We start from the raw sequence: 121,896 nt of genomic DNA, 5'->3' as shown, positions 1-121,896 counted from the left end.
TAAATATATTTAAAACATGCAATATTAAAATATTGCAAACAATACAATGACTGTGTTTCTTTATTTACTTAAGCATGAGAAATTGGGTCGGTTAACAAGGATCGCTGTTTTGTAGCCATTTTCTGACAAAACAATGACTCCGTGTAACGTCTTCCTAGTGGTTGTCAGAAAAGTGTTTTAATGAATACGTAGAATTTGAAATATGTGTTATTTAAATTATTAAATCACAATGAATGATGAGAAGATGAATTATATCATAGCGTAATATAACGAGAATTCTTAATTATTAAATGTATGCTATTTGATTTGAGTACCAAAATCAGTCGACCACTTACTATTAATGGTTAGCGAATATTTGCAGCCTTATTTAAATATACTTGTCGGTGCTTAGTTAAACAGTAATCATCTTTCTTTCATAATTGATTTCAATTTCAGGATCAAAGGAAGTCAAGTTTGTCAAGCTGCTTTAAATTGACAAATCTTTCAGACGAAATTCCAATACTTGTACGTTAACCTACGATTTTGATAACAGCTTTTTCTACACAACAACAGCTTGTAAATTTCCCACTGCTAGACTAAGGCCTCCTCTTCCTTTGAGGAGCAAGTTTCAAACATTTGCTGTTCCAATGCAAGTTGGTGGAATACACATGTGGTTGATATTTTTGAAATTAGATGTATGCAGGTTTCCTCACAATGTTTTCCTTCACCACCGAGCTCGAGATGATTTATAAACACAAATTAAGTAATTAAGCAAAATTATTTTTTATTCTGATATTTTCATTAATTGGAAACTAGATTATTTTATTCTAGGGCACATTCTACGTATAAGAATTGTCCACTAAACTCATAGTCTATTTTAACCGACACATACAAATTTGTAAGTAAACTGTTTTAAATAATATGTAAACAAAAAAAAAATCATTCAGTCGTATTGTATTACCATTTTCATATATTATGACAACAATGATCAAACGTGCTAAGAGTTTTATTACAACAACATTACGAATAAGTTAGATCTTAAATATAGTCAAATAATAACATTGAAATACATGCACTACATGGTATGTTCAGGAATTTATGCCCGCAGGAAGGTGATACGAATGCTGGCAGCATTATCTATTTGATTTGCAGCGCTTATTCATACCAAATATTTTCATTCAAGTACTAGCCGTGCCCACGACTTCATGCGCTATTGAATTGAAAATAAAAGTTATTGTTGTAGTCTAAGTTATTCTTCAATACATCGGCTGTCTAGCAGTGAAACTTTCGTCAAAATCGGTCCAGTCGTTCCAGAGATTAGCCGGAACAAAGAGATAAACAGACAAAAACTGTAAAAAGATGTTTTTTGTATATGTACTGTGGACACATACAAAAATATGGCTGTATATTACGGCTTAGTGCAATGAATAATTAACTATGTTAATATAATTGAGCTATTATATTTAAATTTATTAATTTGAAACGTAAATTTAATTTAAAGTGATTTATTTATAATTAATAAATATTTGGCAATGTTTGATTGCGAAACACCTCGGATAGGAAATCACAGATGTTTGCGAAAACAGATCAAATCAATTTTATTCAAAAAAACTTCACAATGAAGCGTTTTTGAAGTATCGATAACTAAATACTGCCACCGTCTCGGAAAACAGCCTCTAGCGAGAAGAAACGACAAGAAACTTTTAAAGAATAATAAAAGCATTTTTGTACAGCGTCATATGGACAGTAATCTTAAATGTTTCGGTAAATAGATTTCGATTTTTATGGTAGTTGATAGAATCTTTCCAGGAATATTCCTGTTATCTAATGGAAGACGAATTGCCTGATATGATTCAGGTCACTGGTTAAGGGCGACGTTTAGGAAAGTGGCTGGATGTTACATTGAATTACAATCAAAATATACTTAAGTGAAGTAGACTTTAAAAGCACTTGATTTGATCGTCATTTTAACAAACACGTATAAAGCTACCTCTGTTTCGGAATATAGATTCAATCGAGAAAAACCTGCAAAAATTCAATACATAATGTTAATCAAATACAATTATATAAAACATATCTTGCCTCAAAGTCGACCAGTATTAAATCAAGTCCAAGATTTTATCATTTCTCTCATTGTATAACCTTGTTTTGTTATTTTTTCTTTATTAATGTTTTTAACAAATGATTTGAATTTATGAATCGACATAATATATGGAATTTTATTATAGAAACGAATAGACCAAGAAGTATTTATTGACTTTGATGATTAGGAAACTTTGCTGTATAAGCTTATTCTTAAGTCTTGTATTCATGTGGCAAATTTAACCAGATGGCTATGGTATTACATAAGTACACCATCATCGTTATTAATGAGGCTAAGTTATTAATAATACTTATTATCACTAACACCCATACTTTTAAATGGGATTTTTTTTATTAATATTTGTTTGGAATTAAAAAGTTACCAGTAAAAAATATTGTCAAAGGAGGTTAGTTCATAATCAATAAAGGATTGTATATGACAACTCAATATAGATTTTACTCCAAAAGCAAATGAAGTCGGGATTTGATCTCTTACGTAAATCAATCAGAGGGAATCATAACCTTGTTTCTTGCAAATGCGTACCAAATTGGACGATTAAGCGTCTAAGAGATTGTTGTGACGTTTATTTAGGACGCAACGCATGTGATCTCGAGTTAAGTGACAATTTTGCAAATTATACTTCGAATAATATGATATTTCTTTTATGGATGGTAAATAAAAGTCTTTGAAAGTCGCAATTTACTTTCATAACAGTTTCGCATTAACCTGACATTATTATAATGAAAAATTATTCAATATTTTATTATGACTAGCAATTTTTACTTAAAGAGTCCATTCTATACCTTCGCTGTTTTTTTTATTTTTTATTGCCTTAGTTATAATCGAAATTAACGGTTGTTTAATTTAACACTGATTGTCTTTTTTATCATTAATGTTTTGCCATTTGAAAAAATAAATCAATCTCTAAAGAATTTCATTATATAATACAAGATTAAGAAAACTTATATGTTACAAATGATGTTCTTTTCAATATATTGCATATAATCTATCCGTCCATGAACAACTAGCTCACTCGATCCTAAGGATGCACATCACTAATTTTTACTAATTCAGCAATTAAACGCCATTAAAGCCATGTTTATTTTCTTTTTTTGTGTCTGTGTGTTGTGCTGTTAACCACACTGGCCTTTAACGCGTTACCGGGTCTTGGGGTGAGTATTAAACTCAGCCTTAAAGTTTAAGCTCCTCCGAACTCAAGAGTGATGATCGTCCTGAAATTGTTTCCTCGTAAGATCTCACCTTGGCTCAGAACGTAGTGGTGGGTTATATTTCCATAATTCTATATGAAACTGTTAGCGAATCTTACTATCGCGATGTAGAAATGTCTTCGATTTGACATAACACCATCAGTGTTCATTAGTAAAAATATATACATAAATTACGTATACAATCAATATTTACTAAAATGATCATTATTTTTAAACAAGCATAATGCAATGTGACTGAATAATTTGGTTTATATTTGTATAATTAGTGTTTCTGAGATGGGTTTTAGGTAAATATTTTGCATATAGTATAATTCAACACATAGCGGGTCTGTTAGCTATGTAATGGAATTTAATACATTAATTCAATGGATATAATATATGTTTAGTTTTACTCACCGTGTTGTCATAACATTTATCACCTTTCAATCTAAGTAATCAATTGTATTGTGTTTGTAAATCACAACTTGAACGATCGAGTTTCGTTCTTTTCATATATTTTTTTCTTTTGTGAACAATTTCGTGAAAGAACACTCAGATTTATTTAGTCCGTACATTCATCGTGGAATAAAAACCAGTCTTATTGGAGTGTTATGAAATGGTATATTTAAAACATAATGCTATTAAGTAAATATATTAAAATACATCAGTGATGCTTGATTTTAACTCGCATCGGTTTTAATCGCAAACCACTGGGTCATCTCGAATCTTATTATCGGTGTTTATAACTCATTTCGTTCCTGTGGTACAGAAAATCGTGAGAATACCTGAATAAACAACAATACGCAGTATTGTTGTATTCCGGTTTGAAGGGTGAGTGAGCCAGTGTAACTACATGCATAAGGGACATAGCATCTTAGTTCCCAAGGTTGGTGGCGCATTGACGATGTAAGAATAGTTAATATTTCTTACAGCGTCCTTGTCTATGGGTGATGATTACCACTTACCATCAGGTGGCTCATATGCTCGTCCGCCAACCTATTCAATAAAAAAAAATTGCCAGTTTCTCAATAAAGGGGCTATCCGTTGTAAATGACTTTTTTTCTTCAAATTTTGTTCAGTAGTCATTAAGAAAATTGCATCATTTGAATAGAATGTTCTAAATTTGAAAATGGATGATATTAATTCAAATAGTTTTTACACGTTATCTTCCATTGAATTGTTTACAAAATCTCGTGCCAAGAAATCGCTAATAACGCGTAAATTATTTACATAATCGTTTTTATAAAATTTTAAATTAATCTATCTTGTATTCAATCGACTACGACGGTCTCCGTAATCCTCTTTATGTACCAAATTTTTTTAATTATTAAAAAAACATTCGTATGAAAAAGGTACAAAGAAATTTCAACTCTATAACATCTAATCATATAGTAGAAAATTCTATATAATCATTAAATATATTTTAAGCTTAAATTAGTATGATAATTCGGATTCCGTAATCCAACAAGAAGGTATGTAATTTGAATTAAAGGAATGGGACGGAATCTTTTACTTACTTTAGGGGTCGTTATATCATTAAATGTACGTGAAACTTGTTTGCTTCTGTATAAAGATAAAAAATATATTCTAAGCCCCCAATTAAGCGTAAAACTTGTTTTAAAGGGACGAATGTACTCTGGGGAAAAAGGATCAAATCGATGAATTTCTGATTACTTCAGTCTAATCAGAAATTCGCAGATTGACTATTTATTCGACCTATATAATACTGTTTGTCAAAACTAATTAATTAACTTTGCATTGTGAATGTTTTAATGTGAATATACGCTGCATTGAAATATCCGGAATTCTCTAATAATTAAGTATAGATTTTATTAAAATAAAGCATGTGGTGATGACATTAGTTAATAAAATGTTATGCAGTATATTCGTTTGTTAATAAAACAGCTATCTAATGCAAGCCATACCTAATAACTATAACTAAAAATATAATTTTATATGAATATAGAATATTTTGACCGATAAATGTCACATACATTTGGCATATTTTATTGGCTTTATTTTATTATAACTTTCTATAATATTCTATGCAGACTAATATGATTATATAATCATACTGAATTACAGTCAAGAAGTCTCATGTTTATCCTTTCACTCCAAAAGCACATTTTTATCAAATATTTTGAAGTAAATACTAAAAAGTATAATTATGAGAGGCCATGACTGCGAGTTCAAACTCAAGCAAGCACCATTGATTTTTCGTGGGCTCAGTTTATAATTCGTCTCGGGTTCGTAGATAGAAAACATCGTTAGGAAATTTGCATGCGTCGGATGTGAATCTGCCACGTGTGTTCAAAGGGAATTGGGGCAAAGCGTGGACGGATAAGTTCTAGCCTTTCTCATCAAGTGGAGCAGTACTTAACCCAGCTGTATTTTCAAAATGTGTTTTTATTATGAGACAAATTAATTGAAATTAATAGCTTGAAAATTAAATAATATAAATTTATTATCTGTGAAAACGTTTAAGGGGCTCTTGTAATCACTTCCGGAGGTCAAGGTCGAAGAGAATCGTATCAAGGTTTCAAAAGAATGGTTCGTTGCGTTTCGGTAATATTTAAGGGCCATTGAACACTTACTTCATTTGAATTCAGTTTTAAGTATTCATCATGTCGAGAACAAATATATTTCTGCATCTCAAGCAATAATAGTGACCAAGTTCAATCGCATTCGAGGACGGCTATGCTTAGCATAATTACTAAGTAATTAATTTTTAATAATATAAGATAGATAAGTTATCACTTCATTACAAAAAAACACGTTATGTTAAAGAAAGGTTGACTGTGCATAATGACGGCTCATTGGCGATGTAAGGAATTGTTAATTAATATTTCTTATAACACTAGGAGGCAATTGAAAATTCAAAATACAAGGTAATATGGAAGGTGTGAGGTTATCTTTATCTGTTATCAGTAGTTCTCTTTCTAGAGACGCTAAAATAAGAAGTTTTTTATAGAATGTTTAGTCGAACATACCAATCATTGCGATTTTGTGGCTGTTAGATTTTCGATAGACAAATTTGATTTCATATTTTCTAAACCAACTTTGAACTTGATGATTTATAAGTGCGTTCTATAAAAAATTAATATTTATTGTTGTAGATTATACAAGCATAATAAAACAGATATTTATTTTCTCATTATATAGCCTGACTTTCTTAGTTAAAAAAACAATGGTTGTTGAACATACTGAGTACCTCAGTAAGTCACTCATTTTGATTTTTCGTGACTTAGAATTATTAGATTAGGTGGATATTTACAGAATTCGCTATATTTTATATTACTAAATACGCAAATTACTTAAATTTTTTTGTGTATATTGATTTCATTTAAAACCTACAAATGCTATGAATATGTAACTTTCATTTATATTTATAGTTTAAATAGGGTGTAAAGTACCTTAATATGTTGTATATTTTATAGATATAGTTAGAACAGCTGGTGCATGTTTATATCTCACTGGTAAAAAAACTACGGAATAAAATCCTTATATCATAACGGAAAATATGATGTCTGCGCTGTTAGCTAGGTAATTATAAACTGAGATTCAGACAGAACAAAGGCTCATAACGTACTTGTTTTTATAATTTACTTGCTTTGTAAGCGGATTAGTTAGTGTCGCAATGTTTTTTTCGCTGCCGAGCACGAGATGAATTATAAACAAAAATTAGGTGCGTGAAAATCCGTGGTGCTTGTCTGAGTTTGTTCCCGAAATTGTCGGTTATATGTACGTGTTCACTGGGTCAACTCAGCTCGGCATTGAATGGTGATAATGCGCTCTTCTTTAGAAGTATTAATACTAGGAATAACTTCCATAGTGTTATGCGGTTATAAAGATGTTTAAGGTTAAACGATTACAGTCAAAACACCTTTTGAACACGAGCTGGATTCAAAAGGTGTTTTTAAATTATTATATTCTGAAAATTCTGTCATAGTTGTAACCTTATCAAGACGCCATAATACATTTAAAACAAATCTCTATTTTAATGATTGTAAATTATATTTATTTGCTGATAAATTATTTGCATTAAAATAAATTTCGCTGTTGCAAAACTACAGCCGCTACGGAACCCCTTGTAGTCAGTTGTTTACTTGATCGAATCATAATGTTGTATTCAAAATCAAAATAAAAATAAACTTTATTCAAGTAGGCTTTTACAAGCAGTTTTGAATCGCTATTTTACAATTAAGTGAAGCTACCGCCGGTTCGGAAAGTAGCTTCTACCGACAAGAACCGCCAAGAAACTCAGTAGTTACTCTTTTTCAACATTCCAAAAATACAAAGTCATGTTAGTTAATACAATTATTTCAATTAATATATCCTGCTTGGAAGTCAATAGCTATTAACTCCACGCTTTTTTATCATCTATAAAATCTAGTATCGAATAATATACATTTTTTAAAATGTATTTTTTTTTACAAACGATTTGAATTTACGAAACGGCAAAGTTATTGTTAATTGCATCCCGGGCAGTGTCAGAAAAGTCTTTCTCCTTGGCCAATACCCACGCGAGATAACTCTATTATTATATTCTTTATACCTAGCACATAAATATTACTCAAACTGTGTTGTAATGACAAGTGTCTTGGCTGAGTTACAACGTTTTCCTGAAATCGTAGTTCCGTAAATGAGATATGTAAACGGCTTGTTGATAAATCACCAAGTTGCTCAATATCATAGATTGATTGAATGATTTTCACTTTTGATTGATCTTTATATAATAAGATTCTGTTCTTGTGTGTCAGTGAACTTATTCTTAAACGGCTGTGTCGATTTTGATGTAGTTTTTGCATATGTTTTCTTGTGTTCGTAGAATTATATTCTCGTTTGCTTATTATAATAAAAAAAATCAATTTGTATCAAACCGGTACAATGTTGATAAACTGTCATAAATAATAGTATTTTTTATAGATATGTAGTATGTATGATATGATACGATTTCAACACCGTTTGAGCGGCTATCATAAAACATTGCGCATACATATTATTTCTTTAAGAAGATGTTGCATATACCTAGTTACTGTTTTGAAATCCCTACTAGATGACATCAGTATTAAAAAGAATTTTGAAGGCATTTGAATGATGATAATGCGCTCTTCTTTAGAAGTATCAATACTAGGAATAACTTATATGGTGTTATGAGGCTATCAAAATGTGTAAGTTTAAACAATTACAGACAGAATCAACAACGAAACAGCTGGTTGGCGGCGATTTCGCTCCGCGTGGAATGATTGATCATCACCGGCGTGTCAACGATCGTGGGATATTCCTCAGGTTGACGATTTGCATGTTTGACGTTTTAATATTAATAAAAGTCAAATGATGATCAATTATATTTTCCCAACTTATACGTATGACATAATCACTTGTAAATAAAATGATGAATCAAAGTGTATATTTATTTGAAACAGAACAGTAGGTACTTTTATAATTTCCGATTGGTTTTATATAGTATTTTTTATGGTATAGGTTAGCGGATGTGCATATGGGCCACCTGATGGTAAGTGGTCAACATCACCCATAGACAATGACGCTGTAATAAATATTAACTATTCCTTAGATCGTCAATGTGCCACCAACCTTGGGAACTAAGATATTCGTCGCTTGTGCCTGTAGTTACACTGGCTCACTTATCCTTCAAACCGGTACACAACAATACTGAGTACTGTTATTTGGCGGTAGAATAACTGATGAGTGGGTGGTACCTACCCAGACGGGCTTGCACAAAGCCCTACCAGCAAGAAATGTCTAGTTTCATTACAAATTTCATATCACAATGAAAGCAATATTCGATTAATTAATAATGAACGTTTGTCACTTGGAGTTCGTCTTTGTTAGTAATGTTCCTTACATTCAACAAAGACAAACTCCAAGTCAATGAAGTCGCCATTACGTCAACTTTTGATATTAGATTACATATTATAGTAACATTATTATATCATATATACTAGCAACCCTAAATACACTAAATATACTACAGAATGTCTTTATATCCCTATATTTTAAATCTGTAATATCTTCAAAAATATTCATTTGAATTACACGCTCTAAAGAGCTATATCGACGACCTCCGTAGTCGGTGTATACACCGGATTTCATTGGTACGCCACTCCGAGGTACCGGATTCGATTCCCGGCCGAGTCGATATAGATTTTATCATTAGTTTTCTATGTTGTCTTGGGTCTGGGTGTTTCTGGTGACTTCGTTATTTCTGATTTTCCATACATACATTACAAGTGCTTTAGCTACTTACATTGGGATCAGAGTAATATATGTGATGTTGTTTCATACTTATTATTTATTTATTTATTTGATCTTTATTAAATGCACAATGTTTTTAAGGATACTTAAAAGGATAATTATTATTGCTTTACTGCTTATAAAAGCTTCGTAAATAAGGCATTATGTGTATGTCTCGTCAAAAGTAAAAGAAATAAAATGTTTATTGTGGGTTAACTGTCAAACATGGCCGCCCGTCGATTTGTCATGTCATTGAATTTTATGGATTTAAAACCGAAATTGCGGTTCAAATAGAGATATCGGACTTTAAAGGTATATTGAATAAATATAATTTTAATATTATATGCCTGGTCACAAATCAGACTAATTGAATGAGAATTATTAATTACAATTACGAAATACGGAACACAGGAACGAATATATAATTACGCTTTTAAAAATCACTGAACTACAGCCAACACTGTGTTAGTCAATGCATATATTTTTAAAGATTAATTATTATCACCAAAACATAAATACGTCTTCAAAAAATTTCATGAATAATATGATTTATTTAAAGATATCTTAAATGATCTTTCAAAACAAAAAAAAAATAACGTAGTGTTCGTTTCTCTCAGCTTCTTATTTCTATCAAGATGTTAGTTAAGGAATCGTTATATTAATTTTGTGATGTTCTTAAATTAAAATAGTAATGGCAGAAATGTGAGCCGAGATGGCAGAGTGGTTAGAACGCATGCCACTTAACCGATGATTGAACCGGGTCGATTCCAGGCAAGCACCTCTGAATATTCATGTGCTTAATTAGATTTATAATTCATCTCGTGTTCGTCGGTGAAGGAAAACATCGTAAGGAAGCCTGCATGTATCTAATTTCATAAAAATTCTGTCATATTTGTTGTTATTGTTGTTGTTGTATAGCAGAAATCCTACAACCAATATTGTTTTACGACGAAATATCGGGGGTCATCTAGAGGTAAAAGAACAGACATAAAATAAGTAAATTATAATATCTCTCAAATGTCACATGAAGTGTTTGATTGTGATCATTTTCAATCTTGTCGACTCGTTTTGATATAATAAGAAGTGAGGGTATACGTTTGCTCACGTATAACATCTTCAGTAAGAAATATATGTAATAAATAAATACTTCAAATATACGTCTTTTCCGACGTTATATTATATATTAAAGAAAGCTTATTTTGTTAAGAGATTTCCTTCAGACTAACAGAGTAAGTAAACCATAAAAATGACTTTGCAACAATATGATTGATACTAAGCACAGCTGATGCTATAAATTGATACATTTATAATGATAACTATACAACTAGCTTATAACGTTAAAATAAGATGGAATATTTCATGGTGGGGTTTTGTGCTATCCCGTCTGGGTAGGGACCACCCGTCATATATTGTATACAGCAATACTTAGTATGTATTGTTGTGTTCCGGTTTAAAAGGTGACTGAGCCAGTGTGACTACAGGCACAAGTGACATAATATCTTAGTTCCCAAGGTTGGTGATGAATTGGCGATGTAAGGAATGGTTAATATTTCTTTCAGCATCTTTATATATAAGCTATAGCACTTACTATGAGGTGACCCATTTGCTCGTCCATCTAAAAAATAATGTAACGTATCTTGTTTCTTGATTTGCCTTTAATTAGTAGTAATAAAACTGTTTTTTCCTTAATTAAAGGTATTGGTGCTGACACCATAAACCTAGTTTGGTAATGTTTTATTGGTCACGGTTAATTTCTTATTTACGATTCAATTTCCTGTGACTCGCACGTCCTACACGCACATTTAAGCTTCACAAGCGACGCACTCGACTTTGCCTTCCAAAAAATTATAAATTGCAAAGGTCATACAAAGTACTTTTTTATGTAAAAAATTTAATTTACACAATTGAAGAATCATATCCCGAACGCACTTAGTATGCTATAGCATAAGCCACCGCAAATAAAACCTGTCAGAGATACTTATTACTATGATAAATTACATGTTAACATTATTTATAATGAACTAGTCACATTAGAAACTTCAATATTATCGGTGTTTATTTACAATGTTGTCAAAAACTTTCCTCTCGAATCATTCCATTTATTAAAAAAATCGCAGCAAAATCCGTTGTGTAATTTTGACGATCTAACCATACATAGGGACAAATAGCGGTAAGCGACTTTGTTTACTAATATGTAATGATAATGACAATGAAATAGAAACTACTTAATGAAATGAGAAATGATGAATGATAAAGTTCTTTACTCTACAGCATTACCTATGTTATAAGTACACAAATAGGCTTCATCGTAATTAATAAATATAAGCTAAAAATCGTTTATGAAAATCTTACTTCATTTTTATGTTAGAACTGACGCTTGATATAGAAGTAATAGGAATTGCAGAAGTAGTTTTAAATATCGTAGCGGAGAACTCGACTTTTCTCTTAATAAAACGAAGCTACATTTGTAATGCTGTCTCTTTCTCGCTCAATGTGTCTCACTCTTTCTTATAGGAAAAGCGTTCATTCAGTAGTATGCCGAAACTCTCAAACCGAGGACGTTTTGGCGATTCGGGAATGATAAAGCAAAAAACGCGCGAAGATTTAATTCGACATTCAAACTTTTTTACTCTAATATATGTTTTGGTTTTAATCTCTATAAATGTTGCCAGTTCATATAAATATATTTTAAAAAGTGGTTTAGAAGTATTAAAAAAATAACAATATTAAGTGGTATTTAAATTAACAATATTTAAAATGTCAGTGATAAATGCAATCATAAACTAAAGATGACTTCAGAAGTGAATTTAAATATACTGGATAATTTGAATGATTTCAATTTAAGTGGTAATTTAAGTGAAACATTGCAGTTCGTACCTGAACTAGATATATTTTTTCAACCAGAAAATGTGTTAATTGCTCTGTATGTTCCCGTCATTTTGCTGTCCCTTGTGACAAATATATTGCTAATAGTTGTGGCCGTGAAATGTCACTATACCAAGAAGTAAGTATGTAGTTAACGAAAAAGATTTATTATTATCTATGACTATCTAAAATATATGTCTAATATATTTTGAAGAATAAATCTCTGATCACATTTTGTTAGAATTTGGTATGAACCAAGCTTGAAACCCAAGCTTTAGAAGTGCCGACATCCGTTACAAAAGTACAAGGTACATCTAATAGAAAAACAAGGCTTTACCATAATTTAATCATTTTGTACGATTTTTATGTTGATAGATTTACAACAATGTCGTATTATGCTCCTGTAATTAAGCCCTTTGAGTGAGAAGCGAAGGTTTTCCTTTGACAACTTATATTATTTACGATGTTAAAAAACAATAGGAAAGATTAAGTGGACTTCAAACTGTTGATTTTTTTTTTAAATATGAGTGTCTGTCCAAATTATCCTCTAAGAAGTATTTAATGTTAGTATTATATCATTTATCATCTTTAAACCTGTATTATACAAATCTAATGATAACAGTAAATTCAGTTGTGCTGTATAAATAAATTTAAGACATAAACGTTAGTTCGCTCTATTCTATATCGTATCTATTGTACATCGTCGTATTTACAGAGAAAAAAAATACGTTACTAAAAGTAGCTTGTTTGTGTGTAGATACCTACTCACCAAACTAACAAGCACCAATACAAAAACGGAAAACTTGAAGTTCTAGTTTGAAAAGTGAATGAGTTAGGTTTGTTTGTAGTTACAAGCACAAGGCACATTGTACTTTCGAGTTTGGTTGCGCATTGCCGATGAAACGATTTTTTATATATTTATTGTTATATACCATTTGCTCGTCACCCTTAAGATATTTTGGTTTATCAGAAATTATTCAAATTGATCCTATTTAATGAAACCAAACATAATGAGGCCTAGAATGAAATCAACTAAAAACAATTGATCAACTTTGAGCTTGTCTTAATATTATGATGTATTAATTTAAGATACTTGCTTTTAAAGTAAAGTTAAGTGGATTTAGGTTATTACAAATTAACATATATATTAATAACGATATTTGTACAAAATATTACAGAGTTATTAATCACATTGTATATGTAAATCTTAGCTTCACATCATCAGTCGTCTCGCCATTAGAATGGGTTATATACATATATGTACATATGTTTTATATCAGAACACAATATAACCCGTTATTATTATTATATAAATATAGAAATATAAATCATACGTCTTATATACTCAATCAAAAGGTCAGAAATCAAACTTATTTTAAATGAAATGAAAGACGTAAATAAATTACAACAATTACTGTAATATACTTAACTAGTGACCCACCCCGGCTTCGCACGGTTGCAATGCTACTAAATATACTACAGAATGTCTTACAATGTGTTATATAATATATAAACCTTTTGAATAAATCTATTTAAAAAAGACTACAGATACAAACGGACAGACAGCGGTAAGCGACTTTATTTTAAGCTATGTAATAAAGAAATAGTATACATGTCGTATGCAAATAGTTCTACTGCTGTGTTTGTTGATAGCGCTTGGTTACCCGTTTTGATAGATAAAATTAATTTATAAGCTTATGGAAATACAGAGACGCTTGCTTGGGTACGAATCGACAATCCTCGCTTAAAATTCAGATGCTGTAGTTACTGTGTCATTTCGGTCTTTTATGTTCATGTAGGGTGTTAAATAATTATATTTTATTTTATTAACATTGAATCTGCAATATTAATTTAAAACCGCAAGTTCATTAAGATCAAAAAACAACAGTCTATAAATGAGGTAGTATTTATTTGAGAAAATAATAAAGAATTTATTCATTTTCCAATACCCGTCGTTGGATCCTCCGTGGACGAATGGTGTGTACACCGGTTGTCATGGGTACGCTATTCCGAGATCCCGGGATCGATTCCCGGCCGAGTCGTCGTAGATTATCATTAGTTATCTATGTTGTCTTGGGTCTGGGTGTTTGTGGTACCGTCGTTACTTCTGATTTTCCATAACACAAGTGCTTTAGCTACTTACATTGGGATCAGAGCAATGTGATGTTGTCTCATATTTATTAAGTAAAAAAAAAAAAATTGCAGCAGATTTTCAGACATCGTATGCTACAATTCAAATACTCTAATATTAGATCATATCCAAATGCAATTAGTAAGTCTAAGAAAGTTGTATAATTATAATGCCGGTCTAATTGCTGAAAAGCAATCTCTAACAGACAACCTTTGGGGAATAAGTAATGGCGGCCGTTTGGCAGTTAAAACTACGAAAACACTAAGAAATGTTTTACAAATAAATTAACTTAAATATGTATACGTTAATAAATATATATTATGTACATTAATAGTTGTATTATATAAGAAATCTGTACTAATATTATAAATGTCTGTTTATTTATTTATTGTAAAAAGTTACACCATCGACTTATCACTAAACACTTAAACAAAATAAAATATTTAATATGGGTAACATTCGAGGTGATACATCTTTATAGGTGTAAACAACATTGTTATAGTTGTAAACAACACTGTTATCTTTTCATACTTATATCGCTGAACCGATTTTGATTAAATTTGATAAGGTTATAATTTAAAATTCAGTGAAGGACATAGACTTGTATTTTCGATTCACTTTCGAGTGGGTAAAAAGTAATCGTTTCTGGTTTTCGATTCACGAATTTATACACTTTGACGTATTCATCCAGTTACTCCGAGTTTGAATGCGAATACTTTTATCAGTCTTTTACAGTTATACCACAAAACATCAATTTCTTCAACAATAGACTGACTAGATAAAAAGGCTTACGTGTCATTTGCACTCTAACAAAATTATAATATCGTGTTAAAAAGTCCATGGGCGGTAGTAACTAATCAGAATAAAATTTAATGTCTAAAACAAAAAATGGAATACATAGCGAATTTTAATTAATTAGATAGTCTGTATCTAAATCCATTTGCATGATGACGAGGGTATTTTTACATTGAGTTTATTGAATTCAAAATACCTCAGTTATAATTATGAACTTTATTTTTTTTTTATTTATTTATTTTTACTCATATTATATTACATTTTTAAATATAAAATACAAACATATGTATAAAATATATTTAAAAATATAAAATACAGAGGCCAACCAGTGACGGGAACAGGGTCTAAGCCACCGGTGGTCAGGGCTCCAAAGAGAGGAACTTCCTCACAATACGCGCCGTGCCGAGGAGTACTGCCTTCTGCATCAGGCCCTTGACCCAGCTGTCTAACGAGAGTCTCTTAAGATGTTGGTCGAGGCTCTTGGCCATTAGGCCATTCGCTGAAACAACTATCGGCACAATAACTGCTGTATCCACATCCCACATGTCGACAACCTCGTGAGCTAAGTCAAGATATTTTATTTGTTTATCCTTCTCAGCTTTCACGAGATTCTCATCATGAGGGATGGTGATGTCAACAATTATCGTGCGGCGCTCTGACCGATCTATCACCACTATATCAGGCTTGTTGGCGACAACAGTCCTGTCAGTGATTATAGATCGGTCCCAGTACAGTGTGATATGACCATTCTCGAGAACTGGGTCGGGCACATACTTGTAGTATGGTACCTCTGATACCACAAGACCGTATCGAAGTGCAAGTTGTTGATGGATAATCTTGGCCACTTGATTATGTCTGTGCAAATACTCTCCGTTAGCAAGACGAGAACAACCGGAAATAATATGTCTAAGGGATTCGCCCGGAGTGTGACACGCCCGACATATGTCCACCGTGCCATCCCTCACAATATACCTCCGGTAATTGTTCGTCATGATAACTTCATCCATAACTCCATCTTGCTCTTCCATACCTCCTTGCGGTTCTCAGTACTTAATACTACAGGTTTGTGCCAGTTCTCTTTGCCTAAAGAGAGCGGAGTTAGTCCCTTGTCCATTGTAACTACATCTCGGTGCATATCCAAGTCAGTGTGGAGAAAATACTCCCTGAGTTTGTATACCTCACGGTTATGTAGGGTCTTGGCATTTAAAAAGCCACGGCCACCACATCTCCGTGGGATGTACAATCTCATCACCGAAGACCGAGGATGATGCATTCGATATGCAGTCAGCAGGACACGAACTTTCCTATCCAAGGCGTCTAGTTCTTTTTGAGTCCACTTGAGTATGCCGAAAGAGTATATCAAGACCGGCATGACCCAACCATTGAAGGCGCGAACCTTATTGCCACCTGATAAAAGACTTTTGAGTACCTTTTTCAGGCGACCAAAGAAACGCTCCTGCAATGATTGTTTCATGTCGGTCACATTGATGCCTAACGCTTCCGACATACCCAAGTATTTGTATGATTCGTTTGCGGACAGTGACTTAAAGTTTATGGAATCTGAAAGTTGTAATCCGTCAGATTCCATAATCTCTCCTCGCTTTACATGCATAACCGCGCATTTGTCAACTCCAAATTCCATTCTAATAGAATTACTAAAAGTTTCTGTTACCTTTAGTAACTCCATTAGTTGTGAATCTGAAGGTGCAAAGAGCTTTAAGTCATCCATGTAAAGTAGGTGGGATATTACTTTACCTCCTCTCCGCAAACTATAGCCTAGCCTTGAACTCTCCAAGAGAGTACTTAGGGGGTTCAAGGCTAAACAAAACCACAATGGACTCAAACTATCGCCCTGGAATATTCCCCGCTCAATCCTTATCGGTTCGTCATTACCATGAATCGTTCGGCATCCTGGATAGCGAAGGACTGTCCGCCATTGCCCCATACATGATCTCAAGAAACTGCATAGAGTTGTATCTAATTTATACAACTCCAGCACCCTCAAGAGCCATGTATGCGGCACGGAATCATAGGCCTTCTTGTAATCTATCCAGCATGTCGACAGACTCTTTCGAGAACGACGAACCTGTTGGCTAATGGTCATATCAATGAGGAGTAGCTCCTTAGTGCCTCGTGATCCACCCCTACATCCATTCTGAGAGAGAGACAAAATAATATTATTCTGTATGTGACTATTAATCTTATCTCTCAGAATGGCGGTAAGGAGCTTATAGACCGTCGGTAAACAAGTAATCGGTCTATAATTTTTAGGATCTAATTATGAACTATTATTATATGGTCGATTTATGAACATCTGTGTAATACGGTGATATTTTATTTTATTAAAAGGTAGAATGATAATGCATCTTTACGGTAAATAAATGTTTCGTCCAGGATTGGTACTTCGAATTGACAAAAGACTAAGACAACTTTGTGTTTATGGATCACGATTTTTTTTAATGTAAAGATGATTATGATAACCTATGTAGCGTCTTAAGTTACATCAACCGTTATTGAGACTAATCAACCAAGTGCATTGTTCTGACCAAATGTATGCCCAATTATGAGTGTACTCTTTATATTCTTACATTTCCACAATCTATTAGGAAGACCAACTCAAATGGAAGCAGATTTACATTTGGCAAGTTGGCATTTAGGACATGAAGATCTGATAGCTGATCAGATCTTGATGTCCTAAATGCCAACACCAGCTGGTAGGAAGGTAGATCATCGATATAATAAATTTATCAAAATAACAGATAAACCGTTAGACTATTCCTTGGAATAATACAATTTTTTAATATAAGGCAATCCCCACGAGCTTAAGAAAATAACAAAATCTTATATATAAGGCATTGTTCATAAATTATAACAAAAATATACTAATCGAACAATAAATATATGAAATAAACAACAGCAATCAAAATAACATTCGGATGTAGCCTCCCGCAATCATTTTCTCATCCTATAAATATTTCATACACTCATAACTAGATTTGGAGAATGAACCAGAATAAGGTAATAATACTCGGCAGTAGGTACTAAAACTCGGCAGATTTTTGGCACGTTATAATCTTACAATGCCAATATTTATTGGTAGGAAAGAGATCAGATCAATTACCTTTAGTTATTAATATTATTTGTGATATAAATAGTTCAATTTTATTTATGGTTTCCTTTTGTAATTCGATGATATGGAATAAATACGTATTTAAAATGATTCGGAGAAGATGATAAAATTTATAATCATGTTATATGTATTTTGTTGGAAATGCTTATGCTATTTAACTAAGAATTATATAAAGGGTTTTTATCATAATAATTTATAGAAATTATGATTATAATGTTGTCTGATTAGCCTCCCATTGTTGAACAACGACCTCATTTTCTTTCTGGCAAAAATTGGCGCTTTTTCGACTACGCTATTTTAGTACGAGTTGGGGTAGAGTCATGTGGGAATATGTTATTCATTATATCATGCAGTCTCTATTCTGTGATGTTTTCTTTCTCCACCGAGCCCAATAAGAATAAATGATAAATACAAATAAGCTGTATAAGAATAGTACTCCTATGGTTGCCGAAACTCAAATTTTGGATAATTTCGGCTTAATGTTTTTAATGCAGAGATCTGCAATTTTGTTTCCATGATAATCAATATTTTTATTTACATTAACAAAATATCTATTGATTTTAATCAATGAAAAGACATTTATAAATAAATTCGAATACAGTTGAAAAGAAAGTGTAGATGTCATAACTGGGCTAAACTAAAAACTGCGAATTGTGAAATCCTGCATGATTATGCGTCATGTTTCCTCGTCACGAATGTAAATGAAAAGAACTGCAAATACAAAATACTTTTTTGTAGTACTATAATATGAGAAGTTATGTGGAAGTCGGTTATCATGGTATGGGCATATTATGAGGAGGAATGAGGAACACATTGTAAAGAAGGTCTTGAGTATTGGGGTTGGATATAGAGGAATGGAACCAATTAAATGATGGATGGATTGCGTGAATGATGATATGGCTGGAATGAATGTCACTTGTGAGCTGATGTCAGATAGGGAAGTATTGAAAAAGAAAACATACTGTGATGACCCCAAGTAAATTGGAATAAGGGCAGAAGGATGATAATATTTGTAACAATCTAACTCATTCGTAACCGAAGGTTTTAATTACTTTATAAAAATGAATCAGATTCAAACGTATCAAAAAATAAAACAACAATAAACAGAATTACAGACACTACAGTCTCAGTTTAATTAGATTAAACTGAGACTGTAGTGTCCAAGATAAGAGAGTCTTAAGAAAGGAAGGGAAGTATAATTAAAAGTACAGTGTGCCCTTAATAGATATATCCTTGATTAAATTATCTTTGGTCTAAGAAGCCTTTTTTTAATAGCCATGCGTTAGAATAGCCAACTACGAAGAATACATTAATCTCTTTATTAGCTTCTTTGGTTTTACACAGTTCTATAAAAATATTCTTCAGCTTTATTGTACTGGAGCGAAAAGTATAGTAAAGGAATCACACTTTCTTTCTGAAAAAAAATCAAATCGACGCTTTGTACTCGAGGCGATGTTAAATTGTAGAAAACAGATTTTCGGTGAATTGCTATTTTAACGCTTGTGTCCATAAATTAATTTATATCCCGTTAAGAACGACATCAGCACCTCACATAGGGTGTTTAATCTCACATAATATAAAACACAATTATTTATTTCATTGTTAGATAATAACAAACAGCTATATATGAATATCTATAAATAATTTGCTTTGTACAGTACAGAGAATTTTATTTAGAAGCGTTATTCAACTTTTTAAATTTATTAGTCTATTACATCATGAATTATTAAAAAATACTATTTTTTTCTTTTGCCACCAAGAACATATTTGTTTATTTGCTTCTACATTTGTGAATGCGTTTAAATTTATTACAATTGATAAATATTTAGTTTATGTTATTCGACTGTTACGAAGAAGATATATCGATAACAAAAAAATTATTAAACTATTTCATATTAAAGATTGTTGAAATTTTTCTTTCTATATAAAATATGGTAGGCGGACATGAAAATGAGTCTGGTGAACTTGGTGGCAAATTTATATCGTCGTACATCACATTGGCACTGTTGGCACTGTAAGAATTCTTAATTCTAAATTGGAACTAATGTTATTGTATCTTATAGTTACACTGACTCACTCACCCTTCAAACCGGTCACAATAATACTAAGTATTGCAGTATGGCAGAAGAATATAATTATCATGAGTGGGTGTTACGTATCTAGACGGCCTTGCACATAATACTACCAAGTATTATTTTATTTAGTTTAGTGGAAATACATAACAAATGTGAAATTAGACGTAACCTTCAAGATCTTTAATTTTATGACACTTTTCTTATATTATCGGAACTTATAAAGAAATCGAATTTTATAAGTTGTGCAATAACACAAAAGTAGTCTCATAATCTGTCGAAGAGCAACTTTCCGTGACCAAAAGTATAGGAAAACAAAGCTTCTTAGTGGCGTGAGAGTGCAAGTAATTCAGCTTCTAAACTTAGCGTTCTTGCATTTATAGTAACGATTTATATTAATTACAAAAAATAATGGCTATAAAATTATTGTATGATAAATATATGAACGTATATAATATCACGTAAAGACAGTAAATACGGTTAGATTATAATCTATTTCGCGAGATTGTAAACTGTTGAAGGATTGTCTCGACTTATGATATACAAAAGTTCGATAGTTTTTAATCTAACGGTATTGACAATTAATTTAAATAGACTTGTTGAGTATATGATGTTTTCTGAACGAATGGCCCAAAATATTTCCATGGGACTTTTTAAAGGAACAAGAAATACTTACATTTTCATTCGCATTCACATAACGAGTCTTGTTTTGTTAATATAAGTAACCATAAGCGTCATATAAGTAAACAAAAATGTAGCAAAATGGTCAACACCTTTCTTCTTATTTCTCATTTGTGACAATATTAAGAAAATAGCTGTTTGGTTACACAATATACGCATTGTGCTAACTGCTCCACAAAAAACAGTAGCGGTTATTCTGGTTTTCTTACGAACATAAAGGTATCTTTATATTATTGTATAATTATTAGGAACCTTTGTTTTCTAAAGAATATCGACATCGGCATATTTTTATGAATTAATTTGGTGCCATTTCAAGCACGTAACAGGATTAAGATTGGCTTGGAAAAGAGTGCAACTTTATTTGTGTACAATAACCCTGGCTGAGGTCAAAAGAACATTGTCATAAAAACAGTAGGTTTTTATTGAAAATCATCTTAAGTCTATATGAATTTGAAATGATTATATTCGTATCAAATTCAAAAGTTGTCACCAAAAGTCTGAATTATTCATCATGTACGTCCTATAGTCCTACGACTACCATTTTTGGGAATTAAAATTAGCATGAATTTTCCTCGCATCCATCCAAGAATAATAATGTGGGTAGCTAATCATCTAAAAATAGACATAGAGAGGGTTAAAGTGTTTTACATTAAATCGGTCCCATATAAATAGGTTAAAGACATGATGGTGATATTAAATCTATAAAACTCTAAGTCTGACCCTATTTCGATATGTAAAAGGGGTCAGCACCTGATTACACTTACGGCTTATTGAGCTGGCGTAACGAGTATTGCGACCTATCGAGACGAGAAAATTACATCCATACATTTTTGAGTTAATGCGTTACATTTGTATTTATACGATAGACTTATACTTCCTTGGTATATATCTATAATACCGTTAACCGACATCTGATCGATTATCATTTTTGACACACTATGGGCATATATAGTACGACACAATTTAGATGTAGCATCGGCAAAATTCGTTAAACCGATCACATCCGAATTAACTACGCTATTCCAAATTATCAATATTTAGTTCTTATGTGAATGTAATCTTTACACAATCATAATAACTTGTAATATCATATGATCTAATATATTCGTCAATTTGACACGATTTACATGCACTTGCTGTCTCGGGTTGAACTGACACGAAAATCTATAGCGACGAATAGCGTCGAATGGCGCGATAGGGAGTTATTTCTATTGGTTGTATACAACGACAAACAACAACAACACGCACGTGCGGTGCACGCGTTCTAACCACTGGGCCATCTCGACTCATATTGGTTGTATATATCGGCAGTAATCGGTTTTATTGAATTTGCTGATGCTACATCTAAGTTGTGTCGTTCTGTACTTAGGTATACGCGGTTTCTTGATATCTTATAGTCTCGGTAGCGCAGTAGGCATCGCGTAAGTCTCATAATCTTTAGGTTTCATGATATCTTGCTTGGTTTAAATTTAAAACGCATTTTTTGTTGATAGCTCATAATTGAATTTAGGTAGATAACGTCATTGTAGATATACCATGGCAGAATATATGTTATATAAATATCATAACTGCCTCTTTTCACACGGGTAATATAAGGTTGTTATCTCAAGACATTCTCTATTCCCCAATCGGCATATTTGCTCGTAATGTGTTAACGTCTCGTGTATGTCAGCCTTTGGTGCTATTTCACGCTTTATTTTTTATATTCATTGTTATATCTAAATCTGATTTGAATTTCAAATTGTATAAGCTCGTGTGATCTACATTGTATAATAAAAATTCGCTTTCAACCGACCTTTCAAACTAGACGACGAATTTTAATGCGGTTGTCATCAATAACCAGAGTGTTTCAAGAGGAAGGCTTATGTGGACATTACATCTATGTATATTATTATAACAGTGAAGAATTTTGTTGTTGTTGTTAATGTATATATTTAAAATTTTTCTTTACCTTCTGTGCACATCCTACTGACTACTCTTCTACACTATTCTGGGTTGGCTGGCAGAAAATGCTGTTCTAGCGTTAAGTCCGCCCTTTGTACATGTTTTATTTGTGCAATAAAGAATAATTAAAAAAAAAAAATGTTGTTCTAGTATATGTTTGTTGTATCCTGTTGAAGACAAATAGGTTGTTATTTATGTAAAGAGTAAAGTAACAGCCTGTACATTTCCTACTGCTGATATAAGGCCTCATCTCCCATTAAGGAGAGATTTTGGAACATATTACACAACGCTGTTCCTATGCGGGTTGGTGGAATGCACATGTGACAGAATTTCGATGAAATTAGACACATGCAGGTTACCTCACGATGTTTCCTTCAGCGCCGAGCACGAGATGAATTATAAACACAAATTAAGCACGTATATAATTATAGTGCCACTTGCTTGGGTTTGAATCCCCAATCATCGGTTAAGATGCCCGCGTTCTAACCACTGGGCCATCTCAGCCATTTGATATTTATGTAAAACATTTGAATTAATAGACTTTGAAAGCATATTATTATTAATACACTTAGTTAATTAAAATATAATCTACTTGCCAATAGTCTTGCCTTTTTATTAAACAATAAAATTGTTACTCTGAGTGCATATTTATCGAATAGACAAATGCAGTCGTTGTACGCAGTCATTTTGGAGAATTTCTTAGCAGCAAATTAATTATGAAGCTCATATATATGTGATACGACATAACTGATAAAATAAACTAAACTAATGTAAAAGATTAATAAGAAACCAGAAAAAGTACAAACAAACTTCATTATTTATAATGTTCATCAGATAATATGAATGAAGTGAAGAAAACAATTGAAGATTACTTACTTTCTCAGTAAGGGTCCTTGTCGTGTTAATCGTCAAATATCAGAGTTCAGATATAGACGTCTTTTATTTATTAATCTCGAATCAAATTTATTGTGTTTCTCTCCGTTGATATAAAAAAGCGTTAAATGAGAAATAGATCTAAATTAAAATCAGTCGCAATATCTTAACAGAGTACTAGATAATTTAATTAAACGTTTTATAAATTTTCGTTTTATGCTTTTTTGTGCCAAAAAAATATTTTTCGTTTCATTACAATAGTCTTGGAACTAAACATAAAACAATTAGCAGTCAAAGGAACGCTACACTTAATAACGCTTCTAATGTTTGTGTAGGGTATGTTATTTTACTGATTGGGTTCAGTGCAATTCGTCTGAGCAAATAATTTGAATTCACAAGTTGTTCTATTGTTAAATAACGTTTGAAGTTCAAATATTTACTTAAAATGTTATGGACGACAGTTAAATATATATATATATATATATATTAATATTACAAAAGTGAGAATAGCTCTGTCTGTCTGTTTGTCTGTCGCCCTTTCACGACCAAACCGCTGAATCTAATTTGATGAATTTTGGTATGAAGCGGACTTGAACTTCAAGAAAGAACATAGGTGGCTTTTTTGCCTAACACGTGACAACCAACACCCAAAAACGCGACATCCGCGAATGTTTTATAATTAACTTCATGAATTTTGTTTGTTAATTGTATGTATTCTGTTCATCATTATTAATGTTTTGTTTCGTTTGCATAAATGTTATCGTACTTCATAGTTTGAGAAGGTAAAGGGTAAAGGGTATAATAATAAGCGTGGTTGCTAGTTGCTAAACTGATGTAAAAGGCTGGATAGAAAGCCATTAGATATTTCTATAATGATCGTGGTCAGCAAACACCGAAGAAACGAAAGTGGTTCTTTTATTATTGATTTTAATTAGAGTTCATAACATTACTTATTAAAATTTAGTAAAAAAAGTGGTACGAGGAACAAACACAAACTTGTGTCTCAATGCAGTCGAGTAACAGGAGTACTGTTACTCGAATGCATTGAGTCAGTAACTCTTTTGTTGTGTTGTGGGGCAATGTATATGGTTTTACAACAGTATCCCAGAAAGCGTTCAAAATGCCTCTGTTGCCAAATTTAAAAAAAATACTAAGGAACGCTTGTGTGCAAAAGGTTAGTATAAAATTAATGAGTTTATGATAGATAGCACACCTTGGGAATTAAACGATCGCCTCCTGGCTATTTCATTTCATTTAAATTGTTTATATAATACATGAGACAAAAATAACCCGCTGAGTTTCTTTCGCCGGTTCTTTTCAAGTCAGGGTATTTTCTTTTTCGAACTGGTGGTATTGTTTCAATTGACTATCAATAATAAAGTGTAATACTTCTATATTGAATAAAGCAATTCGAGTTTGATTTTGAGTTTGTAAAAGGGTTTCATAAAATGTAAATATAAAAAAAACAAACAATCACATTAATGACACTATTCGTTATTTCGAATGACTTTTCAGAAGTTACACTAATTGTTAGAAAGTGAACCAGATCACGTAAGCAAGTTAGGTTGTGACGTTGGTATGAAACCGAATTTAGAACGTTATATGTCAAAACATATATTATAAGCCGAGATGGCCTAGTAGTTAGAACGCGTGCATCTTAGTCAATGATTGCGGGTTCAAATACAGGCAAGCACCACTGAATTTTCATGTACTTAGTTTAAATAAATAATAAATAAATAAATAAATATGAGACAATATCACATCCATTACTCTGATCCCAATGTAAGTAGCTGAAGCACTTGTGTTATGGAAATCAGAAGTAACGACGGTACCACAAAAACCCAGACCCAAGACAAACATAGAAAACTAATAGTAATCTACATCGACTCGGCTGGGAATCGAACCTCAGACTGGCGTACCCATGAAAACCGTTGTACACACCACTCGACCACGGAGGTCGTCAAAAATTGTTTTTATAATTGATCTCGTGCTCAGGGTGAAGCAAAATATCGTAAGAAAATCTATGTGTCTAATTTCATAAAAATTCTGCCACGTGTATATATCACCAACCCGCATTGGAACAGCGTGGTCAAATACGTTCCAAACCTTCTCCACAAGGGACAGGAAGTCCGGCAGTGGGAAATTTACAGGCTGTTGTTATGGTATAGATACCGCCGGTATGAGTGATATCTATTCCTGCTTTTAACTTTATATCTACAGTTTAAAAACATTGATGGACAAACTTTGTAGAAGCAAATGATACAGAAATCGTTACAAATTCAAATGTTAAATTAAACTTGTAATACGACAACTCAAAAGTAAACATAAATAAAGTATTATAATTGAATTTCAATTAATTCCATTTCGAGTTCCATTATTAAATAAATACACAAACAATAATTGAAGAATTGATATGAAAAACCTTTAGATCTAGTAGCTTTAGTCTATAGGAAATACAATGAGTTTTAATAAATATATTTTGAAGCGTGCACTGATCTTAATTACGAGAACAAACGGCCCGTGACATGGATGGAGAAACGGCTTGTGAACCGAGAAATTGTTGCCTCTAAAGTGATATACAGAAGCTCTTTTCAAAGTACGCTAGTGATGTATTTTATACAAACTTAAAAGAAAGAGTTTTTTATCAAAACAATGCAGCATTGCTGTGTTTTGTTTTTTACCTTTACTTTTTAAGATATACATTCGTAGTTGGTGGGTTTTATGTTATACTAGCTGTGCTGGCGACGCGTTTGAATTTAACAAAGAAAAAATATTATTGTAGCCTAAGTTATTCCTTATTCTATCAGTTATCTGCCAGTGAAAGTCCCGTCAAAATCGTCCCGGTCCAGTCGTTCTAGAGATTAGCCGGAACAAACAAACAGACAGACAGACAAAAATTGTAAAAAATGATATTTTGATATATGTATGTACCGTGTATAAATACATATACATTGAGTAAAAAGGGCTATTTTAATATTACAAACAGACACTCCAATTTTATTATATGTATAGATGATATTAGAGCTGTAAGAAATATTAATCAATCATAACGCCAATGATTTATTAAATTCCTAATTATTAACGAATAACTGTCTGTATTAGTAGGAAATTAAAATGTACATATAGTTTATAACGAATATGATCTATACATGAATACTAAATTAAACTTCATTCTATCCAAAAAATCTGTGGAATTTAAACGATTTTATATTACAAAATATTTGTATAAATGAAAATAAGAATACACGCCAATTGCAACCTTATTTTAATATTATAAAAGTCGACATTTCTATATCACTGACGATTTTAGAGGCACGATTGTAAATTGATATAATGACTTATATTTAACGCATACTCATTTCATGTCTTTTAATTAAAAACAACTTCGAAGACGGAGAACTGATGATTTGATTTATATCAACAAATAATCCCTTTTCCTATGCGTTCCCTTTTTATAAAGGACAACAGTTTTATAATTGCCAATTAAATATTGCGACAAACGACCCTCCCTTCCTACCCACAGCCTTACCATTCTCTCGTCCTCAATCAACGCATTTCAAACCTTTTTTTTATCAACTAACAATTAACCGCGTCTTTGCTCGTGTAGAATCTATAATAATATTATAAATGGGAAAGTAACTCTGTCTGTCTAGCTTTCACGCCAAAACTACTGGACCGAATCCAATAAAATTACTTGGTGGTAGGGCTTTGTGCAAGCCCGTCTGGGTAGGTACCACCCACTCATCAGTTATTCTACCGCCAAATAACAGTACTCACTATTGTTGTGTTCCGGTTTGAAGGGCGAGTGAGCCAGTGTAACTACAGGCATAAGGGACATAATATCTTAGTTCCAGTCGGTGGCGCATTGACGATTTAAGCAATAGTTAATATTTCTTACAGCGTCATTGACTATGGGTAATGGTGACCACTTACTATCAGGTGGCCCATATGCTCGTCTGCCAACCTATCCCATAAAAAAAATTGATACACAAGTAGTCTAGAGCCTGAGAATAGACATTGGCTGGATAAATGGTTTATATTTTAATCTTACTTACTACTGAGTTTATGTTTATAATGTACATTGGCTCTATTAAGTAATGATTGGAAATTTAATTATCGAATATTGTGTTGCCATTATTCGGGTTCAAAATTAGTTCATTAGAATAATACTGTAGGCATTTAAGTTCTGTTGATGGTTAAAACACGATATAACTGTTGGACGTATAAGTAGCTAAAGCACCTGTGTTATGGAGAATCAGAAGCAACGACGGCACCACAAACACCCAGACCTAAGACAACATAGACCTAATTAATTTTCTACATCGACTCCTCTGGGAATCGAACCCGGGACCTCAGAGCGGCGTACCCATGAAAACCGGTGTACACACTACTCGACCACGGAGGTCGTCAAATAATAACATAAGAGTTTTTTTTTATATATAGTAAATATACTCTATCGCTAAATAATATACTCTATCGCAGAGATTTTTATGGACATATTACACTAAATTGACGTTATAGGTTTTATTAAAATTTACGATTTCTCTAAACAGAATGTAATTGGGTCGTAAAAGAGTTACAAAAAGCGAATGTATTCTTGAGAGTAAGAAAAGAGTGTCTGTGCTATTTATAATTTTAATGGCCGTTCTCATTGAGACGGACTATTTATTAGACGGTAGTTTTGCCACTGTATTCTAAACACTTGAATCCGATATGTATATTAGTTTGACAAAAAAAAGGGACCCAATGAGTTTCGCTGGTTTTTCTCAGGTCTAGGTGTTTCCTTCTCCGAGCTGTTGGTAGTGTTTATTTGACAATTAATAAGTCAATGTAATGCTTCCATATTGAATAAAAGAGTTTGAGTTTGGATATAGTGTGAATGAATCTGCATACTTGGTGGTAGGGCTTTGTGCAAGCCCGTCTGGGTAGGTACCACCCACTCATCAGTTATTCTACCGCCAAATAACAGTACTCAGTATTGTTGTGTTCCGGTTTGAAGGGTGAGTGAGCCAGTGTAACTACAGGCACAAGGGACGTAACATCTTAGTTCCCAAGGTTGGTGGCACATTGACGATGTAAGGAATAGTTAATATTTCTTACAGCGTCATTGTCTATGGGTGATGGTGACCACTTACCATCAGGTGGCCCATATGCTCGTCCGCCAGCCTATAACCATAAAAAAAAAATGAATATCAACATATATATCCCCACTATGTTAGATATCATCTTGCACGAAGACTGAACGCAAACTAATAGAGATAAAGACCAGGGTATATGTGAAAAGCTCATCCGGACGCTGTCTAACAATAGCATAGACATACCGTTTTAGTGAGAACGAGCTAATATAAGACATTATTAATGAGCTAAATAATAATAACAGGATGCAACAGCCTGTCAAATAAATAATTGCTTTTAAATTGTTTCACATCACCTATTATATGTTTGACATAAAAAGATAATTATTCAATTTAGTATATTTTTTTTTTATTTTACTTAATGTTACAAAATCATAAAAGGTTCAACCCCATATGTAGGCAATATCAAAGTAGAAATATAATATTCTTCGTATCCTCGTTCAATTCAATTAATATTCCATTAACATAAACACTTCGGAAAGATTTCGAAAGCCAATCATGTTACAACGCCCTGATAAGAATGTTGTAACCATTCATTGATACACCGAATATCCCCAGATATTCAATCACGAAATTAGGGAATAACGATTTAGAAACAACAAATAAACGCTTCTATTTCAATCAGCAATAGAGGTCATATTTCTACAGCAATGTATCCACAAATATTTACTAGGGGTTTGGCTAATTGGTACACGTCACAGAATGTTATATCGATTTGATTAATAGCTTTTTAAAGTGTTCCATGGATGGTAGGGTAAACATGTTCATATACAACAATGTGTGTGTAAATATCATCTGTAATAGACATGTAGGGAAATTGAGGAAAATGATCAGGCTTGTATTGTTTTTCAGATGTGAAACATCAAAATGAATGGATAATTATTAAATGAGTAGAAAATACAAGAATAAAACAAATAATTTTTTTCTCATAATTAAAATTATGAGTTACTTAGTATACAGCTGATTATTTGGTACAGCTTTCTAGGAACCCTTTCGGCTAAGTACTATCCCATCAGGTAATCTACCAACACAAGAACAACTACAACAAATAGAAGAATATGTTCCACCGCTAACCAGGAAAACTAAGTATTTTCGTATAACGGTTTCTTGCTCTTAACATTGACGATGTAAGAAATGGCACATAGCATTGTTGTAATATTTCTAAAAGTGCCAAGCCAAACGTCGATGGCATCGAGGCGGTGATGAGAACAACTAGATGAACAATTGTTGTGCAAAACACAGGCGTCATACCTTATGCAATAAAGACGTTAAGAATCATCTAACAGACAAGGTTTTCTAATAGATGTTCCACATCAGAAAATGATGGGTGCGTGATACTCAGGTTATCGATTCAGCCACTGATGACGCTATAATGTCAGATGAATAATGGAGCTAAATAGTAGACAAAAGTAAAGTAGGTATTTATCTCATCACAACAAAGTTAGGTAATGAATAATATATCTAAAAGTAAATAGAATATCAAAATTCAGTACTAAACTAACTATGACGTGATATTTATTAAATGGAGTTTATTTTATTCGGAACGTTTTATTTCTCGGAAAGAATTGTGATTATGTTGACCCTTCTTTTGGGCTTTGTCTACCATTAGAATATTTACGAACTGTTACTAATTTACTTTAGTGGGATATGAGATACATTTAGTGGAACACGTGTTTCAAATTTATTAATCAATCGTAGTGACGCATATTTTGCTGCACGAGATATATTTATGGCGTATTTGTGGCGAATGACCCATGACCTTTGTAGTAGACCAATCGTAGAGAGCAGAACGTAACCACCCCATCAATCTGATGACGATCTGAAGAAGGTCGGAATACCGAGTATAGGGAACAGAGCATTGTCGAACTTCGGGAGGGGTCGAGCAGTGGATTGGAATTTTCTGATGACGACATTGATAGATACAAAAAACGACCAACATTATGTAAGCATTGACATAATACATTTTTATTAATACTTCGAATTTATATTGCCATTTTCACATACTATGTTTATATTATATTAAACTGTTAAAGCGTTTGAATAGAACAAATTTACTTGGAACTATTTTGACTTTGATGTAAGCGTATTGTTTATTTTATTGCTCTATTCTTGAATATTGCCTGTCGTAACTGCCTTCGTTTATAAATATTTATACACATAGTAATAAAGTCTGTGTTTAAAGTATCAATTTTACTCAATAAATTTAAAGAAAAGAATTCTTATTGGGCGTCTCAAATCAACATAATCTAGTTGTGTTTGTATGCTTAAAATTTTCTTTATTTGATGTATGTCAGATAACATCATAATTGATGAATGAAAATCTGAAAGAAGTCGGTTTTGAACAAGTAAGCCAGTAAATTTCCCACGTTAATGGCCTCCTCCCATTAAGGAGAGGGCTTGGAACATATTCCACCACGCTGTTCCAATGCAGGTTGGTAGAATGTACATGTAGCAGAATTTCAAAGAAATTAGACACTTGCAGGTTTCCTCACGTTTTCCTTTACCGCCGAGCACGAGATGAATTATAAACACAAATTAAGCACATATATATATAGTGGTGCTTACCTGGGTTTGAAACCGAAATCATCGGTTAAGATGCACGCGTTCTAACCACTGGGCCATCTCGGCTCAGTTTTGATAATGTTTTTAAATTATAGATCGAAATTTATAATTCGATAATATAAATTTTAGATAAAATGAAACACATTCTATGTCCAACTATAAGCCCTATCATCTTTTGTGCTTCTAATTTCATGCTAGAATAACCTTTTATAGCCTTTTATTAGTCCGAATTTTTAACCTAGTATACATATAAATCGTAGCTACCAAATACACTAGGGAGGTTGTGTTGACTATAAAATACGATACGATTTTACGATTTGATAGAATAAAACGACATCTGACTTTTTTTCATTTATTTTAGTTATCTCGGACGCGAATTACTTTGTGTTTGCACATGGGCTTGTTCCGCTCAGGATTAAGATTGGTTTCTATTATTAGGTAGATAGATTATTTTAGACATTTTTTATTTGTTTTGTTATTTCTATTATTTGTGTTCTGACATTGAAAACAAGTATTTATTCTGCGATTTGTATTGATAGAGTCGAGATGGCCTAGTGGTTAGAACGCGTGCATCTTAACCGACGATAGCGGATTCAAACCCAGGCAAGCACCGCTCTTGCATGTGATTAATTTGTCTTTATAATTCATCTCGTGCTCAGAGGTGAAGGAAAACATCGTGAGGAAACCTGCATGTGACAAACTTCATAGAAATTCTGCCACATCTGCATTCCACCAACCCAATCTAGTTGTGGAACAGCGTGGTGGAATATGTTCCAAAAAAAACTTCTCCTCAAAAGGCCTCTAGCCCAGCAGTGGTATTTACAGGCTGTTGTTGTTGTTGTTGATTTGTATTGGCCGAAAACGGCGACATGGTTATCACATTGTTTTTAATTTCGACTTAGATACCAAGACAAGGAGCGGCGTGGTAGCGATCATTCTTCATATAAATTTGAACTGAAGGCCGAGACAATTTGAGTCCAGAGCTGCTGAAATAACCTGCTCATTTTGAAAAGAAATCTATAAACAGACTCTCGAACAATTTGGGCACGTACGCTATTATTGAGCCTTACCTTACGAATGGGGGTGTAATCTGATTATCACAGGTAATTGAATTAACGCAAGGCAATTGACTAGGTAATACGATCAATAATGTAGTTATGAAAATTATCATATCTATTGAAATCAATATCTGATGGCATATGTTTTTTCTACCGCTAATGAAACTACTTTTAATTAAATGTTTCGGGAATAAGAAATTGATCAACTCTTACTCTATTGTTGAGCAGAAATCCATGATTACGTCAAAAAAATAATTTCATTGCGAGATAAAATATCAAAAGTCAAAATCAAAAACCTTTATTTAATAAAAGGGGTAAGAATTCGTCATTGTTTGCAAAGAAGGTAATATTTAATAAGTTAAAGTAAAGTTTGTTCGGAAGACAAATCTCTAACCTGAGAAGAATTTCCAATAAAACTCAATGGGATTATATACAATGTGACTTATCGATAAATTATAAAAATCATCAAAAACCTATGGAGACATCGCTTAGTTTGAATGTGGCTAATTATTATATTTGATTAACCTTCTGTTTACCAGTGATGGATAGCTTCTTGAACGTCTAATTTCCAGGATATTCTATCACATGTGCTTTCACCAAATAATCAATACATATCAGGGGTTCCCCTGTATATATAAACGATGTTGTTCTAACCCGGTTGATGAATAGTCACCGCGACAATCCACTCATCGTTGTTTTATGAAACAAAAACACAACTAATTTAACATTATTTTCCTTTATAAATTATTTCTTTTATATTTTTATCTCATTGTTATTGTATGGTTTTAATTTCACAAGTGTTGACAATAAAACAGATGTACAAATAAATCCAATAGTGTTTTCGTTATTTCGTTCTTAATAAAGAATAATATAAAATAAAATTTATATTTCGTTAAAATAATGACTGTCGCTTCTCAATTTGTTTTTGATAATGTTATGTATGTACGCCAAAATATAAATGATTTTCCCAAAAATTGTGACGTACATTCCATTAATACTAGGAACAAGAATAAACTTCCCTTGTATCCGATTACACAGGGTTAGTAACTCTTTTTTGGGGCAATGTATACCTTTTTACAACAGGATCCCAGAAAACGTTCAACAATATTCAATTATAAAATTCAAAAGAATCGTTAAAGAGCGTTTGTGTGCTAAAGGATATTACAACACTAATGACTTTCTAGTTGACTGCACACCTTGGGAATGAGATGATCGCCTCCAGGCTGTTTCAAATAACAAGAATATGTTTATTGTTGTAAATTATAAATTGACATTATAAAAAAAAAATCCCGCTGAGTTTCTTTCGCCGGTTCTTCTCAGGTCTGAGGTATTATATTCCGAACCGGTGGTAGATTATTGACAATCAATAAGAACGTGTAAACACTTCTATTTTGAATAAAGGTTTTTGACTTTGACTTTGTTAAATAAATAAAATAAACCAACCAGACCAGTAGACGAATATTTACTGTTTTTTTTTTGTAAATATATTTTTACATAAAACAGCATAAAGACAGTCGTTTTTTTAAGTATATGTGCTCGAGATTAATTTATTAAAAAGGAAATCGAGAATTGCGCTCAGAACATTTTAAGTTGATCTATTTGTTTTATAACCTGTATTTATTTATATTTGATAAGTAGTCATAAATGATAAAAACAAAATATATTACCCACTCAAATCTAGATATAAAATTTGTTCACGTGATACATTTAAATTTGGGTAATTGTAAAAGCTGAGAAAAATAAATGTATCGCAGGGAACGAATTTTTGTTTGCTCATTATTTTGTATCTGTGATATCTCCGAAAGTATTCATTCGAATGCTGTTATGTAATCTTTAATACAGTTACAGTTTTCATATATATTAAGTATAAATATGTAACAGATAAGAATATTTATGAGTGTACTTCGAATACAGACATATTCTTTAGTTCTTTTAGGTTTGTTTTTTAAGACCTAAAATTTTCTCCTAAATTATTGTGATGTGAAAATTATGTTTTATTTTCGGATAAAACAACTCCATGAGTTCAGTTATTTTGTATAAAGTGTTTATAAAGTATCAATAAAAATCTTAATTCATCACCCTTTTTAGTGAAAACAGTAATAAAATCCATTAATTGGATTTAGAAGGAGTAAAAGAACATGAAGGTAGCAACAGAAAACGATTCTGTTTCATACTATTCATAGATGTCATGAAAATGTCACTAGTTTCGTAACATGACTTACGACATATATGTACATATATACGTTGAGAATATTCAATATTTGTAAGTACAACGTATGTAATAAAGGCTAAATAGATACATATTACCAAACTTAAATCTTAAATCAATATATAATAATTAGAGTTCATATATAAACGGAAACTCATCGCAGGAATCCTAATGGAATGATCAGTCATTTGCGACATCACTACATAGTATAAAACAAAGTCCCTTTCTCTGTCCCTATATCCTTATGTATGCTTAATTTTTTAAAACTACGCAACGGATTTTGTAGCGATTTTTTTTTATAGATACAGAGTTTTGAGAGGAAGGTTTTTGAGTTACATAAACAATTTAGTTAACAAACACTGATAATTTTAAAAGTATCTAACATGATGTCGTAACTAAACAAATTCTCTGGTATATGTATTAAGTATGATTATTACACCCGGGCGGGTCGCTAGTTTCTGTATTATCTCACCGCAGAACTTATGATGGTATTTTAGAAAGTTATTTACGACGCTGACTATTATAATAATAACATTAAAACGAGACACGCTACCGAGTAGTGTATCACGGTAAGTTCACGAATAAGATACGAACTTAGTTATTATTTAGATATAATCTGCGGAACAACTTTATCTCAGGTAACGCAAAAGTAACAGTAATATAAATACATTATATGTACACAAATAAAGCGATAAAGAGATACCAGTTAACTAGTAATAAGTAAAGTAAAATTTGTGAGGTATAGATTATCCATTCATTATACCGTTAACGCGCTATTAACTTTGGGAACTAAGATGTTATGTCACTGGCTCAATAACGCTCACAAACCAGAACTAGTAATTATGCTGATTTATGGTAGAATATATGATACATGAGTGGTATCTACCAAGATCTGTACAAAGTATATTAGTATTAAGTTTTGATACAGACAATGTCATGATACATCAAATCGTCACCTCGGGTATAAACCCAGAGATATAACGCACAGCACACACTTGATAAAATAGCTTTTAGTTGACCCAAGAGATTAGTGAGTTGAAGGCTTAGGTATACTTAAAATCTTATCGTAGTAGTGAAGTATATTTTTCATTCTTGGTTATCTCTTTTCATCAAATAAAGTAATCACTACATAATATAAAACAAAGTCGCTTCCTTTGTCCTTATGTGTGCTTAAAACTTTAAAACTCAGCAACGGTTTTTGTTGCGGTTTTTGTAATAGATAGAATAATTCGAGAGGATTTTTTTTTTTTTTATAATAATACATGGGCAATATAGTAGAGAAATGCTGATAATTTTAGAAGTTTCTAATGTGATGTCGTAAATAAAAAAAATCTATAGTATATTTAGTATCAGTATTGCACCCGTGCAAAGCCGGGGCGAGTCGCTAGTAATAACTCATTTTAATATTTGTAGTACTTAAAACAATTGCACATTCGACTAACGTTACAAACATAAAAAACATAGTCACTCTTTGTATCGGGCTTTTGCTTGTAATTGGAATGTCGCTTCATTTTCCGCTTAGATAAACAAAACTGCAGTCCGAAGGGGAAATGTTACTAACATTCTTGCCAACGTCATCATTCCACGCGGTCATTATTTATACTGAAATTTCACATTGTATGTTGAATAAAGTATTTTCAGATAAATTGATTTTTTTGAGATCTCTGTGGGACCAGCTTTCGCCAGCGGTATTTCCGAACCAATACGACATGGGCACCTTCAAAAAAAGAGCCTACACTTTTCTTAGAGGCCGCTCTCCCAGCCATAGTCCTTTGGTGTTGCAAATATCCATACGCGGTGGTAGTAGCTTTCCATCAGGTTAGCCTTCTGCCCGTTTGCCACCTATATGCAAAAAAAGAACACTATACAGGCGGTCTGATTTGTTACTGTCACCATTTCTCATCTCATCATTTGGACATAAGAGTGAAGTTATACAACCCAACGCAGTAAATGGGCCGTCTAATATATTTTTTTAATCTGTCTGGTACGTCATAGAAAGATTATCACGGTCGATTTAATATTAGCGCATTCAATCGTTTACTTCAAAGCTTTAAATTAGTCGAACTCGCTTGGATAGCTTTTTGTACGGTAGAAGATATTAAAAAACGAACGTCTCATTTAAAAATATTGCGAATAAAAAAACTCTATTATCTCCGCTCCAATAAGCACCTTCAATAGGGTCTAGTTTCTGCCTCGTCTTGACATTTTTATGAGTAATTCTTAATGTCACTAGTATTGGCTGATGCGCGGTAAACATAACGCAGCATTACGACCTCAATGGTCGAGTGGTGTGTACACCGGTTTTCATGGGTACGCCACTCCGAGATCCCAGGTTCGATTCCCGGCCGAGTCAATGTAATCTACATTAGTTTTCTATGTCGTCTTGGGTCTGGGTGTTTGTGGTACCGTGGTTACTTCTGATTTTCCATAAAACAAGTACTTTAGTTACTTACATTGGGATCAGAGTAATGTATGTGATGTTGTCTCATATTTATTTGTTATTTATTATACATAACCATCTTAACGTACAGTATGAACTATTCGTGTGGAGTTCTGCTGTCTAACTGCAATATTGTTACTGCGGATCGCACAACTTAAAACTATCGTGTGGTGAGTATTTGGTTTTGGACAAAGAAGTACTCTATCGCAAGTTGGATATAGGTGAGGTACAACAGTGAGGTTATTATGTCGGATGATTTTGAGGAAAAGAAATGTTGAATATAGCTTTGGTCCCTAATTACAACAATAGTACTTGCGACACGCGAAACCTCACCGTTTTAGAGAAAGTAAAGAAAAACTGCAATAGTCTATAAATGCGGAAATATGTCAAATACTTCGTAATATAATTGTAAGAGCAAGATAAGTAACATATTTTGTTTGGGTTCCACGAGGATATGACATACAAGAGTGCTTGTCATTTATCAAAACGCTTCAGAAATGTGTTCTGCCATTATTCGTATTTCAATTTCGTTGTTTGTTGTTTCTTTATGAATCGTGTACCGTGAATGCGTGCTCATTTTGTTTGTTGTTTTTTCTTTGATAATTTTACTAGAAACTTCGATATAATTCGAATTTGCTAACCTGACTCAATATCTTGTCTAGAGTGTTTTTTAAGAAACTGAAGGCCCAAATCCATACTTTCGAAATAGCTAATAAACAACTAGATTTCAAGGTAACAATTATAACATAATTTTTTTCCAATATCTCAAGGCACAGAACATTTCCTCGAGTTGGAAATGAATTGGAAAAACTACCCTTTCCTCCTTACCCGATCTCCCCACTCATGCGGTCGACTTCTAAAACCCTTACCCAATAGTGAATTAAATAAGGTTTTTGGTATTTGCGAACCGTGTACCTTTTTAGTTTAGAAATTTTGGTAAGCATACATCAATAGTTGGAACGTCAAACTAAACCACAATCCCTTCAATCCAATCCAAACAGTCTATGGTAGATGAAAGAATACACACATACATATATAGAAAACATATTATATACATTTTGTATGCGAAGGCTCAATTAACTTTACAGGATTTCTGTATTCTTTCAGGGAACCGATTATAATGCGTGAGAAAGAAATGATGGATAAAATATCCGATATATGCAATTTACAGTGTTTACATAAACATAAACCTACGATAAATTATAAATACAAATTAAATACTTGAAAACTGAGTGGTATTTGCCAGGCTTGACACTTTAGATTGACATGCTACTGGATCTATCCAGTCTTCATTTATAATATATTCATAATAACCCCTAATCAAATAATCCGATCCAAATTCAATTCCAATCATTAGTTTCTGAGATCTTGTAATTAATCATTCTCTGAATTCGTGATCTTAAGCTTATAAACGGATTTTATTGATACGATATATTACAAAAACAATATTTTAGCCACTAATTTTTTTGAGTATGATTTACAAACAGGCCAATGTTTACAGTGATCCGCACCCTCCCCAGGAATTGGCATTGTAAGACATAAAAAGAAACCTTTCCTGACATCAGCAATATCGTCAAACTTGCGCCGCCCATCTTGAGAACTAAGGTGTTTTGTCCAGTTTGCCTGTACTGTCTCAAAACTTGCCATTATATTAGCTAGTACACTTACCTATAAATAAATCATATCTTGCTTGAACACGGAACACTTTTTGTCACAATGATGCTCACAGTCGCAATAACAAGCTGTTATAAAATACAGAAATATTTTTCGTTACATTGTAATGTAAATATTTACATATTAAAGAATGAATGTACAAACAAATTTCAGTTGTTTTATTAATTTTGAATGTATAGATGAAACAAAATAAAGTTCTGTGTTTTGAAATGTAAACGCTCTGTCCAGATGTGAAATAAGATCTGGAACCGCGCCAAAATGGGTTACAAAATGACGACAAAAATTATTTATCGCTTGAAGCGTCGAAAGATAAACAAACGCATATGAAAAACTTTCATGTATTGTATGTTTTCTCTACAATATGTTAAATACATCCGATATACATATACACAAATACTATGGTTGGTGACTTAAAACATATATACGATTTCCTAAACATATGTAGTGAGGATCCGCTACTATGACGTCCATTCGATCCGATCGTCCAGCGATCTACTTCACGTTTGACGATGTCATTAGATATCTTAGGGTGTGGATTCCGTTCTGTGTCAAGTTTGAATCAATTAATTTTTCATGAAACTCTTAACTTTCAAAAGGAAAATTAATTTTCTATGATCACAACTTTAATTTCCTTGGCAACCACGGAGGTCACGATCAAACATTAAGAACAAACTGCCATTACCAATGAGATCACACTAAACTTTATTGAATACGAAACAACACTTCTCCAAACAGCGCCATATATCGATTACCTATCGGCAAAATGCTCGACATATCAAAACAAATAAATTTTATTCAAGTAAAATTATTCTTTATAAAGATCATATTATCATAAATATATTGAGAAACTAGTACAGTTATTTCTTTAAATTGTATTTCTGGGGCTGTCCAAAGGCTAATATTGTGAATAGTTCGGATAGCTCTTTTGTGCAGAATAAATACTATTTCAATATAAGCTGCATTATCCCATAACAACATTCCAAATGACACAGACTATGAAAATTACTAAAATAAACTAGTCTAGCAGTACTTATGTCTGTGAGTTTTCTAATTGTTTTTAAATGGCTCTTTTATTTAGTATCATAATAACATTATTAAGCTTTTAAATTGAAAGGTTCTGTTTATCGTTTTAATATACATGTAATTGTATACAGGGTAAAACGTAAAATAACTTTTAGATGCTCAGTCAGATGACGTTTTTATAATCCCTCATTATAGAAGCTTTTAATGTTCAAATATTCACAAATAAACAGGCCTCGTAGTCGTAATGAGATTCGTTAAGTTTGAAAATGTGTTTTCGTATAATGCGCTGTTTAAGCGTGTATTTTTGTTCGTTTGTGAATATTTTTACATTTTACATGAACAGTGAAACATATTTAACAAACCAATAATTTCATGATATTGAAAATGCTATGTATTATTCTTTTGTTTTTGATTAAAGTCTTAAATGTAATTTTATACGAATCCGTTTATTGTGTGGGCAGAACCGATCATATGTATACAATCTTTTTGTTCTCGGGTACTTTACTGTTGTTGGAAGTTGATTATTTCCTCATTGTTAACCTTTTTATTTGTTGGCAACATTAAACAAAATATAGATACTTTATCAGTCTTCTACTATAGAATATTTGAGCAAAATGTTATGTAGTTTTAATTGATATTAGGTTAGCACAGGTTTTAGTAAGCAAATATATTAAGATGAAAAAAAAAAAATTTTTAAAGAAGTTAAGATATAATTAACTATCTCCTATTTTCGAACCGAGCATTCCAAGAAAAGTTTACGTATAGAAAAATCATCGATTCCAAACAAAACAAACTTTGTTTGCTCTTGAACTCATTCAGTAAGTAAATTGATTAGTAGGTTTGTTGACGTAAATAAATATTCATAAATAAATTTGAAATCAATTATATTTTTATATAAAAAATTAGAAAAGATTCTTGAAGATATGTACGTAATTGAATTTGTTTCTCAAATATGAGACAACATCACATACATTACTCTGATCCCAATGTAAGTAGCCTAAGCACTCGTATTAGTGTACGAGTGTGGTACGTAACGACGGTACCACAAACACCCAGACCCAACACAACATAGAAAACTAATGATAATCTACATCGAATTGGCAGGGAATTGAACCCGGGACCTCAGAGTAGGATATCCATGAAAACCGGTGTACACACCATTCGACTACGGAGGTTTCATTCGTTATATTATTTCCCTTTTTATAGTTACGGGAATATCTTATAATATATATGTATAGACTATTTTCTCTTCCAAATAAATAAGAAGTAATGGAAATAAATGTACAAAATAAATCCTTCCATACTAAAGTATTTCTTATTTACTTAAATTCTAACGAAATAAAAACAAACAGCGACCTTTAGTTCTGTCATCAGATGACTCCACGATGTTCCGCTAAAGTGTTATTAAAGAGCAAAAACTCTACAGTCAAACTCGTCTAAAAATTGAGTCAATCAATCTTTGACGGACGATAGTCTCGCCAGTATACATAATTACAGTAACAGCCTAAAAATTTTCCAATGCTGAGCTAAGGTCTCCTCTTCCAATGGGAAGGTTTGGAACATATTCTACCTCGCTATTATGTGGCAGAGTTTCGATGAAATTGGACACATGCAAGTTTCCCCACGATGTTTTTCTTCACCGGCGATCACGAGATGAATAATGAATACAAATTAAGTACATAGCAATCAGCGGTGCCTGGGTTTGAACCCGGAATCATCGGTTAAGATGCATGCGGCCATCTCGGCTCATTTATAATGACATCGCATATTTAATGGTAGTCTTGAATAAAGTATTTTCTGCCTCTTTGTTATGATGCCTACCTTATAAAGTCACAGATCCTGGCGTCTTGCTCTTAGTTCTTTCTGTTTTTGCCAAAAAGATAGATTGGGTACCATCTGTTTTACTTAATGTAAGAAAGCAAAATGTAAAGTTAACTTTAAACAGTGATCTAAATGTAACTGATACTACAGTATCTACGAATCACTTTAGAGTCAAAACTTGACGCGAATACTCATTTATCGTCCCTGACAAGGACTCAGTTCCGCCGCATACGCGGTTAGAAAAGTTAGACAAGTAACTGATGTTGTTACTGCGTGATAAGTGTACTTGGGTTTTGACGATCTCTGTGTGTACCGATTTTCATGGGTACGCCATTCCGGGTTCGATTCCCGGCCGAGTAGATGTAGAAAAAGTTCATTAGTTTTCTTTGTTGTTTCTTGAGTCTGGCTGTTTAGGGTACCGTCGTTACTTCTGAATTTCCATAACACAAGTGCTTTCGCTACTTACATTGGGATCGGAGTAATGTATGTGATGTTGTCCAATATTTAAAAATTTTATTTATTTACTTTATACATACTATGTCTTACGTAATTTTCGTTTTAGGTTACGACTCAAATATTGACAGTGCTTTCATCCCACAAAAAGAGTTTTTTGGTCTATTTCTCATCTTGGAATTTTTAATAAACTGGGAATACTTACAGTAACTTTACACTACATTTACAACACATTATGTGTTTCGATTGAGCGTACATAAGTAAAAAAGATATAAAAAAAGCAATTATTTAAAATACCGCCTTAAAAAAATTTACTAGCAAACCAAACCGAGTTCTAACTTCTAAAATACTGAAGTAAATTACTTCGTCAGTTAAGCTAACAAGTCCAAAATAAAACAACGAAAAAGTTTAACAAATTACAAGTCGCGCCAATATCGTATAACACTCCGCGCCCAAAAAGAATAATTAATGGCGGTTTCCTTCAGTTTCGCGCGCTTTTGTTTATTTATTTTTTGTCCTAGCCAGTTGTATCGATAAAGGCATCTTCTTAATGTACCTACATTAACAGCAATACAATTTCTATGAAAAAAAAACGATGAGAATCAGTTTATAGATACAAGAAGGAAAGATGCGTACATAGTTTCCGATTTTTCAAAATGAATAAATCCTTTTTGGTGCATGGTATTTTTTTAGGTTCCATAGTTATTATTAACTTGACATTTATAGAAAAATATTTTTTATCTTTTGATTTAATTTTAATTTATTTTCATACTCTGTAATTGGAATGGTAGAAAAGACTTACTACTGGGTTTCTTTCTGAGAATTGATAAAAAGAAACTTTCCGTACGGGTCGTAGCTTTTTATTTAATATAACACTGCTATATAACTGTTCAAATGTTCTTTTATGAGCGTACTAAAATAAATATTATTTTTATTTTAATTGATTTAAACACAGTTCTGAAATGGAACGTTTATTTATGTCTTAAATAAATCTTAGATTCAAATATTTCACCCGGTTTGGTTATATCTCTATAACATTATGACCTACAACAAATCTTCATTTATAATGCCAAAGCTCTGATAGTTCTTGCACCAAAAACGCCCAAATGCCTTAATCATGATCTTGACTAATGATATCTCCAATTTCATGTTCTAGCTGTTTATTTGTCTTTATTGGTCTTGTGGTTAGAATATAATTCATTGGTGTATAGTTTAAATTACCAAGTGCCCTAAAATATACAACTAGCGGCCCGGCCAGGCTTCGCACGGGTGCTATGCTTTCTGTTATTAGACAGCATAATCGAATGCATATAGAATGCACGTATCATGTTGATCTATATTATAATGACAATGTACATATTTAAGGTACTTAATTGGATAAGGATTAATTTATTAGGCTTTATTAATGAAAATCGATTCAAATATAAGACATTAGTTAAGATATAATATGGTGCTGTTAATTTAATAGTTTTTGTTGTCAGAGTTTGAATAAGGTACTTAACCGAAATACAGAATCTGCCATTGTAATATGATCGGATATAAGAGTTTGATTACTTGGAGTAATGGCATGAATTATTCATTCTAACTTTAGGCCTCGAGACGATCGTTATAGTTAGTTTGTTTTTGTAGACGTGTTATTGAGTATATACACATTGCTCATATTAATTTTACTTGGTGGAAGGGCCTTGTGCAATCACGTCTGGGTAGGTACGACCCATTCATCAGTTATTCTACCGCCAAATAACAGTACTCAGTATTGTTGTGTTCCGGTTTGAAGGGTGAGTGAGCCAGTGTAACTACAGGCACAAGGGACATAACATCTTAGTTCCCAAGGTTGGTGGCACTTTGAAGATGTAAGGAATGGTTAATATTTCTTACAGCGTCATTGTCTATGGGTGATGGTGATTACTTACCATCAGGTGGCCTATATGCTCGTCCGCCAACCTTTACCATAAAAAAATTAATTGAGAGCCGAGATGGCCCAGTGGTTAGAACCCGTTAACTGATTATTGTGTGAAGCAAAACATCGTGAGCTGATTGTGTCTAATTCCATAAAAAATCTACTACATATGTGTCCACCAAACTGCATTGAAGCAGGGTGGTGAAATAGTCCTTAAGCCCAGTAGTGCGAAAATTACAGGCTGTTAATGTACGCATGTAATGTAAATTAACACATATCAAGTGTATGTATCATGTAATATATTAAAAACGTGAAATTAAAATTGAAATAAAAATACATTGTTTCAAGATATTTTTCATATAATTTATGTATTTCATGTGTATAATTGAATTCTCTAGAACAATATGAATATATTTTTTATACATAACAGTAATGTGCAACAACAGCCAATCAGATTCCATAGATGGAAATAATCCTCCCCTATTTATTCTGCTCACTGGGCCTGGCTTTATTTAAATAGGTATTTTATATAAAACATCTGAACTCCGGAATCCAGAGAAAGAATTCTAATGAAAAAGGAATAATATGTAAATTTGTGAATCGGCTCCTTTTTACACCGTTTCATTTTATTCGAATCACATTTAATAAAATCGTCACTTTGTTCGATCTATTGAAAGGAACGTAAAGATTGTAAAGATACGTTTTTTACTTGGTGAGATTGAGTAGTTATCGCCTAGTCATCAAAATAATATTCTACCACATTGATATGTAAGTATTGTTTTACGAGTAAGTGAGACAGCATTACTACATGCACAAGGGACTTAACATTATTACTCTAGGCTCACAACTTTAAGTAGGCTATTGGCGATGTAAGGATGTTTTAACATTTCGACGCTAATGCTTATGCTTATGGCTTACCATCAGCTGGTCGATTTCATAGTCTACCAACCGATTTTATAAAACAAAAGGTACGAAAAATATAGCTATGTATGCGTGCATTTATATATTATATGTTTGTGTAAGTGTAGAGATATTATGACGTACTTGAATCATGAGAAAATAAAAATGTGCGATCCATCCGCCGGTAACGTCCGCCGGTGAATAAATAAATAGAAATGGACGCCACATTTTTACGAATCGCTCGTCTCGAAACTTATTTTATATTATAATATTTGCTTTAGCTTTGTTTACAAATGTGGGTAAAACCTTTATTTACCAATTCGAAGTATGTGTACAGTGGTATATTTTATAAGATGTAGTTCAATATAGCTATATTTTCGATGGGGTAGAACTAGGAATAGATAGGACTGCTTATGGTAAACCGTGAAAGTAAAGTTATTATGTCCGTGTATTTACAACCAACCATAATTATATGTACAACCTTTTTTCTTCACGTTTCGCTATCAGTCAATGTTTGTTGACCTCAAACATTCATCAATGAAATTTTGCCACACGTGTATTCATCAACGCGCATTGGAGCCGCGTGATGGAATAAACTCCTAACCATCTCGAAGGGAGAGAGTTTAGCCCAGCGGTGGGACATTTACAAGCTGTTACTACCACTGCTTTTTTGGTTATGTAACATTTTTTACGTAATATAAGCTCGTAAAATTACTTAGGGTTTTATACCGCATAAGATGTTTCCTTCAGAGGCTCTGTAAGTTTCTTATTATTCATATTGTTATTTAAATGACTTGACTTTGCGTCAATTTACATAGAAAATTAAATTTAAAAGTTATAAATAAATATAAATTTTAGGAAAGCATTTGGGGGTTGACCCAATAATTTAATATTTATTGTTGTATATATATAATAAGTCAAATAAATACCAAACCAAATAAATACATATAATAAGTTCAGTTTGTTTATTGAGTTTCCATTCAAAACTATCAATTCTATTGATATATATTCATAGTTCCAATACGGATGTAGTGTATCAAGTAATTTTTTAATGTTGAGTATTTGTTAAGATATGTATATACATACCTATCTAAACACTGACAAGATCTTAAATATGTCAGCACAATATATAATTTTTCATATATAATCATATATAATTTTTAAGATCAATCCGTCAAAAGTCAAATTATTTAGGTATATTCAATATAAAAGCATGGCTAGATTGTCATAAAAAAAAAAAATTCTTCAACCGGTTCGGAAAGAAACAACTTAAACTTGAAAATGCGAGTTGTTGAATGAAGCCACACGCATGGTGGTCACGACCCTCAGCAAGGAGGAAACGACCATCTATAAGGCGAACGACGTAGGCAGCTATTGAATATTTTTTAAATAAAAAATTTAACAAAAAAAAAACAAACTGACTTCAAACAAAACATTATTTTAAAACAAATAAATATGCACTAAAAACTAACAAAAATAGTTGCGTATTCAACATATTTTTTTGAGTCCTTCTAAGTAAAACGAAAAATATTAGACTACTTAAAAGTCAATTTACGATTATATAAAGTAGTTATAATTATTGCTGTATTTGTAAATCGTTTCACCCAGTAAAAAGTTATGAGGTAACGAATATAAAAAAAAACAGACGAATTAATAACCTTCACCTTTTTGAAGTCGGTTGTAAATACCCTCCTACGATTTTTTAAATAGAAATGGGGCCAAGTTCTTCCAAATCATTTCATTGATGTAGGACTTCTGTTTATTTGAAGTCGGCTTAGAATATAAAATTGATTGACGTTGTAACCTGTTATATACATAGCGTAAAATGTGTAAAATGATATTCATTCATCGATTTTACGAGCTATTTAACAGTTTATTGCTCTCCACAGGAGTATTTGTATTATGACTACTACAAGGAAGTTATATCAATTAATATTATAGATAACTTCGCTTTAATTAACGCAAATGTTTAACGAAATTATGTTATCTCATTTTTTACTATATCATTGATTCAAATAAGTTATTCAAAGAGATAGACGCGAATCGATCGTTTTCATAAAAATAGTTTCAAAACTTTATTGCGATATACAACACTAACGATAACCACATAGTTTAAAGATTATGTATAAAACGTGATTATGGTTTTCAAGTTGAAATTGTTCAGATATTGACTACGAAACTTAAGCTCCTTGGCCGTTCATAGCGATGATTTCTATGGAAACAAGTGGCAACTCCTTAGGTTGATGATCATTTGTCAGAAATAAACTAAAGACACAATATGAATCAAACTTATTTAATTTAAAGGTTCACTAGCTACGCCTATAATCTGCCAGTGAAAGTCCCGTTAAAATAGATACAATCGCTCCAGAGATTCGCCCGAACAAACAGACAGATAGGCAAATAAACAGGCAAAAATGATAAAAAATGTTATTTTAGTATATGCACTGTGCAAAGAGATACTTAAATTTTATTATTTGTATTGGTTACACAAATTACCTGAAGTAATTATGATAAAATTGCTAATTAATTGAATTGCAATTTTTCGATGGACATTAAATACAATAATAATTTTAAAACATAATCTGTAAATATGATTCCAAGGAATCAAGTTAAATTAACTTATTAGTTTTATTAATAGTAAAATTACATGCGTAATTTGGTAGCGATTGGGCTTCGGTTCTTTAAAATGAAATAAAAGACTAGTGGGTGCGATATACTTGTTACCTTTTAAAAATATTATTTATTTACTGTATCGTGTATTAAGCTGATACATTAAATAGCACCATATCGAGTAACCTCTTGGTTTCTTTTCCATAACATTTATTTTTGTAAATTAATCTTAGTTGTAAATTATTTTTAACAGTTATAATTTTATGTTTATTATATTTTATTTTATGTTATGTATGTTTTCTCAAGATTTTGGTTTTATTAAATGGTACGGTTGTACAACCTCATCTATGTAAATATTATCCATTCATTAGATATTGTACCACCAAACTGGAATATTTAGTATTGTTGTGTTCCGGTTTGAACTGTGAGTGAGCCAGTGTGAGATTATCTTCCTGGATTGCATCCTGGTGATGTAAGGAATGTTTGTGGGCCGTGATGACCACATACCATCAGATTTGAATCGTTTGACACTTATAAAGAACTATATAATACCTAAGTTTGCGTACTCAATCTTCATACCCTAAAATATATAACTAAGTTACAAATGGAAATACATATTTTTATCTGCCTACTCTCATTCGAATATTTTTATGGAATTAACTTATAATGCTATCCATGAAAATGTTTTCTCTAGTAGTGGGACATGTACCGACAGTTACTTATATTTTTTTGTGTCGTATTATTTTGTCGCCATAGCAATTTAGTTAGTCTGGGCGCTATTCAAGCGAATACTGCCAAACTACAGCAGATACAATACAATAAAACTTTATAGTATGTATCATTTGTAGATCTATAAAATATTATTTGAATCGTTTATAACGGCTTATACAAGTATGTTTATTTTTATGTGTGCCTTGTAAGGTTACAATATGTATATCTCGTAATAATCACTATTTTATTACTTTACAGCTTTAAATTTAACAGTTTATAACAACGTCTTAAAAATGCCACTGTTCTAGATTTACAGCAATCGAGATGGTGCGGATAAAATTAAGAATTCCGATGCAATGTCCAAAGGTGAATTTCAGCGGTTTGGATTAATCCAAGCAGTTAATGTGCAAGCAAGCAAGTAATTTTACGTAAATTGTAAAGTGACTCTGTGTGCAAAGTAAAGAAAAACGAGCATTCGAGAGGCAAGGTACTAGAGAGCTCCTGCCCCGAGGTCAGAACAGTACGCCACGTTAGGCCCAATTTGCGCCTTGTATAATTTTAGACGAGGAGCCGAGGTGAAGCACTGTTTCGTCTTTTCCACCTCACCAAGCTTTTCAGACACAGCTTTCACTTCCAATCAACCGTAGTTATGAACGAAACTCGAATAATTGCCAAGTATTCCGATACTAGCTGTGACAAAGGATTTTAATGGATGTTCTCAAATTGTGGAGATATTTACGATGGTGTCTTTTGAGAGGTTAATATGCAGGGTTTTAGGGTTAAATTGGACTAATTTATTTAATATATATATACTCTCGATTTTCGATTCAAGTTTTATTTTTTTGAAAGAAGGAGGTGTTCACAACACTTGCTTTTTTAGAAGGAAACGCCTGGAGTTAGGCTCGGGTTCCATCATAGGACACTAATTACTGTAAATTGCATATTTACAACAGCATTGTAAATCTGCTTATTTAAAAAGAGCAACTGTGCGAGTTTCTTGCCGTTTCTTCTCGCTAGAAGCAGCTTGCCGAAACGGTGGTAGTATTCAATTGTTGACGATTCAAAAACAGTTCATTGTGAAGTTTACTTGAGTAAAATTGATTTGATTTGATTTTGATTTGGCGTCTGTGTTGCAGTGAATATTGCTGATTTCCAAAAAGTATTTATAATATTAAGAAAAAAAATCACATATTTATTCAACATCTCCACACTTAGAAAAAATGTAAAGCTTATTGCAACGCGTTGCTCAGCTACCGATTATACGACACGTGCATGTTTTACAATGGCAACACAAATACAAAACACGGGCAAAATAAACCAATGCAAACTCGTTGCTTGGGTGACCTACAATTTTATTAATTAAGATATTTGTTTTCTATCTAATGATCCGACTTGGCTGTTTCAATATACCTATTATATCCATGTACTTTGTTGTATCCGATGGGATTTCCCGGAATCATTGAAGCATGTAAAGAAAGCGGTTTTAAAAATAAATTATTATTTTTTGCTATAACAATATTTATAGATAACACTAGTTGCCGCCCGCGGCTTCGTTCTCGTTTTAAAAGTTGATTGTCAGGTGAATTTGAAATTCAAGTTTGCTTTATACCAAATTAATCAAACTCAAACCGAGATGGCCTAGTGGTTAGAACGTGTTCATCTTAACCGGTGATTGCGGATTCAAACCCAGACAAGCACCACTGAATTTTCATGTGCTTAATTTGTGTGTAATTCACATCGTGAGGAAACCTATATGTGTCTAATTTCAACGAAATTCTGCCACATATGTATCCGCCAGCTCGCATTGGAGCAGTTCAAACGGCTTAGAAAGAAAGTTTAGTCTAAATATTAAACTCCATCCAAACATCCAAATTTTAATTTGATAAATGGCGAGCATCTATACAAAAAAAATTTCTCAAAAGTTTTCCTCTTAGAATTTTTATAACGCTGTAAGCAATATATTTTACTTTATATGGAAGCATTAACACCGATTTCGATACTTCTGACATCAAACTCGCGAACTTTGAAAACAACTTTTATTCCCTGAGTGATGAATCTCTAAAAACATTATAAATCATATTTTTAATTTATAAATAGAACACCAACAACCATCAATTTCCAAATTTACTTTCAAAAATAACCTTCCATACAAACATTTATCCTCAATTTCATCCTGTAAGCTGGTAAAAGATTCAATCTAAATGTATTTAACTAAGTCACACAGACATACATATTGACATATTTTCAATATTAATAATAATAAATTTGCGTAATAAAACTTTCTCAAAGTTTAGTTTGCTGCAGGTTGTATTCTGTGCTTCGATTGAATGTTGTAAAAATCAAAGAAATTGAGATTACGTAAAAGGCAATCAGCAGAGACAGCTGAAGTATTTTAGTACATTTTGTTTCAATTTTAGCGGTTTATTTATACATAAATGGAATTAATTTACAAATATATATCGTTGTTATTGTTACAATAACATACATTTGTAAAAGAATGAGGTCGAAATACTTTACTGATCGAATAATTGTCAGTTTTCTTTTTAATATAACTCATTAAACCAAAATAGAATATAATCAATGTAAACAGCAATCATTATATGTACTACATGCAGATCCATCAACGATAAACATTTAACGAAATTCTTTTCGGTCCGAAATCCCTTAATGCCTCGACTTTAAAGAGCCAATTTATCGCGATAATATCTTTGAACGGTTTTCGGTTTTAGGATATCATCACGGATAGGAAAAAAACTTTAACCTTCAATAAATGTTTTGCCAATATATACTGACTAAAATAAAATCGCTATAAATAAATCATTTATTTTAGTATCTAGAATTATTTATGGAGTTATTTAATTTTTATCTTAAAATAAACCGATGTGAATGGCATATAGTAAATACCAGAAATTGCGGTTATGTACTGGGATTTATTGAAGAGTTCTATTATTTTCCAACATTAATTATCATATCTATGCGCAAATGCCATTTTGAAATAAATTTCTTCCAAAAAACGTATATTGTATATATTATAAAGACTTGAACCAAAACATATAGAATAAATTTCACACAGCACAGACATTTAATTCATACTAATTAGAAAAGTAGTTTAGTATTATTTTTATCATGAAAAGATACAGGAAAAAAATATTTAATTCTCAATAATCGAATTGAAAACAAAAAAAAAAACACTTCCAGAAATGAAAACTATAAATCACAGACCAATTTTTTTAAGAAACAAAATATATATAAAGTTTATTAAAATTGGTGTCAAAAAAAAGAATAATACGTCACCTTAACTATGATTTGACAAGCTACAAATTCAAAAAGAATATACCCAAGACTAACTTCGAACGTTCCTCTAACCAAAGAACAGAAATAACCAAACTGGTTACAACAGCAGGGCCGTTTTTATGATTTAAGTTCGTTGCAGATGTCGCTGCTCTTAGACAAGTTGGCCAATATCTTATCAAATGTTTAGTAATACATGTAAATGGTAACAATGAGAAACTAAACCTATGTATAGATAATTGAAATGACGTTACTGTTAATCCCAATAATTAATGGTATGTATTTTATCGTTTTTCTTCTTATTTCTTATTATAAGTAATTTTAATCGAAAACTAGGAAGTATACCGCGTCAGTCCGATTTTAAAAAGATTTTTTAGGAATTTTGAAACGTATGGCAGATTCTATTATGATTTAATATTATAGTAAACTGCATGCGACTATTACATTTGGCGCCAAATTTATAAAATTTTATTTTAATTTCAATTTAATTGTAATATTGTATAAGTTCGTTCGGATAAAATTAGGGTTGTCCAAATTAATTTACTTTAATTTTATTTACGTTTTTGTTTTTTTATACGGCCGCTGTACCGCTCTCTAACCGGCCAGTAACTTTTTCCGCTTTCTAAAATAAATTATTTGAGTGGTATTTAAGTGGTAACGACTTAATAAATTACAATCAAGAACTCTCTTTAATTTTCATCTTCAAAATGAGACCGTGGTCTATTTTTAAAAGCAAATCTTTGAATTTTTGTCCCAAAAACCAAAAATCGGCTTACGCTATTAATATACTATAATATATATATATAAGGTTGAGTGATGTTGATTTTTTAAATAATATTTAAAAGTAAAGTAAAGTAACAGCCTGTACATTTCTCTCTCATCTCTTCCATTAAGGAGAGGGTTTGGAACACATTCCAACATATTACAATGCGGGTTGGTGAAATGCACATGTGGCAGAATTTCGATGAAATTAGACACATGCAGGTTTCCTCACGACGTTCTAAATTACTATACTATTAAATAGCACTTAAATATTAAATTTAAGCTGTATTTCATATAAATAATCATGGCTATCTCCTCTGATTATAACCCAATACTGTCGGATAGGAAATTAAATATTGTTTCGTTTTAATTAAATATCGAAGAGGTTTTATTACCTGTTAGTATCGCAACTTCATAATTAAGTCATAGAGAATATCGGCAACCTACACATTTTCCAATTCCTCCTTTAATATTAATCAACTAATGCTAGATTTTCATTTACAACAATGTGGGGAAGACGGAAGTTGATAAAAAAGTGAATTATTCACATCATTACATAATATAAAACAAAGTCGCTTATGTAGTCTGTCCTTACGTAGGCTTACATCTTTAAAATGACGCAACGGATTTTGATGCGGTTTCAATCTCTCAATCAACTATATATTGTTTTATGATTAAACATTTTTTAACGTTTTAAGGCATTCAGCATGTTTAGTATCAGCATTGCACCCTGGGGAAGTCATGGCGAATCACTAGATCGTACAAATATTATAAATGTGAATGTCTGTCTGTCTGTCGCTCTATCACGACCAAACCGCTAAACCGAATAAAATTTTCTATGAAGTAAAATCCAACTCCAAGCAAGGACATAGGCGTTTTTTTGCCTAACATCCTAAAACGTAACCAAAGCCGCGGGCGACCACTAGTTTGTAATAAATAAAACAAAATACTATTTCTGTAATTTCCCTTTAATTTATGGGAAAGACAATGTGACGGGATTTGCTTAGTGATAGTTCATAAAGGGTAACACTTACACGAATGGAAAGTGAGATCACTTATCTAATGTAAACGATTTGTCTACCCGCGAAAGATCAATCAATCCCTAACAAATGTCATCGCTTTGTATGACGTCACATTTTCTCTTAAACAACGTGCCAGAATAATCTTTTATCGTTCTTCTTTTTATGTATGTAAAATCAAAGGCTTGGAAATCGTTCCATTAGATTGTTCCAACTTTAAATTATTTAAGCCATTTCATAATATTTTTTATTCAAATAGACTAACGTTAAAAGTATACATGTGAGTCGTATCGAGAACAGAAAACAATTGTAATAGTTATTTTAAATTTTATATAAAGGATTTATTTATAAGTGCAGATCGTCGTCATTCAATTTTGTTTTATATAATTATTAAAATGAAATCTTTTCTCTCGCTTTATTTCAAAATGGGATAATATTCTTTGATCTTTTCTAATGAATCTATTGTAAGTGACGACTGTATTAGAGCTCTAGATCCTTTATAACAGCCTTCAAATTATTAATTATGCCTATATTAGTTGTATCTACGGAATATTTTCAAATGAACGACAGACAAAGTGACGCTATAATTATAGTTATATTTATTACTGGTTTCCTTTTTAATTATATTTCCTTTCTTACTGTTGGTATTTAGGTTAGATTAAGTAGGGATTCTTAATTGAAATAGGAGAAAAAACATATAAATTAATTGAATTAAAAAATAAAACGATCTAATTTTTTTTCTTTAATATGCATTAACCTAACTTACCTATGATTTTATGTTCGTCATGAAAGTATACTAAAAGTGTCACAAATATTTCCTTAAAAAAAATTCAGTCTTATTAACCCTAATACTTTAAAGTTGCACTCCTTTCGGCAGTAGGTACGTATACATTATTATGGCCCCTGAAAAAATTGTGAACAGTGTTACACATGTTTTAAGAAAATTTAAACCGCCAGAATAAAATCATTCAGTAAGAAAACGCACGACCAACTATACCCCTTTTTTACGCTGGAAAAACAGAAAAACGCACGACGCGTTCCCTCCACGAGAGGTGAGGGTGTGCGTGGGATTCGCCGGTGCCCCGATACACCGGAACTAACAAACCAGCACAAGATCGCTTAACGCATGCTACTGTAACGAAACTATGAGCCTAACTATGGTGGATGTTATTAAATAAATTAAAAAATAATAATAAGTAAGTTATAAATTCTATTCAAAAGATGTTCTATAATTTAATACATTAAAAAAATCCAAGCTTTTATGCTGAATTCCAAATTCAAAATCTTGGTAAATATTTACACTATTCTCTAAATAAACGAAAAATGTAATTCGTTTAAAATCTATTGCTTCATTAAATTGAGCTGGACATAAATTAAATATGGCAACAACCTAATTAAGGTCATTTATTCGCTTTATTAGTGAATGTTAAATACATTTTATTAGCAATTTGAACAGGATAAGTCGAAGTTAGAAGCATCATAAAAGAACTTCTGATTATAATTAAAATGTAAATTTTGTTTGTACATTATGAGATTCGTTTGCCCTTTCAGTTATAAACCTTTTTCGGTATTAAACCATTGCTTATTTTATGTGAGCTGAGATCGCCCAGTAGTTAGAACACGTAAGTCTTAACCGATGATTGCGGGTTCAAACCCAGGCAAGCGCCACTGAATATTCATGTGCTTAATTTATCTTTATATTTCATCTCGTACTCGGCGGTGAAGGAGAACATCGTGAGTCAATCAATCTGCATGTATCTAATTTCAAAGAAATCCTGCCACGTGTGTATTGTGTGAAATATACTCCAAAACCTTCCCCTCAAAAGGAGAGGAGGCCTTAGCCCAGCAGTGGGAAATTTATAGGCTGTTGTTATTGTTGTTGTTGGTGCAGCTGGGCCGGGTCGCTAGTATTTTATACTTTATGACCGTATATTAAGCAAAATTCATATACAATGTTAATCAAAGTTGACCAAAAAGGCCGTTAAAGTTAAGGTAACTGAAAACATAATTAACTTATTTTTGTACACAAATGAGGATGAGCGAACGCAAGTGAAATGGGATGACAATCCAACGCATTTGAGTTGAATCAACGGCTTAATGTATTTAATGGCAGGGATGTGTAAATACTGCAAACTTCCAGTACTGAAAACTCCTGTCACTGAGAATATCTCGTCAGAATTTCTATTAACTTTTTATAAGATACCTATGTAACAAATTATCTAACTCTACGTATTATTTGTTTCAAACCGAGTTGGTTTAGTGTTCTGAGCCAATGATTTCGTTCGAACTAGGAGGCACCACTGAATTTTCATGTTCGGTTGTGAAAGAAAAGACCATAAGAAAACATGAATGTGTATAATTTCAACGAAGTTCTGCTATATCTAAATTATTTGAAGAAGCATGGTGGAATAAGATAAAAACCTTCTCCCTTGAGGCGACTTTAGACTAGCAGTAGGACATTTACTTGCTTTATTTATTTCTATTACTTTATTACATGTGATAAGCTAGTAACTCAGCTTTATTGTGGACTACTGAGAGTTCATGAATAATATACAATTTATTCGAGTCGAGATGGTCCAGTGGTAAGAACGCGCGCATCTTAACCGAGGATTGCGGGTTCAAACCCAGGCAAGCACCACTGATTTATGTGCTTAATTTGTCTTTACAATTCATTTCGTGCTCAGCGGTGAAGGAAAACATCGTGATGAAACCTGCATGTGACAAATTTCATAGAAATTCTGCCACATGTGTATTCCACCAACCCGCATTGGAACAGCGTGGTGGAATATGTTCCAAACCTTCTCCTCGAAGGGAGAGGAGGCCATTAGCCCAGCAGTGGGAATTTACAGGCTGTTGTTGTTGTTGTTGTATATATTTATTCATAACATAACACTCTTTGGCTTAACTATAAATGCACATTCATTTTACTTCCAAAATTCCATTAGCAGTTTCGTTGACGTTTAAAACGCTATGCTGAAAATTATAGATTATTCAAAGTGTCAGTCAAGGATATTGCGTCAATTTTTTGGTTAATTTTACTTATTTGGCTTTTCTCTTCTTAGGATTGGAAAAAAGTATATCTAGTATATATCTATCGAAGTTTTAATAGCTTTATAAATTATGTAGGTACTCAAGCATTAAAAAAAAGGTCAGCTACAAGAAATAAGCTACCACCGGATTCATTTTTTAATTCATCACGCTCCTCCATTACACGTGGAATATATGATATAGAAATATGTCAAAATGTCACCCAACATGCAGGTTTCCTGACGATGGTTAAAATCATGCATGAGTTGAATAAGAAGTGGAAATTTTGCATATAAATAGCACGCTGCTGCTTATCCGGCCTGACCTTGCTTGATTAATATATTATGTGTGTTATATGATTCGGTAATAATGATACGCGTTTAAAAACCTGTCTTTTTCGTTTAAATATTATTAATATTAAGCCGAGATGGCCCAGTGGTTAGGATTCGTGCATCTTAATCGATGATTGCGAGTTCAAACGCAGGCTAGCACCACTGAATATTTATGTGCTTAATTTTTGTTTATAATTCATCTCGTGTTTAGCTATGTTTTTCACATCGTGAGGAAACCTGATTGGAGCATTGGAACAGCGTGGTGGAATATGTTCCAAACCTTCTCTTCAGATGGAGAGGAGGCTTTAGCCCAGTAGTGGGAAATGTACAGACTGTTGTTGTTTTTTTTATTATTAATATATTACTTTGTTGACAGTGTGACCAACATCTTCCTAGTCAACCTATCAGCGGCGGATCTTCTGGTGACAGGAGTCTGTATGCCGATTCAGCTCAGCAAGGCCATCACCCTCGTATGGTTCTACGGTGAAACGGTCTGCAAAATTGTGAACTACATACAAGGTATGATGAAAATGCAATTAGTATTTCTGTAAATGTCTCATTGCTCTTCTAAGGCCTTCTCTCCATTTTGAGGAGTTCGGAGCGTATTCCACCATGCTGAGTCAATGCGAGTTGGGCAAATATTTGGCAGAATTTTATTGAAATGAGTTATGCAGGTTTCCTCGCGATATCATTTACCCCACGAGTAACGTTTAAGCATGAGTTGAATTACTAAATTAAGCATATGAAAATGTATTATAACGTAGACTTGGATCATAATTAGTGTTTGCGTGGGTTTGGAGCCGCATTTGGTTAAGATGCACGCGTTCTTCTTATCTTTCATTTTCTGCATAAGTTAAGAAAATCGTACAATGGTAACAGTACAAGAATGCAAACAAGGCTACGTGCAAGAGTTGGCGTTACATTTTGGAAGTCACTGATTAACTTTATACACGACAAGCATCAAAACACAGCTCATACAAAGTTTTGTTATTAAAACTTACGTAATTAAATCCGTAGTAGTAGCTGACCAAAAGTAACTAATCAAAGATCAAAATAAACTTTATTCAAGTAGTCTATTAAAAGCACTTTTGAATCGTCATTTTACAATTAAGTAAAGCTACCGCGGGTTCGGAAAGTAGATTCTACCGAGAAGAACCGGCAAGAAACTAATTAGTTACTATTCTTCAACATTATTTGCATAAGCATTTACGGCTAAGTAAGAAGCGTTTATTTACTTTCATACATAAATTAAAATGAGAACTACGTAGTTTAGATAGAGTAACTAAATCACGAATACTGCTTTTAACGTACACGAGGTCGCAATCCAAGCATTATCTATTTACTATAATATTCATGCATTGTTTTCCAAGGAAAATATCGAATTCGAAAACTTTGAAATAAAACCGGTGGCATATTTTGGCTGTCTTATAACTTGTCGGGTATTTTTTTGCAATTGAATAAAGCTTCAAGAAAACTTTCGCAAAACCTTTGTAATGGAGAGATTTTTCGATTACTTAACAACTTCGGTTTTGTTCGCGACTTATGAGGGTTCGAAGCACCTTTTTTTGTATGGCTGAACTAAACAAAGGAGCATTTTTTTATTATATTTACCTTTTGCAAGATCGAGGAGACTTTCATAAGAAATACTAATTAAATTGATATTTAATTTAACGTCATTCAATTTAATTTATTACGTTTAGTGTCTCATTAAAACAATACTGGACATTAAATATCTATTTAAAATTATATAAAAAAAAAACGGAATAACCCAATATAGGTACAGGCAAATTCAATAAAACCCATTACTGCCGATTTACACAAGCAATAGAAATAGCTCCCTATCTTGCTATTCGACGGTATTCGTCGCTATAGATTCTCGCGTCAGGTCAACCCGGGATAGCAAGTTCATGTAAATCGACGTGTCAAATTGACGAATATATTAAGGTCATATGATATTAAAAGTTATTACATTTGTGTAAAGATCATGAGTCGAGATGGCCCAGTGGTTAGAACACGTGCATCTTAACCGATGATTGCGGGTTCAAACCCAGGCAAGCACAAGACAACTTATATGAAATATTTTTGAAACGATTCATAATGTTTTCCTTATGTAAACGAGGGAGTCTGAATTCGTATACGCATAATATATATTCATTTAATGAATAAGAAACAAGTAATTATACAATGTCATTATTAATTATTTGAATATTCGCCCTCGTTTCGATGTGTAATTAAAGTCTACTAAGACACAGAATTACATTTATTAATAAAATTATTTGTTAACAAATGAAACTGAGATTTATTAAACGAAAGGCAGTTCTATTCGGTTATAGCTCGCTTCGCACCTCACTCGTTAAATATTGAAAATCAACTTATTATTATGTTCGCAAACTATATTGATGCGTGAATCCATTAAAACCTACTGCGATAAGGGTCAATATCGCATATAGCTTTCTGACGATTTAAGATCATATTCTGCGTTGGGTAAAACAAAAAAAAAAAACATTTAGGAATCTTCGTTTCCAAAGATTAATTTACATAAAAAAATATTTCTGTTTCGAATGTCGATTTCATCTAAAAAAAGGGAAAAAGTTAAATAGGTTACTTTTTTCCGATAATTGAATTACATTGGTAATTTGATACTTATTATTTTTGATACTCGTAAATAATAGCTTTCGAGATTCAATCGTCATTTCGTAAAAACTAATAATAGAAAATTATCGATTTCTTAATATAATATTTCTCATGTTATAATATCCTTGTATTTTATACAAAATTTTTATTGAAACACGAGACTGAATAAAGACATTGATTTGTAAATAATAATAATTGAAACGTTATTTGAATTCTCTATGTGTGTGAATAAATTCTATTGAATATTCTATTGAAAAGCGTTGATTAATTCTTTGACAGAGTAACTTACACTTATTTTGATTGCCATTAATTGAATTGCTCTGTGGTAATTGTACAGCACCCGCTGACATAACATTTATAGTGTTTATTGTAAAACTATAGAGATTCAATTGGTGTGTATTTTGTTTGTTATTAATTAGCGTTTGAAATGATAATGACAGTATTGTCCATATCTTTGCTCTATAGCAACACGATTGCCTCACCTGATCGAAAGCGGTTATGGTCATCAATAGATTAATTTAAGCAATTTGCTTTGTTATGCTATGAGTTAAGCGTATTTTCCTTTAGATTATTTTTGCAGAGTAACAACAACAGCTCCAATGTGTAGCAGACATTATTATTTTCGTGAAATAAATTATTTATAATTACATATATTAATAGAGAACATTTAAATAAAAACTAAACTTTATATACATTTTTAAAATTAATATAAGCGTTTTAACCATTCCTTGCACCGTCAATGCGTAATGTGCATTAATATGGTTTAAAAATATACTCATATATAAACTATATAACATAAATGTCATTTAAACAATATTAAACTACTTTTTATTTCCCTCCAAGCTACGTAATACTTAATGAGTTTTCCGCTTGAGAGGAGTCGATAAGTTTTGTGTTATATTCTTTAGTTATATTATTAATATACGTGTTTAGATATATCACATCCAAAGTTTGTGTAATATACTTGTAAATAAATTTTCATTTAATTATGTTACTCGTATTGTAACTCATTTTAAATTGAAAAGTATATAAAGTAAATAATATTTTACTATATATACTTTTTGCTTTACTTTTTATTATGTGTAAAAATAAATCTTTGGAATAATTTCAAAATAATTCAAAATAAATTTTAAATAATTATTGACAATAAACTAACTAATTATTTTTGAAACTTAAATTAGTAAAATTAACTAAAGAAGATAACACAAAACTTATCGACTCCACTCAAGCGGAAAACTCATTAAGTATTACGTAGCTTGGAGGGAAATAAAAAGTAGTTTAATATTGTTTAAATGACATTACATATGTATGTTATTAATGATGTTGTTATATTATAATTATAAGTGTTTGTTTCCAATATGAACACACTGCCAAACGATTTATTTCCTCAGGTGTAGCCGTGGCCGCTAGTGTGTTCACTTTGACAGCGATGTCAGTGGATCGCTGGTTGTCCATTTCTCCAGAACCACGCCTCCGACCGCCGGGGCGTCGCCAAGCGCTGATGCTGCTGGCACTTCTGTGGATCGCAGCACTGCTCATCTTCATACCGCTGTTAATAGTTGCCTGCGTGCGGAAGGAGTCCGTACCTGTTATATCTAAGGCTTATAGGAATATTTCGGTACGTTTTTTTAACATTTATTTCTGCAATACTGATATTAAATATTCTACAGAGTTTGTTAGTAAAAATATCAATATTTCTTTACTTTGTTGTCCATGTATTATATACACAAACCTTCTTCTCGAATCTCTCCACCTATTAAAAAACCTCATCAAAATCCGATGCGTAGTTTAAAAGATTTAAGCATACATAGGGATAGAGAAAGTGACTTTTTGTATACTATGTAATAATAACGACGTAGTAACTTTATGCTCCAAAATTTAAAATGCAAGTTTACTTGGATAGTTGCAACCATTTATGAGATATTTTACTATTTATCAGCAATACTTAGTTTTCTTGTGTTCCGGTTTGGGTAAATCGGCCAGTAAGCAAAGCGACAAGAGGTGTAACATCTTAGTTACCAAGTTTGTGGGTGCATTGGTTATGTAGGGGATAACATTTCTTACAGTAATATCATATCTATATACGCTAGGGGTATCTCGCGATTAGCTGTAAACATAAATAAAATTTCACTAAATTACTTACAATTTGCGAACGATTTTACAGATTAAACAGAGATAACTGTGACTAACGAACGTAATGTATTACAAAACAATGGTGAATTGCTATTAAATTTTACGACTCGATGATTAAAATGTGCCACTAAGAACCCAGTTAAATTAATACTATTTTGGTCAGTGAAAAGTGGGAAAAGCCTAGGCGCCATAATATATGTAACTTTTAAGATTTAATTTTAAATCGCATTCCGCTCTGGATTTTCTTTCTTCCCATTGATTTTGTGATTTAAATACCAAATTTTTTTAATAAGTATAAAGATAGTAAAGTTGAAATTACGAGCGATTCGTAAATTAAGATCCTTTGAAAAAAACTGCCAAAAACAATTTAGAAGGTTTATTTTACGTAAAATAATTTTAACAATTTCCAATAAAATAAAAGAACAACCAGTATGTGATTTATTTCTCACTTTTGCACGCAAACGTTAATTTAACCTTGTTTTGTTTCAGATAGAAACTAAGGATGTACATTTCTGCACAGAAGAGTGGCCGAGTCAAGAAACTCGGAAACAGTTTGGAACTTTCAGCTTCACTTTAGTGTATGCGATACCTGGTAAGCTGTTACATATCATTAAAACTAACTCATTTCTTGTGTATTATTTTGTTGTTGCCATTAGCATTTTTGAATTGTCAAGATTTCGAAATTTTATTTTGTCTGAATCGCAATTGTTACCGCTTTTCCTATTATATTTATAAATGAACTAGCTGTGCCAGCGAATATAACGCTTGTACGCCTTTGAATATAACAAAAAATAAAGAAAAATATATATATATATTGTAGCCTAAGTTACTCCTTATTATATCAGTTATCTCCCAGTGGAAGTCCCGTGAAAATCGATCCAGCCGTTCCAGAGATTAGCGGGAATAAACAGACAGACAGACAGACTGGCAGACCGACAAAAATTGTAAAAAATATTATTTTGGTATATGTACCCTGTATAAATACATATGCATTGAGTAAAAAAGGGCTATTTTAATATTAAAAACAGACACTCCAATTTTATTACATGTATAGATGTGATGTGTGATGTGATGTGATGAGAAGACATTTTGTAATTTTGTATTGAAAAGAAAGTAATCAATTAATGTAATTAGGGAATACTACTAGATGAGGATGAAGGTTTTAGTAAATAATATATTTTATAAGTTTAAATATACTTATTTATCAAACTGAAACTCCTGACTTTATCACTTAAAAAAAACATGTACTTATGTTTTAAACTTGATAACTTTTTATGTTTTCCTAGTTTTATATTTGAAGCTTGATTATATAACAGATTCTCTAAAAGATAAATTTTGCTTCAATTGATCGTAGCGCAATAGTGTACAACATATAGTCTTCCTTGATAAATGGGCTTCATACCACTATAATATTTTTTTCTGATAATACCAGAAGTTCTCGATTTACCACGTTCAACCAAACTTCACTTTAAAAAACTTAAGTATGGCATTGTAAGAAAAAGGTTGATTTTTACAATGCTATTTTATGCAATGCTACTGAGCCTCGCAATCCCTTTAACTAAGTACGTTCTCCAACTTCAGTGTACAATAAACGACTTGGAAATGAAAAGATCGAGTCAAGTTTAATTACTTCCCTACTTCTATTTAATATTACTAAGCGTTTAACTTCGCTTGACATTTTGCGTTTGAGTTCGAGAAACATCTTGTGTGTAGCACTTGTTGATTTTTCTTACGAGATTTAAAAAGTTTTTCTTCGTATTACAATCGAATAGTTTGTAAACGATACTGTATAAACTCCATTAAAAGCCAGGCTTAGGTCTTGAAGTTTTACTTAAATTGTATTGAATTATTTATTTATTTCAAATTTTCCAAAGGTTTAAGCACTAAAAACTTTTTTTTATGGAATATGTTGGCGGACGAGCATATGGGATACCTGATGGTAAGTGGTCACCATCACCCTTAGACAATGACGCTGTAAGAAATATTAACTATTCCTTACATCGTCATTGTGGCACCAACCTTGAGAACTAAGATGCTATGTCCCTTGTGTAAATAATATTGGAAAGTAAATAAAGTAGAACATATATTACTTGTAAATTTATTCAATTAGGTAATTATGAAAGCTCGCAAGTGATTGTTTAAAAATTCTAATATAAATAAATGTCCAAAAAATACAGTATCCACAGAAAAGATACTGAAGTAAAAACTCTTTAACCAAAAAAATAGTCATGAAATTAGGACAACGCGAATAATTAATATATAATGAGTATGGGTAAATCCGACCTACTCATCATTTTATTCTACCATCAAACAGCAATACTTAATTTTATTACGATTTGACTTAGCCAATTGTCTGAGCCTTAATATAAATAATTTTTGACCACAACAAAAAAGTAATATTAAGGAACGTTTGATGACTGTTATAAAAAAAAATGTAAATTAAATTAAACGAAAATTTAATCAAGTTTTCATAACGCTATTACGCGTTGGATGAAATCGGTAAGCTGATAACATCGCTTGTTCCTCAGATAGGGGAGGTGATAGACATTGCCAAACGATTCGCGAAAATAATGAAAAAATTACGGTAAGGTAAGATGGCCACATGAATTGAAACGAAAATATCGGGTTCAGGCCCCTGTGCCATTGAATTTTCGGGGGCCTAATTTGTGTGTACATTTCGACTCGTGCCAGCGATGAAAATTATCGCAAGGATACCCACGTGTGTCGGATGTAATTATGCCTTACCTCCCACTTTTATTACTAAGATAAAACTTTGACAATAATAATAGTTATATTCTTTTATTATATCTGAGGTAAATCGAATACTTTGATACCTAGGCGTTTGAATTGGATGACATGTGTTACTAACTAAAATCGAAAGTAACTGTGCTTGTTTATCTGTTTGTCTCTCTGTTGCTTTTTTTAATTAAATTTCATATGAAAAAGCTTGCAATCCAAGGAGGCTAAGCTAGGTTAGGTAGGATAGACTAAACCTAACGAAAAATTCCAAAAAGGCGAACGTTAGCGGACTACAATTAGTAATCTTTAAGTTTTTACTAAATAAGGAGACTCTGTTTTATAAAAGCGAACATTATACCCTTCTTAGTGTAACGTATTGTGTATAAAATCGTTATCAATACGTTCCATTATGTTCCTCTGAGTAGATCCAATCTTAACAGGAAGCCGTAATGTATCAGTATCAGAATCGGGTAGTTTTTATGCCATTAGATTGAACGGTTATACCAGTTCTTATCTATACATATAATAAATTTGGAGTGTCTGTTTGTAATATTAAAATAGCCCTTTTTTACTCAGTGCATATGTATTTATACGCGGTACATATACCAAAATTGTATTTTTTATAATTTTTGTCGGTCTGTCTGTTTGTTTCGGCTAATCTCTGGACCGATTTTGACGGGACTTTCACTGGCAGATCACTGATTTAATAGGGAGTAACTTAGGCTACAATAATATATTTATTGTTAAATTCAAACACGTACAAGGTCGCGGGCGCAGCTAGTGTGTAATTTATTTATAAATTGAAATTTTTGAGTATATCGTCCTTAACGTGATTTTAGTAATTAAAAAAAAATCTGAATATATTTTTTTATAAAGAGACGTTAGTTATTTAAATTAAGAACTTAAATAAAATATGTAGAAATCTTGATCGTGAAATGGCGACAAGAATGCTAGCGTCGTCACGTTAAATTGCAATTTCGATTTACTTTACGTAAAATGAAATATTTGCGTATAAAAATGAGGCAATAAGACGGCGTTTTATATGTGTGTGGAATATGATATTTTATTTCTCGTATTCTTTAAAATATATATTCACTGAAAATAGCAACTGCGTAGCAAGCGACAGCTATTGGTGTGGTGAAAAGCATGCTTATTATTTGAACATCTACTAGCCCGAGATTTTCTGACAGGTATACTTTCTATGCCGTCACTCCACTATCTACAATATCAACTAGAGATCATGTTGCTTGGTGGTACGTGTGCAAACCCAAGTACAATAATTACCACCATACCATATGTTCCAAAGCTAAGCTGCAATACTTTGTATAGGTGGCTATAACTAAGTTCCCAAATTTCTTACCAGTCTGGCTACATATTTCATAAATAAATGTATAAATTAATTGTTTAATTATAAATTATTTCCATAATAGTCAGAAGTAATATATATATAAGAATATCGTAACTAGATATTCAACTTCTCTCGGGAACACCGTAATGATATTTTTTTGTTATTACTATTCCTTTAATACTAGATCTTATCAGCACTTTGGATATTAATCTTGGTTTGCGCATTGTCACTTTGGGTCTATTTATCGCTTCAAGAGATCGTTAAGGGTCGTTAGGTTGTTATCAAATACAATTTACAATGAGGTTTTATTACATAGTATAATGGATATAGCCAAATACAAATTATTTATTTTGTTCTATACTAGGACTTAGGACTTAATCAGTTTAAATACAGGCTTAATAGATAGGTACAATACTTTAGTTACCGTTGACAGCGTGAAAAGGGATCCTTGAATTACACACATATATATCTATATTAATATTATAAATGGGAAAGAGGCTCTGTCTATCTGTCTGTCACTCTTTCGTGACCAAACCGCTAAACCGAATTTGATGAAAATTGATATGAAGCCAACTTGAACTCCTACTCTTTTTTGCCTAACACCCTAAAAAGCGAACCAAGCCGCAGACGACCACTAATATTATATAAACTAATAATGTTTGGTCGGTACTTTTCTAAATAAAATGAAAATATTATTAATATAACATTTATTCCTAATACTCGAACTTTAATAAATCATTTTTTCGTATTACCTAGAACCTCCTTTGATTCAATTTCAATGAATTTTAAAAACTAAATATAAGCAATATTTTTTGATTAGGTACTAAGAAAATATTATATTTAAAACGGTTAATTGTACACTACAACTAACTTTATATTTGCGTTTGACGGCGGTTTTATTCCTAATGACCCATCTCTCCCAGATAATCCAATCTGAGAAAGATTTAAATACTTAAAATTGGGGTAGATGCAGAAGTAAACTTACATACAAATATTTACAACATTCATTGTGATACATAACACATACATATAAATATATTTAGTATTATCCAATAATACATATTTGAGTAACACTTAATTTAATAAAAATCCTTTTAATTGCCGAGATGGCCCAGTGGTTAGAACGCGTGCATCTTAACCGATGATTGCGGGTTCAAACCCAGGCAAGCACGACTATAAATATGTGCTTAATTTGTGTATATAATTCATCTCGTGCTCGGCGATGAAGGAAAACATTGTGAGGAAACCTGCATGTGTCTAATTTCATCGAAATTCTGCCACTTGTGTATTCCACCAAACCGCATTGGAACAGCGTGGTGGAATATGTTCCAAACCTTCTCCTTAATGTGAGAGGAGGCCGTAGCCCAGCAGTGGGAAATTTCCCGGCTGTTACTTTACTTTACCTCTTAATTGTTGTTAAGGTAAAACTATTAGACAGAAGCGAACAAACACACAAGATAATATCACAAAGAAATACATCAATAACATTGAGTAAAATCAAAATTGCTTATGTGACCTTAATCATGACCAACTCTCACTGTCACCATCGTCCATCCAATACCACCGTTGACAAGCAAATGTCACTTTACTTCTGAGTTAGTTTTCCTCTGATGGCTAATGATGATGCACGAAAACTTGTTATAATATAATTATAAACTGTATATGTATAACCTTCACCACGCAGTATTTTGTTATTTTTTATAAAAAACACGTTCCTTTATTAATTAATATAGATTATTACTGAAATAACTAACAAAGAAAGATCATACAATATCCATTAGCAATTATTCTTTGAAGCGTCACAATGACATACTTAACTATACGTATAATATCACTGTTACACTTGACAAAGTTGTGCCGCAACAAAAGGGAATTTCCTGTATTAAAATATTTTATACTTAGTACTTTCTATTTCTAGATAATATCGCACTCATAAAAATCACAAAAATAAACGAGCTGATTTTATTATCTTTGTGAGCGTGAAAGTTACACTTGATACTTGTCAAACGCCATAGTCCTTAACTAACAACAACTACAAAACAAAAGAGCCAGTCAATTTCCCACAGCTGGGCTAAGGCCTCCTCTCTCTTTGAGGAGAAGGTTTGGATCATATTCCACCACGCTGCTTTTTTCTTCAAATGTGACAGAATTCCTTTGAAATTAGACACATATATCCACACGTTCTTTTCCTTCACCACCGAGGTCGAGATAAATTATAAAGACATTATAATTTAATGATAATTAAGCACATGACAATTCAGTGGTATTGCCTCGATTTGAAACCGCAATCATCGGTTAAGATGTACGCGTTCTAATCACTGGGCAATCTCGGCTAGGCGCTTAAGTTAACACACACTGGTAAAGAAGGATGGCAAATTATTTAGACGAATAAATAATTAAGGACTTTAATTCTTGTCAGAGTTCATCCTATGTTGGTTTATGTTGTAATAGGAGATAATAGCATAGTACCTTCATTATAATAGAGCTATTACGTAAGATTAAACTACCGCAGATTACCAACACAATGTGTCCGAATATGATATGAATATTTGATAATTACAGCGTTTAAGGGATACACGAATGAAGACTGCTTTGCATCATAGATTAGTCTTAAATTTTACAGTTATGAAATACGAAGTAAGTTCTTATAGAAATTAATAATAATTGCCATGACACGATTTTTTTAAGTTAAAGGAAAAAATAAACTTCTTAAAATAAGTGATATATTATGTCGAATTTAAACCTCGAAATTTTATGGCAGTGCACAAAGATCTAAGATATGAGACTTGGAGTATTGTCATGTTTTACTTTATTTTGAACAAAAGTATAAACTTATATAATATATTCCACAATAGGATCGCGAAAAAGTTGAATTTGCTTTACAAACGCTGCATGTCTCAGATATTTCACTGAATTTTTCTATTAAACATCTTGTAGAATACTAAAGTTCTTCAAAATTGTTCAAAACCTTTATAATAGGAATAAAAAAATTGTATTCATAACTAAAGGTAACAAAAATTTACTCTTCATTTTGCTTACCATATACATATATATGTATGTTTGTGAATTGTTGATGGTAGTTACGTTGGAGGTTTCTTTGAACATTTTTCATTTGAAAGATATGCTCTTAAAATACTCGACTTCAAAGTACTTTTACGACATCATTGTTACAAACATTTCTGTTGCTTCTAGAGCTCCAGCTTTTCTCTCCAAAATTGTTTTATTGTCACAGTATTGAAAGCATTGAATGTTGCCATAACGCTGCTTAGTACTGTAAAGTAAACTAAATGTTGACTTTGCCCTACTTTCAAAATATATTTACATATAAAATGTAAATCAATTAAAAAGATAGGACTTTTTTTATATCCTCTTGAATCCCAGTCCGATTGCATACCTCAAGATGGGTTAGACAACTGCACAGTACATTATTTATACTGCAACATATCATGTGCAGATACACTATTGCTCATGCTCAGATATATGGCAAATTCAGGGAAAGGACCATCGGCTTAACTTTTCAGAGAAATTAATATTGCCAAACTACTGAAAGAAATCGACGGAAAAATATTGAGATATTATTGACAGAAAAATCCAAATACTTTCGCATTATAAGCTAAACAAAGACACAGTCAATTATAATTGTATCCATATATATGAAAATCTCTTAGTATTTTACTTCTCTTATATTGATTTATATATTTTTAAAAGTTTTATTTAACGATAAATTCTTACTCTGGCTATTAAAAATTGTTAAATATTTAACGCCTAATTTTGCAATTTATAAGCTGAGTTGAAACTAATTTTTAAATAGATTCTATATGTTACTTAATTATGTTATTATAAGTAAATTGTGTTTCTCTTTAAGGTTCAATAACGATCCTGTCATACGCCTGTATGGGCCGTACTTTGTGCTCTGTACGTCCGCCCTTTGACATCGATGAGGGCAACGTAAGCATGCAGCAGGTATGGACTTTTTCCTTTTAGCAGATTTTGGTCACAGTCACAATTTTCAGTAAACATTCTCAATAGAAAATAGGCAACACAATTAGTGTTTGTTAAGTTTTTATGACGTCAGATAGGGAAGTATGGAAGAAGAATGCTACGCAGATACCAAGTAAATTGGGATAAGGGCAGGAGGATGATGATTTAGTATTTAATAATGGATTGATTTCTCAATGTGTTGTCACAAAAATCAAAAATAAATATCATTAATTACTAGGTTATTAAATACATTGCAACATGCATTAGGCAATTCGTGCTGATGTGGTGCGTCTAACAAAAAATATGACCGATTAGGAAATTTTCCAAAAAAAATTTCAAGTCATGTCAAGACACCTGGACGGTTGAGGGTTGAGGCGCGAGCATAGAATACAGACGAAATCAAGAAAAATACTATTAAAGCAAAGTAGATTCTACCGAAAATAAACAACAAGAAACTTTATACCAACTAATCCCTCATTTGAATTACATAATGACGACGAATTTGACGACCTCCACGGTCGAGTAGTGTGTTTGTTCATTCATATAGGATATATAAAGCCTGAAATGCGGTAAGTCAGTTCCACGCATTTTTTATATTCAATATAATCTTGTACTGAGTGCTGGTATGCCTTATATAATAGGCCGAGTTAAAAATAGCAGCGGAATCTTATTATAGATACGAATACCGTACCCCAGAAAGGATATATTAACTATGCGAAGTCAGAAAGTAGGTATTATTGGCTTACCAACTCCTGTCTATACGATATTTTTTTTGCTATATAGCTGACGAGAACTTGATCTATCTGATGGTAAATTGTCACCACCGTCCAAAAACATAAACAGTTCCTTAAATCACCAATGCACCACCAACCTTGGGAACTAAGGAATTATGTCCCTTGAGTCTGTAGTTACTACACTATGCTGATTTACTCACCCTTCAAACCGGAACACAACAATAACGAGTACTGTTGTTTGGCGTAGAGTATCTGATGAGTAAGTGGTACCTACCCAGTCGGGCTTGCACCAAACCAATTAAGAAATTATCACTGTTTCTTTCAAAAATATCTGTCTTATTCCGAATATACGTACTATTCTTGCAAACATATTGTAAGTATACCGAGTTTATTAAAAATCCCGAAGGCAGTCTTGAGCTCCAAGTTTATAAATAAGCCGGTCAGCAGTATTTTTTGCACTAACGAGCATAAATTTTGAGAAGAAATTAATTAAAAACAAGATTAAGAAATGTTTTAAAATTCAACATGCTGAGAAAATAACATCGTTTAATAGAATTACCTATCTCTTATAATTACGACTGAATTGAATTTCTTATGGTCTTTGTTAGACAACAAGCTTTGTTCAACTTTACTTCTGTTGTTTTCGATTATAATGAACCTCTGTATTGACGTTCAACGTGTGGAATGTCTGTGTAAATAATGTGATATTATAATATCGAAAAATCATTTTGTTAAAGAATAAAAAGTTGCAGACTGTCAATGTCCTACTACTGGGATATATTATCCTCTCCCTTTGAGGAAGGTGGATATACACAGTACTCTCAATTTCTGTTTGTTAATACTTGTTGACTTCCAGCCAGTATAGAGTTAGAGTATATTACATAATTATAAAATTGTATTTAGCTATCATGACTTTGTATTTTTGAATGTTGAAAAAGAGTAACTAATGAGTTTTTTGCCGATTCTTTTCGGTAGAATCTACATTCCGAACCGGTGGTAGCTTCACTTGATATAGTTGTGAAATGACAATTCAAAAGTCGTTTTTGAATATAGTAAATTTTGATTTTGACACATGGAGTTTCTTTAAGGCCAAGCACAAAATGAATAAACACAAATTAAAAACACGAACAATCTGTGACGCATTCTGGGGTTTGAAGATGCAAACATCGGTTGAGTTGCACACGGTCTAACCACGTACTCATCTCGGCTTACTGTAGCAATCTGGAAAAGATATATTAATTCTACAGTAAGTTTGAAAAGAAAATGTATATTAATACAATGAAAACTTATTGGTACACAAACGCTTTTATTAAGTTGTCTTTGTCACATTTTCGATAGTTATCAAATGTAATTAATATTTAGAATTATATTTTTAAATTGTGTTTATGTTACTCCTTCACGCAGGCGCAATTTATTAATAAAGAAAATGATATGATAAAAGTTAGTAGGTAAACATTATAATTTTTACCTACTAACACTCAGAATAATAAATATGTTTTTGCTGATTTTATTTATGTTTTTTGTTTTGTAAAAACAATTATTCCGCAAAACGGAACGCTCAAGCGTAAATTATAAATGCCCAATCATTTTGACGTCATAATGACTAGCTATTTTAAAAATTATTTTTATTTTGCTCGTAATAGTATAAAGTAAAAGTAATAGCCTGTTCATTTTCCCACTGCTGAAATAACGCCTCATCGTCCATTGAAGTGAAGGTTTGGAACATATTCCACTACGCTGTTCCAAAGCGGGTTGTTGGAATACACATGTGGCAGAACTTTTATGAATTTTGTCACATACAGGTTTTCTCACGATGTTTTGCTTCGCCGCGGAGCACGAGATGAATTATAAACACAAATTTAGCACATATATATGGCGGTGCTTGCCTGGGTTTGAACCCGCAATCATCGGTTAAGATGCACGTGTTCTAACCACTGGGCCATATTAGCTACGTAATAGTATAGCTACCAAATATTTAAATTAAGGTACTAAATAGGTACTAATTGCTTTCATTATTTTAAAGCTTAGGATGAAACAAAAATTTTACATACATGTTTTTTATTAAACGTCTTATGTTTTTTCAGTTTGTGGCCGAATTTTTATCGAAAAAGGAATTCGTTTATTTACAGTATACATTTTATTCAGTACATTCCGAGAAATTTATTTGAGAGAGATTGATCAGCGTCGAAAACGGGTTCTAATTTTTATCGAGCTTATGAAAACCTACTCAAATTATTGTTTGGTTGTGCGTTAATTTTCAATTCGATTAAGTCGAAACTTCGTACAGCTATTATTTAACCTAATCTAATAATAAGTAAACATGTATAAACTTCAGATTTACATATTCTTAGCGATTTGCTCATAGCTCTACTTAGTATTCAATTTTATTGTTCATTTCAAATAGGTCTTAATTAATGTTAATTTATAATACAATATTCAACTTAGTTATATTGTTTAATTTTATTGCTGAATCTCAGGCTACAACCTCGCCTTATTTATTAATCTATAGTTGATAATAGATCTCGTCCAATTATGTTGTATCGACGTCGTTACTGTCTCGTTAGTTGTGTAACTAGATATTGGGTTAGGGGAAAAGTCTTTTCGTTTTTTATTTGAAAAATCAAGATTTTCTGTCCTTAAATTCTATTTGATTAAAATATGCTAGCGATCCGCCCCGTTTTCGGACGGGTGCAATACTGATACTTAATTTACTACAGTTATACTATTATTTATTTACGACAACACATTAGAAATTACTAAAATTATCAGTGTTTCTTTATCATATTGTCCATGTTTTATGTACAAAAACCTTCCTCTCAAATCTCTCTATCTATCAAAAAAAAAAACCGCATCAAATTACATTGCGTAGTTTTAAAGATCTAAGAATACACAGTGATAAGAGACTTTATTTTATACTATGTAATTGTAATATGAATGCCATTTTGTAAGCAGTGAAATAATTACATTGCTGTGAATAGTCATCTCTTGATGACCTCAATTTAGCTGTTTAATCCTAAAAGGACCAAAACTGGTGATAACCTGATTAAAGGTCAATACATTAATACTTCCCAACCAAGGTCTCACAACATTTACTGATTAGTTGAAGATGTGTGTGGTCTGGCGTTATCCTTGGAAAAAACTACACCCAACAAAAGTACTTATACGATTTAAAACAAGAATTGGTTCGACGTGTAAATGATGGAGAAGCAGACCTGACAATAAAATATATAAACGGAATACCCAACATCATTAAAATGGACTCAAAAAACTCTCAACAATAAATACACCCATGAACATAATCGCAAGCGATAAAAACACATACCAGCTAATTAACAATTATGGAGACTTACAATGCTCTAAATGTCGCTTAATGTTTCTCTATTTGAACGTCCGAAGTATTTGCAAAAAAGGTAAGTTTGACGAACTGCAATGCATGCTCAAATCCTTGCCTACACAAATTCATGTAATCCTACTTACTGAAACATGGATCGGTAGCGACGCACAAGCAGCTGAGTTCCAACTATCCAACTACACCCACTACTACAATTTTAGAACAGATATAAAAGGAGGAGGAGTCTCTGCGTATGTACACAACAACTTGTCACACTCCATATCCGAATCAGAATACCTGAATGGAAATAATTACTTATGGATAAGACTCGAGAATTATGCAGTGGAAATAGGCATTATATATAACCCAGGTCACACAAATTATCAAAATTTTCTAGAAACCTTAAACAGTCAACTTCAAAAAAGAAATAGGGCTATAGTTTTTGGAGATTTTAATATAGATTTATTAACGAGCAACAGAAAGACCAAACAATATAAATCACTATTAAATGAAGCTGGTTATACAATTCTAAATAAAATTACTAAAAAATACTGTACAAGAGACTCTTCAACAAGAAAATCGATATTAGATCATATCAGCACTAATTTAAGGAATGACAATTTTCACATAGCAATTATGGAATCAGCAATGTCGGATCACAAGCAAATTTGTGTTGAATTAAAAAAAGTCAGACGACCATCAATACAAAAACACCGATATGAAGCTATAGACTATGATATACTGTACACCATGAGTAAAGAAATTTCAAAAACGAACAATGATTATGACTACCTACTACTTGAAAACACTATTAAACAGTACATCAGTAAAAGCAAAATTATGAAGACCAAAATATTAAATCCGCCACAAAAGGATTGGATCTGCAAAAATATAATTGATGGCATAAATCAAAGAAATCTAATATGGAGCGAACTCAAGAACAACCCGCATGACGAAACCTTAGAAAAACTTTTTGAAAAAAAGCGAACAGACTTAACAAATTTAATTAGAAACACTAAAGATGCATATTACTATAAGAAATTTACACAATTAACCAAAAAACCTAAAAAGATGTGGGAATTAGTTAATAATTTGGCTTGTAATAAAATTAAAGAAAACTATGTGCCTTCAAAACTCATAATACAATCTAAACATATAACTGATACCAAAGAAATTTGTGAAGAATTTAATAAATATTTTGCAATGATAGGACCCCTCTTGGCAAACGAAATATCAAAATTTTACCACGATAACAATGAACATGTGTTACCTCAGGTCATTACCGACTCAAAATTAATAACTTTACAGCCATGTAGTGCCACTGAAATACTAAAAATTATTAATCATCTTGACTCAAATTCTAGTGCAGGCTTAGACGGTATTCCGTCTAATTTAAAATTGCTTTAGTTGTTATTACAACTAAAGCAATTAAAAGCAATTAAAATAAAAGATATCATAGGCGTTAGACTTGCGCACTGTTTCAATAAATTGTTAAAACAAGGACATTTTCCAGACTCGCTAAAAATTGCTAGAATTACACCTATTTATAAGTCGGGGGCTAAGACGGAGCCTGGTAATTATAGACCAATATCTGTTTTACCGGTTATCTCCAAAATATTTAAAAAAATTCTGTTTAATCGCTTAGAACAATATCTAAAAAGTGTTGGTTTTATTTCTGAACGTCAGTATGGTTTCAGACCTAAAAGCAACACCTTGTCGGCAACAATTGACCTTGTAACTAAAATCAAAACCAATATTGATAAAAAAAATATAGCTCTGGGCATATTCGTAGATTTGAAAAAAGCTTTTGATACCGTTAGCCACAACCTGCTTATAAAAAACTTAAAATGTATTGGTGTCGATGGAACTGCTCTCGAAATGTTCAAATCTTACCTCACAAATAGATTTCAAGTTGTTAATATTAACAGTACTTATAGCTCGAAACGCCCAATCACATGTGGAGTGCCACAGGGCTCAATACTAGGACCCTTGCTACGTATATAAATAATATTGAAGATATAGGCCTACATGGTCATATATCTTTATACGCAGACGACACATGTCTGTGTTATTTTGGCTCATCTATACAACAAATAATGTCAAATGCTCAAGACGACTTAAATAAATTATCTACCTGGTTCCAATATAATCTGCTAACGATAAATACACAAAAGACATGTTACGTAATTTTCAAATCAAAAAATAAAATTATTCCTCCTCATGATCCATTAAAAATTAATAACATTATTATCCAGGAAAAAACTTGCGAAACATACTTAGGTCTAAGAATGGATAATTGTTTGACGTGGAATGCACAGGTTGAGCACATACGAGCAAAACTGTCATCCCTTACAGGCGCGCTTCGACGAATTGTCCGGTGTATTCCACGACAGATACGCTTTACGATTTACAATTCCTTGGTCAAACCGCACTTACTTTATTTAATTGAAATATGGGGCAGCGCCGCCAAAACAAAACTAGCTAATCTCCAAATACTACAAAACAAAATTATCAAAATATTATTCCATTACAATTTTTTAACGCCAACCACATCAATATATAAAGAAACTAAATTAATGACCATAAAACAATTATATATATTTAATATATGTATTCTTATCAGAAAAATTTTAAATAGCTCACTCCATACTAGCTTATCATTTACGATGCTAAAGAACACGACTAAACGTACGCTGCGCTCGCGCCGCGCTAGTTTCTTAGTTATACCCAAGACGAGAACAAAACTGGGCAAAAAAATGTTTACATATGAGGGCGCACAGTATTATAATAAATTGCCGTCTACTTTAAAATCTGTAAACTCATTTAATGTATTCAAAACTAAACTATCGGAATATATTATACAAAACTACCCACTTCAAAATTGAATACATTAAATGAGTAAAACAACTCGTTATTGTAATAATATCTTAAGAACGACATTTAATATTACTTGAATTTGTTGTTTCCATGTAAGTGACTTTGTGTCTTTTTTTGGAAAATAAAGATCTCTAAACCTAACTACACCCTTTCTGTTGATTAATTCCGGGCGTTTTTTTCTCATTTCTTGTAGTCTCAAGCCTCATCAGCTGGTGGCAGTATTTACCAAATTGACATTTTTCTTCAACGGTTAAAGCTTATAAATGATGTTCAGCTGTTCTTACAATGCTTACAGCAATGTGTTATTGTGTTAACTTAGTTTTCGTTATGATCTGTGAAGTTGACTGCTCCTTGGACCTGATCTTTTTCACATGTTTTCGTCGTTATTATTCCACTTTTCATCACCAGTCACAAATCTTTCCAAAATTGTTTCGGTTTTATTATGTTTCAAAAGATAATCCTTAATAAGTATAACGGCACATTACCGTTATCATTATTTTTGGTTCCCATATGTGGCTGCCGAGCGATCGTGGGTTGTCGGGCGAAGAGAATTAAAATCACGTGTATGAGGTTGTTTTACAATATCCAATAATTATTACAACGAAATATTATCAGTAATACAATCAACTCAGGTAATGACGCTCCATCAGGCACGTTTTGTTTCTGCGAGATGCAAAAGGATTGTTTTCCGTTTGACTTCGCTTACAAAAGAGACTGAAGTTGCGTCAGAGCGAAGAGACGTCAAAACTACCATAATTTAAAAAAAAGGTTGCTATCCGATTTTATTATCGCTTTTGACGTTTCTCGATGCTCTCAAAATGCAGTGGCGCCGTCACGGCCGGACTGACATTCGCACGTCCTCGTGCGACAGCTCACACCTCGGGTTATCTGAAAAGACAAAGTACATCTGCAGTGCACAACTAGGCATGCTCGCCCATCCCTGACAAGCTACCAAATTGTATCACATGAGTAAATAGATCTGGGCTTTCTTCCCCCACATTAGCTACCAACTCACTGGGCGGACAAATGACCTCAGGCGTCCCTTCGACTAGCTCACCAAGTCACATGGTGAGATAGACCGGACAACCGTCAAAGTCCCTTCCACCAGTCGCAAAAACCACACACAGCTGCTGCAATCAACTGATTCGAAACGTCGACCCACATAGGCCAGTTCCAGACCAATTTCTTGCCACTCAGCTCACGCACAACAAGTCATAGTTTGACCCTAGGCATCGACCCGGCTTAGGCCAGCCCAGTAGATCAACTACATCACACACCACATAGGAAAATATAGTCTGGTCATGAGCATCGACCCGATTTAGGCCAGCCCAGTTAACCAACTACATCCTACCTATTGTCCAACTAATATCATGCCTATGCTCTAGATAAAAGTGGGCACAAGAACACGTAATAACTCACCAATAACTATTCTTCATATTCAGAGGCTGAGAGGGTGTTAGATCTGGCGGTCAAAGTATGTGAACTAGATATTGACACTGTATCACTATCATAATCAGGTGTTGCCACTCCATTCTCATGACTATGGACTACCGCCGTCTCGGCCTCCTCCTCAATATTAATTAAGAAAGTAGCTACTTCAACCAACTCTCCATAGCCCCGGGGTACTGCACGTAAGTTTTCATGGGCGTATTTATAGGTTAGGTTAGATCCATCAATGTCTCGCAGCTCATAACTATCGTGGTCTAATATCCGGACTATAGTAAAAGGATCTTTGAACTTACGCTGTAATTTGGTTTGATTACGCTCACTACTTTTTATAAAGACAAAATCACCTACGATAAATGATCTAACTTTTGCTTTGCCCCGGTTAAAGCGTATTTCGTCCAATGAAACCAATTTTTTTTTAATATTTTCAGTAGCATTATGCCGAATAGTTTCTAAATCTAAGCGAGACTCAGGTTCCGCGTGCACGGATAAAGTTGATATCCCTAATGACTGTGCTTGTATGCCAAACACAAGTTCCGTCGGTGAGTATCCCGTTACTCTGGATCGGGTGCTATTCAACGCCAGCTGGACTTCGGGAAGTTCGTCTCGCCAGGTTTTATTTGGGTCGTTTTCTACAATCGTGAGCAGGCACTTTAAGGTGCGTCATGGAGAAGGTCAATTTGTTCGTCAATACGAGGCAGCGGATAATGCTCGGGACGTGTGTTGGCATTGGGTTCCCTATAGTCTACGCACATCCTATTAGTGTTGTCGTGCTTTTTAACCAATAAAATGGGGCTAACAAATGGAGAACTACTTTCCTGAATAGCGTTCGCTTTTATTAGACACTCTGTTTTCTCGTTGACTATTTTCTTTTTTTTTTTTTTCGCGGGAGCTAACCTATAAGGATGCCTTTGAACCGCCTTGTTTGGATCAATAGGATATATCCGGAGAACACCCGTCGTGACTCGTCGCGTTAGTATATTGTCGAAGTGAGTTATTCACTGTATTTCTCTAAAATTATAATTAAAGCCAATTTGTCATCGTCTTGTAAATCTATATCAATATTCGGGAAATCAAAACCGCTAGACTTGTCAACTAAGTTGACTTCTTTATGTTGAGAAAAGGTAATGCGATCGTTGTCGATATGCACGTGCACGTTCTCCTCCAGTATATCTCTACCTATTATTACCGGTTCGGCAATAGTGCCATCGGGAACTATGTGAAACAATCCTGAGAGCGACAAGCCTTGGACATTAATGGAACTAATAACCTGGGAAACGCATTCCACATCACCGCTACCAATGCCCTTCAGATACACTAATTCACCCTGCGCAGTACCAGGGAACTTATCGGCATAGCTATTAGTTACTAATGAACAAGCAGATCCACTATCAAAAAGAAAGGGAACTGACTCACCGGATGTTGTAGTTAACGTGCTCCTCGATGCCTTGCGTTCACACACATGGACCTCTTTATCCGGCGCTGCTCCACTGCCGCCCACTCGATCTGGACACGCCGATGCCAGGTGTCCTGGTCTTCCAGACACAAAGCAGGTAATAAGCCTGTCAGTGCCTTTGGATGCTTGATGGTATCTTCTCAGAAACAGTAGGCTCTTCCTTTCGCTTACGACAGTCGATTGCTTTGTGACCCGAAGTACCGCGGCGGTGACATGTCCCCGTGAAGGGCGATGCATAAAATCGGGTCCTTTTCACATCTGGATCATGGTTATAGTTACTTTCGTGTTTTAGTTTCAGCGAAATGCCGTTGAGAATTCGTAGAAGTTGAGATCTAGTCGTTGGGTTATGGGAGCGGAGTTCACGACGAATCACTCCGTCTTTTTGGCATAAAAGCGACGATACAAACCCCGTGGTAATGTCTTCAGGCATTTCTGTCCGCGGAATGCGTCCGATGATTTTCCAAAGTCGTATGGCTGCCTCAGTCGCGGTTTCTTAACACCGACTTGGAAACGTAGAATTTCGTCGAAATAATCCTATGGTATCATAGGCTTCGCAAACTTCACGAGCAATATTTCTTTTAACTGAGGCCATGTCAGCTGCGATGTCTGCAGTCGTGTTAAGCAGGTAGAAGCTCGGCCTTTAAGTGCACGTGTCAGTAACAACAGCAGGTCTGCACCTCCTCACTTGCGTTCATTGATTACAATATCGGTCACGTTACACTAGCCTTCTATGTCTGCTTCGTTGTCGTCAGGGTCAAACTCAATTAATTGGATGGAGGCGCTGCTTACAGGTCGCGGTTGCGTTGAAGCCATCATTCGATACAAAAACAGCTCCATATGTTGCGGCAGGCTTTGTTCCGGTGCCGGTGCTGACGATCTGGTACGAGTATTCTCTTCAGAAGTAAGCCCTTCACATCCCACTTCTGATAACGGCACATTACCGTTATCATTATTTTTGGTTCCCATATGTGGCTGCCGAGCGATCGTGGGTTGTCGGGCGAAGAGAATTAAAATCACGTGTATGAGGTTGTTTTACAATATCCAATAATTATTACAACGAAATATTATCAGTAATACAATCAACTCAGGTAATGACGCTCCATCAGGCACGTTTTGTTTCTGCGAGATGCAAAAGGATTGTTTTCCGTTTGACTTCGCTTACAAAAGAGACTGAAGTTGCGTCAGAGCGAAGAGACGTCAAAACTACCATAATTTAAAAAAAAGGTTGCTATCCGATTTTATTATCGCTTTTGACGTTTCTCGATGCTCTCAAAATGCAGTGGCGCCGTCAAGTATATGATTCATTGGGTTTGTTTTAGTTAGTTCGAAATCTCAAACAAACATTGAGAATTTTTATGTATCCAGTACTTCTCAGGTGGACAAAAAGTGTTTTATGGTCATCTCCTAACTCGTCAGCTAAGTTTTAACTACTAATATGGCTATGTTGGTTCACTTTTTCAAAATTCGCTACGACTTTACCTGCAAAATTTGTCCAAAACAAACTTAATTTTTGACATCAAAATTCCAATACTAAAAATCCTTGAATCATTTTTTGAAACACTCTCACTGAAACTGCGATATAAATCCATAATGCGTCCTTAAGCGGAACAAATTTTACTCGCGGCTTGGGACGATTTTTACCCTTCTTTATAGAATAAAGCTTTATATCCTTCTTCAAATACCAATCGTGTTGAATATTATGAATGGCTTATTTCTTTTATTTTCAAGTAAAACATCTCGATAAGAAGTAGAATATGAACTTTTTATGTAGTAAACTAGCGGCCCGTCCCGGCTTCTCATGATTCACTCATATGTTTATTTTATTTATTTTTTCTTGTTTCATTTTAGATTTTTTTTTGCCGTAGTACCACATTATCTATTTATGCTCACAATCTTAAGTACGTAACGTAAACGTATTTAATTTTATGGGATTGTTTTTGTATTTCTATGATTTTTTAATTTTTAATATCTATTGAATGGAATAGCCGTTTTCAAGAATTCAATAAGTAATCTATATGAATTGAAACAGTTCTGAAAATAGTATAATTTATTTGTATAAGGTTTTAAACGGAAATATAAAATAGAAATAGCATGGTCTAATTTTGATCAGTTTTTCTATTAACTTTTAAAACGTAAACAGTGGTTTTTGTATTATAACGATAATAGAGGACATATGATAGCTTGATAATTTTTGTACATACTGATATGTCCTTTTATGTTTTAGAACATAGTTTTATCATAAGTTTCCACACCGCATGCGACGGAAGACGTTTTAGGGGAATTTTTTATAACTTTGGTTAAGTTACTTAAGTTATAGTAATGAGACATATGGCCTCCATATAATAGCCTCAGGGAAAATGTAGCTTCGAAATCGTGAAAGAATTTTTGAAATCGGTTCAGTAGTTAATTATTCCTTGATATAATAGTAGTCTAGATATAAATACTTTATTCCATCATGGCAACTTGCTAAATTCTAGAGATTTGAGAGAGAGCCATCTTGAGCAAGACATATCAAAAATACCTACTTATAAAAAAACACATGTACCGACTTTCATGTTAATGTTTAAAAGTGAAACAACATGTTTATCTTAAACAAATGAGTGATATTATTTTTATCGAAACATATATGTCATATGTAGTGAGACTTAATTAAAACCTTCGCTAAAGGCAGAATTACATATGACCTTTTTGCATTAATATTTACGTGTACGACGGTACAATAAGACCGAAGCATTAAAAGATAAGTAGAGGCCGAAGTAACAAAACTATATTACTATTGAGTATTCAAATGCTTTATTGAACTGGTTTCTACTACTTTCTACTGGTTTTAATTGAAATTCTTAAGAATTTACAATAACTAAACCCTTATCTGAATTGTTCAAGGAATTTCGGAATAAAATTATCGTTTAAAATCAAAATGAACAAAGTTTGGCAGTTCAGAAATTATATTAAGAATGAAAATTATTGGGAGACGTAAATAAAGAAGTTTTTATATTTGCAAACAAAAGTGTTAATTAAAAGGTCGGTGTTAATTACAAGGTCTCGTTCGAGTATTACGTTTTGGTTTTGTATAGCGAGTCAGAATACTTCCTTACTTTAGTAACAAATTAATAAGAAGAGAATTTACTGCTAAGATTAGGGGAGCGACCCAACGACTAGCAACACTAAATAACATGATAACTTAAGCATATTTGATAGTTGAACTCGTGCTATCTTTAGTATTAAAGATATATATACATACATTACATTGACAGCCTGAAAATTTTCCATTGCTGAGCTAAGGCCTCTCCTCCCTTCGAGGAGAAGGTTTGGAGTACATTCCACCACGCTGCTCCAATACGAATTGATGGATAGACACATGCACGTTTTCTCATGATGGTTTCCTTCACCGACAAGCACGAGATGAATTATAAACACAAATCAAGCACATGAAAATCCAGTGATGCTTGACTGGATTTGAAACCACAATCATCGGTTAAGGTGCACGCGTTCTAACCACTGGGTCATCTCGGCTCTTATTAAAAATATGAAGTGCTTTAATTTCCGTTTTTAATTTTAGTGTGAATAATTAAATCATAAGTAATGGAAAGTACTGTGTATAGCACACAGCCTGTAACTTTTAAAACAGAAAGAGAAATTATAATGAGGCGACCGCACGACACTGTTATTTCAGCAACACAATATACAAAATTTAAAACACTTTCAACAACATACATTCACAATTAGCTTTCAACTAAAATGCATTCATAAATGTAACTTCTATAATTTCAGTCGGGATGGCAAAACAAAATTACGTTCTACAATAATGCTTGGAGCATTATTGTAAAACTCTCTATAATTTGTTGCAATGAACAAATCATCCAATTTTTCTCTAATGACAGCTCAATCATTTAAATAAGAAATAGCGTATATGTCAGTATTAAATGCTATGCTATATTAAATAATATGAATTAAAGTGTACAGTAACAATACAATAATAATTGTATATATAATAAAGCAAATTCCAAAGCTCCACTTATATTCATAATATGCAACAATAATGTGATACAATCAATAATACAGAACCAAATGACAACACCGTATCGGAGGGTTTGTAGACGAAATATTTTATTTTGATTTTATTCGAGTAAGCTTTTATTAGTCCTTTTTATTCTTTATTTTACAAAATGAAATTGAAAACTAATTCAAAATGACAACTGCCTGAAACTCATTAGATTTCGTTTTCCGACGGATAATTTATTTATGTATGTTAATTTAATACAATAGAATAATTATTTGCGTATTTATGCATGAAAATTACCGAATGCTAATCACGCTTTTTATCACGAGCTAAAAATAATAAGCTTTTTTAATTCATTTACGACCGAAACATTTCTATTTTAATTCAGCTATAACAAATTAAGAGCCGAGATGGCTCAGTGATTAGAAGGCGTGCATCTTAACCGATGATTGCAGGTTCAAACCCAGAAATACTCATGTGCTTAATTTGTGTCGAGAATTCATCGGTGAAGGAAAACATAGTGATAAAGCCTGCATGTGTCTTATTTCATAGATATTTTACCACATGTGTATTTCATCCCACGTTTTGGAATATATTCCAAACTTTCTCCTCAAAGAGAGAAGAGGCCTTAGCCCAGCTGTGGGAAATTTACAGGCTGTTGTTGTAAGACATGTTGTGACAACTTGTGCGTTTATTATTTTTACCAGGGCTTAAGGCTGATGAAAGAGAGGAAAAGAGTGGCGTGGATTCTCCTTCTCCTGGCTGTTCTTTTCGCTTTGTGCTGGCTACCATACAACATCATGCAGCTCCTGCTTGACATAAACGCTGTCAACCCAAAGGACTTGAGCATGTATCTGCCATACGCTCTTTTTGTTGGTAAGTTTTTTTAATACTTCTACTTATATGTATGTTAGAAACATCTGAATCTCTACACTGAAATTATATAAACTTTGCTAAATCCTTCCAATCTGTTTCATCTTTATCGTGCAGAATCATGAATTGAATCTTGTAGATTTTGAACTTGCTAACATAATAAAAATGTCAAAAATATAGCGAAAATTTTGTAATAAGGAAATGGCTTAGATAAGAGAATGCAAATATTATTTGTTAATTTAAAAAAAAAGAAACTTAAAATCATTAATCAATCGAATAATAGGTTAGAAGAGGAGTTACTTTCAATACAAAACGATTCAACAGTAATTTAAACTAGCGGTTCTACCGCGATAATTCGCGTTTACCCAAAAGATTCTTTAGGAATTTGAAAGGCTGTAAGTCATTTGATTGAAAACTGCAAGTCAGCAGTTTATATTTGTCTTATGTTAAATAACATTATTTCAGTTAGAATAGGAGTTTCTCGATACCAACTTTTTTTTTACTTTTTTCAGACCTGTTTTCCTCTTTGTCTAAAATTAATTATTTTTTTTTTAAATTGTAACAATTTAGAGTCTAAAATAAAATATCAATCAATCAAATCCTCTTTATTTTTCTGCACGGCTGGAGACCATAGTTGATTTTTTTATGTACAGCTACCGTCCCATAATCACTAGGACGAAAGGCGGCTTACGCTATTCATTTTTATGTATATTTATTTGTATATATGTATATACAAATTTTGTGATTTATGTTATGATCAATAATTCAATACGTTAGATAATACTTTAAATATCACATTTGATTGTGTATAAAAAAAAATTAAATAAATATATTCAGATAGCTTGAATGTCGATACAAAATATTTGAAGAGTATACTTTCATAAATACGATAGGTAAATTGCGATCGTTGATGGTGTATTGCCAAATTTAGAAGACACCAGTAATTCAAATCAAATCAAATCAAATCAAATCAATTTTATTCAAGTAAACTTCACAATGAAGCGTTTTTGAATCGTCAATAATCAAATACTACCACCGTTTCGGAAAGCAGCTTCTAGCGAGAAGAAACGGCAAGAAACTCGCATAGTTGCTCTTTTCAAATAAACACATTTACAATGCTGTTATTGACAGTAATTAGCGTCCTATGATGGAACCCGAGCCTAACTCCAGGCGTTTCTTTCTAAAAAGTACTCTTTTAATGAATAGTATGATTTATTTATTAATTTAGTCTTAATAATATTTTTAAATTTTGAAAATGGTAATTTGATTATATTTTCCGGTATCTTATTATATATGCGTATACCATTGCCCAAAAACGTTCTATTTACCGTATGCAAACGGAAACTGGGGGTTACAAGTTTATTCTTATTTCTTGTATTAATAGTATGTACATCAGCATTGATAGAATAATTTTTAATATTCTTTTGTATAAAGATTATATTATCATAAATATATTGTGAAACAACCGTTAATACACCTATTTCTTTAAATTTTTCGCGTAATGATGTCCTGGAGCTAATATTGTAAATAGATCGGATAGCTCTTTTCTGTAGAATAAAAACAACTTCAATCTCTGCTGCATTACCCCATAACAACATTCCATATGACATAATACTGTGAAAATTACTAAAATAAACTAGTCTAGCAGTACTTATGTCCGTAAGTTTTCTAATTATTTTTATTGCATAAATGGCACTACTTAGTTTTCTTGCCAGGGCATACAAATGGGTGCCCCACTGCAGTTTGGAGTCAAGGGTTATCCCTAAAAAGACCGTCGACTCAACAAACTCAAGCCTTTCATTTTTCAAAGTTATTGCAGAAGGATTTGATTTGACATTTGGCAAGGAAAACAAAACACATTTAGTCTTTTTAGCATTTAGTACTAAATTATTTATGTCAAACCAACCAAGAACCCGCGACAGAGCACTGCTTACAACGTCATAGTTGTTTATTTTTCTATCAACTTTAAAAATGAGGGATGTATCATCTGCAAACAGTACAATATCGCAAGTATTTTTTACGAAATAAGGTAAATCATTTATATATATTAAGAACAAGAGAGGTCCCAAAATTGAACCCTGTGGTACACCCATTTGCGCCACAGCGCCATTTGATTTTGCACCATTAACCACAACCTTCAAAACTCTTTCACTAAGGTAGGAGGAAATTAATTTCAATGCAGGGCCCCTGATACCATAATATTTAAGCTTTTCTAGGAGAATATCATGCCTAACGCAATCGAAAGCTTTTGATAAATCACAAAAAACTCCAATAGCGTTTTGTGACTTTTCCCATGCATCATAAATGTGCTTAACAAATGCTACACCCGCATCAGCAGTCGAGCGACCCTTAGTAAAACCAAACTGTTGAGAATGCAATAGCTTATTCGAGTTAAAGTATAATAGCAATTGATTAAGCATGACTTTCTCAAAAATTTTACTTAATACTGGCAAAATAGAGATCGGTCTGTAATTGTTTGGATCATTTTTATCACCAGACTTAAATAATGGGATTACTTTACTTAATTTCAACATATCAGGAAAAATACCAGATTGTACACATTTATTAAAGATGATAGCTAAATAAGGAGCCAAGTCAACAATTACATTGTTAATAATTGTGACTGATAAATCCCATAGATCACTGGTTTTTTTCAGATTTAATGTTTTAAATATTTTTAATATTTCGTACGGAGTTATATTCTCAAAAGAAAATTCTAACTCATTCTGGGGAACATAACATTTGAGTAGGTCTAAAGCGTCATTAGGAGACGCATTAAGTCCTTTAGTAATATTCAGAGGAATATTAGAGAAATATTCTTCGAATTCATTGGCCACATCTAGATCTTTGCCTACAATTTTGCCTTTTATACTAAGAGATAACTGCCCTGCATCAAACTTCAACCTACCTGTTTCCGAACTTATAATATCCCAAGTAGTTTTCATTTTATTATTAGATTTTAAGATTTTATTTTTAATATGCAACGAACGAGCTGTTTGACAAACTTGTTTAAATAACTTGGAATATTTTTTAACAAAATTGATAAATTTACAATCACGATTATATTTCTTAAGTTCATATAGCTCATACAATTTATTTCGACTTATATAGATACCGGTAGTGGCCCAGTCTGAGAACTGCATTTCATTGTTTTGATAAAAGGTTTTTAACTGAAATATTTTATTGAATTCGTTATTAATTACTTGTAAAAGAGAATTATATAAAGAGTTAGGATCATTTGAGCTAAGATTCAATTTTGGAAGGCTACAGTGTAAAGCATTATTGAAGTTGATTAAACCTTTTACAGTAATTGGCTTACAAGTGATTTTTCGTTTCTTTTGATTTTTTTTTATACCTATTGACACCATTTGGCCAAAGTGATCTGATGTAAGGTTTGATAAGATTTTCTTATTAACGGCCTCACAACTACAAAACACGTTATCTATGCAGGTTGCGGAAGTCGCTGATATTCTTGTAGGTTCACAAAATATGTTATTTAGATTATAAGATTGAAATAAATTTATGAACCTAGTACTTATGGAAGATTGCACTAAAATGTCAATGTTAAAATCTCCACAAATAACTATATTCTTTCGCCCAGTACAGACTCGCTTAAGGGCGTCCTCCATCACACATTCAAAAAGGTTAACATCCGATTGTGGAGGTCGGTATACGCACATAGCTATAGTATGCTCGAGTTCCACACATGACAGTTCAACAGTGCGCTCTATTGAAAGATCCACAATGTCTTTTCGCTCTTTACAATGTATATTCTGTTTTGTGTATATTAATGATCCTCCATGTTTAGTTAATTTTCTAAAGAACGCACTTGACAATTTATAGTTATTAATACTAGGTGGTAGCTGATGTGACAAGATCCAATGTTCACTAATACAAAATATGTCAATATTATAGTACTTTAAAAATAATTCGATTTCGTTATCTTTGCTGGATAAGCTCTGTATATTCTGATGTACAATACTAATAATATATTTACAGTGCTTATCCGTTGTCTTATTGCTTAGTTTTAATTCAAAGGAAATATTCATTCTGGATTCCAAAATTTTATTAGTCGAAACTGACTTTATTTGAAATTAATTAACGACGAATTACTCGAGCGGCATATTTTAATAAATGCGTACTCAATCTGTTTTACATTTTTATCAAACGGCATTTATAAGGATAAATGTCATCATAGTCATATTGAAAGGTAAAATATTTCCTCATGTCTCAAAACCAAGATCCTTCAAAATCCATCAAGTGACTTCACTAAGAGATTCTTCTAAAATTTTATGAACGCTAATGATGTCCATATATTATATAAATATAATATATTTTAAGGAGCTTGACCACTTTATATGGGTAGTTTGGCTTGAAGCGAGCAGTCAGCGAGAATAAAAATGATTATGATTAAAAGGAGGGATATCAAAAACGTTTTTCCAGTACGTGTACATAAAAGGATTTGCTATAAAAAATATTTAGATATTTATATTATTAGATACTTCTGTTAATGAAATATTTAGAGCTTGAAACTGGGTCGGTGAATTAAGTCTTCTAAATAATAGTTATGCATGGGTATAACTATTCATTGTCTGCCGAACCGATTTGCACTTGAAATAATAATTTAGAATAACGTATCTAGATCTTAATCAATAGAACAAATGTGTCTTCTTTGTGGTTACAAACTATTAAATACTAGGATCTATTAAAAAAAGAAAAGATAGTCCTACAATGCCAGTAAAAGCAACTCTCTCATATTGTATAACGTACACTTCAAATTTAAACTTCATCTAATTGAATATTCTCCTAATATTTTACATAGATTCACTACTATGGCACGGTTATTTTAATGACCAATGATAATTATTAAATCATTAATTAACCGCTTGTATTACTATTATCAGCCTCCAACGAGACTTTGTCTTCTCTTAAAAGTTATATTGCAGTCAGTCAACTCAGCCGGAAATTGAACCCGGGACCTCGGAGTAGCCTACCCATGAAAACACACTACTCGAAAACGGTCGTCAATAACTAAAAATAAAATAACTCTGAAGTTTAATTCAGAATGACAAGCTATTACTTTAATTGTTTTGGTGTTGCTATATAAAAATGGTAATAAAATATTAAATCGATATTCTAAGTGTAAGATATTACAAGCTGCATTTTATTCGTGCATATTATAAAAATATAAGCGCCTTTTCAACACTCTTCGTGATAAATAATGCACCATTATCACGTAATGCATGAATACTGCGGTATCATTAAAATGTTTTGGTTTGAAAACATTTTTATTCAAATGAAATGATATTTATAAAAATACATTTTATCAAATATTATCACGGAATGAATGAATGACTTTTGGTGCTTTTAACCTTACTGTCCATACACTGATGTGATTGAAAATGATTTTAATTAATTAAAACATTTTTTATCGAATCGAAATGCTAACCAAAAAGAACATGCATTTATTAAATAAAAATATTTTTGATTAAATTATTTTGTCTAATAAATATTCTGTCCATACCTTTTCAGAAATAACTAACGCTTCTTTGTTTCACAATTTAGATTGGAACTAAATAAAATAGTTTGTTATGGTTATCGGCTTTGCAAAATCATAGGCTATTATGGCGCCAAGGTCACGTAGGATAGTGATACAATCTTAATCACGATCACAGGATCAAGTTGTTTGATCACTATACAGAATACACAATCAATTTGACTGTCAACGTAAGGGATTGTTATTTTTGTTAACCAAAACTATATAAAATAAAAGTATTGTCTTTCCTTGTACCGGAAATTATGTAATTTCGGTAAAAGTTTTACATTATTTAAACTAGCGACCTGCCCCGGTTTCACGCAGATGCGGTGTTGATACTAAATATATTACAGCTTTGATGTTGTACATCACGTTAGAAGTGTCTAAAATTATCAGTGTTTCTTCAATATATATTGTTCGTGTTTTATCATTATATCATTGTAACAAAAACCATCCTCTTAAATCACTCTATCTATTAAAAAAAAAATGGATCAAAATCCATTGCGTAATTTTACAAATCTAAGCATACATAGGGACAGACAGCGGTAGGTCACTTTGTGTTATACTATGCAATGATGATACGCAGGCCGACTGCCGAATGTGCCATCTGATGGTCACCCAAAGATCACTGTAAAATATATAACCAAGATTTTGTTTCTCATGGTTGTTATGGCTCACTCATTCTCTTTCCAAAAGTCAAACAGTAATATTTGGCAGTAGACTGGATGAGTGGGTGATACCTTCTTATCCAGGCGGACTTGTATAAATCTCTAACACCGAGTTTATTTTCAAGCATATAGCGAGACAAAGTTTCTATAAAAGATGTGAGCAACACAAAACAATTTATAAAAATCTTTATAAAACAAACGATAACATAACACACACGATACATCAATACACCCGAAGGTAAATGACTAAAAATAAAACAGTTTTGTAAGCTGGAACAAACGATGGCTTTGATGTTTGAAGTATTGAATAAGGATTTTGACTTTGATTAATACGGCTTCACAATAGTTTGACACACGAAATAGATCCTACGTAATCAGAAAAAACGTCGCAAAAGTTTTACATATTAAAACCTCTTACGTAAATGGTTTTTATTTAAACAAGACATTTTTTAATGTACCGTTTCATTAATTTAAATCATTTGAAATAAATATAAATCAAATCAAAATAAACTTTATTCAAGTAGGCTTACAAGCACTTTTAATCGTCATTTTACAGTTACATTGGTAAAGAAGGCATATTATTCAATACAAGATTATGCAGGTTCAGGTAAGGTTACTTATATACTTTTAAAGTAATCAGATATTTATATATGTCGAAGCTTTAAAAACTTGAATTACTTTTTTTTATCGTACATGCTGGCGACGTCAGTATGACGTACAAAAAATGTCAGCAAAACAAGTGATCTTTTCGGAGAATATCGAAAAGCGAGATGCCTTACGAATGCGAACGACTAGACTTATATTTTGAATATAATCACTGATAACGAGTTGATATCTAACTCCTCGTTATACATGTATATGTTACTGTAAAAGCTCGAACTACAGTAAATCTAGAGTAAGTCTAAGGTTTTACCGACATGAGACATTTTTTTGGGCTTTTACCATTCGATTTCGGTATATGTGAGGTTAAGTTAGGTTATTCGAATCGCAAACCGTTTTTGAAATTTACCATTAATAATTGGTAATCTGGATAACCTTAGGATTTACCGTCGTCCAAGTATTATATATAACTATAAAATATATTACAACACGAATATCTAACAATGCGTTCTCTCCGACCATAGTAGATTATTCGCGTAATCGTTTAATTATGTTTAATCTGTCGCAATATATATCGTGCGATTGAATTTGAGATCAATCTGGAATAGTAAATAGTAAAGAAACTTGGTAACAATAGTTATGTATGACTTAAATAGTTTGATTTATAAATTAATGTTTTTGCTTAAAGCTCCTGTTATGTAAAACAAACGCAAAGAATAGCTTTAAAATAGCTTAATTCTTAATAAATAACAAACAACAATTTAACAAGTGCGTAAATTTATAATTTTGACATTTGAATGCCACTCGAATGAAATTATATTTAATGATTACGCTCTTTAGCCAGGTATTTCAAAAGTATGTAATCGTCTATCTTATCCTTAACTATTATATTTTCTTCATTGCCGTTAAGATTGATTCAAATAGATTAATGGAAGTGATATCAAAAGTAATAAATATTATAGGTGACAAAAATGAAAAAATCTTAAAACACATTTTAAATTAACATGGTTATTTTTATTACTAAAGTTATTAATTTCGGCATATTTACCATGTTTTTTTTATTTTTGTTCATTCGTAGATAATGTCGAAATATCGAGCTCCACCGAACAAAAATAAAAAACATGGCAAATATCCCGAAATTAATAACTTTAGTATTTTTCGATAGTCAACAACAAGAGCTTCTAACACACACAAAATCAAAATCGAAGTTTATTTTAATGCAACCGTATCGGAATGTAGATTGTTCTAAGAAGAACCAGTAAAATATCAGTACCCTTAATCTTTACCCACTATACATTCCATTTTTTTTTTCATACAAATCTTTGTACAAGTATTAATCTATATGAAATACCTGTGTGGATTTTATTTAAATATATTGTACACATAATACAATGTATTTAAGCTATTTATTGGTTAAGGGTTTATTGTTTTAAAGCTTAAAATTGCTTCGTAAAAAAGACATTATTACTTGTAAAAAATAAAAAATAAATGGTTAATGTGGGATGTATCTAAAAGGAAGACATATAAGTAAGAGCAAAATATATGTTTATTTACGGCAGCACATTCGAAACCTCTAAAATTAGTGTTTCTCAAATGTATTTTGCACGTATTATACTTAAACCTACCTCTTGAATCATTCGACATATAAAGAAAAACCGCATCAAAATCCGTTGTGTAATTTAAAACACAAGGATAGAGAATTTGTTTATTATTATGTAATGATATACATATATTGTAAGTTATCATTATGGTGTAACTTCAGAATACTAAAGTAGTATATATACCTTTTTATTTAACTGTTTAAGTAAGGATGTTTTCAACGAAATACCAATCTAAATATAGGCAATACATGCACCCTTCACAAAATGACGAGTTTCCGAGCTTAAACTGAAGTGTTATTGTAGAGAACAATAACAAATTCAGCATTTAGCGTGTCAGTCTTGTATACCACAGGTATAATAAAAAGAAACAATGTATCAATATTAAATTTCAAAACTAGAAATTTAGGATTTTAATAGTTCAGTAAAATGATACTTTTTTGCTCTGAATAAAAATGAAAGCGCTGCTATTTATACCAATAAAAATATTAGCACTTAAAATAAACAAAAAAAAAAAAAAAATACGATCGTTTCATAAAAAAAATACTAGCGCCCAACTCTGGCTTCGCACGGGTGCAACACTGATATTAAATATACCTGTTACAGAATTTGTTTATTTACGATATCGCGTTAGAAACTTCTAAAATTATCAGTGTTTCTTTACTTGATTGCCCACGTATTATATACAAAAACCTTACTCTCGAATGACTCTACTTATTTAAAAAAACCGCATTAAAATCCTTTGCGTTATTTCAAGATCTAAGCATACATAAGGACAGACAGCGGTACTTTGTTTTATACTATGTAAAAATAAAATATTTACATAATAAATAAACAATACTTCTCGAGTTATAAAAGTTTAGTAACATCAGAGAAAAACTAATAATCCGTAAAATAAGAACCTTTTCACGGTACGTAGTGCGTGAAATAATGACGTGACGTTTCACATGCCACTAACTCAATACAAAAACGCCTTGTGATTTATTCTGTAATATTCATTCACGATTTTATTTACTTCGCAACATTTTATAGTATTGTACTAAAAGATTGCAACTTGTTATTTTATTTGAAAAAGAGATTTGGAACGTTTGGTTGAAGTGTATAGATATACTCGTACATGTTATAAAATTGAAGTGTCTGTATGTAATTAAAAAGATTTTTAATAAAATAAAATAATAAAAATAAAATATATACATATATATTCTTGTTGCATAATTTTTATCGATTCTAAAATTACAATTTTTGTTTGTTTCGGCTAATATCTGACTGGACCGATTTTGACGGGAATTTCATAGTTAATGTAATACGGAGTAATTTAGGCTACAATAATAACTTTTTTGATAAATTCAAATGTGCGCAAATTTGAGGGCCAACTTATCCATATATATAATTAAATTGGAGTGTCTGTTTGTAATATTAAAATAGCTCGTTTTACTCAATACATATGTATACACGGTTTATATACCAAAATATGTTTTTTACCATTTTAGTTTGTTTGTTCCGGCGAATCTTTGGAACGGCTGGATACATTTTGACGGCACTTTCACTAGCAGATAACTTATATAATAAGGTGTAACTTAGGCTACAATAATATTCTTTTTGATAAATTCAAACGTGCACAAAGTCGCAGGCCCAGATTATATGCATATATAACAGGTCTATAAGCACGGAGCTCGCATTCAGACGATACTAAATTGTATATCAGCTAATTGAACTAATTGTCACATACATTCCTACTCTGATCAATAGCTTCAAGAGGATTAGTTAAATTTTATTAAATATTTGGATTACGATACAATGTAGAAATACTGAATCATTCTTCATCTGTATTCTATTCATTCATTAAATTTTCATAGTACTACGTCATATTATATATTCCTTTTGAGGTACTACAGCTAAAAACGAGCTGCCCAGTCTATGTACAATCTCATACCTAAAGACTCCTTTGGGGACGTTTTTAACAAAAAACTCAAAGCTCAATATTACGGTTAATAGTAATACTAATCACTTTGGTAGAATCATTGATAATCACAAGAGGTGTTGATAATATCGTAAGGCTAAGTTGCCTACTGTGTAAAGTCTATAAATCCTTCTTTAAGCAAAGTATCGTTTCTATGATAAAAATTCCTGAATAGTTTTAACTTTGCTGATTCTCTAAATTCAAATAATTAATATTATTTAATAAAGGACTAAACGTGGAGCTTTAAAAAGTAACGTATTTAAAATATTGAAAAACAGTTGCATTTATATCCGGTTCGGCGCCGGAGTGATTCTGAATTTAAATTTCGATAATCCGTTAACATGGTATTTAAATCTTCTACAAATTATCGTCAATTACGAAACGAATACTTTACAGCAGGTTCAGAAGCTGACCTTCAACCGCTCTGTTACAAATGATAAGAAAGATGTAAGAAAGTAATAAGCGACATTGACTCTTGTAACTATAACTTTAAAGCATAAACTTATCGAATAGTGTATGTGACTTAAGTCGTTACTTTCCGAGGTCGGCTTTCATCTGCAAGGATCTGAAGATATTATTCAATATTATTTATTTATCATCAAATCGTATTATTGGAACCGTGCCGACAAGTTACGAAGCCAACATAGATAACATATTACAATCAGTGTTATTGTATTTGGCACATCACTATAAGATAGAGTGCATTAATCAAAATCAAAATAAGCAAAATAATGTATACTTCACTTAAGTTGACTCTTAAATTATTATATATCGATATTGGTATAAATATATATCGTATATTTATAGCTACCGTTGGTTTTAAGTATAGAAACTATCGAGAAGAAACACCTAACTACTCGATAGGTTTACACTTTCACACAACTAACTCACATGCACACCGCTGTCAGTCCCTATGTATGCTTAAATCTTTAAAATTACGCAATCGATTTAATTGCTTTTAATTTATAGACAGAGTTATTCAAGAGGAAGGTTTTGTACATAATGCATGGACAATATAGTAAAGAAACAAGATGTAATTTGTAGTCCATTAAGCATCAAAATTGCACCCGTGCGATGCTGGAATCGGTCGCTAGTATTAAATAAATCTAATAAATACTTAATTAGAAGTCCAACAACAACAAACAACAACAACAGCCTGTAAATTCCCACTGCTGCGCTAAAGGCCTCCTCTCCCTTTGAGGAGAAGGTTTGGAAAATATTCCACCTCGCTGTTCCAATGCGGGTTGGTGGAATACACATGTGGCAGAATTTCTATGAAAATTTGTCACATGCAGGTTTCCTCACGATGTTTTCCTTCACCGCTGAGCACGAGATGAATTAATAAGACAAATGAAGCACATGAATCAGCGGTGCTTGCCTGGGTTCGAACCCGCAATCATCGGTTAAGATGCACGTGTTCTAACCACTGGGCCATCTCGACCTTTTTTTTTTTTTTTTTTTTTTTTGTTTTACGAGGAGGAAAGGCATTTACGCCTCCCGCCCGGCCGGGGGACCGGGACGGGTATGTGGGACTCGACCGGGGCCATAAGGGCCCCGTGCCAGGGCAGAAGGCCCTGTCCTACCCACTAAAACCTCCTCGGGTTTCCACCGTACCGCGTGATGGAGGGGCTACGGGAACGCTAGAGCATACTTCCGCGGCCCCCCCGCGGCGACCGCCGTGAGGCGGTCAAATCGTTGAATGCGCGCCCAAGGGCGCGCCTTCCTCCGTTGCCTCCGTCCAGTAAACGTGACGGACTCCCCCGAGTCCGCCACTGGAGGCTGGGCGCCAACAATGCTGACGCCCTGGTGGCGGCGGATAAGATGACAGGCTCCGCCGCCGACCATCGGTGTATCTCCACACCACACGGTGGACCACCACGCATCAGATGGTGGACCACCACTCCTCCTTCGACGCTCATAAAGAGCCCTCCGTTCTATATACATATATATATATTGACATTTACACAACTATTTACAATATTTACATAAATACATATAATACATATTGTACATATAGTACACTCCTCCGCTATGCCAGCGGGGCCGCTCACATAGTCCACTCCGCTGCGCTCGGAGAAGTACTAGGAGCGACCTCGCGGCCTTCCTCCGCGTCAGTCTTAGCCGCGGCCGGCGAGCACACAAGCCGGCCCCGTTGCCCAGGGTGCGCCACGAGGAGGCGACTGACATGCACCCCGGGCCATCTCGACCTAACCTAACCTAACCTAACCAACTAGACTCTAACCTACTAGAAGTCCAACTTAAGAGGAACTCCAATTAAAGATTGTTCATTTTTATTTTTAAGTAGCTGTGCCCGCGACCTTGTACGCGTTTGAATTTAACAAAAAAAATATTATTGTAGCCTAAGTTACTCCTTATTATATCAGTTATCTGCTAGTGAAAGTCAAAATCGGTCCACCCGTTCCAGAGACCTGCTGGAACCAACAGACAGACTATAATTGTAAAAAAATGTTATTTTGGTAAATTATGTACCGTGATATATATTATGCATTGAGTAAAAAGGGCTTCTTTATTATTACAAACAGACACTCCAATTTTATTATATGTATAGATGCATATACAATGTTTCTATAATAATCAGTAGATCATCAGTCGATCAATTTAAAAATTAGATTTAATTGGTTTGTGCTAGCCCGTCTGGGTACCGTTTATTGATTCTATCGCTCAACATTGATACATAGTAGTGTAATTGATACAAGTGTACAAGATACATTTGTAATGTAATTTTTGTTTTATTTCTGATGATGTTATTATTATTATTTGTGTACACTTATTATATGGTAATCGTACTATTACAAATTTCTTCCTGTTATTGCCAACTAGCAGTGCTCGAGTTTATTATTATTTTATATGTATAATCCTAAAATAAAAGTATGAAGCCTATGTTACCCTTTATTACATCAGCTATCTGCCACTGAAAGTCCCATCAAAACCGGTCAAGCCGTACTATAGAGTAGCCACAACCAACAAACCGACCGACAAAAATTGTAATTTTTTTTTGGCGTATGTACCGTGTGTTTATACATATGCCTTGAATTCAAAGTTATTTTAATATAACAAACAGACACTACAATTATATTCTATTATTATGTATAGAAGATAGAGATTGAACTGCTTAAGCCTTTTGTTCTTTTGATTACAAATTGTCAATTCTGTATTACAATACTCTAAACAACAATCATGTCATTAATTCTATATGATGAGTTTCATATGTATTTCATTTTAAATTTCAAGGCGTCAAATTGAATTTAAAATATTGTGGCGTCTCTCTTTAGGTTGGAAATTCAAATTTGTTTGATGTTGCTCTTTGTATTGTTTTTGGCGTTTCCTTATTAATTAAAATAAATAAATAAATATTGGACAACATCACATACATTATTCTGATCCCTATGTAAGAAGCTAAAGGACTTGTGTTAAAAGACAGCATACAAAACGAATGAACTTTTTCTACATCGACTCGGCCGGGAATCGAACCCGAGACCTCAGAGTGGCGTACCCATGAAAACTAATGTACACACTGGGTTCTGGGTGACTAGGACGTCCGATGAATTTGATTACCTGCAAGTTCTATTTTATGGTAATAATTAATCAACCGACTTCCAAAAGGAGGAGGTTATCAATTCGTCTGTATTTTTTTTTTTTTTTTTATATTTGTTACCTCATAACTTTTCACTGGGTGGACCGATTTTGATATTTTTTTTTTGTTTGAAAGGTAGTGCTTCCCGTGGGGTCCCATTTTTTTTTTTATTTTTTTCCGATGATGGTATCCATATGAAAACGACATAAGTCTTAAATTTGCATTATGTATATGCGCGACAAATAGGTGAATAACTGAAAATCACGTTATCCAATTTTGATAATTCTTTTTTTATTATAAAATATATACTTCAAGGGTAATTTGGTGAAAGTTTGGTAAGGTTCTGAGCACGGGATCCATTACAAAGTAACGGAACGGAAGGGAACGGAACAATTCTGAGGAGCACGTTAGCGATACTCAGTCGAATCTTTTATTTATAGGTTATTTGGATATTTGAGTCACCTTCCGTAATGTGGTTATGTTTATGTAATTATCATAGTCGAATATTATAATCAACTAGCTACCCACCCCGGCTTCGCACGGGTGCAATACTGATACTAAATATACTACAGAATTTGTTTATTTACGACATCACATCGCAAACTTCTAAAATTATCAGTGTTTCTTTACTATATTGTTCATGTATTATATACACAAACCTTCCCCTTGAATCACACTATCTTTTAAAAAAAACCGCATCAAAATCCGTTGCGTAGATTTAAAGATATAGGGACAGAGAAAGCGACTTTGTTTTATACTATGTAGTGATGGAACTCCTATACGGCTCGCAGTTAGGGTGCGATAAGGGGCAGAATTTCTTACTATCTTTAATCAAATTTTGTGTATGTGATGTGATGTCATATGATGTACGAAATATAGTTGGTCTTTTTCAAAGATTTTTTGCTGAGTTCGATTACAGCTCTTTCGAGGGATCCTTGTAGTTTACGCCGCGTGACGTATTAAATCCGCATTTTCGAAAGTCTATTTTTGCTTTATTCGCAAGTTTCCTTTGAAATTGTCCTCGAAGTAGTTTCTGACTCATATAAACGGAACGCTTAATCTATCCATATTAAAAAAAATTAGTTAGTCAACATTAGCTTCACTTAAAATCAAAAAATAAATAAAATTTTAACAAAAAGAAAAACCGACTTCAAACAAAACACTATTTTAAAACAAATGAATATGCACGAAAAAGTAATAAAAATAATTGCGTATTCAACATATTTTTTAGAGTCTTCTTAAGTTAAATGAAATGAAAATAATTAGACTACTTAAAAGTCGATTAACGATTATATCATGTAGTTATAATTATTGTTATATTTGGAGTCGGTGTCAGCCAATAAAACAATACGAGAGTACTTTAACAAATATGTTTTTTACAAATTACCTTTTACACAATAATATACTGGATCAATCAAGGGGCTCGTATCGCTTCTTTCTTTTGATTGTTGGGGCAAGGGCACCGTGGCTGACACCGGCTCCAAATATACCAATAACTATAACTACATTATATAATCGAAAATCGACTTTTAAGTAGTCTAATATTTTTCATTTCATTTAACTTAGGAAGACTGTAAAAAATATGTTGAATATGCAATTATTTTTATTACTTTTTCGTGCATATTCATTTGTTTTAAAATAGTGTTTTGTTTGAAGTCGGTTTTTCTTTTTGTTAAAATTTTTATATAAGTACTTCTTCCATTACCCTATAATGTGTACTCGTATATTATACTGTGCTATCATTTATTATTGTAAATCAAAATCGACCTCCATATCAATCTATCAGATTAAAATAACCTTTAATCGAAGTTCTAAAGGTGAACGTATGCAATTACTGTCGTCTTTATATCTGACTTCCTCGTATGCAGAACTTTGACGGACATCTAATATCGCATATCGGAACTTTGATTGTTTAGCTAAAGTCACGCGAACTCAATTTATCCTGTCATTATACCAGATTACTGTTTTCACTGACCTAATTGTTCATTAATTTCTGAATAAAGTTAGTCCTTGACTTGTGATTACATATAAGATTGTATTACAAGTGCTTGAGGCTCTTAAAGCAGTCTTAATATTATGACAGACATAAGATACGATCCAGTAAACATCAACAAACAACTCTCGTCTGTGAAATTTTTAATTCGCCACATACTTGTTGATGAATATTAATATTAATTTAAATAATTGTATTTAATTAACATGACTTTGTATTTTTTAAATGTTAAAAAAGAGTAACTACTGAGCTTATTGCCGGTTCTTTTCGGTAGAATCTACTTTCCGAACCGGTGGTAGCTTCACTTAATTGTAAAATGACGATTCAAAAGTGCTTATAAAAGCCTACTCGAATAAAGTTTATTTTGATTTAATTTGAAGGAAACTATGAGGAAACTTACTAACCTGAGAGACATTGGTATATTTAGGTTAGTGCAATCAATGCAGTCGTGTGGGGCCGTTGATACAAGGGTTCTATTTTTGTGGCATCAGGACTCGAAAAATATAATCACGCTGGTTGCATGATTATCCGTCACCCTGTATATCAGTCAATACGCAATCTAAATCCTCTCATGAAAAGGACAGGATCACCTAGAATTGGGACATTAGTCTTCACTGCCTTAATAACCTGATTTCGTTTTATAGGTCACGCGAATTCTGCTATTAATCCGATCGTCTACTGCTTAATGACGAGGAATTTTCAACGTTCGGTCCACAAGCTGCTATGTGGGCGAGCAATGTGTCAACAGACAAAGTTCACGGTAAGATAACAGATTAATTTGACGTTTCAATAATTGATTCGATACGATAGTGAGACCCAAAATCTCTATGAAATGGATCCTTCCCAAATGATTTGTCCATTTCATAATGGAATGTGTTGAATTAAGTCTTGAATAGAGGAAAGGACAGATTATTTGATATGCTGGATTGTAAGTTACGCCTTTCCGAAATGGTACAGTTCAGTCTTTAACTGAGAGTACCACTTGGTGGTAGGGCTATGTGCAAGCCAGTATTGTTGTGTTCCGGTTTGAAGGGTGAGTGAGCCAGTGTCACTACAGGCACAAGGGACATAACATTTTAGTTCCCAAGGTTGGTGGCACATTGACGATGTAAGGATAAGTAATATTTCTTACAGCATCATTGTCTATAGGTGATGGTGACCACATACCATCAGGTGGCCCATATGCTCGTCCGCCACCTATATCATAAAAAAAAATCATAAAAAGATTAAACGGCTACTGAATAGCAAACTTACTTTTTCAACATCATTTTATCTTTGAATTAATATTTAATATTATGAATAAGTAGTTAAAAAACATTATAAAAAAAATAAGCCGAGGTACAACAGGCAGCTTATTAGATGAAAAAAATATTAAGAGGCTTTGGGGCGAGTTATATATAAACTTCATGATATAGCTATACCTCAACTTTCCCTTAAATTGTTTTCATAATAGCGGTTTAATACAATTATTATTAATACATCACAATTTTGTTTCAGTGGAGATGTACGCAAAAGCCTGATGGTTCTTCAAGCGATTATGAACTATATCATGAGCCGCATAAAAGATGTTATTTACAGGTAGGTTTTTTGAACAACATTACTGAGTGAATAATTTTTAAAACAAGATTATTGACAAATTATAGATGAAATAAGAAAAAGCTTTCTGCCTACCGAGACGGTTTTCCCTCTCTTTCTATTTTTCTCAGTCTCTTTCTAATTAAATTGATTTTATTAAATTAAAATATTTAAGCTTATTTTTAATATTATTTTGATTCACACGATAATTTAATAACTGTTAACTTATGAAATTTAATTGTACTCAAACATTGTTTATTCATTTGCGAAAGCGTCGTTCCAACCTATCTCATCTATTTCAGATACCTTTCATCTTTCCTTTAATAACGTGAATCATTGATTTGCTAACAAATCCATTTTGTCTTCAGATGAACGCCCTTCGTCATAATGGTCATTCACACGGATTGCAAGTCGCTCGGGGTATCGAAACGCGCGCCACGACGCAGCTGAGTCACGTGACGCGGTCGTCACGACGCACGGCGCCCGCGCATGCGCTCTCCGTCGAAATGTTGCAGCGACACGGTCACATTGATTATAAACGTTGATTGTAATTAACTATGTAAAAATCACAATGTAAATATATAATTTATTTTATTCACATGTTTTATTGCACGATTGTGCAACAATCCTTCCACTAAAAAGTGACCCATATAAAAGGAAAAAGGATAATAGTTTTACACAAATACAAAGAAATACACGCATTTTTTACTTGTTATTTTTACATAAACATTAAACACAACCTCAAAGTTATTTAAATGTCATGATCAGGATCTCTTTATAGCTGATAAACTATTCGAATACAATATATAAAACCAGTCTTAAATGAACTTTACCCTCATAATATCATTTACTAATGTATTAACACACGTATCTGTTACACGAAATTTTAACAGCGAATTAGCGTAGATCAATTTTACTCTAATAAAGTATATTTAATTAGAATCAAATAGCATTTCTACAACTCGTTTTTGGTAAATCCACGTCTAAATAGCTGTTACTTATAACTACTCTAAATACTTTTATGGGTAAGTCGTAGTACATTTGATGGAATGCAGTTTTTTAATGATTAAATTAGTACCATTGGAATATGTTAATTTTATGTTTAGGTTACAGGCTCTGTTTTGTTACAAACTCTATAATATATATATATATATTTCTTATGAAGTAGGTTGGCGGACGAGCATATGAACCACCTGATGGTAAGTGGTCACCCATAGACAATGACGCTATAAGAAATATTAAGTATTCTTTGTATCCTCAATGCGCCACCAACCTTGGGAACTAAGATGCTGTTTCTCTTGTGCCTGTAGTTACACTGGCTCACTCACCCTTCAAACCGGAACACAACAATACTGCGCACTGTTGTATAGCGGTAGAATATCTGATGATTGAGTGCTATCTACCCAGGCGAGCTTGTACAAGGTCCTACCACCAAGTATAACATTGTTTGATTTGTCAATTTTAATAATTTTATTAAAAAAAAAAATACATTTTAAAAAGTATGGAAAAAACATAATTATAAGAATACTACTATTTTTCAATATTAACAAAAAACGATTTTGAATTCTAAACATTTTCCAATAATATGTACAATAATTGTAGCGTTCTAAAAGGTAGTGTGTTAAGGCTTTTATTTAATTTAATCTAAATGAATGACATGACAAATGTAAACGTTCATGACGGCATTTTAATGGCTGACAATGAAATACTACAATACTAATGAAATAATTATTCAAATAAATAAGAAGTAGAGTTCAGAAGCTATTTGCTTCTGAGTACTTTTGTTTCCCACTATAAGGAGTGACAGGGCCAGTGAAACTACGGCATTACATTTTAGTTCTCAAAATTGGTGGTACATTAAAGACAGGCATGATGTTTCTTAAAGTAACAATATCTATAACTGTATTCATTTTCACTATAAATATTAAAATAACAATTTCAAGTGGATCTTAAAATACGTTTGAATAATAAAAAAAAGTATATAATGTTAACCTTTGAACATTTATCCCACCTTTTCTGTAAATAACAATTTAATTTTAAGGAAAATTCTCATTCTTAAATGTATTACAGGAAGTGCTCTAACGACAAGGGTTTGTTTGACCCTTCGTCATCCAATAACTCCTTATTATAAGGGCAGTTGTTTGCACGTTGGATATATATAAATGGGGTGTGACATGAGTTAGCATATGCTTATTTCTTATTCATGTCATGTTCGGTGGAAATATGTATGAGCCAAATGGTATAACAACAACAGCCTGTAAATTCCCACTACTGGACTAAAGGCGTCCTCTCCCTTTGAGGAGAAGGATTGGAACATATTCCACCACGCTGTTCCAATGCACATGTGGAATACACATGTGACAGAATTTCTATGAAATTTGTCACATGCAGGTTTCCTCACGATGTTTTCCTTCACCGCTGAGCACGAGATGAATTATAAAGACAAATTAAGCACATGAATCAGCGGTGCTTGCCTGGTTTGAACCCGCAATCATCGATTAAGATGAACCCGTTCTAACCACTGGGCCATCTCGACTCTAAATGGTTTAAGCGTCTCCTAAAACAGCATATTTAAAGTTTGTCGAAGCCTTTGTTTTCTTTAAGATGAATCCTTACGTATAAAGATTGATCACGTACTGTATTGTAATAACTATAATTTATTATAAATCTTATGTATACTATGTAATATTATAAATGTGAAAGTAGCTCTCTCTGTCTGTCGCTCTTATTACCAAACCGAAGATCCGAATTTGATGTAATTTGGTATGAAGCAAATTTTAACTCTAAGAAAGGACATAGGCTACTTTTTTGGCCCAACACATGACAATCAAACACCTTAAAGGCGAACTATGCTACGGGTGATACTAAGTATAACATAAAATTTAAATTTTATTAAATTTGTTAGACTTATTATTATAAGTCTAAAAAATATAAGCAATTGTTAATAAATCACTGGCCCCACGATTCGGGGTCTATTAGTATAGGGGTTTTCTTTGATTTATATATCATGATAAATTGAAATAATACTAATAACATTATAAATTATACAAAGTTAAAGTAAGCTGTGTTTAATTTTTGGGTACATTTTTTGGTTACAAGCAATAACAATAAATCAATATATATTACTAGGATAGAAATGTTATTTATAACTTGTATGAACTTTATTTATTATCAGTTATATATAATAAAAAAATAGTCTAGACACTTTTCGAAAGAACCTTGGAAACTATAATGATTACAAAATTTTGTATAAACATTTATAGACACGTCGTCGACACGTCCAACGTCTACAGAAAAATCTAAAAAAGGTTCGAATCGATTCTTTTTCGAAGACTACATATTCTTAGATGGATATGAGATGATTTAGGAGTAATTTCTTTATATGATTATTAGTCCGCCTATGTAGGTACCATCCACTCATTACTTATTTTACCGCTAAACAACAGTACGCAGTATTGTTGTGTTCCGGTTTGAAGGGTGAGTGAGCCAGTGTACCTACAGGCACAAAGGACATAGCATTATAGTTTCCAAGGTTGGTGGCGCATTGACAATGTAAGGAACAGTTAATATTTCTACAGCATCATTATGTATGGGTGATGGTTACCATTTACCATTAGGTGGCCCATATGCTCGTCTGCCAACCTATCAAATATATCAAATATAAATGTAAATATATGAAACAACTGTTTGTTATGATTTTTTAATCAAAATCAAATAATTAGTATTTTCTTGATCAATTATATTATGTAGCAATAGGAATTATAAAAAAAATCTTATTGACCCGGAAGAAGACGAGACAGGTATTAATTATAAAAATAAAAAAGTATATTAGTAATGCTCCATTTTAAGGAATTACTAATATAATTTTTACCAGTCCAATTTAGCTTAAAGATTGTGTAAAAATTGGGGACGACAAAAGCTCAAAAGAGCAGGAACAAGTCAAGATTTATAAATTCAAATTTTATATTACACTTTGTACAGATTGTAATTGTGCAAAATAGCGATAGTGAAATATTGCGCAACACAAGAAGCTTGATACTTCGTAACAGCGAAAACGCTTTTGGTACACTTATGAAGAGACATGATTGTCCAAGGGAATCCACGAGATGACACGAAAAAGAGATGACAAAGAGATATGATCTGATTATGAACTTACTAAGCTGATTCTTCTATCAAATACAGAACCTAAGGAATCCAGAATCTCACGGATAAAAAGTAAACTCTTTTAACGACGCATTCAGACTTCTGTTTATGGAATTTAATTATTGATCAAATAAATGAGATTATTTTAAATCTTAATACTTTAATTTTAATGCTGCATGGTAATGATATCCATGCACAGTGAAATAAAATAAGATACAAAAAAGGTACAATATTTGAAGATTTAAATACAATGAGAAATTAAACGGTATCGATTGATGATGATGAGTGAAATGTGATGAACTATTTTACAAACACGCTTTAATACCAGTATTTCTTCGTTTACTAGAAATAAATGAATAGCCATCAAATATATACTTTGATTATATCAATTAGCAATTTCAACATTAATTCTCGAACGACAGTTCAATGAAGCTTTGTCGCGACATTATATGTCACTGATTATATTAATTTAATTTTAATAAATACAAATATATATTATTACCTTTTATATTATATAGATCTAAGAGGTTAAGCGCCCCTTTTTGTCTGTGTCATTGCGAGCACAAGGGACGTAAAGCCGCAATTACGTGAAAAGGGTCTTAGTTCATTATCGGAGGTGCATTGTTGGTGTAAATAGTAATTATAGCAGTACGACACTGTACGAACTTAGATGTAGCATCGGCAAATTCAATAAAACCGATTACTATCAACTTATCACATTTTACCACATTTTATCCCATTTTTTGATTATATATGTGTATTGGTATACAACCAATAGAAATAGCACCCTATCGCGCCATTCGACAAATGGCGTAGTAGATATATGTATAAGCTATAGATTCTCGCGTCAGTACAAACCGAGAAAACAAGTGCATGTAAATCGATGTGTCAAATTGACGAATATATTAGGTCATATGATATTACGTTTGTGTAAAGATCATATTCACATAGTCAAAGTCAAAAATCTTTATTCAAAATAGAAGTGGTTACACATTATTAATGATAGTCAAAAATCTAGTACTAGATCGGAATTAAATACCTCAGACCTGAAAAGAACCGGCGAAAGAAATCATCAATCATCAGCAGGATAATTTTTTTTATGTCGTGTTAGATATATACAATAAAGAAACAGCCTGGAGGCGATCATCTCATTCCTAAGGTGTCCCGTCAACAAACATAAGAAATAAATATTGATAATTTGGGACAGTGCACTTAATTCGGATGAGACCGGTTTTACGAATTTTACCGATGCTACATCTTAGTTGTGTTGTACTATACCAGTATGTATTTACGTACTGCTATTGATCTTTTTCAAAATCAAAATATTCTTTATATTAATAAGATCCTAGAATACTTTTCAATCGCCATGTCACCGTGTTAATTTAAGGTAAAACCGGTTAAGAATGTAGATTTTATCGATAAAATATAATACCACTATTTTAACGATCGATCCAACCAACCAAATAGTACCTATATATTTTAAAGCGATTCTTTTTTTTAAATAAATCAAAAATATTGTAAGTGAAATTTTAGTTTATTTTTTTACCTCTACGTTCGTAACCTTTTCTTTCGATTGTGATTAAAACTTTGTGAGTCGTGTTGTAAAGGGTACGTACAGTATGAAAAATCTTGATCGAAAATAAAAATATAGGAATGTTCCGTTGTATGAGGTATAGGTCAATGCTTGAAGTAAAAGTTAGTATTCATTCAGTCACTTTTCAAGAACACAAAATATTTACAATTAATTTTCGCAGTCTTCGCTTGCGTTGCAGATATTGTTTTTGAACACAATAAATTTCTAAATTATAGTTCTTGTGTTATTCTGATCTATAAACTATATTATTTACATATTTTATTGAAATTCATTTAGTAGTTTTTTCGTGAAATAGTAACAAACATCAATAAATACAAACTTTTACTTTTCTAATGTTAGTAAGGATTTTGCAGATATTTGATTATACATGATTATCATACCTACTCAGGCTGATTTGTAATAATACCAAATCGAAATCTCGTTTTATGTATTATAATATTGCAGTTTAATAAGCTAAGAAACAAGCAACTAACTAAGATTTAAATTAAGTAAGATATTTTTTATGTTAATCAGACTCGCTTCGGTCATGGTAAGTGTTAATTAAAACCGTTAACAAGGTGATGAAGATATCAAATTATTTTAGTACAGATTTTTAACCGACTTCTAAAAAACGAGGACATGTATGTATGTTACATTGTTGGAATTTAATTATATTTGAGTATGATGATGCATTTAGGTTTCCTAGCACGTGTGCTTAATTTCGTATCTGTATATTTTTATTTACAGCAAAGAATAGAGATAAATGGAACGCCTTGGAGGAGGCCTTCACCTGAGAGGGGTCCATGCAAAAACAAGTTTTCCAAGAAGAAACACTTTACCTATAAATTCAAAAACTAGATATGTAAAAGTTTCAATATTGTTTCTACTTAAATATTCAAAACCTTATTTTTATATAACTTTAAAAAAATAAATAGTATAAAACTGTATAACGTAATATGTAAATTTATGCATGGAATAAAAGGCTTTTTTATTTTTTATTTATTTTATTTTATATATTTTTATTTATATTTGTCCACGAATTTCTCAAAAATTAAAAGTCGTATAGAGATGATCAATTTTAATCTAAGTTACATACACTTCAACTTAGGGAACAGTGTAAGTTCCATTAGTAGTTGTTTCATAGATGTACGTACAAAGTTTTATTTCTACTTCAGTTGCTGTTTTATATCTTTTATAAAGTTATAAACTAAATGTACAAATATTTTCATGGAGTGGATTTGTTTTATTAGTGTTGGCAGTCGGATCGATTTCGTCATGGTTAATTTAATTAATTTGGTAGGTGGATCAATCAATGAGCCACTAATAGATTTGACGAACTCTGTGGTCAATAAGTATGTACACCGGTTTTCATGGATACGCCACTCCGAGGTCCCGGGTTCGAGTCGATGTAGAAAAAGTTCACCAGTTTTCTATGTTGTCTTGAGTCTGGATTTTTGTGGTACCGTCGTTACTTCTGTTGTTCCATAACACAAGTGCTTTTGCTTCTTACTGGGATCTAAGTAATGTATGTGATGTTGTCCAATATACATCGGTACTCAAAGAAATATTCCTTATATCACAAATGCGCCGTCAATTTTGGAATCTAAATTGTTATGCCCTATGTGCTTGTTAAATTGGATCACTCACCCTTTAACGGGAACATAAGCATATTATTTATTGCTGACTTGCACAAAGCTATCAAGTAAGGTCATAATGAATAATTTTTCGCATAAATTACTTGATGTTTGACTTCGTTTTTGATACTGAAACCGAAAGTTTCCCCTTCCAGCGTTCATTATTATCGCTTACATCTTACTGGGCTTTTTGGCGAGATAGTCAATATAACAGTAAATAGGATACAAATCCTGGACTAGCAGAACTGAATTTATAAATATAATCAAATTAGAGTGCATGTTTGTAATATTAAAACAACTACTTATTACTAAATTCAAATAATATTTTTTTACAATCGTCTGTCTGTCTGATCTGTTTGTCTATCCGGCTAGTCTCTGGAACGTCAGGGCCGATTTTGAGGGAAATTTCACTAGCAGATAGCTGATGTTATAACGATTAGCTTAGGCTATTTTTGTTTTAGAATTATATAGTGCTAATAATTTTCACACGAGCATGTCTGTGTATTTGTTGCTTGTCACAACTTATTCCTATTCTTTAGAAAGTTTACAGTCTTTTCACTTCACGGTTACCAGTTTCATGAATGCCTAGGTAATACATTAATTTAGTAAAAACGTTCAGGCACGTTATTAATATTCTTTTAACGGTTTAACGCGGTGCTATCGAAGTTCTTTATAAAAAGTTTCAGAAAGCATTTAATGAATGAAGCCTAGATTTTGTTCGTGCTCATATACAACACAACATGACAAGAATCACTAAACAGAGTAATTTTCTTACGAAAATTGTTTATAGATTTGACATACCAAGGAATTTAATGCCTTTAATACCTTCTTGTTATCTCACTCACTAAGGAATAAATATTTGCCACTCAACTAATATGTAATAATTATTACTAAAAGAAATCTTAAAATATACTTTCTTATATTAAAGGTGGCAAACGAGCAGGAGGCTCACTTGATGGAAAATGATTTCCACTACCCATGGACATATGCAACACCGGGGATCTTACGGGTGCGTTGCCGGCCTCGTCTTGAAAGTTGCAGTCGTATCGGTTGGAAAAATAAACCTTCTTTAAAGTATGCTCAACAAATCGCCATTTCAACAGTCTAATTATAAAATGTATTCTAACTATAGAAGAACTATTAGTACTTATATTTAGCATATAATAATCATATCAGGAGTAATATTATAAATTAGAAAGTAAGTGTTAATAGATAGTTTCTTTTGAAATTTAATGTTGTCTTAAATTTTCGCGATTATTACACATTTGAATAAAACTAGTTATTACGGATTTTAATCGCGTATATTAATTATTTTGGACATCCCGACGTTTCGAGCACTTTACAGCGTTCGTGGTCACGGGTAGACTAAGGTGACATTTGTCTATTTGAAGAACAAAGGAAATATTATTAACAACTACCGCCAACGATTTCTCAATTGGTATCTTGAGTAACGTTCCGGTTGCACGCAGAAGGCACTAACTGTATCTTTAGGTCTTGCAGTCTGATGGATTTGGGATTTTAAATTTTTAATAAGTGGATCCCAGGTGTTAGAAAGTCTCCAACCATCTTCTCTATTGAAGTTCGGATGTTTTTGAATTTCAATAGCCTCGCGTATCATTCTAGGAATGAATCTGTGTTCTTTAGCGAGGATCTGTGGTTTATCAAATCGGATAAAATGGTTAGGTTTATCCAGAGCATGTTCACAGACTGCAGACTTTGAAGAACGCCTATTTTTGACATCTCCTATGTGTTCCTTGACCCTGGTACCGATACTTCTCTTTGTTTGGCCTATGTAAGATAAACCACACTCACATTCGAGTTTATATACTCCTGCAGTTTGTAAAGGAATATTACTCTTGATAGGTCTCAAGAACTGGCTCACTTTCTTATGAGGCTTGTAAACGGTTTTAATCGAAGCTCGCTTCAAGATGTTGCCAATCCTGTCTGTAACTCCCTTCACATATGGTAGAAATGCAGGTTGTCGCTCAACTGTGGGTGGCTTGATACGGCTTCTGCGATGCTGGCGAGGCACGGGCAGCTTGTTCTGGTGGAGTGCAAGCTTGACCTGACGTAGCTCGTCCTCTAGGTGTTCAGCATCGCAGAGATGGTGGGCTCTCTGAAACAAAGATTTCCCAACGGTAGCTAACTGGCTAGGGTGGTGGTGCGAGTCACCATTGAGGTATTTGTTGGTGTGTGTGGGTTTCCAATAAACTGTGTGACTTAATGTATTGTCAGGATCTACGTAGATGACACTTTCACAATATTACCTAGTGATCTGACATCTGCATTTTTAGTACATCTTAATTCTATAAATAAAAATATTCAATTTACTATGGAATTAGAGGCAAATAATTCTTTAGCTTTCCTTGACATCCTTATCATCAAGAATCCTGACAATCGTTGGGAAATCTTTGTTTCAGAGAGAAAATAGGCGTTCTTCAAAGTCTGCAGTCTGTGAACATGCTCTGGATAAACCTAACCATTTTATCCGATTTGATAAACCACAGATCCTCGCTAAAGAACACAGATTCATTCCTAGAATGATACGCGAGGCTATTGAAATTCAAAAACATCCGAACTTCAATAGAGAAGATGGTTGGAGACTTTCTAACACCTGGGATCCCCTTATTAAAAATTTAAAATCCCAAATCCAACAGACTGCAAGACCTAAAGATACAGTTAGTGCCTTCTGCGTGCAACCGGAACGTTACTCAAGATACCAATTGAGAAATCGTTGGCGGTAGTTGTTAATAATATTTCCTTTGTTCTTCAAATAGACAAATGTCACCTTAGTCTACCCGTGACCACGAACGCTGTAAAGTGCTCGAAACGTCGGGATGTCCAAAATAATTAATATACGTGTTGTGAAATGGGTCGCAGGTAGAAAGGAAAACACGTCTGCACTGTTCGACAGTTTAATTTAATGTGACACAAAGTAACCGAGTATCTTAACAATAATTGAGTGAGTGAAAGATTGAATGAATGTAAACATGTAATCAAATAACTAATTAATTATTTAGTATCTGTGGAGACTTGGATTTTTGTAATATTCCAACAATCCCCCTCAAAAATACAAGTACACATTCAAGTTAATTTACAAAATTCACATAAGTTTTGAATTAATTTAATTTTAAATTCTTTCTTAATTCTAGAAATCTGTTCGAGGGCATCGCCTTAGTAAATATATCAGCTAGTTGATTTCCTGTGGAAATAAATTCTAACTTTGTTATATTGTCGGCGATTTTTTCCCTAATAAAGTGGTACTTTATGTCTATATGTTTGGACCTTTTGTGGTCCGTGGGGTTATTTGCAATACAGCTATTGTTATCTTCAAAAATTATAATAGGCTCTTTTATTTGGATAGAAATACTGTTTAGCAGTGATTTTATCCACACTGCTTCTTTTACAGCTTCAAAAAGAGCCATGTACTCAGCTTCCGTTGAGGAGACGGCGACAGTAGCTTGTTTTTGTGTTTTCCAAGATATTGTACAATTATCAAAAGCTTTAAACAAATAGCCTGTTGTACTTTTTCTGTCGTTTTGATCGCCTCCCCAATCAGAATCTGCATACCCACATATTATATCTTTAAAATCACATTTATTATACACTAATTTTAACCCAACTGTTCCTTTTATATAACGTAAAAGGTGTTTTAAATTTTTCCACAATTCCTCGTTATTTTTAGACTGATATCTGCTTAATATATTAATACAAGCACAAATATCTGGCCTTGTGCAAAGCATAGCATACATAAGGCAGCCTATGACATTTTTACAAGGTGCATCGTAGTATGCATCCGAATTTAAAGCTATATAATTTAATTTACACGGAAAAGGTGATTTTGACGGATTACAATCATTCATAGAAAATTTATTTAAAACATTTTGTAAATATGTAGATTGATCTAAAGAAATTGTATTATTTGTTCTTTGAACTCTAATTCCAAGAAATAATTTTATTTCTTTTAAATCTGACATTTGAAATTTTTGCATAAGACTATTTTTATAAATTTGCAATGAATCAGAATTTTTAGTAGAAATTATTAAGTCATCAACATACAGAACAATATAAACGTTTTTATCTATGCAATTTTTATTTAATATGTAAAGACAAGGATCAACTTCGGAATTTTTAAAACCCATATCTTTAATAGCAAGATCAAAACGTTCGTACCAACACCTGGATGACTGCTTCAGGCCATATAATGTTTTATTTAATTTACACACCTGATTATTATTAGCTATAATACCTTCTGGTACTTCCATATAGATATTTTCTTTTAATATACCGTTAAGAAATGCCGTTTTAACGTCCATATGACGGACATGTAAATCATATTGATTTGCCAAAGCTAAAATAAATCTAAAACTAGTTATCCGTGCTACTGGTGCGAACGTTTCATCGTAATCTTGTAAATACTCCTGAGTAAAACCTCGAGCAACCAATCGAGCTTTGGTTGCTGCGAAGTGATTCAATTTCATTTTTTACAGCTTCTAACCATTTGTCGGAATCATGTCTATTAAAAATATTCTTATAACATGAAGGTAAAGATTGCATAGTAATTAGAGATAGCAGTAAATCAGGATCATTCATTTGTTTGTAATCTTTGGGGGGTAGATTGCGAATTCTTTCACTGCGCCTTATATTACTTGGCTGATTTTCAAAAGAAGTTTCATTCAAAGAATCTTGTTGTTGACTTATTAGTTTTGCCAAATCATTTTCGGGCTTACTAATTTTTGAGGGATTCACTTTATTATTGTTGTCACTACTGCATCGAGTTGGTCGTGTTTGTTCAAAATTTAACTCGTCAAATATAACATCGCGGGCTACAAACACTTCATTGTTTTCAACGTTAAATAATCTATACCCGTTTGCATCATAACCAACTAATATTGATTTAATAGATTTCTCGTCAAATTTAGTTTTTCTAGTTTTATTGTGCACGTATGCAGTAGAGCCAAAAATTTTTACGTGATTTATTTTCGGTTTTTTATTATGCCACAACTCATATGGTGTTTTATTTATTAGACTTTTAGTGGGTAAAATATTTGTTAAATATGTAGCTGTTAAAACAGCTTCACCCCAAAATATTTTGTCTAATTTCGCACTTATAACCATGGATCTTGCCATTTCGGTCAATGTACTATTCATTCTTTCTGATACACCATTTTGTTGCGGAGTATAGGGAACCGTTAAATGATACATTATCCCTTTGTCAACACAAAATTCTTTGAATTCATTTGAAAGGTATTCGCGACCGTTATCACAATACAAATTAACAACTTTAAAATTAACCAAATTTTCACTTTTAGTTACATAATCTTTATAACATTTATATGCTTCCGACTTAGAATTCATTAAATACGTAACTGTATAGTGAGTAAAATCGTCAACAAAAGTTATAAAGTAGTTTTTGTCATTAAATGTAGTTGGCGTAATAGGACCACAGATGTCCGAATGAATTATAAAAAGTGGCCTATTGTTATCCGATTTTTGTTTTGATTTGGCAAATGGTAGTCGTGATTGTTTACCAAGTATACATGATTCACACAATTCATCACTAGGAGTAATATCATTAATTACATTATTATCATCAATTAAACCTTTAAGAATATTAAATTTTTGTTTATTTAAATGGCCAAGACGTTTATGCCACAGTTCATAAGATTTAGAAGTCTGAGATAAATTTAAATTATATTGACATCGCGTTACTTGAAAGTCTAATATAAATAAATTATTATAGCTAACACCAGTCATTAATAACTTGTTATCTTTGTAAATATAAATGTAAATATCAATTGATCCTTGAAAACCCATATTAGTAGTGACGTGAATCTGGCCTTTACCAAGAGCTGGAATGCTAGCGTTGTTTTTAGCGACACCAATTTTTATCGGAGACATTAATTCTGAGTATGATGAAAAGAAATCTTTACTATTTACAATGTGGTCAGTTGCACCCGAATCTAAAAGAAAAAACAATTGTATTATTATAAGAATTGTGATAAGAATTAGACAACTTACATTTTGATAACATAAAAGCGAAACTCTCCTCGTTATTGGATATTTGTAATGTATTTGCAGTTGGCGTTTGATTGTTGCTACTACCGCCATTTTGTTGCATCGTCTTGAAATAACGGCAATCCTTCTTCACATGATTTCGTCGTCCACAATGATCGTAATACAATTTTGATATCTTATGTGTCGTGTTTCCTGTATATTTTTTGTTGTAATTATAATAATGTGATTTCTTTTTATCAAATCCGGGTTTATTTTTTAAGGTATTCTTCTTCGTAAATGTATGTAAAACTTTGAGTTCAGTCGTTGTATCAGCTTTTAATTTCACTTCATGATCGAGAAGACGGGTCTTAACGAAAGCAAGATGCAATTGTTCTTCTCCTAGCGTTTCTAGCGCCGTTATAACACCGTCGTAAGATGTGGGTAGTGTTAATAACAAGTGCAATACTTTGTCCATCTCATCCAATTTCGCACCGGCAGAAATTAATTCCGTTATAATATTGTCAAAATTATTGAAATGTTGGAAAAGAGTCACATCTGGCTGTAATTTCAAATTAAGCAATTGTTTGCGCAGTGCCAATTGCGTAGCCAAACTTCTTCTTTCATAAATCTTGTCTAATTCGGCCATTATAGATTTCGCTGTAGCGGAACCCTTCGCAAAAATCAAAAATGCATCACCTAAGTACTCAACAATCGTACCTTTTGCAATCATATTCTTCTTATTCCACTCTTCGTTCGGTATATGTGGCGGTTCTTCGTCAATCACGGATAATACTTGCAATTCTCCTAAAAGTGATCTAATACGAAACTTCCAAGTACTGTAACGGTCACCATTAAATTGTTGTATATTCCTTTTATTTCGTGAATCCATTTTTGAATTTAAAATAACGGAATTTAGATTGACTACTTCGAATAAACTAATAAAATTATAGCACGTGGCCTGGGCCCATAACCTGTTGTGAAATGGGTCGCAGGTAGAAAGAAAAACACGTCTGCACTGTTCGACAGTTTAATTTAATGTGACACAAAGTAACCGAGTATCTTAACAATAATTGAGTGAGTGAAAGATTGAATGAATGTAAACATGTAATCAAATAACTAATTAATTATTTAGTATCTGTGGAGACTTGGATTTTTGTAATATTCCAACAATACGCGATTAAAATCCGTAATAACTAGTTTTATTCTTTTGAAATTGTATGAAAGGTGACGTTTGGTCAGGTATAGTCAAACTTTTATATATTTTGAGACTTGAGATGGCCCAGTGGTTAGTTAAGGCAAGCACTACTATATGTATTATGCTTAATTTGTGTTTATAATTCATCTCGTGCTCGGCGGTGAAGGAAAACATCCACAAGGAAATTCTGCAGCATGTACTCTCCACCAACCCGCATTGGAACAGCGTGGTGGAATATGTTCCAAACCCCTCCTTAATGGAAGAGAAGGCCTTATCCCAGCAGTGGGAAATTTACAGGCTCTTACTTTACTTTACTATTTATTTTGGGCAAGTAAAACCGCAGATTCAGCTAGTAGGTACAATTTAATATAATATATTTTTGTATCGTCTATTAATATCAGTGATTGTTCCTCGAAGCACATTTTCATTAACATAATCCTACAAGATTATGGAAATGATAAATGTACTTATTAATATATTTTTACAATTATAATTTTCAATACTCAGAATATATATTTACAAAGGGCAGATGGAATATTATACGAATCAATATAAGCGAATACAAATATCCGGTAGAGCTAATTGACGCATATTTTTTGTTACTAAAACAATAATTCATAATTAAATCGAGAAGAGATTTTAACCGACTTTATAAAAACTAGGTTATCGATTCGACATATTTGTTACTTAAGATCGTTACAATTTTATTACATTTGAGTATAACTGTTTAGGCTTCCAAGCACGTGTGATCAATTTCGTAAGTGTATGTTTGTCCACGAATTCCTCGAAAACTAGTCGTGTCGAGATGATTTGGCCTCAAAAAAATGGTCGATGTGTGTACTGAATTATGACCAAATAGCTTAGACAAATTGGTTTTTTAATTTGGGTGCCTTTCGGATAAGTCCTAAAAAAACCATTAAACCCATTTTTCAGTCAAATTAATCGTACTGGCAATCTTTAATTACGATATAAATAACTTTATTATCTATAAGTAATATTGTAATTACAAAAGTACCTTCACCCGTCTGTTTCGGTCAATTTCAGGAACAAAACAGTAATTATTGTAATTCGATAGGACTTGGTATAAAGCAAGTCTGAATTCTAAGGATAGACAAGGGCTGCTTTTCATGTCTGACAAATTCGAAAACCCGTGCAAAACTCATGACAGTTGGTATTTCATATTCTTTGTACTCCCAATATATAACACTACTAGCGACCCGCGCCGGCTTCGCACGGGAGCAATGATATGACATCACAGTACAAAAATTATAAAACCGCATCAAAATCCGTTGTGTAGTTTATAAGTGGTAGTTCCACGCTGTATACCTTCGGGTTACAGCCGAATGGGCCGGCATGCCCGGGGAAGTACCACTCTCTCACTTAAAATCAGCGTAAAGTGGTAGCTATGTTACCGCGTTTCGCCCGGTAAGTGAGAGTTCCGGAGGCCCAATCCCCCTCCCCCCCAAAACTTGATGGTTGTGCAGAATATGGTTAAATTACCCCAGGAGGGTACCACCAGCGACAGCGGTGGAGAATCCCTCTCTGGGCATCCGTGCTCAGGACATACACCACCTGAGCAGGGATGCCCAGGCTGCCCTCCGAATTCTGGGGGGGACAATTTTGCGCTCGCCACTGTTCGAGGCAAGCGGAGCAGGCATCATAAGGCAACCCCTACCACCCTCGCTGTGGACTTCTGCAACATAAGGGGACTCAACTCTAACCTCCACGCCGTTCACTACCATCTGGAAACAGCGAAGCCGGCCTTGCTCTTTCTAACCGAGACCCAGATATCTTCTCCTGCCGATACGACTTTTCTTTCGTACCCTGGGTACAAATTGGAACATTCCTTTGTGCCACGAGCTGGGGTATGCGTTTACGTCAGAGATGATATCTGTTCTCGACGCCTCGGCAGCCTTGAAGGACAGGACCTATCGATTATCTGGCTGCGTGTAGACTGCGATGACCATCCGCGAATCTATGCGTGCCTTTATAGGTCCCATAGCGGTAATGCCGAAACCGACCGACTGGTTGAGCACGTTCAATTGGCTACAGATTCCGTGCTGCAGCAGATTCCATCCACAGAGATCATTATTCTGGGCGACTTTAATGCCCACCACGCTGAATGGCTCGGCTCACGCACCACCGATCATGCGGGTAGATCTGTTCTGGACTTCGCTCTAGCATATGATCTGACACAACTGGTCAACTCGCCAACGCGAATACCGGATGTGGAGGATCATACACCTTCCCTGTTGGACCTTCTGCTGACTTCGCATCCGGATGGCTATCAGGTTACCGTCGATCCCCCTCTGGGCTCGTCGGACCACTGTCTCGTCCGGAGTACAGTGCCGGTTATGCGGTACTCACGGCCTCGCTTTGTTGGGTGCCGCCGAGTATGGCACTACAAGTCAGCAGATGATGATGATGGGATGGGATGCGGTCTTTTTTTGCATCTTACCCATGGGGGCAGATTTGTTTCTCGCCGGATGATCCGAACGCTGCTGCTGACTCTGTTGCCAATGTGGTGCTTCAGGGTATGGAACTATTCATTCCTTACTCTGCAGTACCCATCGGTGGCAAGTCCCAGCCTTGGTTTGGTCGCTTCTGCAAAACGGCATCACGCCGAAAGTGGGAACGCTATCAAACCTGGGCTAATGCATCTGCGTCTCGTGATGTAAATACCAGCGCATTCAAAAAGGAATATAACTCTGCCTCTAGGTCCCTCAAAAACGTGATTTCTAGGGCGAAGACGGAGTACATTGGCAGAATTGGTGAAAGACTGGTGCGCCTCCGTTCAGGAACACGTGCGTTCTGGTCTCTCGCTAAGGCTGTCTTAAGGAATTTCTGTCAGCCTTCGTTTCCATCTCTGCACATGGACGGTGAGTCATTGACCCATACCGCGAAAGAGAAAGCTGATCTTTTAGGCTCTCTCTTCGCGTCGAACTCGACTCTGGATGACCAAGGAAAGTCTCCACCGACAATTCCGCGGTGTGATACCACGATGCCGGAGGTTAAATTCCGGCAAAGTGCAGTTCGCAAAGCACTTCTTTCCTTGGATACTCATAAGTCGAGTGGACCTGATGGCATCCCTCCAATCATGCTACGGACATGTGCTCCCGAGTTGGCACTGGTCTTAACGCGTCTTTTCCGGCAATCCTACACATTAGGCGTCGTCCCGAACTCCTGGAAGACAGCTTTGGTGCACCCGATCCCTAAAAAAGGCAACCGCTCAGATCCGTCCAATTATAGGCCTATAGCCATCACCTCCTTGCTCTCCAAGGTAATGGAGTCCCTTATTAACTGCCAGCTCCTGCGGTATCTAGAGGAGAACCAGCTGATTAGCGACCGCCCGAATCGCCAGTACGGTTTCGGTCGGGGTCGGTCGGCCGGTGATCTTCTAGTTTACCTTACTCATAGATGGGCTGAAGCAGTTGAGAGCAAGGGGGAGGCATTAGCAGCCAGCTTGGACATAGCGAAGGCCTTCGATCGCGTCTGGCACAAAGCGCTTCTTTCGAAGCTTCCTTCCTATGGGCTTCCCGGGAAATTATGCAATTGGATTACCAGCTTTTTGGCAGATCGGAGCATCAAGGTCGTTGTCGACGGTGCATGCTCCGACTTAAAATTCGTCAATGCTGGTGTTCCACAAGGCTGCGTTCTATCACCCTCTCTGTTTCTTCTGCACATCAATGATTTGTTGCAAATCGGGAACATTCATTGCTATGCAGACGACAGTACCGTTGACACCTTATACACCGGCCGCGCTAATATTTCTCGGGAAAACGTCGAAGAGAACCGGAACAAACTAGTGTCTGAAATCGAATCTTCGTTAAACGAAGTCTCGAATTGGGGCCGACTAAATCTAGTCCATTTCAACCCCAAAAAGACGCAAGTTTGCGCGTTAACCGCTAAAAAAACACCATTTGTCGTATCTCCACAATTTGAGAACATTCCGATAGCCGCTACAGGTAGTATCGGAATACTTGGCGTCGATATTTCGAGCCTCGTTCAGTTCCGCGGTCAATTGGAAGGCAAAGCCAAATTGGCTTCAAAAAAGCTGGGTGTGCTCAGCAAGGCGAGACAGTATTTCACGTCGGCCCATCGCCTAAAACTTTACAAGGCGCAAATTCGGCCTCACATGGAGTACTGCTCTCACCTCTGGGCGGGTGCTCCCCAGTACCAGCTCCTTCCATTTGACCGCATTCAACGTAGAGCGGCCCGAGTTATCGACGATCAAGCCCTTTCCGATCTCCTTGATCCTTTGGCTTTGCGTAGAGATGTTGGATCACTCTGCATCTTCTACCAAATTTTTCACGGGGAATGTTCCGAGGAATTGTTCGGATTAATCCCGGCTGCTGAATTTCACCTTCGGACATCTCGCCAAAATTCTAAGTTTCACCCGCACCACCTTGATGTCCGAAAATCCACAACAGCGCGATTTCTCAGACATTTTCTGCCTCGCACAACTACTTTGTGGAACCAGCTTTCGCCGGCGGTTTTTCCGAACCGATACGACATGGGAACCTTCAAGAAAAGAGCGTACTCCTTTCTTAAAGGCCGGCAACGCACCTGCAAGCCCCCTGGTGTTGCAGATGTCCATGGGCGGTGGTAGTCACTTTCCATCAGGTGAGCCTCCTGCTCGTTTGCCACCTATGCCATAAAAAAAAAAGTTCCAAAGATTTAAGCATACATAGGGATATAGGGACAGAGAATGCGACTTTGTTTTATACGATGTAGAGCTTTTATAGACTAAAATATATTTACCGATTTACTTTCAAACAACGTTGAAAGAAAAAAAACATTTTCTCATTATTCTATATTTAACTTCGTTTAAAGAAAAGTGTAATTAACAACTAGAGCTGTGAACGTTTCAGCAACTTTTCAAACTAGTTAGGAACTTGTTGGAATCAGGAATCAACTGTTTTCGAAATGAAATAAAACTCGCCGTTCCATACTCTCAGAGTGCACGTGGTGTTAATTAAGTTGTACCGAGCAACTAACATTGCCTATTATTTATTTATTTATTTTTGGCAATACAATATCACGATGTAATTTACTACGTTTTATTTATCTAACGAACCGTATTTACGCCATAAAGGTAGGCTGGCCGATCCCTCTCACGATTAAAACCTCTGAAGAGGGTATTTCCTAGAGATAAAGTTTTTATACAACATAAAGCATCTAATTTAGAACCTCTGGCCACGATAGCCAAAAATAAAAATTATTTATTATTTAAAGTTGTTAATAAGATTCAACGCTTAGGCTCAGCAATAAAATCCAAAATTTTTGATTTTGGTTTGTTTTACATTTGTAATCGAAGAAGCGTCATTCAATCCT

At 33.1% G+C, this 121,896-nt stretch overlaps 1 protein-coding gene across 1 annotated transcript; it reads left to right on the top strand.

Annotated features, from left to right (window-relative positions):
* Positions 1-12,277: 12,277 nt before the first annotated feature.
* Positions 12,278-102,586, top strand: LOC124530708 (neuropeptide FF receptor 2-like). Its single transcript, XM_047104963.1, has 9 exons — positions 12,278-12,529; positions 57,320-57,462; positions 60,969-61,195; positions 62,200-62,302; positions 69,663-69,760; positions 84,330-84,498; positions 101,090-101,205; positions 101,943-102,023; positions 102,389-102,586. Exons 1-9 carry the CDS (start codon positions 12,315-12,317, stop codon positions 102,563-102,565), a joined length of 1,329 nt encoding a protein of 442 aa, XP_046960919.1. The 5' UTR covers positions 12,278-12,314; the 3' UTR covers positions 102,566-102,586.
* Positions 102,587-121,896: the final 19,310 nt, after the last annotated feature.

This window comes from Vanessa cardui, chromosome 6 (genome assembly GCF_905220365.1).
Source record: "Vanessa cardui chromosome 6, ilVanCard2.1, whole genome shotgun sequence".
NCBI classification, from domain to species: Eukaryota; Metazoa; Arthropoda; class Insecta; order Lepidoptera; family Nymphalidae; genus Vanessa; species Vanessa cardui.
This window is presented reverse-complemented; position numbering and strand designations above follow the sequence as displayed.

Coding starts and splice junctions, on each gene's coding strand:
- LOC124530708 (XM_047104963.1), top strand. CDS start 12,315: ATGACTTCAGAAGTGAATTTAAATATACTGGATAATTTGAATGATTTC. Junction 61,196..62,199: donor AGGCTTATAGGAATATTTCG/GTACGTTTTTTT, acceptor GTTTTGTTTCAG/ATAGAAACTAAGGATGTACA. Junction 102,024..102,388: donor ATAAAAGATGTTATTTACAG/GTAGGTTTTTTG, acceptor TTTTGTCTTCAG/ATGAACGCCCTTCGTCATAA.